Source organism: Lacerta agilis, chromosome 15, assembly GCF_009819535.1.
Source record: "Lacerta agilis isolate rLacAgi1 chromosome 15, rLacAgi1.pri, whole genome shotgun sequence".
Lineage (NCBI taxonomy): Eukaryota > Metazoa > Chordata > Lepidosauria > Squamata > Lacertidae > Lacerta > Lacerta agilis.
In genome coordinates, this window is record NC_046326.1 from 35,682,277 (window position 1) to 35,799,985 (window position 117,709).

Consider the following 117,709-nt stretch of genomic DNA (forward strand, 5'->3'; position numbering starts at 1 on the left):
GTGCATAAGGAGGCGGGGCACTGCTGAGGCAAAGGACAATGTCATTGGTGCAGCTTGGAGGGAGGCAGTCTCATTGGTTGCTCGTCCAGCTGCACCGTAGCCCAGCCCCTCCCAGGAGCCAATCAGCTGGACTGGGGGGTCTCAGGGGGCGGTGCTTGGAGCAGGGTCTGTTCCTGGTTCGTAGACAGGGCCGTCTTACCCATAGCAGAGCTGTCAACCTTCCCTTTTTTTGCATTGAGAAACGGCCATAGCTGTCAACTTTCCATTTTTTGCTATGGGAAATGGCGCTGGAATAAGGGAATTTCCCGCAAAAAAGGGAAAGTTGACAGCTATGACCCATAGGCACTAGGGGTGCGGGGCATCCGGGCACCGGGCTCTCAGGGGTGCCAGGCCGAGAGTCTGGGGCCCGAGAGTTGAGTCCGGGGAAGAGCCTGCCCATTGGTTGGAGTACCGTGGCGGACTTGTCTGCTGTGGGTGGCTCTGTGCTGCAAGTTTGGGGGCGACTGAGCCAGTGAGATGCTGAGGCGGCCGGCCGGCTCCGCCCTCCTGTGCACCTGGGACTGGGCAACCAGGGGCCCCGGGCAGATCTTTGTACCCCGGTGCCGCATATGCTCAAGACAGCCCTGTTCATAGAGTTCAAGGCCCAGTCTTTGGCATTCTTTTGCAATGCTCATCACTTTGCTGTGGTCTGAGGCTGGCAGCTGGTTAGGGGCCACCCATAGTTGGGATCGACTTAAGCATTTGGAGATGTTTGCCTTTCCCATAGCAAAGCTTTTTGGGGTTTGCCATTGTCACAGCTTTCTGGAACCACCGGGTAGGAGCCGAAGCTGGGTGGGCATTGTAGAGGGTTGGACTAGATGACCCCCTTCCAGGATTCCAACCCTACAATTGTATGAAACTGTGCAGACCGTAACCAACCCTGGTCACGTCTGTACTGTGCATTTAAAGCAGTCTCATGCCACTTTTAACTTCCATGGCTCCCCCCCCAAAGCATCCTGGGAATTGGTTAAAGGTGCTGAGAGTTGTTAGGAGACCTCCTATTCCCCCTCGCAGAGCTACAATCTGCAGGTTAATCTAATAGTCAGTCACCCTTCCCAGAGAACTCTGGGAGTTGTAGCTCTGTGTGGGGAATAGAAGCCTGTCAACATCATTCAGTGCCCTTAACGAACTACAGTTCCCAGGATTCTCTGGTGGGGGAGCAATGACTGTGCTTGAACCCGTTTCCTGCCTTGAGAGTGTGATCCTTGCTTCCCCACTCTCTTCTCAAGGGAGTGTTGGACTAGGATGGAGCTCACTCAGCGCTTCAGATCCCCTGCACAGCCACCACACGCAGTTGACCTTGGACCAGTAATGTTCTCTCAGCCTAGTCTACCTCATAGGGTTGTTCTGAGGATGAAGTACACCTCTGCAGGAGAAGGACCCTGTCAGAACAAATGGCAAAAGTGCTAAATAAAATCCAAGCACATGGGGGGGGGGAAGGGAAGCTTGCTGGATCAGGCCAGCGGCCCACCTCACCCACAGTGGCCAACCAGATGCCATGGGGAAGCCCTGCCCAGGGATAACTGGTGTGAAGAAACTGGTCCCTATCTGCATAGGGGACAGGAAACACCCCCCCCCAAAAAAATCCCTGCAGCAAGAAAAAGAATCCAGCGCTATGAACTGTTGATGCAACCTTTAATCGACAGCAACAGAACGCAGGTTACTTGTGTGTGTGTGTGCTTGCTAGTTAATTAGTGGTGCTGTTTTAATTTATAATGGAAATAAACCATTGTTCCTGTTCAGCAGACTCTTGTGTACTTGCTAAGCTGGCTCTCCTGAGAAATTTGATGCAATGAACCGGCAGGACTGAGGAGTCCCAGAGAGCCAGTGTGGTGTAGTGGTTAAGAGCGGTGGACTTGTAATCTGGTGAACCGGGTTTGTGTCTCCCCTCCTCCACATGCAGCTGCTGGGTGACCTTGGGCTAGTCACACTTCTTTGAAGTCTCTCAGCCCCACTCACCTCACAGAGTGTTTGTTGTGGGGGAGGAAGGGAAAGGAGAATGTTAGCCGCTTTGAGACTCCTTCGGGTAGTGATAAAGCGGGATATCAAATCCAAACACTTCTTCTCTTCTTCTTCTTCGTCACATCCACACCGAGGAAGGTGAAAGGAGGCATCTTCACCAGTTCCTTAGCTACAGCAGAGTAAAACTGGTAGAGCTGATCGGTGATGCTGTTTAGGACTGTGTACACACACTATACATTTAAAGAGTTAACTACGAACCCCAGTTTGATGCATCCATTACTCAGTTGGAGGGGCGGTGTAAAATACCTGACATATACCGGTAGATGTGTATTTTAATTTGCTGTGTGAAGTGTGAGGCATGCCTTTGGCATCAGCCTGCACTTTTGGCATGCTCCGGAGTCAAGAGGACATTGGCCCTACCAGGTCATGATACTGGGCATGCTCCACACACAAGACTCCACCCTTTGCCCCACCCACAATATTCACAGCCCCTCCCACTCACAGAGAGGGATCCCATCCCTTATGAAAGGCCAATGGTAAAAGACAACTGATAATACAATAATATTATCGATACATCACAAATATGCCCCCATAGCTGCAAGGCTTTCCTGCGCTTCTCCTTTGAAAGTATCAGGATTCAATCCACCATTCAATTTCTGTCTGGGGTATGTGCTGCCCTTGATCGCCTCCTGCCTCCTATTGTGAGGCTGAGTTCACACCTTATGGAGGGGCAAGGAGTATGTGACCTTATGCTTAAGGGATGATGGAGGCAGGGGGAGCCCTGGATCCACCTCTTCCAGAGGAGTCATTAGCCGTTGGAGCCAAGGAAATCGGTCAAACCGTTGAATTTTGGTCATTATTTGTGAAGTTTCTACAGTTTTCTATATCGCATAGTCCAGTGGTGTCCAAACTTTTTTCAAAGAGGGCCAGATTTGATAAAGTGAAGGGCTGTGAGGGCCAACCAAAGGGCCGACCAAAGAAGTTGTTACCCTTTTTTTAGGGTTGAAGTTTTTGAGCTTTTTCCAGGGTTAAAGTTGTTGATTGAAGGATTGAAGTTGTTCAGGTGTTGTTTTTTTTAGGATTTTACCCCAGGAAATAAACTGCCACAGGGGCCGAGTTTTAATAATATATAATAATAATTTATTATTTATACCCTGCCCATCTGGCTGGGTTTCCCCAGCCACTCTGGGCGGCTTCCAACAGAATATTAAAATACAATAATCTATTAAACATTAAAAGCTTCCCTAAACAGGGCTGCCTTCAGGTGTCTTCTAACAGTCTGGTACAGTGGTGCCTTGCTAGGCGTGTTATTTGTCCAGCTGAATATTATTTGTCCAGTGGCATGCTGGCGTGTTATTTGTCCAGCTGACTTCTTACAATAAACACCATGTACTTTTTGGAGGAAAAGGTGGGATATAAATGAAATAAACGAGCTCTTCTGCTTACCTGCTTAAGAGAGCTGGAGGGGCCAGCCAGATGGAGAGGTCAGCCGCCAACCTGGCATCCAGACATCTCCTCATGGTTGCGGTTGGCGAATGCGCCCGGCAAATTTCTAACGTGGCCCAGGACTCTGCCACCTCCACCTGCTGCGTGTCTAAACCAGGCCTGTACATGTTTGGGAGTGAAACCCAGGCTAACACTTGTCCAGGGTGATTTCGCTAATAGCTAATAGGAGAAACTGGGAGTTTGGTGGCTCAGAGAGAGATATTGACAGGCAAAAATGGACTAGGTGTGCCACTGAGGAGCAGCCACCAGATGGCACCAGCAGCTCACAAAAAGATTTCACAGGGGAGAGGCAAATCCATCAATTTGAGGTTCTCTGTTTTGCCAATTTTAAATTCAGTTGTCTGCATTTCCTCAGCAATCTATCTCACCCATGAGGCTTTCAGTGCGAATTTCTCCTAACAAGCACAATTAAGGCACAATTTTTACAAGTGACTTTCCATAATATAAAGTGCTTTTGTATGCTATGTTCACCGATTTCTGCATTTTTACGCACGCGTTCCCCTATGCTTTTGTACAGCCAGTTTGGTTGGCGAACTGCATTGCAAAAATTCGGAGAAGTGCAATTTTCAAAGGATTGCTGTGCTTCGGTTCACATACTGGGCTCGAGATGCTTGAATTATGCGGTCTCCCATTGCAATGCAATGAAATGCAAACAAAATCCCATTTCTTCCTCCTCCCCAGGTTTTGCTCCACCAAAGCACAACCCCAATGGATAAGCTCAGAAAGTTTCTTTGAATCTACATTTCAATGTCCATAGCTTGATCTCCTTATTGTGTGCGGTGGTGGGGCATTTATTAATTAAATCTATATCCTGCCCTTTGCCCCAAATCAAACACTTCGGTGAGATAAACTGGTAGGGCGGTAGGCAGGGAGCCCAACAGTAGGTGGCGCCAGTAGCAAAGACAGGCAGAGCCAACTGATTGAGTTTTGTCCCCATCCTCTTCCCTGCTGCTGAACCATCACTGCCTGCATGTGTCTTTATAAGCTGCCTCAGAACAGCAGGCTACAGAATGCCTTAAGCACACACATAAAAAGCCTCAAATGTATCCAAATTCTGGAGAGAATTCAGAACGTGTTGAAAACTGGGGCATCAAATCCAACATCACGACTGGGGCATTCAAACAGTTTGCAATCTCTCTCCTGGTTTGTGTCCGCAAGAGGAAAACCTCTCCTTCCCTGTGCCTCTTTGTTCATTAATTAGAACAGGGACTTCTGTCTTTATGCTAACTTTTGTCCCCACCCCCTCACCCATGGGCTCAGGTAACACCACCACCCCACCCCCGAGATATACTGCAACGTATTGTTGCAGAGTCCCACTTGTCAATCATCTGGGTGACTGTAACTTACCCGCTTCCTATTGCTGCTCTGTAAGCATTTTGTATAAACATCCTGAAGTGTTCATGTGGCCTCAGGCTATCTTATTTGCAGCAGTGATTCATACAGATGGCAAACATTATTAAGAAGCAGTTACAGGTAGGTAGCTGTGTTGGTCTGCCATAGTCAAAACAAAATAAAAAATAAAAATAAAATCCTTCCAGTAGCACCTTAGAGACCAAGTTTGTTCTTGGTATGAGCTTTCGTGTGCATGCACACTTCTTCAGATACACTGAAACAGAAGTCACCAGACCCTTATATATAGTGAGGTAGTGGGGAGGGGTAATATTCAGAAGGGTGGTGGGAATGGGTGATTGGCTGATAGGTGTGGAAAACCTGTTGACGCCTGTTAATGACTGCAATTGGTCTTACAGGAAAAAGCAAAGGGTGAGATGGCTAAAGATAGCTTTGTTATGTATGCTCATCTACGGTAAATGCTAGAAAAGCCTAGAGGTCTGTCCAATCCAGTTTTCAACCATGGGTCAAGCAGAGGATTCTGAGATGCCCCGAAGCAGGGCAGGAAGACCATAGCTGTATTCTGTGTGTCCCCAGGCAACTGGCGTTCGGAAGGACACTGCCCCTAAACATGGATGTTCCATTTAGCTAGCAACTGCTGACAGACGTCTCTGAGAGTCTGCCTAATCTCCTTTAAAGCCAACGTACGCCAGGAAAATTTCTGACATGTTTTCCTGGTTTTTCAGGTGTAAAAATGGCATTGGGGGGGATTTTGCAGAATCAGCAAAATGTCAGGGGAAACCCGGATTTATAGCAACACGATGGGAAAAGCAGCAGGAACAGCTCCAAAAGCTTAAAATCACATTTTTGATCAACAATTTGATCAATTTGGTTTGTCCCCCCCCCCAAAAAAAATCTCAACTATTTTGCGGGTGTCAGGAATTTGAAATATGGCAACCCTACAATTAACTCAGTGGCAAATCACCACACCTTGTGGTGGTGAGTTCCATTTGCCGTCTCCGTGCTGTTAGATACATGGCTGGGAGTCCCCTCCCCCCCCCTGCAGCCAGGACTGTATGAGAGCTGCCTTAGTGCTGCACTGTTATGTTGGACACTCACAATATTTTGCACAATTTCACCTGAACTTCGCACCAGTTATCAGTGCCGCTTCTGCACTGGTGACAGAGGCAGTGGGGCTGCCACCTTGGAGGCTTCTTGCCTGCTGAGGCAATCTCGTCAGTTTGCCTAAGGGCTTTGCTGTCTCCGATCTCAGTGACCAAGCTGGGATATACAGATTCCGGCAATCCCTGAGATATCCTGCAGCCAAGTTGTTTTTGTTGTTGTTGTTCAGTCGTTCAGTCGTGTCCGACTCTTCGTGACCCCATGGACCAGAGAACACCAGGCACGCCTATCCTTCACTGCCTCTCGCAGTTTGGCCAAACTCATGTTAGTAGCTGTGAGAACACCGTCCAACCATCTCGTCCTCTGTCGTCCCCTTTTCTTTGTGCCCTCCATCTTTCCCAACATCAGGGTCTTCTCTAGGGAGTCTTCTCTTCTCATGAGGTGGCCAAAGTACTGGAGCCTCAGCTTCAGGATCTGTCCTTCTAGTGAGCACTCAGGGCTGATTTCTTTGAGAATGGATAGGTTTGATCTTCTTGCAGTCCATGGGACTCTCAAGAGTCTCCTCCAGCACCATAATTCAAAAGCATCAATTCTTCGGCGATCAGCCTTCTTTATGGTCCAGCTCTCACTTCCGTACATTACTACTGGGAGTTACTACAAGTTGTTTAGGGCTTTGTAAACCAATATAAGAACCTTGAACCTGGCTTGGAAGCAGATCTACCTACCCACATCCCTGACATGCTAGCTTTCTATGTGCAGGGATATTTGTATAGTGCCTTTCCAGCACCCGAGTCTTTGAAACCTTCAGATTTCTCTCCCAATGATGCTCTTGATGTTACCTTCTGAACGAAGTTCAGTATTGTTTCTTGAACTGGTTTGGACTGTGAGCTTCGCTGTGAGGCCTCATTTCCACCAAACGTTCCAGGAAACGGATGTTGAAGGGGAACGAGGTGGCGGCATGGAAGCCTGTTAGGAAATCAGGCCACGCCAACAGGAGCTGGACCTCCACCGTTACCCTGCTCTGGGTTCAAGTGGAGTAACTAAGACAGGGTTCAGTGGATCTTGAGTAAGAATCCCATTGGATGCTGCCATAGGCAGTCAGACCGGGATGCCGAGTCTGTAACAGCTCAGTGCTTTCTACACTGACTGGCAGTGCAGACGTGGGGAGGAGGGTTGGGGACTCACCCACCCCGCTTTTAAAATCGGCTCAGCAAACAGGTTTTGAAATAGGCCGTTAGAACAGCCAAAATAGTCACGTGAATTGCATTTCTGTGTTAGAGGTTAACTTGCAACACAAGTCAGCTGTGCCCTCAAACCAACATTGGTTTGGGATTTTTTTTTTTGGCCCCAGTGACATAACGGGATCGAAAATTAAGTCAATTGACAAACCAGATCCTCTTTTGCAGGGCAATGGTGGAATTGTTCTTTTCCCACCCGTAGTAAATTGGTCAGATTCACGGAAGAACAGGAAAAAATTAAGGATTTTCATTTTTATCCTCTTTCTTTGAAGGGTGTAATGTTACTGAGTTGCTGAGCTACCTGTTAGCCTGAGGTTGAAAAAGAGTTTTTTGACTGGAAAGACAGTCAAGGTCGAGAAGTTTGTCATAAAACAGCACCCCCCCCCATAAACATTTTATTAGTTTATTACTTGTACCCTACCCATCCGACTGGGTTGCGCCAGGCACTCTGGGCTCCTTCCAACAGAGTATAAAGGAACAGAACACACGATACACCAGACGTTGTCCACTTGTTGTGCGAAGTCAGTGAATGGTTGCCAAGTATTGTGGAAATTAAAGGAGTTTGAATTCCCTTTGGCTGTGTACATCTGACATGTCAGTTTTTCAGCCAATGTCAATATGACTGACCAACCTCATCTCTAGACCCGGCCAATATGGCCAACTATCGCCCAGTCTCAAATTTACCATTCTTGGGCAAGGTGATTGAGCGGGTGGTTGCTGAACAACTCCAAGCACGCCTGGAAGATGCGGACCATTTGGATCCCTTCCAATCAGGATTCAGGCCTCATCATGGGACTGAAACTGCCTTGGTCGCGCTGGTTGATGATCTCCGGCGGGCTAGGGACAAAGGTGAGAGCTGTTTCCTGGTTCTGCTGGATCTCTCAGCGGCCTTTGACACCATCGACCATAACATCCTTCTGGACCGGCTAGAGGGGTTGGGAGCTGGGGGCACTGTTATACAGTGGTTCCGCTCTTTCCTCCTGGGCCGTGTTCAGAAAGTGGTGGTGGGGGATGAGTGTTCAGACCCCTGGGCTCTCACTTGTGGGGTGCCTCAGGGTTCTGTCCTCTCCCCCATGCTTTTTAATATCTATATGAAGCCGCTGGGAGAGATCATCAGGGGGTTTGGGTTGGGTGTTCATCAATATGCAGATGACACCCAGCTCTACCTCTCTTTTAAATCAGAACCAGTGAAGGCGGTGAAGGTCCTGTGTGAGTGCCTGGAGGCTGTTGGAGGATGGATGGCGGCTAACAGATTGAGGTTGAATCCTGACAAGACAGAAGTACTGTTTTTGGGGGACAGGAGGCGGGCGGGTGTGGGGGACTCCCTGGTCCTGAATGGGGTAACTGTGCCCCTGAAGGACCAGGTGCGCAGCCTGGGAGTCATTTTGGACTCACAGCTGTCCATGGAAGCGCAGGTTAATTCTGTGTCCAGGGCGGCTGTCTACCAGCTCCATCTGGTACGCAGGCTGAGACCCTACCTGCCCGCAGACTGTCTTGTCAGAGTGGTGCATGCTCTGGTTATCTCCCGCTTGGACTACTGCAATGCGCTCTACGTGGGGCTACCTTTGAAGGTGACCCGGAAACTGCAATTAATCCAGAATGCGGCAGCTAGACTGGTGACTGGGAGTGGCCGCCGGGACCACATAACACCGGTCCTGAGAGATCTGCATTGGCTCCCAGTACGTTTCCGAGCACAATTCAAAGTGTTGGTGTTGACCTTTAAAGCCCTAAACGGCCTCGGTCCTGTATACCTGAAGGAGCGTCTCCACCCCCATCATTCAGCCCGGACACTGAGATCCAGCGCCGAGGGCCTTCTGGCGGTTCCCTCACTGCGAGAAGCAAAACTACAGGGAACCAGGCAGAGGGCCTTCTCGGTAGTGGCGCCCGCCCTGTGGAACGCCCTCCCGTCAGAAGTCAAGGGAATAAACAACTACCTGACATTCAGAAAACACCTAAAGGCAGCCCTGTTTAGGGAAGTTTTTAATTTGTGACTCTGTACTGTATTTTGATATTTGTTGGAGGCCGCCCAGAGTGGCTGGGGAGACCCGGCCAGATGGGCGGGGTATAAATAATAAATTATTATTATTATTATAACCATCCCCAACATCCTTTCCAGCAACCAGCTGAGGTGCCCAGTATTATGTATGACATTCGAGCAGGAGAGAGATGCAGTAATTTTAGTGACGATTCTCTTAGCTGGGCAGACACTGATTTCAAAGGCTTATTGGACCAGAGTGCATTCCAATTGGCATTAGGATTTTCCAGAGTGAGATCTGCTTCCCACGGGATTTTCATGGCTGTGAGGCTGCCAAATTCAGCTTCAATTAACACCTTGTATATGATAGATACCAAACCCTTAGAGAAAGTGGAAACATTAGCTATTATCTGTTCCAGAGCAGACAATTTTCTACCACCTTGAGAACTGGTGTTAACAAGAAAAAATATAACTGATTAAAATTAAACCAGGACCAATTTAAACCAGGAATCTTGTCCATAAGCTGATATTTCCATAAAGCCCAGTGCTTAAAGGTGGCAGAATTCACCATGAAGTTGTTACAGGAAGTCGCTGGGTGACTTGGGGCAGCCTTGAACAGATGCTGGTTTTACAACACTTGCATTCACTGCCTGTGGTACAAAAAAACTACAGCAAGCTGTCTCCCTAGCTGGTTTGGGGGTTAACCCTGGTTCTGGTGCAGGTCAAATAAATGCGACCCCAGCTCCCTCGTTCTCTTAGATTCAGGCAGATGGTATGGGCAGTGAATGAATGAATGAATCTTTATTTGCTTCAGCCATCGGCCATAGCAATAAAACAATATACAAAGAATAGAAATAAAAAGTCAATTATATAAAATACCTGTACATTTTAGGGTTTTGAATCAATAGTCAAAAAGTGGATCTTATTCTGATTGAACCAGCTAAAAACCTTTGCTGTCAACCTGCTCATCTTGATCTGCCAAGAGAAAGGACAGTGTGGCAGTGGTTGGGCGACCTGGAATGGAAAATAAAAGAGGGGTGATAATCTCCTTCCTCAAGTCTTTATGAAGAGTGCAAGCCAGAAGGGCACGCGCCACCGATTCGGTACTACCATCTCCACAGGGACATAAGCGTTTTTGGTGTGGAATCTGTTGGAATTGTCCCTCGAGTACAGCCAAGGGCAATACATTCAATCTTGCGAGAGTAAAAGCGCACCTATATTTTAGAATTGCTAGGTTATGCAGATAGGGTGCTAGAGAGTCGAAATGGGAAGGTGGAAAATAGTTACACCTCGTTCTCTTAGATTCCGGCAGATGGCTAGGGCAGCATGTGTGTGCAATGGTAGAGGCATGGCCAATTGCGGCTAAGAGCTTAGGTGAAGTCATAGATCTAAAAAAAGAAGCGTAGACTCACACACACTGGCCAGCTTTTGTTTTGACTTGAAATGTTCATTTTGGGCGGGTGGGGAGCACTGGCCTGCCACGGCACTCACCTCAGAGGGGTCAGAACTGAACTCTGGCTAAAAAAAAACCCACACTGCTTAAGCCTGCATGCTCCCAGTCTGCCTGGTCAAGAGTTCTCCACGCTTCCCAGAACAACGGGTGATACCAAATAGGAACCAGCAGTGAAATTGGTGCTGGAACTTTTTCCAGACCTGCTGCACCACACCTTCAATGTGTTAAGCAGGAAAGGATTTTTAACTCCCATGAGCAATCTTGGAGAAATAGGTAAAAAGAGCCATGCCCTTGATTCTGGGTTGTCCAACTCTATATCTCAAACCCACTTTAAAAAGGGCCAGTTCAGCCTATCAAAGGCTTTGTAGACATCCAGCAAGGCTATTGCTCAAAGATTACTGTTGTTTTTGATAAATTGTATAACACAGAGCTTTCCAAACTTTCCAAACAAAGACTAATTGGGCAGTAAAGGTAAAGGGACCCATGACCATTAGGTCCAGTCGTGTCCGACTCTGGGGTTGCGGCGCTCATCTTGCGTTACTGGCCGAGGGAGCCGGCGTACAGCTTCCGGGTCACGTGGCCAGCATGACAAAGCCGCTTCTGGCAAAAAAGAGCAGTGCACGGAAACGCCGCTTACCTTCCTGCTGGAGCGATACCTATTTATCTACTTGCACTTTTAACGTGCTTTCGAACTGCTAGGTGGGCAGCTGGGACTGAGCAATGGGAGCTCACCCCGTCGCGGGGATTCGAACCGCTGACCTTCTGATCAGCAAGCCCTAGGCTCTGTGGTTTAACCCACAGAGCCACCTGCGTAGGGCAGTAGGATTCCACTAAAGCAGGTTTCCCCATTTTGGGGAGCACTGTTATTCTTTACTAGTGCTACAAGTCTGGGGGGGGGGGAACCCCTCTCATCTATGATTTCATTAAATAGTGCCATTAAGTGCATACATAAAAAGGTACCTTAAAGGTAGAGGACCCCTGACAGTGAATTCCAGTCGCGAACGACTCTGGGGTTGCAGCGCTCATTCACTTTACTGGCTGAGGGAGCCAATGTTTGTCCACAGACAGTTTTTCTGGGTCATGTGGCCAGCATGACTAAATCGCTTCTGGTGCAACAGAACACCGAAACCAGAGCAGCGCACGGAAACACCGTTTACCTTCCCGCCAGAGCGATACCTATTTATCTACTTGCACTTTGATGTGCTTTCGAACTGCTAGGTTGGCAGGAGCTGGGACTGAGCAACAGGAGGTCACCCCGTTGCGGGGATTCGAACCGCCAACCTTCCGATCGGCAAGCCCATTTCATTAAATAGTGCCATTAAGTGCATACATAACACATCACTAAATTGTTTGTGGAACACCCTGTAAACCAGTCAATGCCCAGTGCCTTATAGCCTTTTAGATTTTTAATGGCTCTTTGCACCTATTCCAGCTCAATGGGTTTATTTAGAATCTGTTTATGAGCCTCATAAAAGTTGTGGTTAAGTGGTTTATTTGAACAGTCATTAATTGCCCCAGGGAGAGAGGGGGGGGTGAACTGTACAAAGTTGAATATATATAACATGCACTTCTTTTCTTTGTACTGTAAGTGCCCATTGTGTCCTTCTGTTATCGACACTCTGCCCATTGCGCTCTTCTGTTATTGACTCTCAGTTTGATACGGTTTGCCAGCAGTTTGGAGTTTTTCTTTCAAAGCAGCAAAACTTTAAATGCCGATTTTCCTTGTACAAGCTTGACAAGTCACTGCAGGGTGTCCTGTTTACAGTTCACAAAGGTTTCCAGTGAACCACTGGAATGGCTCTGAAAGTGATGGAAGAGTGTTTTTCCTAACCTGCTGGCTCTCTCAGCAATCATGAACCCAAGAAAGCTCAGTGGACAGGGAAGAGGAGTCCAACATCATCCCGGGGGGGGGGGGCATAAAAAATGGACTGTTTGACAGTGAAACAGGTCGCCTTGGAAAGTAGAGACCTCATTACAGGATTTTAAGCAGAGCCCAAGTAGCCACCCAAAAAATATGCTGCAGAAGCAAATTTGAGGTTGTACAAGATGACCCTTGAGGACATTTCTTTTTTACTTTCAAAACAAGAATAGATAACAGGCGGACAATTTTTTTAAAAAACAACAACAACAACAACAACAACACACATACACAACCACATAACTTCAGGTGTTTCATCCAGAGCAAATTTTTATTCACTTAAAAGAACTCTAAAATATCCAGAATTTCATTAGCATAGAATGTACTTCCTTCCTTCCTTTCTCTCTCTCTCTCTTTTTAAACAGTTGCACAGACTAACTTAGAGCTCTCTGTTAATACTAACCATTTCATTTAAAATTAAATTAATAGCCATTCTGGAAGACCAAACTCAAGTTGATAGAAAATATATTTATATATTTATATATATATTTATAATATATTTACTGTACAAAGTTTACAATACATTTGAAAAGGGGGAGAAAAATCCCCCCAAAACACATCCATTTTCACCAATATTACAGACTTCATTTTACATACACCGTCGAAGTTGCAGTTGAGGAGGGGGGGGGGACCCTTAATGTGCAGCTGCGGTTCACAAAAAAAGAAAGATACGGCCTCACAGTGCTAATTCACTCGTTTACAATCACCACAAAAAGGAAAGCCCACAAATAATTAGGAACAAACTGGGGCAGAGATCGTCTTCTCCCACCCCACCCCCACCCCCACCCCCACCCCCGTCCAATGCTCCTGCTGCAATGCTGTACAGTGCAATTCTTTCTGTTTCCTCTTTAAAAAAAGTCTCACCAAATTCAACTGGGCTTACTCTAGGTAAGTGGGTAAATTACAGCCACAGCTGAAAGGACTCCATTCATTCCCACCACCCTGCCTTCCGCCTGGGCTTAGTGGAGTGACTCTGGATTTACAGCAATGTAAACAGTGACGGCTCATGCCTCTCACTCGCCCTGCTTCGCTCCCCAAGGATTTCGGCCTGGCTCCACTGACAATGCAACATGCTTGTCTGAATGGAGGACAGAAAGGGGTGCGTCAGCATGCTGCAATTAGCCTACTGTGCAATCATTGGTTTGCCCATTTTTGCCTCTGGCCCCACCCACTGCTGGCATGTGGCCCTCAGAAAGCTGTAAAGGAGGAAATGTGGCCCTCAATTTGAAAACGATCACACATTTCAAAGCTTAAAATAGCTGTAGGGGAAAGGGTTAGGCCAGATTTATGGAGAACAGAGCTACGAATGACTATAAAGACAGTCTCTCTTTCTTTCTCGAGGGATGGCTGATCTTTGGGCAATCAGATGTTGCTGAACTCCAGACTGAAATCAACTCTATTGGCCATGTCGGCTGGAGCAAATAGGAGCTGGGGTCCAGCAACACCTGCAAGGCCACTGGTTAGTCACCCCTAGTTAGGCAAGTACATTCCCAGATGCTGGGAATAAAGAGATATTCCCATCATGCCCTGCTCTTAGGCACTCAGGGCGATGTTTGATGCATGTTGAACTGCTACCTCTGCCTTTGCAGTTTTATTAATTTCAGGTGTGCCAAACTGAGAATGATCCTAACTGAGAATGCAATGCTGGGAGGGGGTTTACAGCTCCCCAGAGCAACAGGAATTAAAATAATTTAGTAAGAATCCTTAGGGTAAGACTTCCCGTTGGTGGCAAGTGTTTGAACCCCAGGCAAGTTGAAACCAACTCTTCTTCCCTGCAAGCATGAGTGGATCTCTCTTTATTAGAAAAGGCAACCAAAGCAGTGCACTGTATTATAATCCAAGGACCTGGTGCACTGAGGGGTACATACCATTAACTATACAGAGGAAAGTACTGATAAAGCAGCCAAAATTGGGCCCGTCAGTTGCACTGCGGATATTACATGGCTTACACGAAACAACTTGCACTTTCCGCCAGAACTGCAGCTTTCAGTGCTCAACCTGTGCCTGGGCCACATGTCTGTACCACGTCCATCTGTAGTGGTGGTTGAATGCTCATTCACACCACACACACACACACACACACACACACACACACAAATCCCTGCTCATAAAGAACTGAACACGGCAAGATTAGAATTCTTTCCCCCTGAAATGCTAACTTTCTATGTGCAGAGAATGTGTACAGAGCAACATTAAAGGACGCGAGCCCCTTATCCCGCATCACAATGTGGTACAATCCAGACACCCCGATAAGAACTAGGCCCAAGCATTGAGGCTTTTCCTTTAGAGGTGCACGAGCTTCTCTGAACCAAATCTTTCATTAAAGAGAGGAAGAGCTCAGAGGGACAGTTAACCCAACAAAGCCAATGTAGCTTCCACGGGTTAAGCAGCTCTGGCCCCCTCTGCGCTATACAATGACAGCAGTATCTTACCGTCATGGCTTCCCTCAAAGAAATCTGGGAGCTGTAGTCTGTTAAGGATGCTGAGAGCTGTTAGGAGACCCCTATTCCTCTCACAGAGCTACTATTTCCAGTGTTTCCAGGAAAGAAGGATGGGAACTGTAGCTCTGTGAGGGGAAAATGGATCTGCTATCAACTCTCGGCACCCTAAACCAACTACAGCTCCCAGGATTCTTTGGGGGGAAGCCACAACTGCGTAAATGTATTGGGCTGGTGTGGCCTTTTCACTGCATCACAGTAACCAGAAACACCTCTTCTCTCCCCTCAAAAAAGGTACTTCTCTACAGTACGTTCAGTGTCAAGGTAGCACATTTTAAAAAGACAAAAACTGTTCTATCCCACAGAAATAGGTTTCCGTCTCCAACACTTGGGAGTGCGGTCAACGGTTCAGGATGAACCCCAAACAAGTTATCACCACACAGAAAAAGCCTCAAAAGAACTTTCCCCCGTTCTTCACAGTCGTCTAAGAAAATGGCAGGACTGGTGGACCACCAAGACAAACAACTGCCTTGTGAGATTTCTTTACCCTGCCACAAAGGACCTATTGGACAGTGCTTGTGCCACCAACCCTGAAGACTAACCCACTACCATACCTTGGCCTACGTATTTTGGAAATTGCTCTTAATAATAATAATAAAGGCTGAGCACTTATTGGAGCCATTAGTGAGGATTCTTACTGGGTAGACCCTGCTTTTTTGGAAGAGGGCAGCAGCAGCATTAATAAATCACCACTTTAAAGTCCTCAAAAACTTTTGAGATTTCCCTCAGCAGACAGATATAACTCTGTCCCGCTCCCCACACAGTCTCCAGCAATCCTCTTTATCATTCCTCATCTGGGATCCTTTGGAAGGAGTGGAATGAGAAACCGTGTCTCATTTACACCAGGTGTACACAGGCCCTCCAGGTTTTGCTGGACTACAACTCCCATCACTCCTGTCTGTTGGGCTTACTGGGGCTGATGGGAGTTGTAGTTCAGAAACATCTGGAGGGCTCCCCACATCCAGCTAACACAAAGCGTAAGAGGATCACTGGAACAAGTGCCCTCTTTCCGCCCCCCACAAAAAATCTTACCATAACCCCCTTGCACACACCAGAAACCCAAAAACACATGGAGTTCCACAGAATGACCTCAATGGGTTAGAAATAGTGGTTATTGGGGAGACACAAGTAGCTGTGCAGAAAGTGACAGCTTCCTCCAGAAAAAAGTCCTATTCAGTTCCCTTCTATTGTCTCCAGCTTTTTAGATACTACCTACATACCTCCAAAAAAAACACACCAAACCTTCCCCACAAACCATGAGGTAGGAAGCTTGTTGTAAAAAACAATCACCTACTACCCTCTATGCCAGGGGGGCAGAGGGGGACACACGACTCTTGTCCAGCAGGCCAGATTCAAAAGCACCTACCCCTTCGTGGAGCAGTTTTGATAGGTCCACCCACCTGCCAATCACCTGATGCCATTATATTTCTGGAGAATCCAAGCCTACTGGAAAGCAAACAGGGTTCGACGCTGCATTTAAACAGCATTGAATGCCATAAACATTTCACACTTGAAGATCTCCCCAGAAATATATAGAATCTATCCCACTTTGCTTCAGCAGCCTCTAAGCTTATTATTTTAAAACAAAAACAGTGAGATTGTCTACACAAATTTAAACCACTTCCAAACTCTGCCTCTGCTATCATTCTCAAATTAGGCTAGGAAAGCGTATTTCTCAAAAGGGAATACATGGGATTTCCTTCCACACACCTTCACAAAAGCAATGGTTCCTAGCATTCTCCGGGAGCAAGCTGAGGAGGCTGAACCAGTTCCGAACCAGTTCACACTTTGCATGTATACATGTCCCAAGGGGGGGTGCAAACTTCATTTTGAACGGATCAAACATTTCCACAGGGCGAAACAGAAAACCTTCGCTGTTTCACAGATGAAACCAAGATTCATAGTCAGGTTGTTTTAACAGTGCCAGTTGAACATTTAGGGAGAGGGGAAATGGGTTGTTGTTTTTTAAGATTAAAAAACCTTTTATCACATTTATTATTAACCATGAAAAATATAATTCACACAAGGGGAAGACAACAACAACAACAACAGTCCATCAGAATGTAAACATTTTTAAAGTAAAGAAGATGCCGACTCGAGATGTCAGAAGCAAAAGTAACAAAAGTCAAAAAGAAATCTTGCTGGGGGGCCTTGGGGGGGGGCGCATCTCCACATGGCCCTTCGATTATTTGGGAAACTTTGCAGAGGACTCCGATGATCACTTCCAGGTGTGTGAGTGACAGAGATATTATTTTTTTCCGGGGGGGGGGGATGAAGAGAGGACCATGAACACACAACAAGCTATATTATATCTTTTGATTACTGGATTCCAAATCTCCCAAGGCAAATCGCTCGAACCGGATGGCAACTTTGCTACTGTTAATGCTGAAGAGGAAGGTGGAGGGTAAAGGGAGGGTGGGAAAAAAGGGAAATTAAGCAGTTTCACTTTGAGACCTTGTACAAAAACAACAAGTGCTGGTTATGAGCTAATTGGTTCCATGTACTAACACAAGAGAGCAAAACAAACACTGAAGTGGTCTGGGAGGAAAACAGCAGAAACTGTACAACTTAAGGAAGCTTCTTGGGGAGAAGATTTTTTTTGGGGGGCACCTATGACATTCTGCTGATATGGAAATATATCGCATTGGAGAGGGGCGTGACCTATTTTACACACAAACACACAGCGTCACTTGCAAAGTGTTTCTCTTGCTGTGCCATGTTGATCAGGAAAAGTCTGTACTTTTCCTGATCAACATGGCACAGCAAGAGTCTGTGAGCAGGAAAAGGAATGTACTTTGGGGCTGGCTCAAGACACACTGCCGCCGAATTTGGCCTCCCTAAATTGCTCCTCCTCCACACTAGTTTACTTGGACACAAACCCTAAGGAGGCTCTCCTGCCCTCCAGATGTTGCTGCACTCTCTACTCTCTTCTCCCATCACTGTAGCTTGCTCAGGATAAAGGGGGGGGTTGTAGTTCAGCAACATCTTAGGGTCTGCTGGTTCCCTACCCAGGTCCAATGAAAAACTATAAAGCACTGAAGCTTGGACAAGATCCCTCACCCTATTAGTCCCTTTCGGACCACCCTCCCTGAGGAGGAAAGCAGAAAGTTCACTGGTTCTGCTACTACAAAGCTGGGGGCCATACTCTCCTGTCTAGAAAAGGACTAGCAGGGGAATTTCCTCTGCCAAATCATAGAATTGTAGAGCTGGAAGGCACGCAAAGAGTCATCTATTCCAAGCCCCTGCACAATGCAGGAATCTCAGCTAAAGCACCCATGACAGATGGCCACGCAACCTCTGCTTGAAAGGCAGGAAGTCAACTGAACCGGGCCCACTTCCAAATCCAAGGAGAGAAGTTCAGCCATGGCCTCCTGAGAAGGAGAACTCACCCAGAAGGGGGTTTTAGGGGGCTGGAGAGGAAGGATACTTAGATTTCAAATGGAGACTGAGTTTCAGTTTGCCTATTGTTTCCAAAAGTGCTTTGCTTGCAAGTGAAAATGGAATCAAATTTCTAGCGGATCACTGGCTTTCTTGCCTTTGAGCTCATCTCTGGGGAGGAAAAATGTTATGGGTGAGATGCCCATCTGAGTTTTGCTCTTTAATTAGATTTCCCACTGCTACACCTTGAAAGGAAAAGCAACAAGCAGAAACACAAACAATAGCATGCCCCACAATGCTGGCCCCTGTTGAACGCTGCCTCAAACACACAAATGGGATTAGGATTTTTTTTAAAAATGAACTAGGAGCTACTGCACCGACATTGATTTAGTCAGTTAATTTGGTCATAGTTAAAAACTGCCCGCAGAAGATTAATCAGGCAGCGGATTTTTTGTTTTGTTTTAAGTCCTGATTCATTTTTAATTATTTTTTAATACAAATAACTTGTTAAAAACTGCCTTCTCTCAGAAAAAGCCAGAAAGGCGAGAGGCAGATCGAAATGATAAATAAACAGAAAACAAAACAGAAGAAAAACAGTTGCAGGCTTCAAGACGGCTAGCTTTGCTCCTGTGTGAATTTACACAGATTTAATCGATTAAAAAATTAACGGATTGAAATTCATACGGTTACGCAACTAAGATCTCTTTAACTGGACAAAACGCTCTTGTTTTTAACCCTTCTCTCGTAGGAAGGGGGGGGGGAATATGCACATCAAGAATTATCCCAACTGAAGCTGTAACTTAACAGACTTGAGAGCAGTTTGCAAATCTGCTGCTGCTGGCCAGCCCCCCAAAATGCACAGATGGGTTTATTAAATTTCCTTAAAGCCCCTCTCACCCCACAAAAAGGAGAAGCACGCATCGCTGCTTGGTTGGTTTGGGTGTTTGCTTACAAACTTGCTTGAGATGCTGGTTGGTACAAGTTCGGAGAAATAACCGCTGGGGACAAGTCTATAGAGGAAGGAGAAGGAGGCCGGGACAGGAAGAGGCAAGGTGACAAGTGCTGCAGCCGCTGGAAACGCTTCGGAAGAAGGGTTAATCTGGACCAGGTTGTTAGTAGAACGCCACAGTTCTTGCAGACAGGGATGGTTATTTCGAGTTACAGTAGCCCACACCAAGAGAAGAGGCAGGAAAAAGGAATTCGTAGAAGCAGCAGGGGCATCCAAGGATTAAAAACTGGCAGCATGTATTGTGTATTTGTGTGTGTGTGTGTGTGTGTGTGTGTGTGCTTGTGTGCACACATTTAGAGCGGTTGTCCAAGTTGCTGAGTGGGTTAGGAGACAAGGAAGCATGCAAGGCAGAACCCAACTATTGCATCGGTAGCTACATCCTATAAGGAAGGAGGTGAAAGGCAAAGGGAGAAAGACAAGAGAAGGAGCGTTAGTTCACCGTTAAAAACTCAGCCATACAGCAGAGCTAGCTTTGAAGGGCTCTGTGGTACAGGATCAGCTTTGCATCTGGGTAGGGTTGGGAATGTCCCCTGCATGAAACTCTCGAGAGCTGCTGCCAGTCAGTGCAGAAAACACTGAGCAAGATGGACTCAGGTTCTGACTCAGCATAAGCCGGCTTCCTGTGACCCCAACACACAGCAGAATGATGCTTGTATCTTTAAGCAGAGATTGGAACAGCTTGTTTCCTGTCTGTGCCTTAATTCTCTCCCCACCCCCATTTCTCTGTAGATAGTCTGGTTGGGGGTAGGGGAGGTGCAGCTGTTTGAAAGCAAGACCTTTGTGGTCTAGGTGTGTGCTGAATTACCACACACGTATATGCCCCTCTCAACCCACAAGTGAACTCAGGAGGGGCAGCTGGTAACCTAACAAGGAGTCCATCTCACAGAGGTAGTGAGAAGTTAGGACGCAGGGGAGCTTAGCCATTCACCTTGGCAGTGAGCAGGACTTTAGTCGTGTACACACCATAGATTTGAAGCAAGTACTTCCCCCAAAGAATCCTGGGAGCTGTAATTTGCCCATCACAGAACTATGGTTCCCAGCACCCTTAACAAACTACAGTTCCCAGAATTATTTGTGGGAAGTTGTGCGCTTTAAATGTATGTCACGGGTGCAATCTGCTCAAACACACTAAACCAAGGTTTGCAGAGGGAACCAAAATGGCACCCAGTCAGCAGGGGCAAGTGCCTGGTGCAATGGGAATTGGAGTTCAAGAATTTTTGGAGGCTGCCTTGTTAGCCCCCCCCTGCAAACCATGGTTTACCATGTACAAGCTTACTCACAACTTTGTGACGCACCGGTGGGCACACTAAAGACACATGGGCCTGCAGTGTTAGTGTGTTAAATGCAGATATGCACAAACCTACAGAAGCTTTCACCCCGTTGCAAATATTTGGTCCCCAACCAGCATAATCAACTGTGATTTCCGGAAGCAGCTCAGAGGCAAGCGGACACAGGGCAATACGTACTCGGCTGATTTCCAGAAATGTCCCGGATGAGAGAGCCTCCGGTTGAGTTTTGGCAGTTTTTCAAGCATTTCCATCAAGAGAGTGAAGCTGGGACGCTCGGTGACGTCGAAAGACCAACACGCAGAGAGAATTTCCTAAAAAGACGGCATTGTGTTTTAACAGGCAGTTAGTTGTATTACTGACTTCAGTTTGCAAGGGGATGTGGCAAAGCTGGGCATGTTTTTGAAAAACAGATCAGGGAGAAACATGACCAGACTGGGGAGCACTCTAAAGGCAGCTTTCATGGGTTGTTATAACAAGGGAGGTACAAGGAGTTTTAAGCTTCAATCCTGGCCCCAGAGTTACAGAGGCAATTGAGTTTCCCCTCAGCGAGCGACGATTCCCAGAGCGGTTTAACAATCTAGCCACCTCCTCAGGGAACAGCACACTTAACTACAGCTCCCAGGATCCTTTGGGGTTGCTTTCATGGGTTCTTGTGATAGGAAAGGACATTTTAGCTACCATCTCGGCTTCTGGAGCAACGAGATTATGGGTGCCTAGGTTGTTCCCAGCTACTTTACGCTTGGTCCTGCACAGAGATGCAGTCAGAAGAAGGGTGTGTAGCAGGTGTGGGAAACCTAGAGCCCTCCAGTTGTTTGGGAAGGACCCTAGCTTAGTGATAGAGCACCCAGGTTCAATCCTGCCTGAAACTCTGGAGAGCCAATGAATGCTAGCCATGGTAGACAATATCAACTCAAATGGGCCAATAGTCTGACTCGGCATAAGGCAGTTTCCTGTGTTGTTGAACTACAACTCCCTTCATCCCACACCACCGGACCAAGACATTTTGGGGACCGAAGCAAAGGACAAGATGGTGCTTCTCCCACAATGGAGGCTGGATAGCATCCTCCAGCACATGGCGGGCTAGTTAAGGAGGCACGAGGCAGGCTTGCCCTCTGAACACAGCACCACTACCCCCCTTCCCAACATCTGAGATCCCGTCACTCTGCCTAACGCTTGGGCCGGCCCCGGGCGGTTGGTGTACTAAGCACAGCTGCCAATGGAAGAATCCCCTTGTCCACTTACTCCAACTTCTTTCCCCAAGTTGCTTGTGGAGAGGACCTGCTTCATGCCTTCGCCACTCCCAATCTGCCAGATCAACGCCTCGGCTGGCTGGCTCTTAAAGGGCCACTCTCTGGCTTGGAGCTCATACCACACGGTCCTGAGAGGCAAAGAGAGGTTTTGAAAAGTTAAAACAGGAAACTTATCAATATACATCTTTGCCCTTCCTCCAAGGATTATGTCCCCAAGATCTTGCGGTATTCTCACTTAAACTGAAAAGTTACTAAGAACTGAAAACTGAGAGCCAAAAGTCTATCACTGCCAGGGTCCAACAACAGACACGTCACCAAGAACTTCATGTTGCAGGCCCTGCCCTGAGGAACTCCCTGCCAGTTGAAGTTCAGCAGGAACCATCCCTCCCTTCTTTCAGGTGTGTCTTTGGAAAGCTGGGCTGTTTAGGCAGGCCTTTGCAATATGAAATTTCTCCTTTTTAACCAATCAGCCAATGGTTGATGTTCTCAAACTTACCCAAAAGCATAGACGTCAGCTGCCTTGGAAAAAGGGAGCTTATCTTCATCCTTCCCTGGAGCCATCTCGCGCACGATCTCTGGAGCCAGGTAGCACAGCCAGTCGTGGGGCAGTTTCAGTTCGTTCTCGCGCCTGGTGCCAGAAAGGGCAGCGTTACTGGACTTGGTGATGTACCCAGCAAAGTTCTACTCAGAGCATTTCATTTCATTTCATTTATTAAACTTATTAGTCACTTGTCAACCAAAGTTTTCCAAGTTACAACAAAATGGAAAAAGGTATACAATACATAATACTATAGGGAAAAGGTGTGTGCATCATATAATACATTAATATTTCATATAACATCCATGCGGACGACGATGACACATGCCAGTAGCGAACAACATTTACAATACTCAAAACAATAAGCAAAGCAATACTCTAACCCCCTAATTAGCAAATAAGCAAAACCTCAACCTCCCTCTAGTCCAAAAACCATCCCCATCGAACAACCCCCCCATTTAACCTTTCCACCCCACCCAAAAGTCTGGGGTCAAGGCCAGTGTTACAAATCAGTGCTGGGTGGGTCCTCCAGGGATGGTCTGGCATCTCTCCTCTCCCTTCAGGGGGATACAGCAGCAAAGCAAAGCAGGAAGATGGCAACCCAAGTTTTACCTGCTTTGCAGCTGACCTGGCTACTGCTCCTATCTTGCTGCCGGTGGCGGTGCAGACCCATTAAAATGAGCGAACCCATGTTGGTTAATTTCAGCAGGTCTACCCTGAGCGGGGCTAGCATTGGATCCAAGCCAGTACAGTCATACCTCAAGTTGCGTCTACTTCAGGTTACGTATTTTCGTGTTTTGTCCCACGGCAACCCGGAAGTACTGGAACGGGTTACTTCCAGGTTTCACCGCTCATGCATGCACAGAAGCACTAAATCGTGCCGCATGCGTGTGCAGACACGGTGCTTCGGCTTGCGTCAGTTCTGTGTTACAGACGGGCTTCCAGAACGGATCCCATCCATAACACGAGGTTCCACTGTACTCTACAAGGCTAACACAACTTGGGAACTCAAAGGAACAAGATAAATAAATAAGATGAAATGCGTAACACGAGGTTCCACTGTACTCTACAAGGCTAACACAACTTGGATAACTCAATGGAACAAGATAAATAAATAAGATGAAATGCAGGAGGGTGGGGCTTCTATAGGTGCCATAACTCAGTGGCAGAAGGTCCCACGTTCAATTCCTGGTTCACATAGAAGCGGATGGAGAAAGAGGTAGCAAAAGAAGACTTACCTTCCCTCCTGAACCACACCAGAAATCCCGAACAGACCAAAGTCTGTGATCACAACTTTTCCGTTTTCATAGAAAACGTTCTTCGACTTGAGATCTTTATGCACAATCCCTTTTGCGTGGAGATACCCCATGCCCTGGAAAACATCAGTGTATTAGCCTTTTGCAGGCAGATCTGCATTCCTTGGCATGCTACCCGGTCAAGCCCCTGCTGCGCCCACTCCTAGGCCCCCCTGCTTTATATAACATTTCCTTCTCTTTCTGCTCATTTTGCATGCACCTGTCACCTATACTGTAGAAGGGGACAGCGTGGGTTCCTATGGTATGGCGAAATAACACAGCCTTGAAATGAATCTCCCCAAGTTACTAGCCCACAGCAAATATCACTAGCTTTGTTGCCCCTATACAGCTTATACCAGTCATTTGTGGGCAAAAGAAAGCCAGTTATTTAAAGATGTCCTTGCCTGAACCCCTGAAAGTGAAACTTAACCTCCAAGTACCACCGCCAAAAGCAGTATTGACAGTCAATGTTTTAGATCCAGGATGGGCAACTGGTGGCCTTCAGGTGTTGCTGAACAACAACTCCCATTACCCACTACCATTGATCATGTTCGGTGGGGCCAGGGGGAGAACATCTGGAGACACACAGATGTTCTCCATCCCTGTTCAAATGTTTATAAGAGATACAGAAGGGGGGGGGGCAGAAAGGCAGAGCAGTGGCTCCATCCACCATTGGCCCCAGCCCCCAATTCATGTTTTCTACAGGGAAAAAATGGTTCCTTATCCCAGGTAGCCTTACATATTACCTTAATAATCTTATGCAAAATGCTTCTTACCTTAATGATCTCCTGGGCAATCTGCCTGGTCTTGTTAATATCCAAAGATATCTTGGGATCCCTTACAAACGAATGAAGCGTTCTTCCTTTGCAGAAGCTAAGGCAGATGCGGGTAGACAAAAGAGTTAAGAAGAAGAAAAATCAGAACTGTTTTGTGATGAGTGAATGACATAAGGAATGCTTATGCCCACTCCATACTATCCCATCACAAACAGGCACACACCCAGGCTGACAAAAGCTACAGATCCCTAGGTAGGCAGGTAAGAAGACAGAGTCCAAGGGTATAAATGATGCAGCGTGATAACTGTCAGAACTAAACGTGGTTGCCTTCAAACCAGTGCTTGCAACCGAGGTTAGGAGCTGGTTTGCAACCTTGGTCAAAAGCATAACTGCCGATCAGGATCTCCAGATTTTGTTTTTGAAACAAACAATGCACTGATTCGTATTTTAAAATTGTTATTCCACCTAATAGCAAACTCACAGAGCAGCTCATAATAAAAAGAGGCAACCAAATATCAAAACTACTCCAAATTAAATCAAAATCGTATCTTTCTTTCTTTCTTTCTTTCTTTCATAAAAAACCACATTCAAACAAGAAACTCAAAGGAGCATGTAATATAATCAAAAGAGCACCAGTACACAACACCAGCACAAACTGAAAACTTGTTTTTAAAAAATAAATTAATTAAAAGATGATCCCATGAAAATTTTGTAAGATTCTCATCAAAGATAAAGCAATAGCAGTTCTGAAATCCCTCTATGCAATTTCATTAGGCTCAACACATGCATCCTTGGGTTTTAGAGGATCATTCACCTCTTCTTCCCATTCATTAAATTTGTGGATTGTTCGGTTAATGGTAGCTTACAAAGTTATTGCTTATTGTTCAATATTATTCTTTTAGGATAAACTTTAGATGGGACACTTTGGAAAGTAAAAGGTGAGGATGGCAGCCACACCTTCAATATGCAGTTTGGAACTGTTGAACTAACAAAGCCCTAGCAGATCTAATTTCTTTTTAAGTGCCATAATAATAATAATAATAATAATAATAATAATAATAATAATAAATATCAAGATGCTTACCTAGTAATGATTGCTAGGTGAGGGGGGTTCATGCAGGCCCCCATGAAAAGCACCACATTCTCATGTCTGGTTTGTCTGTAGTTCATCACCTCCTTCTTGAACAGTTTCAGGTGGTCCTGATTGTTCCCATCGATTTCCAACAATCGGATGGCCACCTCCCCGTGCCATTTCCCCCGGTACACCTTGCCCCACCGCCCTTGGCCAATGGGGTCGCCCAGCTTGATCTGCTCAAAGGGGATGTCCCATTCCTGCAGGTAGACGCTGGTCTGGCTGACATTCCGGGACATCACCCCTCGCCGCCAGCGGTCTCGCCGCTTTGGCAGGTCGTCAACCTCATCTTCATCGTCCTCGGCTTCCGATTTGTTCTGCTCTTGGTCTTCCACATGCTTGGGAAAGAAATGAGTGATGGGAGTTGTAAGGTTCTCGGTTAGATGCTCATCAGTAAGCAGGCAGGACTCCGCTGTTTCCTTTTATGCTTGTATTGTGCAGACTATGTACAGTGCAGAGCTAAAAAGTTCATGTCTGTATCAAGTGGTGTCAGAATCCAGGAATGGCCCCTTCCGGTTCTGACCTCAACAAAAGAGCTTTGGCATACGAAAACACCACCTTCCATCCTTTCATTTCACCCCACGGCGCCTTTGGGGCGACGGAAGTTGCGTTCCCCTGTATCGCCCTCGGGACTGTGGGAGTGCTGGGTCTCTCTTGCATCCCCAGAGCCTCGACTTCCTTTCCCCTGAGAAACACCCCCCCCCTCCTCGCTAGATGTCTCGCCACTCCTTTCGCTGCCAGAGGAGGTGCTGCTGGCCAGGTGGGACTGGGGCTCTCTGTAGCATCCGGAGAGCCCTTCCACCACCTTGTGCTGCGTCGGGGACAGTTCCCTGACAGGAGTATCAGATACCAAGTCCTGGCCTGCCACATCCTCCCTCCCCAGGCCTTGTGGTGTCAATCCTTTGGATTGTCCCACTTCAGCATGGCTAAATCTCCAATACCCTTGGACACACGCTGTGGTGTTTGCCCACTCATTATGGAGATGTCATACTGGGGGGGGGGAGAGAAAGGGTTAATAGAAAGCCCAGCGGCAGAGCCTAACTGAGGCAAGCAAAACTGTAAACAGTATTTCAAATGTGGTTGCACCACAGATTTGTAGAGGCACTGGGATGGACCAGGCACTCGCATAAGTCTCTGGCTCCTTGTTCCTGATTCCACTGCCTTGCTGAGTTGCACCTTGCCTGGACACCCTGTGCTAATCAACCTTGCACTGTGGCCTGACTTAGCCTCTGGGTCGTGTTTTGGGCCTAGACTGACTGTGCTTGACCTTGGCTTGTAGAGACAACATTGCACCTTGAACCCGACCTTCTTGGATAAGTGTTTCGGGGAAAGGCTTTTACCTCCTGGGACTGAGGCTCCAGAGGGGCACCCCCTGGAGAACAACAGAAGCATTCCAGTGTAGCCAACAGAATAGGCTGCTTTGTGTGCGCTCGGATGCAGGGTGGTTGTGGGTGCCTATGGGTTCAAAAAGGTTGGCGACCCCAGCTATACAAATTAATAATTTCACTTCTCAAAAAAAAAACAACCCCTCAACAAATGGAAACTTACCTCCACGTCACGTTCTTCGACCCCATCCGTCTCTAGGTGCTCATCGGCACTATTTGACAGAGAAAAAGGGAAACGAGAGTTGAGTTGACAATGCAAGATGGCACAAATGACTGAGGTCCAGGTAGAGATGGGAGACTATGTCAATGTTGATTTATTCATTTTTCCTGCCTTAGGTTCAGTTCACCACATCGGTTTTTGATTTATTTATTTTTTGTAAGTCTTCCCAAAAAATTACCAGCATTTTAGTGTAAATTTATCCTACTGTACATATTTTTATATATGCAATTTTGTCTAATTATGTCAGCATGCCTGGTGGTGGTGGGACCCTGACACTGGCATTAAATGTTTTGTTTTGTTTTTCTAAACCCAGTGAGGGCTGACCATGCTCAGTAACCACAGAATATTGAACAAAATGGAGTATCTATGAGAAGGGCACATCTAGTTGGCTAGAACAGGAGCACGTCTATTGGGCAGTGAGAATACACCATAATGTTTATTTGTTGGTTCCTCCTGTCCAAATAGAATTGTTAGAAGGAGAAAGAGAGAGAGAGACAAAGACTTAATTGACTTACTTAGTGCTTTCAGTAGTTTCCAAAGGTTGCGTTACTTGGGGGGTGTTGGGAATTTCTACAGAAAAGAGCAATATATGAAAAAAGAAATTGATGTTCGCAGTTCAAGGTTGTCATTGTTTTGCTTTTAACAGCTGCAGTAACATTCACCCAATAAGTATCTAGCCACATAGAAGTAAATACCCAACATACACATTCAGAAGAATCACAGTCTGTAGCAATCCTGGACTGTACGACTCCAGACTGATGGGGAATCAAATCTACTACATAACCTTCTAGAAATCTAATTTAAAATCTCTCTTCCTGATGTGTGTGCTTTCTACATGCAGTGCAGGGAAACATTTCAATAAACAATTCTCTCCTCGTCCCTCAACTGCGGACTGAAGTGGTGCATTCCCATGAGGCCTGTTACACATTTATGTGACCCTAGTCATGACACAGTGGCAATACTATGCAGTGCTGGAAAGCAGATTGCACCAAATTCACTGAACTCCTACAAGTCTAGATCAGCACTCCAAGCTTAGTGAATCATATGAGCAAAACAATTTTGCTGGTTACAGGAAACTACTACCTTAGCATAGTATCTTATCCATGGGTAGGCAAACTAAGGCCCGGGGGCCGGATCTGGCCCAATCGCCTTCTAAATCCCACGGACGGTCCAGGAATCAGCATGTTTTTACATGCGTAGAATGTACCCTTTTCTTTAAAATGCATCTCTGGGTTAATTGTGGGGCATAGGAATTCGTTCATCCCCCCCCCCAAATATAGTCCGGCCCCCCATAAAGTCAGAGGGACAGTGGACTGGCCGACCCCTGATTTATCTAACAGTGCCCCTCCAAGTTTGCAAGAAGAGGTCTTTGTCATCACAACCTTAATGTCCCTTTTAATCTGGAAATATCTGGAATCAGACCTGGGACCTCAACATCCACAAAATCTGTGCCTTACCACAATGCCGTCATCTCTCTCTGCTGCGCCTGCCCACAATTACACCTGCTTTCGTGTTTTATACAAAACTCACCACACTGCCAGCACCAAACAAGATATTATAGTGCTGCTTTCATTGGCTCTTTGTGGACTACAGCTCACATCATCCCTGATCACAGGCCACAGCTGCTGGGGCTGATGGGAATTAGAATCCAAACAATATCCAGAGAGCCCCGTTGTTTGCCACCACAGCAGTAAACCAAAGTTTTTATTTTACATCGCCTTGAAACAATTCCATTGAAGGCAATCAATAATAATAATAATAATAATAGTAATAGTAATAATAATAATAATAATACTAGTTGTTGGTTTTCACCCCTCAGCACTTTCTGTGCTGTTTAAACAACATAGGCACAGCAGGGGAAAGGAAATGTTCCAATTTGTTCATGCAAGCAGGGCAAGAATGTTGACGCATCATGCAGAAGGAAGGTAAGTCACTTCGCCCTAAGCCCACCCTCAGTTCTGAGAGTGAGGGGGGAACAGGAGCGTTAGAAGAAATGGCACCAGCCAGTTAGAAGCAGAAGAACTCACCTGGGAAGATAAACTGTTGTCTATGCTGAATGTAGTAGGCAGCTTTTTTTAAAAAAAAAGGAAGAAGGAAAAGGAGGAGAGGACAGCAAAACAAAATGTAAAGAAAAAAAAATCACAAGAGATTAGCATGTGAGAAAACCATGTTAGCAACTGCCCCCATAAATTCAGTGAATTAATTCAAGTTCATCATTAGTAAATTGTAAAACAAAACAAAACAGGCAAGGCGGGTGCATTTGAGTGCATGCATTTTGGAAAGATTGCAGCTGGGTTGGAGACCGCATCACCTCCTTTCACATTCAGAAGAACAGGGTAAAACTTGATTTATCTGCCATTTATAGCGAACCACACATCTCCAAATCAAGGTGCATGGCCCCAGAGGTGGGTAAATCTACTGGTGTAGCTCCCCTTCCCTGGCATTAAAGGTATAAGTGAAACTACTTAACCTAATGGTAGGGGCAGCTCTGCTCCAAGCATCCCCTGCTCTACCACCCTAGTCCCAGAGAAAAAAAGCACAAATTTACCTGGAAAGTTGAACCGGCTGTCCCGCTGGCCCATGGGAGACGGGTTTGGGGGTGGCGTTGCACTGGGGGGGTTGGAAGACGGGAAGGGGGCTGGGGAAGACGGCGTGGAGGAGGTCGTGGAAGATGGGTTGCTGCTGGAGTCGAGGTGGTTAATTGCTGGCGGGTGCTCCTGGAAACGGCCAAGAGAAGGCAGAAATCATGAGCCTTAAGCCCTGATAGCTCTGATTCAGCCAGAATGTTTTCCATCACTTCTAAAAGGTTATAAAGCTCGCAGAAAGAGGGGAAGAACCAGGAGGAGCACATCGCGTGCACATTAATGATCAAATACTTGTTAAATATAAAACGCAATATTTATCAGAGTGCAAAGCATTTACTAGAAAACAAAATAAGAAGTTTTACAAACTAAATTTAATTCAGATCTGCACCCAAGGAAGCAGGTGTTTTAAGCAAAGAAATTATAACTGGCTTCCAGCTATGCAAAGTTTGTTTCTACTGTACGCCAGGTTTCTAATAAGCAATTAATTTAAACCAACCAAATAACTCTGAAGTGAAATCTGCTGAGTTCAATGAGATTTAGCCATAGGTAAATGTGTCTATGATTGCAGCCTCATTCTGGTTTTTTTTTTTTAATTGTTTGGCCAGTCACGGGGGTGCAATACTTTTCTGGGGGTCTTCTGCTGGGCTTCGCACCCTTTTTGTAAGCCCAGTACCTTTTTAGTTAGAGCTTTTGGAAGAGTCCCAAACTGCGGCTCTGATGGTCGGTCCACCGGGTTATTGATGTCAGAAGGGACGGACTCTGTCCGCCTTAATCGGGGTACTATTGAGGATGGGAGGAAGAGAAAAGGAAACAATTTATCTCCATTTCTTGTTATTGCGACAACACCAAGGTGACAAATTAGCTTCGGCAGGGCAGAAATGGGGGTGGGGGAGGGGGAACCCAATAAAAAAAAACCTCACACTTACTGGGTAAGAAAGATATTCTACAAGGTGGGGCTTCTTTCGTGCATTTGTTATGACACTTTAATCTGCAAACAAGAAAAAAGTGCATTAGAAATTATATAAAATTATATACAGGCATCCCGTTTTAGATGTGACTGATATGTGTGTAATTGTCAGTGGCGGAGCTTCATGCTCTGGCACTGGGGGTGGGAAGCAGCCGAGGGCGGGGCGCGCTTCTGGGGGTGGGGGAGCCGCCCCCAGGGACATGGCGCACGTTCTGGGGGCGGGGCGGCCGCACATTCTGGGGATGGAGTGGGGCACACCGCCCGCATGGGCGTGGCACGCATTCTGGGGGCACGGCGCGCCGAGATGGCATGTGCACAGCACAGAACCTGGAAACTTCCTAAAAGATGTCACTAAAAGGGCAGGACGAGGACAGAGCACTGCAGAGCGGAGGTGGGGGCAGGCCAGAATGGGGTGTTTCAATGGCACGCGATTTCACGCAAGCGCGCAATGACCCGGAACGCAACCACTGTGCAAATCAGGGGTTGCCTGTAATTGTAAGTTTGAAAGGGACCACGAGGGTCATCTAGTCCAACCATCTAGTCCTGGTTCATGTCCTCACTTGACCACAAAGCTCACAGGGTGACTTTGGGCCAGCCACTCTCTGTCAGGATTGTCGTGCGGGTAAAATTAGCAGGGGGTGATAAAACGATTAGTGGGTAGAGCCAAGTATGTCACCCTGGGCTCTGGAATAAAAGTGAAAGAAAGGAAGCCTACAGTCGAATTCCTTTGAACTGGAATGCCAAATTTCATTTATGTAATTGCATTTATCGCCCACCTTTCCTCCAAGGAGCTCAAGGGTGGGTGCGCTGTATGCAGTTCCCTCTCTCTCAATTTTATCCTCACAACCCTGTGAGGCAGGTTAGCCTAAGGAGACGGTGACCAGCCCACTACCATCTTGGGTTATGACGGCTGAATTGCCTCGCAGGTATGCTGGCCCACAACTGTTGGTGAAGTGGGAAGGTCCTCATCGCACACTTACCTGCAGTGTTTGCACTTCACGCCAAACATCATGCTTTTCTGACACACCTGGCAGACCTGAGAAAGCCATGACTTTGCGGAGAATCTGGACGAGAGGAAGCGAGCCAAGACAAAGAAGACACAAAGGAGAGGGAGATTTTTTTTTATAAAAAAAAAGTATTATCAGAAAAAATTCGAAACCAATCTGAAAAAAAGAAGGGAGCCATATTTGTGAATTTCACGTGGTTATATTCTACCGGGGAATGGTTCAATCCTATCTGCCCTCTACCCCACCAGTATCACGCCCCAGAAAACATTTTAGAGCCGTGTTTTCAAGCAGAGGTCACAGCACAAGGACAGAGAAGGTCCTGTGCAAAGCAGAAGGTTCCAGAAGACTGCCGTTGAGTCACCAAGTAGCATTACTAGGGGTTTAAGCACTAGCTGGTCGCCACTGGTGACAAGGAGTTCCATGCAGGCGAGTGAGCAGGGCTGGGAAAGGAGAGGCAGAAGCCTAGAAAGGGGAAGGGTGTGTTTTTAAGATGGTGCTGCCCAAACATGGGGGTTTCCAAGGCTGCAGTCTGAATGCCCCCACCCACCCAACTCTTCTTTCGCAGACAGTGGAATGAGATTTGCATGGGGGAAAGTCATACAGCTACAGCAATAAGGGTATGTCCAGCCAGCCCCCACCTGGGGCTACCAATGGGCTTGAGCTAAGTCTTCAGAGAATCCAATCTGATCAGCTTGTCACCCACTGAAAGCATGCGGAGCATTTACCTGTGTGTTACAGACAGACCAATATCTCTTCGTACCGTCTGAGGAGATCCCTGGGGGAGATCTGAGAAGCCAAAATTAAAGGCAGCGTGTTAGGTTTCACCAGAAAGGAAGGTGGACACTGTGAAACAACACATGGCCCATCCTTGCAACAGGCTGGGAGGTTCTCCTTCCTATCGACTCCAGATGGCAGCAAATCCCAGCTCCACACAGCAATACTTCCCGGTTTGTCTATTTATCGGGATGCTAGAGCCAAGAACTCTCATTTCCAGCAAATCATTTGGCAGGGGACGTTACAAAGGGGCAAGTAGTACGGCTGAAGAATGGCACAAACCACTAATGCAGGGGTGGGGAACTTGTGGCTCTGAGGAAGTTCCTGGACTCCAACTCCCATCAGTCCCAGCCAGCATGGCCAATGCTCAGGGATGATGGGAACTGTAGTCCAACCAGTGGTATCTGGTGCCCACAGAAAATGAAAAGGTGGAAGGCAGAGCTAGAGATGAACGAATTTGTCAATTTCAGTTTTCTGCTTCTCATTTGTCCAATCTTATATTCGGTTCTCCCTGTTTTTGCAGCCATTTACATTTTTAAAAATTATTTATTATTATTATTATTATTATTGATGATGATGATGATGATGATGATGATGATATATTTATTTACACTCCACCATTTTCCCTAACAGGGATACAAGGTGGCTTATAGATAAAAACAAAAACTGCTGAAAACAGTATTGCAGTATTGAGTCATGTGCTTCTGGCTTGCACTCTTTATAAAGATTTGAGGAGTGGGGTCCATGCCGGGTTGCTCAACCATTCCTTTCTTTTAACAGATCAAGATGATCAGGTGACAGCAAAGACTGCAAGGTTTTTAGCTGGAGCAATTAGAATAAGATCTATTATTTGATTATTGATGAAAACCCCCAAAATATATTTTCTATAGTTAAGTTTTTACCTCTATCTTCAGTACATTTTATTTTATTTTATTTTATTTTATTGCTATGGCTAGTGGCTAGTGGCTGATGCAAATAAAGATTCTATCTATCTCTTTCTCTATCTAGGAAAAAAACAATGATTTAAAAACATTCAAACATTACTAGAATTAAAATTATATATATACATATATACTAGAGAGTGTGTGTGTGTTTTATATATAGTCATATATATAAATCTATTAAAAACACACAGATAATTACAATAAAAACAGCACGGCACCAGCGCTTTCATTAAAACAAATCATCCTAAGGCATAAAATACATCAAGAGGCTTAGTTTGGTCAGAATCAAGCATACACTTCTAGAGTTAAAATGAAATACATTACTGCCACCATAGCTGCTAAAGGGCAATGAAAAATTGTGTCCTGGGCTTTTAAGACTCGTCCACCCATGTACTATCTGAAACCAAAGGGTAACATTGGTTGCCAGATTTAATTTTTTTCCCCAGCTCTCCTACCCCCCACTAATTAAGTTTCCCCAAATTCCAAACCATACAATTCATAAACTCACAAACCATAAGCCACAGCTCTGTCCGAAACCATTGATTATTCGTCTTTTCAAAATGACTAATATGCCTGCAGTCGTGGCCCCCAGGTGTTGAAACAGCACAGAGAAACTTGGTTTCAGTGCAAAGCGACATAAATTCACCACATAAACTCTACTGTCCTTCACACATAGAAGCATCTCGACGTTCAGCCTAGACTCCCTTTAAAACAAGATTGGGGAACTGCAACATCAGAGGCGAGACCCAGTGTGGGTCTCTGGGCTGGCCCCTTCTTCTCGGTCTAACACACACAGAGCTTGTATTCCTTATCACAAGAATAACTGAGATAAGAAAGGAAACATTTTTCCACACGAAGGCACCCAAAGAAATCGTGAGAATACAAAGGGAACAAACTCTCCCTCTGTGTCTCCTCTTTTCAGCAGAATTTCATTTTCTTGGTTCTACGTCTAGGTGGTAGATATTTGTATCAGCCACTGGCCTTTGGATGTTCTACTCAAGAGCAGACCCAACGAAATGAAGGAACTCTTAGTAGCACTTAGTTTGCTAATAACCTAAAAGAAAGACAGCAAAAGGTAAGATGAGGAGCGGGGGACTTTTGGCCCCCGAGACATTACTGAACTCCCGTTTTCCCTGGCCACTGGCCACAGTGCCCTGCAGCTGTTGGGAGTTGTAGTTCTGCAACATCTGCTGGACTAAAAGGTCCCCCACACCTGCTATGGTTCATCGCACAACATGTCAGGAGTGGCAAAGGAAGTAAAGGCCGCAGAACAAAAGAATCGTAAAAATTATCTGCCACTGGAATTTCCTCACATGCTCGGAATGAGTCACTGTTCACACTCCGCACTCAGCCCAGCCACACCACTAAACCAAGCTTTCATGCATGACGCGGTTTCTTTTTTAAACAACTATTTTGAAACAGCCCATCCCTATAAAAGAGCCAACCCAGACTAGACACAATGGGAGCAGGCCTGAATGTTCAAAACAGGGACGGGGACGACGGCCCTGTGGTGTTCCAGGGCCACATTCACACCACAGATTTAAAGCACCATGATGCCATTTTAACAGACACGTCTCCCACCCCACCCCCACCCCCCAAAAAAAGAATCCCGGGAACTGCAATTTGCTCAGGGTGCTGAGAAGTTGTCAGACAATCTCACATTCCCCTCACAGAGCTATGGTTCCCAGAGCAGTTCAACAGCCAGTCCCTCTTCCCAGAGGACTCTGGAAATCGCAGCAGAGTGAACGTTTGGGCCTACTGTTCTGAAGAATGAGCAAGGTGCAGGTAAGCAGAAGGTTGTGCGAAAGGCTACCCTCCAAACCTACAGAGGTCATGTTTTTTCACACACCCCACTCCACCAACGGCGAGAAGATTGCCAAAAGAATGCCTCTTACCGAATCTAAAAGAGAGAGAGAGAAAACACAACACAGGGGGTTAGACTTGAGCCATAGGGATATATCAAAGATATATACAAAGCTGTCATATACCTTATATGAGGCACTGTGGTGTAGTGGTTTAAGAGTATTGGACCAAGACCTGAAAGACCAGGGTTCGAATCCCTCCTCGGCCATCAGGTTCACTAGGGTGACCTAGGACCAGACACTGCTTCTTGGCCTAACCATCTTCACAAGGTAGTTGTGGGGATTAAATGAGGAGGGAGAGAACCATGTACACCACCTTGAGCTCCTTGGATAAAAAAAGGTAAAGTAGATTCTTTCATTGCAGGGGGGCTGGGCTAGTTGACCCTTAGGGTCCCTTCCAACTCTACAACTCTATAATGCTATGAAATGCAATAAAATAAAATTAGCAAGACCATTGGCCCGGTATTTCTACATTAGTGTTCTTCAGTGTTGGGTCCCTGTACATCGCTGGGGTTGCAACCCACATCATCCCATGCCAACTTAGCCAAATGTCCAAACGACACCCAGCATTGAAGAACACGGCTGTGCACTTATCAGCGGAGTCTCTCCAGGTTTTCAGACAGCGCTCCCTGCAGATGCCGGAGATGAAACCTGGGACCTTCTGCAAGCAAAGCATCTGATAGTCTACTTTGCTACAGTACCACCCAAATCATCGGAACCAAAGCAATGCAGTCCTCCTGATAATAATACGCCTTTGGGCTTCATTTGCAATATTTTTGGCATTAGTTCTAAGAACCCAATATGACTTGATGACTGCTTAGAGGTTCTTGGTTCATACCAAGAACAAACTTAGTTGGTCTCCAAGGTGCTACTGGAAGGAATCTTTTTATTTTGTTTTTGACTGGTAATCTCAATGCAAACGTCTTTGAGGTTTCGAATTACGAGGAAGCAGTATGCAGATCCTGTTAAACAATTTATTTATTTACTAGTGGTTTAAGCCCGTTAAAAAAACGGGCTAGAATATATGTGGAGGGGGCTGGCGCCCCACCCCCACCCCCTGCCAAAGCCTGCTTTAGCGGGTGGTCGGGGGGTGGAGGAGAGGCAAGCAGGGCTTCTCCGTTAAAGCGAAGAAGCCCTGCTTGCCCCCCCCGCCCCCCGCCCCCCTGCCAAAGCCTGCTTTAGCAGGTGGTCGGGGGGTGGAGGAGAGGCAAGCAGGGCTTCTCCGTTAAAGCGGAGAAGCCCTGCTTGCCCGCCCCGCCCCCCGCCCGCCTGCCAAAGCCTGCTTTAGCGGGTGGTCGGGGGGTGGAGGAGAGGCAAGCAGGGCTTCTCCGTTAAAGCGGAGAAGCCCTGCTTGCCCCCCCGCCCCCCAGCCCCTGCCAAAGCCTGCTTTAGCGGGTGGTCGGGGGGGGTGGAGGAGAGGCAGCAGCGCTATGCAGGCCAACGGGGCAGGAGGGAGTCAGCAGCAACAGGCTCTCCTTGTAGCGGCGGGAGCAGCAGCGTGACCTCCCTCTTCGGCTTCCCCTCGTCCTCTGCAGCGCCGACGTTCTATTTCAACCGCCCCGCTTGAACTGCCGACGCTGCTCGTGGCCCGATGTCTCTCTGCTCCAATCCCTGTGTCCCTGGGGCACATGCTCAGTTGCGCAAACCCAGAGACACACGGACTGGACGCAGAGACACTTGCATTTTATATATATAGATTTTGAAAAAAAAGGATAGCAATTGTACTAAAACGAACCAAGACTTCAACTCTGTGCGAGGCAGCGCCTCGTCAAAATGGCAACCCTTGCGTGTTAGTAAGACCACAATGCAGCAGGAGGAGACGGATACTCACTTCATAGTAGGGACTTCATCAATCCTGTTGCCAAGCTGAGATTCGTGGGATTTGCTTCTTGTGAGGGTGGGGAAGTTGGGAAGCAGCTGGAAAACCTTCCGGCTGGGCGGTGGGGGAGTCCGTGGTGGCTTCCCCCTCTTGAGCTGCGGCGTCGTGGGGGGCGTGATGGTGATGCTGTGGGGAGTCCTGAGGTTCCGCCTGCCGCAGTGGGTGGGGAAAGCAAATGACTCTAACAGGCTGTCGGCGCTGCCGGGCGGGCCTTGGTCCGAGGAGGACAGGAGCGTGGACGTGGAGACGGAGCGGGCCTGCGGGCCGTTCCCCTTCAGGGACGTCAAGCTGCCGTGAGTCCACGTGAGCGAGGTGGGACAAGGGGAAAGTTCGGAGGGGGGCATCAAGCTGGCTTCGCGGCGCGTATCCGGCAGATTCCACACCAGGTCGTCTTTGTACTCTCCACCTGTGCGTGGGAAGGAGATTGCAGTTACACAGCTTTAAGAAAGGGGATCCGTCAGGTTCATGGCGGGTGCCCACTAGCTGAAAGTCATGGTGGGTGATTCCTATGTCTACAATCAGAAGCTGATCAACAGGGAAACTGCAGCAAGGGAAGATTATTGCTCTCGTGTCCTGCTATCAAGGCAGAATGACTCACAAGGCGTCAGTGAAGTTAACTCTTGGTTCAAGGAAACAAAACAGCTCAGGCCTAGTGAGCGCAGCAACTCTTCCCCAAGGCTCTTGCCCCAATAACGCGGTTGTGTGGACTGAAGGTCCCCACCTTCCCGCCGCTCTCTAAGGCTCCTCCTCAGCCAGGTCCTTCCCAAGCAATCAGAGGCTCCTTCACCTTTTCTGTCTCTGCTCCACGCTCTTCATACCTCTACAGGTTCTGGGAGACCGGGGGAGGGAGAGGTGCTGGTCGCAGCAGGAGGTGGAGAGCCCCTGGCTTCTTCAGCAGCCTGCTTCATCTCTGCCTCTTGCCTCCTCCCCCCCTTTCCAGCCTCTGCTTCTCCCTCTGCCTCTGGGCTGCCCTTTGCCCCAGCCTCTTCCTGCTCACTACGTCCTGTTACCTCTCCAGCTTCTGATACATCCTCCTCCTATACCACACATTCAAAGCACACCTGGTGCACCACAATTAAACCACACGGCTTCCCCCAAACAAGTCCTCGAAGCAGCAGTTTGTTCAGGGTGCTGGGAATTATAGCTCTGTGAGGGAGGAAAACTACAGTTCCTGGGCTTCTTGGTGGGGGGGGGGAAACTCACGCGCTTTCAAAGAGCGTTGAATGTGCTTTAAATGTACGGCATGCATCTGTGCCTGGCTGGCCACTGGGATACAGGGCTAGACAGACCTCTGGTCTGATCTAGCAAGGCTCTTATGATAGAACGCAAAAGGCAGACCACACAGTAGCTGTCATTGCCTCTGCTGCCAGCTGCTGTTAGGCTCCTTGTCTTCCACCCTACCAGTTGCTAGCAGCAACGCTGCCTATTGGTTACTGAGCTAGAGATCCACCGCCGGAGGACCTACTTGTCTCCAGGAGCAGCACAGGAAGCCTTCTTACCTGTCCGGGTCATTTTCCGCAAGCAGGCGAGAGCCCCGTTGAGCCGGGAGCATTCCTCAGCGCTGGCCCCGCACCTCTTCATGGTGTCTTTCACTTTTGACTCGTCCATTTCCAGTAAGGCATCGAGGGTCAACTCCTCCGGTATCCTCTGCAATAAAAAGCAGTGGCTTGTGTGTGTGTGATTTTTATAAGCTCTGTCATTTATTTGTTCAGGAAACTTTTGCAGGAAGATTGAGTCCAGCCTCCACCCCTGCCTACCCTCCTCCTATTTGGGGAATGGATTAATCACGCTATGTGGTTGTGTGACATGCTCAGGCAGATTGCTGGGTCAAGGAACACGGTCAGGAGCTTGGTCCCTGATGTGGCTCGTTTGGTGACAAGCAACAGCTGCTTTGGCTAGAGCGTTGCCTTGCTTTAGGTGGGTGGGTGGGTGGGTGTTTTAACAAGGTCGAACAAAGGAACGACGAGAAATTTGTTTCTGACTGGACGGTCCAGTCACTCGCTCCCAGCTTTGAAAGAGTGACGAGGCAGATGCGGGAAAAGCTGGCTGTGACTTGCGCCCAACCACCACTGCACTCTCCCTGTAAGCAATGACTGGCCTTTCCTGGAGTGGCATCTGTGCCAAAATATATACAAAGAACTGCCCACCCAAGCATTGCACTTACGCATACGCAGGTCCAGAATATACTGCAAAAGCTCAGCATCATTTGCAACCTGAAGTGGCTGGGGCAGCCAACTTGGATGCTTAGATCTCAGCCCTTGCAAATGGGGCTGGTGTCCGGAGTAGCCATCACTGGGCAGCTGCTGAGGCCCACGCCCTCACAGGAGTGCCCACCCCTCGCCCTTTCTGACGTTGCTGGCTGCATTCACCTCCTGTCTCTGAGAATGTGCACAGCCACAAAGGTGCTAATATGGACTGGGCTCAGAGGGAGAGGGCAAACAAGTGAGTAACTTCGAGAATACAAAAGACAGCCCCCTGCCTGCAACCCTGCAGCTGGCATGGTTAGCAAACAACCCTGCAAGGTGGGTGCATGGGATATTTTGGCCACTGAGGACCGCATTTTCTTATGCGCAAGCTGTCAGAGTCTACGTAATGGCAGTAAGTAGGGCTGGAGCCAGAGGCCAGAGTGAACGGGGAAACCCCCTTTTATTTCTCTGCCACCCACACCTCCGCCCCCCCCATCTTCCTATCCTATCCTCATTGTGCATCCCACAATAAGTGAAGTCAGTATTAGTATCCCCCATATTGTGGGAGAGCGCCGAGGCTGAGAAAGAGAATGACTTGCCAAAGGGCATCTAGTGAGTCCATAACAGACAGGAAATTTAAACAAGGGACGTACTGCTTCATAGTGCAAACTCTTGGCCCCTACACCAGGGGTTAGGAACATCCATTACTGGACTACAACTCCCATCAACCCTGGCCATTAGCCATGCTAGCAGGGGTCAATGGGAAGTATATTCCAGCCACCATTTCCCCTTCACTGCCATATATTTTTCAACAATAAACTTTGTCTTCCAAATTTTCCTCAGAGTGAAAGAGATGGGCCCAAGGTCACCCAGCGAGAATCATGGTCTGGAAGTGATTCAAGCTCATCCTCCCTGGTCTTTATTTGACCCTCTAAGGGATGGGGGGAACCTGTTGCCCTTAACTACAACTCCCTGGCCACCATCCCTGCTAGCTGCGACTGATGGGAGTTGTAGTACAGTGACATCAGGAGGGTTAGAGGTTCCCCACTCTTGCCCTATGCGATGCCAACTTCTGAAGAAACAATCTTTGGACCCCCAACACCAAGAGCAGAAGAACAAGAGGGAGGAAGAAGATCCGCCGCATGCAAGCAAGAGGCATGCTGGGAAGAAAAGAAACAAGTGAGTTTGATAACTTAAAAAACCAGGCTGGAATCCAAGTCACGAAGCGAGAGCGTTGCAGAGTGTTCCGGAAGCTCGTTCCGACACCAGATGATATAAGGACAGAGTTAGCATGTACTTGCACGAGACAACTGCTTCTTTTAGGAATGCTTCCAATCCGTTCCCTCCTTCCTTCCCTCCCTCCTCTTTCCCCCAAACAAACATCTTAACATGAGCGCAAATGAAACTTGGGGTGGCGACACCGTCAGGCAGTGCAGACTCGAACCAGCTGACTCCGAGGAGCAGGGACCGGTTCCCAAATCCACACAGCAATAGAGCCCATAGGTCAGAGATGGAGACTGTGGGCAGGTTCAACGTTGGGACGTCAAACACAACTCAGGCCTCATCTCCACCATACATGTAAAGCACTGCTGTACCACTCCAGCCGTCATGGCGCCCCCCCCCCAGTAATCCTGGGAACTGTAGTTTACCACCACCCCACATATCTATAATCTCCTGACTACAGTTCCCAGGGTTCTCTGGGGGGAAGCCAAGATAGTTAAAGTGGCATAATAGGGCTTTAAATGCATAGTGCGGATGGACCATAAGAATCCTCCTGGTTCTAGGCTCAGGTGATCCCGGAGAGCCAAAACCATGTGCCTACATTATATATGTAGGCCCCAAGGCCTGCTGCGCTGTTGCTGAGGGAAGCCATTTCCCCCCCACACACAATGCCTCAGCACAACACCGCCCTGTGATCTTTGGATAAAAGGAGGCATAGGAATTGAATAAATAATAACAGTAACACAACATTCAAGGGTGTCGTGAGGACACTAAAATGGCTGTAGGTGCTGACCCTGCCCATACTAACAGGGAGTCCTGACTTTTCCTAGCCCTTGGGTCAAAGCACAACACTTAGCCAGAGGTCTATATTATTCTAACCAGGCTGAAGCATGGTTTTAGGCCAGGGTTTCCCAAACTTGACTCCCCAGCTGTTTTTGGACTACGGTTCCCATCATCCCTGACCACCGGTCCTGCATGTTAGGGCTGATGGGAGTTGTAGTCCAAAAACAGCTGGAGAGTCAAGTTTGGGAAACCCTGTTTTTAGGCCCTGATCCAGTCATACCAGCTGAGGCCCCATCTGCACTACACATTTAAGGCAGTATCATACCACTTTAGACAGCTATGGCTCCCCCCCCCCCCGCAGAGAATCCTGGGGAATGCCGTTTGAAAAAGGTTCAGAGAGTTGTTAGGAGATTCCTATTTCCCTCACAGAACTACTGACTGTGAAATCTGGGAACTGTAGTTCCGTGAGAACAGGAGGCCTCCTAACCACTAAACGTATGGGGAGGATATCGCCTGTGTAACAGCATTGAAGGCAGCCAAACAAATTACTGAAAATGGCACACCTTGCCAAATATTTAGATGCTTAATGCTCTTTGGGACCTTTTTGCTTCCCTGGCAGCAACCGCTGCTTCTCTGCACCATTTCCCCGCTTTTGCCTCTGCGGTCACTTCCCCTCAGCGGCCCTCATTTGCCCAAACTCCCGTTTCATCCAACTGGCTGCGGTGCTTTGCTTTTTGGACACCAAGGATGTTGCTGTGTAGTCACAATTTTTTTTGGGGGGGGGGGGTTGAGAACCTAGAGGTTGCCAAAAACAAACAGACTAAAAGTCATTGTGGGCAAACAAGGCGAAAGGACAGGTGGGAAGGGAAATGGCACCAAAAAGACCTGTTCTGAAACCATCTATTTTCATCAGAATTTCCCCAAACAGAACACACTTTTGAATCCTCACAAAGGTAAAGATGAAACCAAGAATAGTGACATTGGGGTCCTTATATGAGAAATGCCATCAATAGCTCGTACCCCTGACAGCAGGCACAATCTAGCCTGTTTATTGTCATTATCAAGCTTGGCAAAGCAGCACCCTCCCTCTTTTATTCTGCCGTCTTCGCACATAATCTGGTGTCTGAATTGGGTTCTGGAACACGCTGTTAATTCTCACCAACGGGCTGGCTCACACCCAGATCCAAAAGGAAAGCTGCCATCATACAAATGGAACGCATGCGAGCAAGTGTGGTGGGCACACGTGTGCAAGAGAGAACAGTCCTAAGGAACATTTTGTCTAAAAAAGATCCAATCTGCAGATTTAATTTCTTTGCATTTTTACAAATGGCTGGATTCTTTTGCAGAGGCTCCTGGACGAAGGTTTGTCGCCCGGCCTACATATTTTTAAGGAGTGGAGCATAGCACAAAAGGAAGCCCTGAAATACCCACCGAATCCCTGACTATCGAAACAACGACTTTTGTTAAACAAGCTAAGCATGCAGTCCTCATTACGGCGGAAAGCAACTTTTAGAGTGAAGGCAGCGTCCATCAATGATCCCAAGACTAGAGTGCATTTTATCCAGGTTTCCAGGAGCAATTATCTTCTCCTGCCACACTCCTGTTCTCAAGCGGTGCCACAACTTTCCACATTACAAGTTTCCCATTACATCCAGGTTTGAGGGTGCCTCTGGCAAAGTGCAAGCGTGTGGTCTTCCTCCGCCAGCACCTTGCCCAAAACCTACCTCCAATCTCCCGCTTCCATGGTTGCTATTTGCCCTTGCAGCAATGCAACATGCCATTCGGCCCAAACTAGCAAAGGGGAGGGGGGCTGATGGTGGAGATTTGTTTGTCAGAACTGAATCCTGCTGAGTCTGTCGGCAAGCCTGGGGAGATCTGGCTCCGTAATAGGCCTCATTCCGTGCGTGGCATGCTGCTTTAAGACGTCCAAAGCCTCGCCCAGGGGGGGCTGTGGCAGGAACAGGCACAAGGCGGAGGGATCCACAGGGCAGGATTAAAGGGCTGAAGGATACACAGAGCTTGGGGTGGCAGCGGGCAGGAATGCCTCCCCACCCGGCGCACGTTCGAACTAAAGCGAGCTATTATTAGAGGGCGATCAGCTGAACGCACCAACTTCACAATCAGTGCAGAGGCCTAGTTTATACCAAGGTGGAAAACAGGCGTCAGGAAGACTGGACAGCTTCAGGGTGCAGGAGGGGGCTAGCCAGGCAAGACTCCTCCTCGCAAAAACATTCCCCGCACGCGGACATCTAATGTATCAAGGAAAAGGGTTCTGCCTATCCACCTTCCTCCCTGATATTTGGGTTTTCTAAGTGCAGAGATTTCTTCCCTGCTTTTGTTTTTTACTTCTTCCAAAGAATCCTGCAGTTTGTTAAGGGTGCTGGGAACTGTAGATCTGCGAGAAGTAAACTACAGTTCCCAGGATTCTCCGGGGGAAGCCACGTCCCTTAAACGTATGGCGTGCACACAGAAATTTGTTAAGGCTGTTGGGAATTGTGCTTCAGTGAGGCAGCAAAACTACGGTTCCCAAGATTCTCTGGAGGAAGTCATCTGCCTTTAAATGTGTGGTCCATGCGCAGCCTCGGTCTGAGATCCCCCCCCCGGCCCCCCACTCGTAGTCCCTCGCCTGGAATTTAATTTTAGAACACCGGAATGGCGAGTTGTAGGGAAAAAGTATAAGGAGATTATATTTAAACAATCCCAACGACCTTGAATTGGAAGAGCTCAGACAGGATTTTCAAAGCCTGCTGCCGGCCCTCATGACATGCAATGTGGGTGCAAGCATATTCTCTCTCTCTCTCTCTCTCTCTCTCACACACACACACACACACAGAGAGAGAGAGAGAGGGGGGGGGGGAGGTAATGGAAGAAATAAAGAGGCTCTCTTTAAAAGAGCCACTCTCACACACTGTACATATGTGGCAGATTAACATTTAAAACACACACACAGAGACAGACACACAAACTGCTCCACAGCATCCTTGGGAGATTAGCCCAATATGATTCATCTTTGTGTCTGCCCCCCCCCCAACCTCCCGCCAACGCAATAAAGAAACCGCTGGTCACTAGTTTAAGCAGGATCTTAAAATAAGTTCCAAGAGACAAAAATAAACTAAAAACTAGACTTGATCTCTGAGCTCATTCCTAGGAGGATTTGCTGGAAAAACACGCTATATTAGAAATCCCACGTGCAACAAAAGGAGCTTCACCCGCCCCATTTTATCTGCTGGGAGGACATTCCAGAAAGGTTGAGCTCTCAAGTGGCTAGGTCTCAGTGAGCAGGATCTCCTCATCGCGACCTCCCCACCCCCACCCCCCAATCCAGGCACTCACTCAGTGAACTGGGCATTTAGAACCTCATCTGTAGGTGACTGGGGAACTGGCCCATCTAGTGCAGTACCGTCTACACGGACTGGCAGCCACTCTCCAGAGTCTCACCTCATCTCCGCAGTCTCCCACTCTTCTCTCCTCCATCCAAGCAAGCAAAGAGGCAATATCAGAGATTGAGGGCACATTCCAGCCAGGCAAAAATACTAAATAATGGTGTGCAGCAAGGCCAGGGCATGGCCAGGGGAGAGGGGGCATGGCTGGGAGGGGGCATGGTCCCAAGAGCCAGGTAGAGGCTAAGCCCCTACCCGGCTTGAGGTGTGTGTGGGGGGGCATAAGACCACTGAGTCCATAGCCCAAAATTTCCTAAATGCACCAGTGAGGAGCAGACCAAACCGTACGTCCCACAATAATCAGTGTGAGGCTACAGAAGAATACCTTGATATTTTACCACTATATATCCGAGGCGGGGCTGCACACATGCTGGGAGGATGAGAAGTTGCTTTAAAAAGCTGCGTGGTACACGGCACTGGCTGCAGAATCCAGTTTCCTAAGAATCTTTTTAAAAGCAAGTTTCCGGTCCTTATGATTACGAAGGTACGTCTGAAAGCCCATATGGTAACACCTAATCAAAATACCAGACACAGAGGAGTTCTCAAGTAAGGAATTCACTGCCTGGCGGCATGTTCGTAAAATGCTTCTTTTCATACAAGGATGCAGTAAGTAGGCTTGCAGGATCGCCATGGTGTAAAACAACAATGGATGAAAAAAAGACCAACAACCATGAAGGATATAGCAACCAGTGGGAGAAAGTAAGGACATAAGATGCAGCCCAGCATCCAGTTCTGACAGTTGCCAACCAGATCCCTCCGGGAAACCTGCAAGGGGGACCAGAGCACAAGAGCCCTCTCCCCTCCTGTGGTTTCCAGCAACTGGTATTCAGAAGCATTATGTCCTCTAACTGTGGTGGGCAGAGCATAGCCATCGTGCCTCGTAGTCATGGAAAGCCTTCTCCTGCATGAATCTGTCCAATCCTCTTTCAACGTCATCTAAATTGGTGCCCATCACTGCCTCCTGCAGCAGCGAGTTCCATACGTTTTAAGCAGGGGTCAGCAAACTTTTTCAGCAGAGGGCCGGTCTACTGTCCCTCAGACCTTGTGGGGGGCCGGACTATATTTTGAAGGGGGGAAAAATGAACGAATTCCTATGCCCCACAAATAACCCAGAGGTGCATTTTAAATAAAAACACACATTCTACGCTGATTGCTGGACTGTCTGTGAGCCGGAGCCAGAGCTGGCCCCCGGGCCTTAGTTTGCCTACCCATGGTTTTAAGCATGCACTGAGTAGCATGTATTGGCTTCAATAACCTTCCACAATGGTGAGCTCTAGCCTACAGGGAGAGGGGGCTGGCACACTGCCTCCAAGTAAAAAAATAAAATGAAAGCATCTCAGCATGCTCAGGAAAGTAATTGCCTCTTTCCTTGCCATGTGGAGTCTGTCAAACCTAGCCAGGAGGATCCCACGCTCAGACTAGCGTTGCACCGAAAATTTCTCCTCCAGTTTCCCCCCAACTGTTCTCTCTATCAATCACCAAGAAAAGAAATTGCATCTGAAAAAATGGTCAAAGAGAATTAAAAAAGAATTCTCGTGGGGGCGGTGGGGGTGGAGTTTCGTGGTGCTTACCTTGAATTCGAAGAAGCCCAGGAGGTATTTTGAGGATTTTTCAAAGCCTACAAATAATCTCACCAGCAGACTGCAAACTGCAGCCTTCCTGGGTGTTCATTTTCCCGTTGTTGTTTTTTAAGCCCACATCTGGACTTTCTTGTAAGCACAAGAAAGTGGAGAGGCTGCTTACTGTGTCAACTGAAGTCTATTTATTTTGAATAAATAGCGGAAGGGTCGTGACTCAGTGGGAGAGCATCTGCTTTGCCTGAAGAAGGTCCCAGGTTCAACCCCAAGGGAAAAAATCACGTGAGTGCTCAGCTGGCCCTTGCAGCTGCTCTATGAATGGGCTTCCCTTTAGCTGGCTGGACTTTAAAGCAGGGGTGCCTAAACGTTTTTCAGAGAGGACCAGATTTGATGAAGTGAAACTTTTACCCCAAAGTCTTTGAGCTTTTTAAAGGATTTTACCCCAGGACATATACTGCCACGAGGGACGGATTAAATCAACCGGTGGGCCACATTAGGCCCCTGGAACGGACTTGGGGGGACATGCCTGCTTTAAAGTGTTTGGCAGGGAGGGGAGGGACCAGCAGCCCTCCAGGTGTGACTGCACTTAACTCCCATTAGCATGGCCAATGATCAGAGGCGAATGATGCAACATCTGGAGGCCCACAGGTCCCCACCATCAGCATCAGGAAAGATGCACAACAACAGCACACACAAAGGTAATGCAATGACTCAATAAGGCAGACACCGTGAGGAGTTCCCAAGAACTGGGAAGCTTGCGTGTTCGGAATACGGTTGCCCTTCCCCTGAAGGAGACAGGTATGTTGTTTGAGGGTGTTCCTGGCTTCAGGTAACCAATTACCAGAGCAGATGGTGCACCAACAGCACCCTTTTCTGGATAGCGACATTTTAGCCACTGTGATTCATGCCCTGGTAACCTCGCAGTTGGATTACTGTAGCCCACTTTGTGGAGGTCTGCCCTTGAGGTTGGTGCAGAAGATGAAGCTGGTGCAGAATTCAGTGGCCAGGTTACTAACGGAAGATCTGACTGCCCATGCATTATTACATCAGTTGCAAAGGTACTAGACTGGCTGCCTCTCGATGACAGAGTCGTCTTCAAGGTGTGGTTAACATACAACGCACAGAACAGCTTGGGACCAGGTTTCCTAAAGCGTAACACCCCCCCCAGACCCAGTAGACCAGGCATCCCCAAACTCAGCCCTCCAGATGTTTTGGAACTACAGTTCCCATCATCCCTGACTACTGGTCCTGTTAGCTAGGGATGATGGGAGTTGTAGTCCCAAAACACCTGGAGGGCCGAGTTTGGGGGTGCTTGCAGTAGACCATCAAGATGTTTGGAGGACGCCTTGTCAGTATAATTCCATGACCTAGCAAGTGTTATCTAGCAGCATCAAGAAAGTGGGGGTCTTCTTTGTGGTGGTGCCTCCCAGAATGCCCTTCCTCCAAGGATGTCCTAAGGAAAAAGCGGAGCATTCCAGGATCAAATCAGAAACTGAGACAGCTTCTGTAAATCCGGGGTGAGGAGGACTTGTTTGGCTATGAAGCCAGCCCAAAGAACAGGATTCTTTTTTGCTGTATTATTATTTCTGCTGCTCCTACTCCTATCTCAGATTCCGCAACCCCAAAAGAAAAATATCCTCCTCCTTGCAAGATACAGGTGCACCAATGCTTAGTTAGAAAAAAAGAGAAATCCTGAGGTTCAACCCCTTCCTGGGAGTCACACTTTAAGCACCAACCTTTCCCCTGCTAAGCTCAGAAATGCAAAAAGGCTGCAGTTGCTAGGGCAGCAGGGAGAAGACTTTCTGAACTAGCTCAGAGGCCCCCATATTTCACGTGATCCAAAAGACATGATTGGCCCAGCCCTACCCCCTGTGCAACGGATAGATTTCCCCCCACTATTACAAGCCAGACTCCACATGAACTATTTTTCAGAAAGGGGGGGAGCCTTTTGCTAGATCTGAAGTGCAAACACAACAAAACAAAACAAAACAAAGGGAAATAAACCAGGACTGTGTCAGCGTAGTCTCAAATCCACAAGCAGAAATACAAAGAGGGAGGGAGGGAGGGAGGGAGAGAGAGAGAGAGAGAGAGAGAGAAGTTGTGCAGAAAATGGCACTTGTTTACCAATCCACACATTTTAAAGGTGCACTCACAGCCAGCCAGGAAAACCAGGAGCCTGTTCAAACATTCTCTCCGGCCACCTAAGTCTCTTTGCGGGGTCAGGATCTCCCCACAAAACGCACCCCTCCGGTGAACTCCAGCCTCTCCCAGCAATCAAACGCTGCAGACGGGACAACGGAAACTTGATTGACGAGAACCCCTGCTAGGAGAGAGCAGGGCCAGCTCAGGCACGCCTTGGAAACAAGGCAGCTTGCTAAAAACTGGTTTGAGATCAGTCACCGCTCTCACACATGCAAATATGCATACACAGGGGAAGGAAGGGATTTGTGGGAGGAGAAAACTGCCGAAGGGAAGGTGTTTTGTTCCTTGCATTGCTTTCTTCGTTATTTAAGAACATCAAGAGCAGGATCAGGCCAAAGGCCCACCTAGTCCGCCATCCTGTTCTCATAGTGGCCAACCAGATGCCAGTGAGGGGCAATGGCTTAGAGCAGGGTTTCCCAAACTTGGGTTGCTTTTGGACTACAACTCCCATCATCCCTAGCAAGCAGGAACAGCGGTCAGGGATGATGAGAATTGTAGTCCAAAAACAGCTGGAGACCCAAGTTTGGGAAGCACCGGCTTAGAGTGTCAGGCTAAGGCCCTGGGAAATCATGGTTTGAATCCTCGCCCAGCCATCAAGCTGAATGGGTGACCGTAAGCCAGTCAGAGTCTCTCGGGCTAGCCTACCTCAAAGGGTTGTTGCGAGAGTAAAATATGGGGGGGGGGACCACGCGCACCACCTGTCCCTGCTTGTGATTTCCAGGAAATAGTATTCAGAGGAATACAGGCATTCCCACGCACCACCCACTTACGCAGGGGTAACATTCCGCGCATCAGCTGCTAGGCAGTGAGGCTGAGTAGCCTCAACAAAGCTCCATTGCACCTCTGGTCTCTTTCGGACTTTCTCCACCCTTTCCGACATCCTCCTTGGAGCTCCAGGGAGGGTCTCCTTCCAAGCCACAAGGACTCTCCGGCTCTCTCCTGCCATTTCCTGGTCTGATTATATTCACATTCATTCATTTCCCAGCACCGCATGTTGCGCGCAAGTCAATCGCACATAAGGGGGAGTGTTTACGCCTGTACTGCCTTCAACAGCGGAGGGAGAACCATTGCTGGTGGAGAACCATTGCCGTTGTGTCTAATAGCCACTGGTGGTTTTATCCACCTGCCTCTCCACTATCCAGGCCAGAGGGAAAGAGACAGAGGGAGGTCTGCTCTTGGCTTAACACTTGGAAAAAAAACAACCACAAGCTCAGGTTTGGAAGATGCAATGAGTAGGGTTCCCACCTGCCAATCAGCACCTCGGGTGTTGAAGGTGTTACGGCTTAACGGCTTAAGGCAAAGTTCACTTGCAGGATCACCAAAGGATTCCTGCATTGCGGGGGTTGGGGGGGTTGGACTACTAGACAGATGACCCTTGTGGTCCCTTCCGACCCTACAATTCTGGGCCCACTTGACTGCTCCAATCTGCGTGACTGGCCCTGTTAGAGGTGTCTCAAAATACTCACCCTGCGCTTGAAAGCAACCCATATTTTAGTGTGGCAGCTTATGCAAGTTGGAGTTTCCTGCCTGCTGACATGAAGCAAGCACCTTTGCTGCACTATTTCAACGCCTACCAAGAACGTTTTTGCACAGGCAAGGCGATCAGGACACACGGAAGGCAGACATGTGCTTCATCTCTCTTTTTTTAGCTACCATGGATTTTAACTATACTTTCTTGGAATGCTTTGGTAGACTTGCTTTTAATTTTTCATCCGCCAAGAATTTTAGATTTTTAAAAAAAAAAAACATTCTGTTTATCGTTGTTTGTTGAAACCATCTCATTATCCATGAATCCCCTTTCCCCACCTTCCGTAGTTCATTAAAAAAAAATCCCTATTCGACAAGCATATCCAAAATGTTCCTTTATCCCCTTTCATTTTCACCTTCCTTCTTACTTTATTAAATTTTCTCTGCTCTGATTATTCTAATCCGGCTAGCGTTTAAAGATGTTTACAGTAAGAATTTTACATTTTTGTTAACTGCTCAGAGGTTTGTGTCGTCGCCCCCCCCCCCCCCCCCCGTGTTCAATTGGCATATAACTTTTGTTCAATAAATAAAAGGCAGATGGATCTTCGCTGAAGGCAGATCTCCCTGTGATCAGCACCATTCCACAGCTCTAATCCAGAGCTCCCAGGTGGAACCAGCCACAGTAGGGAATATAGGAAAGTGCCTTATATGGAGCGAGACCACTGGTCCATCTAGCTCAGCATAGTCTATACCAGGCATGTCCAACAGGTAGATCGTAATCTACCGGTAGATCACTGGACATCTGCTGTAGATCACTGGTAGATCATTGGCTCCCCCCAAAGAAGCTGAACAACTGTGGCTTCCCTAAAAAGGCTCAACATTTTACCTCCTCCCTGAAAAAACTCAACAACTTTGACCCGAACCCCCCAAAATGGGCCTTCCTCCTTCCTAAAAAAAAAGCACAACAAGTTTGACCTGAACCCCAAAAAAGGGGGTAGATCAGTGCCAGTTTTTAACTCTGTGAGTAGATCGCAGTCTCTTGGGAGTTGGCCACCCCTGGTCTATACTGAGGCTGGACTTGGGGGGGGGTCCCCACAAAATCAGCAGAGCTGGCTTGCCATGCCACCAAGTCAGTCACATAATGCACTTCAACATCTTTTAAAAAAAAAGAAAAGAGGGAATACCCTCCAAGTATGGTGTGCTCTGGTCCATGGGGTCACGAAGAGTCGGACACGACTGAACGACTGAACAACAACCCTCCCAAGTGTCCCGATTTTCCAGGGACAGTCCCAGAATTACGAAAGGCATCCCGGCTTCTGATTTGATCCCAGAACATCCCCATTTCCCCCGCCAGCGCTGCTGCTGAGCTCGGGGAGCAGGATGAGGGCAGTTCATAGCAGCTGCTGGAGAGTGGGCAAGGAGGAAGAGAGGCTGTGGCCCCCGAGGCTTTGAGGGGCAGGCAGAGGGCTGGGTGGGAAGAAAGGGGGAGAAGAGCAGAGCGCAAGGAGTCTCGGGTCTTTTTGTTTTTTGTTGTTGTTGTTTTTTAAAATAAAACCTTTCTGCTCCAGCGTCTAATCTTGCTCCTTCCTAAGACTTATATGATGGTGTGTGCTTTTCTGTTAGCAAACCTATCGAAGAATGAAATAAAATCAGGATCGAGGGGTTTTCTCGAGGGCATGTGTGCTGCGCCCCGTTGGTATAGTGGTAGTGGAAATACCCTGGGGGGGGGGTGGCGCAAAATTGAGGGGCTGAGAGGATCAATGGGCAGGCGGGGGGGGGAGTGAGAAATGTCCCCATTTTCACCTGAGGAATGTTGGAGGGGTATGGGAAAGGGGGGGAACCCTCTCAGTTAAGACCATTAAGTCTAGAGCGTTAACGTTGCCCATTCGGCACCACTGCGTCTCCTTCCTCGATCTACCTTGCCGCTTCCTCCTGCGAAATGGGTAGATCGGTTCTTTGTATCCCCTCAGGTTCAAACAGCCGCCTCTTTCTCCTAACACCCTCCACACTTCCACAAATCCAGCTCACTCTACCATTCCTTCCTTTCTCCGGGCGGTATTTATTTATTTATTTATTTTACAGGAAATATACTGATTTCAGTAGCAGAAACCACAGCAGACGCTCTCTGAACTCACCTCAGGAACCGCCGTCTCGGGACAGGCGAGGCCTCTCACGCTCCGCAGCGTGACTGGCTGGCTCCCGTTCAGGTCTTCAGGACTTCTTGCCGTGGCCCAATTCCACAAGCACTGCATTGTTACCGCACTGTAATCTCTTTTCCCCCCAAACTACAGGATTTTACAAGCTGTCATTTGCCTTCTTTTGTTTACCAAAAAAAAAAAAAAATCCACCATAGGCTTACGAATTTTCAAATTAACAGCAGCAGCAGCAAAAAAAGGGGGGGGGGTTTAAAAAAATAAACAAGCCACAAACTGGATTTTCCCCAAGATTGATACCAGACTGGGTCGGGGAGGGGGGAAGCCAGCCAGCCAGCCAGCCAGCACAGCAAAAGGCAAGCCTCTCTCTGCCCGATGTGGTGGAGTCAGCAGATACTTTAAATTGTAGCCAGCAGGCTATTTCTGAAAAGGGGGGTGGTCCTGGGGTTTTCCAGCCTCCCCAGTGCCTGCCAGATTTATTTTTGGGATTTGGCAGAGCAGGAGGGGAGCAAATCGGCTGAGAGGAGGTGGGCGGTAGGGAGAGACCTGCTGCTTGTTTGTGTTCGGAAGGTGGAGGGAAGTTCAGATCCTAAGACGTTTTCCAAGATTTTAAAAATAGGGAGTTGTTTGATGTCCGTGTTAACAGTCCCCTTCTCAGACCAAGATATCTGGCAACACAATACCTAAAGTGGTTTTTTTTGGGGGGGGTCAAGGAAGGGAATAGACTAGATATACTTATAAAAGTGCGGGTTTAAAAAAAACAAAACCATGCCTGTATAAATAGATACGGTGAGTTTCAATACTGGAGGACACCATTTGATTACCCATTTCCTTTGTTTTTACGTTTCGGTAAATACTTGATCATATATATTAATTATAAACCTTAAAAGGATTCCTCCCCCCTAGAATTGGAATAGTTATGTTGTATTCCGCATATTATGTATAAAACAAATTTATGTACAGAACAAGGCTGTGTACACACCATAACTTTAAAGTGCATTCAAAACACATTCCCACCCAAAAAGAAGAAAAAAAGATTCATGGGAACTGTAGTTTGTTGAGGGTCTGGGAACTGTAGTTCTATGAAGGGCAAACTACCATTTCAGGGGTTCCTGGGAGGCGGTGCTTTAAAAGTATGGTACACATGCAGCATCAGATAGAAACTCAGTCCTCCCATGACTGACTTCCCCAGCTCCAGCACATTGCTAAAGAGCTCATCTCCATCTGCTCTATGGTCTATTTGCAGGACAAGTTTTTGCATGGTAACCAGAGATGAATAGGAGGCAGCCTGTTCTTTGGTTAAACAACGACCGACAGGGTGGTGGACTAAGTCTGAAAAATGCGAGATTCGAACCCCGACCCAGTCATGTTGCTGCTCCCTGACTTTGTACCCGAGACTCCCTCCCTCACACACTCTCTCGACAACACCCTGAGATGGTTGGTGGGAAATGGATGGGGTAAAAAAGCGTCAGAAATAAATGATGACCTATCATATCCAATATACTCGTGGCAAACTCATTTTTTTCCACCATGGATCCTTCTGTAATGTGGTGTGTTTTATCCTGTTATGCTGGGGTTTTTTGTTTAATAAAGTAACTAAATAATAATAATGAATAATATGTAACTATTGGGACGTGGGTGGTACTGTGGTCTAAACCACAGAGCCTAGGGCTTGCCGATCAGAAGGTTGGCAGTTCGAATCCCCGCGAAGGGGTGAAATCCCATTGCTCGGTCCCTGCTCCTTCCCACCTAGCAGTTCGAAAGCACGCCAAAGTGGAAGTAGATAAATAGGTACCGCTGCGGCGGAAAGGTAAACAGCGTTTCCGGGCGCTGCTCTGGTTCGCCAGAAGCAGCATACTCATGCTGGCCACATGACCCGGAAGCTGTCTGTGGACAAATGCTGGCTCCCTCAGCCTATAGAGCGAGATGAGCGCGCAACCCCAGAGTCGTCCACGATTGGACCTAATGGTCAGAGGTCCCTTTACCTTTAATATGTAACTAAAATGGCACCAATCATGCACAAGCAACGGATTGGCAGGTATGTGCTTTGCAGAAGTACAAAATAACTTTTGGGGGTGGGGTGATCTTAAGGAGTCCAAAAACAGCCTACCGGGAGATCTAGCACAAACAAGCAATGCTGCTGTTGTTGGGAGACAGGGCAGAATGGAATACCGCACAAAAGGGAACGGCTGACTGGCTGGCACTCTGAGCAGGCACAACTCCACGCTGCAACAATTTGTTGAAGCACCTGCCTACCATATACTTCATAAGAAAGTCCCCAGTGGCACCTCGGGGACCAAACTCCGTGCAAAGTTAAATGCCGAGAAAAAACTGTTTGGTTCTACTTTCTTTCAACGTTTAAAAAAAGAACTGTTTCCCGCTGCCACTGAAGAAAATCTCTCTCCCCTCTTCTTGCCTAAAAGACCCAAAGGACAGCCTTCACGGGAACATAACCTTTCCCACAAAAAGTTCCAAAGAACTATCAACGGAGAGGAGGGGGAACAAAACATCGCCCGCCCAGACATTTCCAACAATGCTGCCCACATCAGAATCCCACCTTCCATATTCGCAAATGGATTCCAGGGGAATTCTTCCCAGGTACTGACCTCAGCGCATCAACGATGAACTGAGCATTTTCCCTTTCATTAACACATTTGAAAGGTTCGCCTTTTTTTCTTTTTGTGTTATTTTCGTTGAAAATTTAATAAAAATATTATATATATATATATAAAAGAAATGCTGGTGGCTGGGAAAGGAAGAGCCCCCCCAAAGTGACCATGATGTTTCAGCCCCTTCTCATAACACCATGCAGGGACTGAAATGGGGAAAGCACATTTTTTCCCCCTGGCTCCGTCTTTCTTGTCCATTTCAGACATTCTAGCACAGGGGTCCCCAAACAAAGGCCCGCGGGCTCACGATTACAGGTGAGTCTCAACCATCAAGATTGCCCAGGCCCCATATATACCCCCTATGGGCTTAAAGAAGCAGACCACTTAAAACCATCATGGCTTCCCCCATCGAATCCTGCTGAGAGTGAAGAGGCCCCTGTTCCCTGCACATAACTTTAATTCCCAGAATTCCCTGGGAAGAGGCAGGGATTGTTAAACCACTCTGGAATTGTAGTTCAATGAGGGGAAATGGGGTCTCCTCACAACTTTCAGCCCGCTTAGCAAACTACAGTTCCCATGATTCTTTGGGAGAAACCATGACTGTTTAAACCAGCATGTGGAGTGTAGATAAGGCCCAAGGTAGAGTGGTAGACTCGTAATCTGGGGAACCGGGTTCGCGTCTCCGATCCTCCACATGCAGCTGCTGGGTGACCTTGGGCTAGTCACACTTCTCTGAAGTCTCTCAGCCCCACTCACCTCACAGAGTGTTTGTTGTGGGGGAAGAAGGGAAAGGAGAATGTTAGCCACTTTGAGACTCCTTCAGGTAGTGAAAAGCGGGATATCAAATCCAAACTCTTCTTCTTCTTCTTCTTACACAAGTCTGCCTATTCTTAGCTTTATTATTATTATTTTTTTCATTTCAGGAGATCCCCAGGGGCTTATCCCAAAGAGCGAGCAGCGCATTTCCCATGTCGAACAGCTGCCTGCACATTAAGATATATCCCACGAATGAACTGAAATCTCCATTCGTGATCTATCCAAGTTCACTATGTAGAAGGAATGGCCAGGGAGGGGAGAGAACTGTGGTCCTTCAGAGGTTGCTGCACTGCAACTCCCATGAACCTTTGTCACTGTAGCCAATGGTGAAGGGTGATGGGAAATGGAGTTCAACAACATCTAGAGTGCCATAGGTTTGGCAGGTCCATCACAGAAGTCTGAACAGAGCCCATGTAGATTTTGTGCGCCATGCAAACATGGAATCATATAACTGCAGAGTTGGAAGGGACCCCGAGGTTCATCTAGTCCAACCCCCTGTAATGCAGCAATCTCAACTTGCGGTCCCCCATCCAGTTTGGAACCACAGCGGACCCTGCTTAGCTTTGCAGATGTGCTAGCAGTTTTATTGCTACACCACTTTGCAGGCATTATAAGAAACACATGCAGACTGCGGGCAGTGAGTGGGTTGAAGCTTGCCTCCACGACCCCATGTCCCACCACAAACATTCATTCAAAGCATGCTTATGTGCAAGAGCTGCCTCGGCCTGGATGTATCCATGCAGCAGATTAAGGTGGTACAGTCCGAAGGTGAGACTGTACCACTTCAGGATGCAGCCACATTTTAAATGCCTGCCTAAAAGAAAAAGGGCTCACACTGCAAGGAGAAAACTAGACCCAAAGGGCAAGGCTAGATAGAGCCTTTTCTAGCTGAAGTTTGCAGAAGTACCATAAAGCTTGGGCGGGAGGCAGGGGAGAGAGAGAAGCATGATGGCTCCACAGGAAGAGTGACAATGGAGTGCCGACTGACATTCAGGACGAAGAAAGAGAAAACCAAGAGGAGTGGAAACGGAAAGGAGGAGAACTAGTGGGTTGGCTAGCACCCTGAACAGAAACTCTTGACGCTGCAACTGTTGCTGTTTTTTTGCTGAAGATCTCACCCCCTTGTATATAACCCCTGTGCTGGGCCTGCTTCCCACTATTTTAAACAACTGCGATGACAAAGCAGAGGAGATAACATCTTGGACATCACAGAAACGGTGTTTCCCCTCTCTTCATTCTGCAATCGCAGTGAACTGAGATCTCTGGGGAGACTGACAAACACCCTAGGGGTGGGGACTTTTCGTTTTGGGGCTTAAGTAATTCTAGAAACCCCCAACGCTGTGTTATGTCAACATCACAGCTGAGATACACGCACCGCTTCAGTCAAACCCTACGGAAAAGTACTGGCCCAAGTATTACAGAACAAGCCTCCGCCCGCCCCCCCAGCAACTGCCAAAGCTCACATGCCAGCGGGGGGGAGGTGAAACAGCACCCCTCGCTTCTCAGCTGTGACAACAAAAAGAAGGAACACAAGCCTCCAATTAATTGCCTTGAGCATTTGCTTTGGGGTGGATTGGGCCCGGAAAGAGAGGCAGAGAAAGCACATAGGCAGTGGCAACTTTGGCAACATCTCTATCTCTCCCCCCCCCCGCCCAACCCCACACTTAGGGAATATTGACCAAGCCCCCTCACCCCCAAACACTGAAGCTGACATTGATAAAGCTGTCCGTCTTCCTTCATGGTGTTAACATCCTCCCAGTTTGGAAGAAATGCCCTTTAAAAGATCATTAAGAAGCCTCCTTCTGGAATTAAATCTAAGTAACAGGAAGGCATTCCATTAGGCTGCCTCGTTCCATCAGGCTGCGGGAAACGGAGCTCATCCCACCAGCCAGGAAAAGGTTCCCCAACCTGGGCTTAACTACCGCCCCAGGAATGGTTTTTCCCTGCCACAAATTGACCACGGAACTTGTGTGCGATGAAAAAGAAAGCCATCTGAAATCTCTGCAAATTGTTTCTCTTCTGCTGCAACGAGGGCCTAAATTCAAAAGAGGCCTGAACCTGGCATGCATAGAAATTTCAAATTAAGGCTCTATCTGCCAGGAGTGCCAACTTGGCCCCACAACCGTGGGTTCCCGGGGTTGTGGGTGCCATGCATGGCCCTGGTGCTGAAATTTGTGGGTGCCTGGCCCCTTTCGTGGGGAATTTTGTGGGTGCTTGGGCACCCAGGGCCCCTGGGAGTCGGTACCTATGCGCTACACATTTAAGGAAGTATCATGGCTTCTCCCAAAGAATTCTGGGGACTGTAGTTTGTGCTGAGAACTGTGAGGAGACCCCTATTACCTTCACCACCTCAGTTTAATAGTCAATCCCTCTTCCCAGGGAATTCTGGGTACTGTAGCTCTGTGAGGGGAATAGAGGTCTCCTTAGAATTCTCTTAAACTACAGTTCCCAGGATTCTCGGGGGGGGGGGAGCCATGACTGTTTAAAGCTGTAGGATACTGTTTTAAATGCATAGTACAGGGAACACCTAAGAGGTGGAAATCGCTGTAAGAGACCATCAAATCCCTGGGTGGCCAAAACATCACTCACGCTTTCTAGTTCCCCCTGTAACAAAATGAATTAAAATCGTGACTGACGTGTCGGAGGACACATGAGATAGGGAAGTGACATCATCCCTGCTGCAGCTTCGAGATAAGGTTAATCTAAAGAATTCCACATTTACACAGACATTTTGCTTTTGCAGTAAGCCCAAAGAGCTCTGCAAAGAGAGAGAGAGAAATTCTGCCATGTTCCATGGTAAGTGAGAAAATCTGCATGCAAAAATCTCGGCGAAGTTGCAAGTGGCAGCGGCATGCAATGGTTAGGTCTTACGCCTTCAGGGTGACAGATACAAAGAAAAAGTCCTTTAGAAAGAGCTGGGTCAAAAGAATATTTACAAGCCTGTTCTAGGGCTCTCATAGGAAACCAATGACGTCACAGTTCATTCACCGCATCAAAGAAGACTGAACAAAACTTAAGTTTATAAACCAAAGAGCCTGTGGATTGGGTGAGCTAAGAGAGAAATGTCACGAACTGGGCGGAGAGGTCGATTCTTTCAGTTCAAACTGGCTGGAGAAAAACAAGAACTCCCAAGCATGTGCAGAGGCCGTTTTCAAAGCAGATATTAGGGAGAATCATCTCCATCAGCGAAGAGATTCTGTCTGACTGCAGAAGAGGAGAGAAGCGGAGGGAAAGTGTTGCAGGCGGCCATGAAAAGCTGGTGTAGCCCACAGAAGCTGTAATTCGCCTCACAATGCTCTAAATCCCAGAATGGTTTAACAATCAAGACTTCTTCCCAGGGAATTCTGGGAACTGTAGGTTCTTTTGAGGGGGATATGGGTCTTCTAATCACTCTCGGCTCCTTTAACTACAGTTCCCAGGATTCTTTGGGGGAAGCAATGACTCTTAAAGCAGTATGATGCTGCTATAAATGCATAGGGCAGATGTGGGGGCCTTACGTCTAACTAAACACACAAAGTAGTACAGTGTACATTATCCAATACGGGCGGAAATCTTTTAAAATACAGACGGTTCCCAATTGATTGGGGGGGGGGGTTGTTTATGTTCCAAGGCATCACACCTTAAAGTGAAATCGTATATATATTTGAAACACCACTGAAAAAGTCTGCAAAGACACAGCTCTGCCCCCACCCCCTTCTGTCCCTTTCTGCAACATTTTTGGGTCACTTCTGGGTTTGGCGTTAAATGCAGTCAGGCACGTTACCGGCTGTGCCTAAAACAACCGCTGCCTGTACCCAGGCCACAAATCTAGCATTAATTTTAATAAACAAATTCAAGGTTACGCAGAGAGACTTTTAGACAACGAAAACGGCTCCGTTCTCCTGACTGGGAAGCTGGGACGTACGTTCCCACCGCCTTACCTGAACGACGTCTTTCCTCACGTTGACGAGATACAGCCAGTCGCTGAACCGTGGGTAACTGTTCAGCTCCGCTGTCCTCTCGTTCAGGGGGACAGTCAACTTGCACTGAAGCTGGGTGCCAATATAACGGACAAGTTTCACCTGCCAAGAGAGGAGGGGAAAGGATCACAAACGGGACCAGGAAACATCTAAGAGCACAAACCGGTAACCCATTAATACACATAGTTATTATCATTAGAGTTTGCACCTGGCTCTTCAGCCGAAGAGACTCCCAGGGTGGATTACATGCCATCCGTTTTAAAAAGGACAGCCCCTACCTGCATGCTTATGACCTGAAATGCATAGCACGCAAGGAAAGAGGAAAGGGAGGGAAGAGGAAAAACGCAAGCCCGGGCACCAGCTCTTAAACAGTAGTTCTTATAACGACCAGCGGGTGTAGAAACAACTCGGTGGAGAGAGGCACTTCTAGAATCATAGAACTGTAGAGTTGGGAGGGGTCTCCAAGGGTCATCTAATCCAGCCCCCCGCAATGCAGGAATCTCAAAACTTAATAGCACTTAATGGAGCTGGTCCTTCAGCAAAGCTAATGAAATAAGCCCTGCTTCCCATTTCTCCCACAGGTAAATGATTTGGCAGATCTTCCAGCTTCTCAAGCAAGAGGGATAAAGTGTTCAGACCCTTTTCATACAAGTTATTTCAGTGAGGCTGTCCCAAGCAGTTGCTTTTAATGAAAATAGTTTCACTTGCCCCAAAGGAAAGTATTTTTGACTGCAAGGGAGGCTGGTTCATTAGGGCAAATGGGGCACTGCCCTATCAACCTCAGTCTGCTTTAACCAACCCCCTCCTGACTGCCTTCTTATTTACAGCCAGCCCAGTCCGGGGTAGGAGGTGGGATGGGTTACACACGCTAGCTATCCACTTCTGCCCTCCTTAATCCACAAAGAACTCAACAAGGGCACAGCTACAATTATTTGGTTCCACCTGTCACAGGCTCCGGCCGATGTTCACTTACTCATTTCATGTCCAGGACAGAAATTGATCCAGCAAACATGATTGCCATTTGCTGTTGTTTGTTGCTTTCAGTTCACAAGCATAACCAATGACATTCTTTTTCGTATTTGCATTGTGTTTCCTTAGCACCAAACTACACGCAGTGGAATAGCAATGAAACATACATAAATAATTGCACAAATTATGTGATTTTCCTACAGCAGATGAATAATGTAGTTTTCGGCAGCAGATGAACTGCAGTGGAATGGCAACTGTGTTGCAGGCAGCAAATACAGGAACAGAAAGCAATGCCTCCTTAGAATTCCTGCTACCTAACACATTTAACTGGAGGTGCCAAGAGACTGAAGCAAGAGCCTTGAACACAGAGTATTTGGAAGGTAACAATTTGGGGAAGACTGATCTAGCCAATAAGAAGGATGAAAGTGGACTGGGCCACTTTCAGACATATGCATTCAAACACCCAGTCCCTTCCTTTGCTGTAGCAACCTGTGGATTCCTTTTAATGCACAATATTTGTATTTTTAATGTCTCTCCCCCCAGCCCCTGCATGGACATTTCTGTGCACATCCAACATGTATTACCATATGCATTTTATTCTAAAATACTTGGGGGGGGGAGTTGGATGCATTTAAACCAATGCAAATTTTTTTTAGCCCAGAACTGTATTGCAAAATCTGGAGAAGGGTAAAAGCCAAAGGCTAACTCTGTTCTGATCCACATAGTATCAGCCCAAGAATTGCAAATCTAGACTGCTGTCTTTAAAAACTGTGGGCCAAAACTTAGCTCCTCCAACATCCCTGAAGTCCAAACATCCTGTTTCCTCCAGTGGCCAATCAGGTGCCTCTGGGCCCCCCAGCAGGGAAGAAAGGAAACAGTCCTCTCTCCCTCCTGTCATTGCCCCACAGCGGATTAATAAGGAGAAGAGCGAAACACACGTCCTTTTAACACATACACACACACACACCCCTCCTTTCAGTCTTGGTCAAATCTATGAAGCCTTGCAAATGTTATCCCAGACGTGTAAATACTGCTTATCAGCGATGGAGAAGGCTGACTCAGCTAAGACAACATTTGAAATGACCCAAAAGATACATTTCCCGCTGATTCAGCACTGCGGTGGGAGCGGCACCGGTTTCATGGGAAAGGCCCACACAATCTGACTTCGCCTTCCTATTTAGAATAGATCATTCACACTCACACACACACACACACATTGTCCCTGCTAAGCGATGCCATCTTTGCAGCTGCGATAACGTCTAAACAACCACGTACTTCAGGTCTGCCCTGGAAAGATTTACATTCAGTGGGCAGGCGTTCCTATTCTCCCTCTTTTTTCTTTTCTTTTTTACTCTCTTCCTTTTTTTAAGGCAAAGGCTGCTGCTGCTGCTCCCTATAACTTTTCTGGGATTTTTTTTTTTTTAATAGCACATCCATGTTTTCTCGCCTCACAGATTACGCATGCATTTTAATTTTTATTCAGAAACTTCCATCACTTTGCCCAAAAGGCCTGGCCATTTGGTAGGCGAAGGGAGTGGTCAAAGCTCTCTAACCACCACCCTCTCACATGACCTTTGCGTTGATCCCTGTGACAGCGTTTTAAACTTCTCCATCTCTGCATAAAATACTGTCACATGGATCAATGCAAAGGTCAAGTGAGAAAACATCTCTCATAATACTAGAACTCAGCCATCCAGTAAGTTAAATATTGGAAAATTTGGGAGAAACAAAAGGAAGAACTTCTCCATTCTGCACAGTTAAAATATGACATCTGCTCTCACTAGATGTAATGATGGTACCGAGTTGAATGGCTTTAAAAGAGGTTGAGTGTTATCAATGGCTGCTAGCCATTAGGGCTCTGTCCAGCCTCCACTGACTGCCCCTGTATTCCTGTTGGTGGGGAGAGGACCGCTGCACTCAAGTCCTGCATGTGTGCTTCCCATAGGCATCTGTCTGGCCACTGTGAGACTCCTGAATCTCCCAGGCTTGTAACAGACTTGCAAAAATATCCCCAGAATTTAGGCATTACATAAGAACACCTGAATTCTGGGAATATTTTTGCAAGTCTGTTACAAGCCTGGGAGATTCAGGAGAAAGGAAGAGTACCTTCTTCACCCAGTAGACAGTGAAAGGATGGATTTTGCTCCCACGAGAGGCAATGATGCCCAGCAAGGTGGGGTTGTGGAGTCTCTCTCTCTCTCTCTCTCTCTCTCTCTCTCTCTCTCTCTCTCTCTCTCTCTCTCTGTGTGTGTGTGTGTGTATATTGATTAGTTCAATTCTTGGAGAATATCAGCAGCTACTAAGCCAGGGGGCTGTGTTCTACCTGCGCTGCCAGGGGAATCCATGGCTCTGAATGCTACTTGCCAGGGATCAAAAGTTGAAAGAGCGCTGTTGTGCTCTCAAGTTCTGCTTACAGGCCTCCCTTGGGGGCATCTGGCCTCCCATGGATGCTATAGTTGAGATCCCTGTATTGCAGGGGGCAGGACCAGATGAAACTCGAGGACCCTCCTAACTCTGCAATTCTAGGATTCTAGACTGCTGAACTTGATGAGAAACTGGCTTGAAAGCCAGTAGGGATCTCATTATGTTCTTTTGTATCGCACATTGCATAGTGTATGTGTGTTTGTAATGTAACTCAGCGTGGAGTAGAGGGTATTCCCACCCGGGCTATGATCAAATCCAGGACGTTTTTTCCTCCCAACACAGTGGCTGAATTATGTGCATCCACATAACTTAACAATACAGACCAGGGTTTCTCAAAGCTCCATAGGTCACTGAGCTTATCAAGTCGTCATCAAAGCAAACCCAAATTCCTAGGAAGTTATCTGAGAGTCCTCCTGCTCTTTTGGCTGAATGCCCCCCCCCCCGATTCCTGCATTGCAGGGGGTTGGCCTAGAATGATGGTCCTTGTGGTCACCTTCCAACTCTACAGTTCTATAATCCCTGATTGGCCATACTAGCTGGGACTGACAGGTGTTGGGAGTTCCACAACCTCTGGCCAGCCACCAGTTCCCCACCCAGAGATCTCAAGAGAATTCTGACGGAAATGGAAACAGGAGCTGAAACGGCCGGCATTTGCTTATACATCCCATGTCCGCAAAATCAACCTGCCTTGCTATTCACCAATGCTGGTGCTTTCAGTTCACAAATGATACACAATTGAGGTCCTCATTTGCTCTGTGTTTCCTTTGCACTGGAATGAATGGGTTGGAACGGTATGACCATAACGTTTACGGAATTAACGGTGCAAGTTATGCCATTTCGCCACAGTGGACAGTGAGGTGAGCAGCGTGGGTTTGAGGCAGAAGACGGACTGCAGCGGAATGGAGACGGCGCTGGAAGCGACGAGCAAGGGGCGGAATGGGAAACGGTGCCCTTCTTACAACCCTATTCCCACTCAGACACAAACCTCCAGTGCAGATAACAGAATGGTAAACTGTTTGCATTTCTCACCTCTAGCGCCAAAATATATTGGACTCATCTCTGAGTCCGGGACACATACGAGCCTCATCTGTCCTGACAAGGCAGCGGTTTGCTGGCTCCCTTTGCCTTACACCGCACGGGAACATAGGGGGCTGAGTTGCACTGAGTCAGAGAGTCTCTCCTGCTGCACCACTTGAATTGCCATTGCTCACACTGCACCACATTCTGTTCACACAAGGCAGACCCGAGATTCCAAACTGAGGACGGCGGGGTGTGCTTTGCACGAGCAGCGAAGCTGACTAAAACATCAGCTTTTGGGGGCAAGTGAGGTTTTCTCACTTCCCACACAGTTACTTTCTCAGGTCTTGAGAACAGCATGCTGGAATTTCAAGCAGATTTTTACTTTTCAGAGTGTCAAAGGGTGTGTGTGTGTGTGTGAGAGAGAGAGAGAGAGAGAGAGAGAGAGAGGGAGAGAGGGAGGGAGGGAGGGAGATAGATGCAGTTGAAAGCAAAAAACAAAAACCCAGTCAGACAAGGATAAATTCAGACAGAGAAAAAGAACAACAGAGTCAAAGAGCGCCTTATGCAAAATGACCTGTTCATAAATTGAAGGACTGGGCCAAATTAATGCCATGGTGGCTGATGCCCATTGAGGCTGATAGGGAGACCAAACAGTAGGTAAAACCAGCATAGGCAGAGCTGACTGTTTCTCTCCATGCCTCCATTCTCCTGGCAAGTCTGCAAGGGGGGCAACACCAAGACAAAGGGGGAAGAAGCTGGCAGGCCGTGCCACCATCTCGACTGGGTGTAAGAAGACAGGCAAGGGGGTGGGGGCCTGGTTGAAGGCAGAATGAAATTGGTGGTGGGGCAAGTGCCCCCATTCAAACAAATGGACCAAGCTTCACTGGGGTTATGAAAACCACAAACCATCATTGGTCTGCTGGACCATCCTCGACTTCTTCATGCTGCGCGTAAACTGTGGAACTCCCTCCCATAGGAGAGAGCAAGGGCTGCCAACTTGGACAGCTTTAAAAGAGGACTGGACAGATTCGTGAACAAAGTTATCAATGTCTACTCCCAGCGATGGAGGCAATACTTGTCCTCCACAGCCAGAGGCAGTAGTGATTCTGAATACCAGTTGCTGGAAACAGCAGGAAGGGAGTGTGCAGGGTCCTGCTCGTGGGTTTGCCACTGTGAGAACAGGATTGCTGGACTAGATGAGCTGTTAGCCTGATCCAGCGGGGGTTGCCTCGTGTTCTTAGGTTGTAACCCAGCAGCCTGCATGGAAGTTGAGCAGGATGAAATAGTAAGTAACGGGGTTTTGCTTTCCACGGCGGAATAAAGCATTAGGAACATGGGGAAAGGTTCTGACGAGGCATTTGGGAAAGGAGAATAAAGTCCGTATGCAGGTATGCAGGAAAGAAGGAAGCAGCGAGAAAGATGGGGAGAAGCTCAGAGAGAGAACATAAGTGTCCGTTTATTGCAGAAAAAAAGATAATCAACGCCTAACATAATCTAACTGTATTTTTATTGATTCTTTTATTTCTTACTGTATTTATGAGAATTCAGAGCCCATAGAAGTTTCAAAAAAGTTACTTTAGCATCTAGCACACTGCAATTGCTAAACAACAGGCAAAGGAAGGAAGGAAGGGGGAGAAATCCAAAAACAACCCAATGAGGATTGATGCTCAGAGGCCACAGAATGCTCATTGACTGTTGAGCAAAAAACTGGGAATGATGGGAAATGGAATGGAATATCCAGAACAAGGTCTGCCCCCACAGTAGTCATCACCCCCACCTCATTAAAAAGCCCCCCAAATGCTTTAACGTTTACTTGACAGGAAGGTGCTTCATCCAGTCAATCTCTGAGATAGCTCAGTCGGTAGAGCAGGAGACTGTTAATCTCAAGGTCCTGGGTTCAAGCTCCTCATTGGACAAGAGATTTCTGCATTGCCGGGGGTTGGACTAGATGACCCTCGTGGTCACTTCCAACTCTTACGATTCTATGATTTGGATTGCCCTTTTCTGAACCCAAAACTCCACATAGGAAACTCAAGAGCATCCAGCTTGGGAAGATTTTGAAGAACTGTCCCTCCCCAGATCAATCTGCCCACAGCAAAGAGAAACAGGCCACTTTTCTATGGGGTTGGGGAGAGGGTAGCCATACAAACAGAGGCGGAATTCGAATGCAGGTGTCAGGATATGAGTTCGACTCTAACATGAGCAAGCACAGAAGCTCTCGTACCCCTGCTGAACATGCAGCAATTGAGGTACACAAACACTCACAGGTGGATCTGCATATAAATTAACATGAGTTCTAAAGTGGCCCATCCAAGAGATTGTTCCAACCTGTTGCTTTCTACACCTGGCCTTGGCAGGTATCCAGCAAGACTGGCTTTTCTAGTTCTCCGATTTCAAAATCCAGTGGAACTGCTTTCAGCTGAAACCTGTTATCACTGAGAAAGCCTCAGCCTGGAACCAGCAAACTTGTGAGACAAGGGGCAGAGGACAAGTGGCCAGAGGTGATGGGTGCATATGACTTTAGATTTATACATATATATTTGGAAACTTATTTGAGGTTTGGATTTCAGGCCTTCTGAAATGTAATTATTCACCATCTTCTGCCAGTAACACACTTCTGCTTTATCCTTCAGGGACAGCAGGACAGTCTCTGCTATGGGGTGTGTGGAAACCCTGCCCCCCACCAAAAAGAAAAACAAACCTCATCAGTCCCAGCCAGACTAGCTAATGGTCAGGGATGGTTTATTATTATCTATTTTCATTAACAAATCGCTTCCCCTGGAGGCATCTTGAGACGATTTACAACATCATGACATATATGAAGGTTACAGATCAAAAAACAATTGCATGTATAAAAACGATTTTGAATCAACTGTTATAGGGATTCTGAGGTCTCAAATATAGAATAAATGTTGATAATTGCACAAGGTAAACACACATACATAAGTATATAAACCACACGCTTAAGATAGCACAGGAGAGCAACCCAAAAGCCATCTTGGCTCTTCTAAAGAATCTAAATATTTCCTCTGCCTCCTTAATCCCCCTTGCCTGAGAACATATAGGTCAGGGGTAGGCAACCTAAGGCTTGGGAACCAGTGTGGTGTAGTGGTTAAGAGCGGTAGACTCGTAATCTGGGGAACCGGGTTCGCGTCTCCGCTCCTCCACAAGCAGCTGCTGGGTGACCTTGGGCTAGTCACACTTCTCTGAAGTCTCTCAGCCCCACTCACCTTACAGAGTGTTTGTTGTGGGGGAGGAAGGGAAAGGAGAATGTGAGCCGCTTTGAGACTCCTTCGGGTAGTGAAAAGCAGGATATCAAATCCAAACTCTTCTTCTTCTTCTTCTTCTTGGGGGCCGGATGCGGCCCAATCACCTTCTCAATCCGGCCTGCGGACGGTCCGGTAATCAGCGTGTTTTTACATGAGTAGAATGTGTCCTTTTATTTAAAATGCATCTCTGGGTTATTTGTGGGGCATAGGAATTCATTCATATGTATTTTTTCAAAATATAGTCCGGCTCACCACATGGTCTGAGGGACGGTGGACCGGCCCACGGCTGAGAAAGGTTGCTGACCCCTGATATAGGCAGACAGCAATCAGGGGAAGTTCCTGAAGGGATTCCTCTCCTGTATCTATGAACCTCCTTTGTTATTAATTGACATTGTTTGCACCAAATGCTCTGCACTGAGGGATGTCTGGCGGGCATCCTGATTTGCTAAACTCTCAGGAATATCACACCTTGGCCTGCCTGAGCCACAGTAACCCCACTTTATGTGTGATGCAGTTTTGTAGAGGGGGTGTCCTTCTCCTCCACGCCAAAATGCAAACCCTTAAAAGAGACGTGTCTTCTTGGTTCTGGGTCTGTCTTGCCTCCTTGCTAGGAGGGGAGGGAACTCTTGTCGCCACAGAAAAATAAAGATCTGCCTTGCTTTCACTGCATCCTGCCTCCATCCATTCATCTCTGACCGATCATGGACTTAGGGGAGTTGGGCAGCAAAAGCCAACCGCCCCTATTTTTCCGTATCAAAACAAATCCTAACTGTAAATATAAAAACAGTTTAAAACAACAATACGTGGTGTAAAAGCCATTCGGATCCTGGGCAGATACCAACAGGGCTAATTTTTTAAAAGAAAGTTTATTGAAATAGGATGAGAGAAAAAAGTGCAGAACCCATCTCAGAGGGCCACAGATTCCCCAACAAAGAATAAAGACTCAAAGCAGAAACAGATCAGGCTTCAAAACCCTTCCCCAAACCACAGGAGAAATGTGGCAGCGTCCCAAGGTGGTCTGAAAGCCACTGCTCTTCAAGAACAAAGAAAAACTTCAAAAGGAAGATTCCCGCAGGAAAATTTCTGACCCTAGGCCACCATCTGAACTATACTTTAAATCCTGGGAACTATAGTCTGAGAGGTGCCAAGAGTTATCAGGAGACCTCCTATCCCTTTCAAAGAGCTAGAATTCCCAGAGTGGTATAGCAGTCTAACCCTCTTCCCAGTCTGGGAATTATAGTTCTCTGATACTGCTTTAAATATATAGGAAGTCTGGGAATTGTAGTGCTGTGATACTGCTTTAAATGTACAGGAAGTCTGGGAATTGTAGTTCTGTGATACTGCTTTAAATGTATAGTGCTCATGGGGCCCCCTAGGATCTAGCAGCAAATTTGAATTCGCCATAGCAAGAAAGATGGGTGCAAACCCATCCTGAGGCTACAAGCTGAAGGATCTCTCCAAGCCCAGGGAACGTTTCACCAACCTTTCACATTTCAAGAAACATTTTGGCCATGCCACCTCCTACTTGAGTGGCTTAAATGCCGCCTCCCCCTTGCCCTTACACAATTTTGGCACTGCCTGGCCAGTCGATGCTCCTTGGACTTTGCTCCTTAGGCAGTCGCAACCGGTTACCAAATCCCGAAAGGAGGAACGAAGGGCTTGTCTTGCCTGCTGTACTGAATTGGGGGCGATCTCTTCCTCCAGGGATGCCTCGGGAAATGGCCGGATCTTTCTCTGCCCTACTTGCTCTCCCCTCCTACCCTGGACCCCGAACGACTGCAGAACTGCTGGATGCTGCCTGCAGGAGAGCACGGGAGCTGCAATCTCAAGTTTGAGAAATAAAAATGTAGAAAGAGGGGGAGAGGGAGACAAACAGGGGTGTTGTGAGGGGGGGGGTCAAAGACCTGCTACTATTTAATAATAATAATAATTTTATTATTTATACCCCCATCTAGCTGGGTTGCCCCAGCCACTCTTTCTGCAAGCAGGATCCCCTTCTCTGGCATCCTAAAGCCTCCCAGACATCATGAAAGGGAAGCTTTTCAGCCAATGAGAATACGTCTTCTCACCCTTTGTGCTGATAGGAGCCAATCCAAGGGAAAGGAGTCAGCCACTGAGGATGGGCTCCTAAGGTCACTCTGGAGAAGGAACATGAATCAAACACCGCAGAGGAGGGCCTTCTCGGTAGTGGCGCCCGCCCTGTGGAACGCTCTCCCATCACATGTCAAGGAAATAAACAACTCTCTGACTTTTAGGAGACATCTGAAGCAGCCCTGTATAGGGACTTTTTTACGTCTGGTGTTGTACTGTGTATGATGTCTTAATTTGGTGGAAGTTGCCCAGAGTGGCTGGGGCAACCCAGTCAGATGGGCAGAATAAATAATAATAAGAATAATAATTCCCCATGCTCCAAAACAAAGCATTTAGGGACACTGAAAACACAAGGTACTGTGGTTCCAAGATAATGGTTCTGTATGTATTACAGAAAGGGACCCAGGTGGCGCTGTGGGTTAAACCACAGAGTCTAGGGCTTGCCGATCAGAAGGTCGGCGGTTCGAATCCCTGCGACGGGGTGAGCTCCCGGTGTTCAGTCCCAGCTCCTGCCCACCTAGCAGTTCGAAAGCACGTCACGAGTGCAAGTAGATATATAGGCACCGCTCCGGCGGGAAGGTAAACGGCGTTTCCGTGCGCTGCTCTGGTTTGCCAGAAAGCAGCTTTGTCATGCTGGCCACATGACCCGGAAGCTGTCTGCGGACAAACGCCAGCTCCCTCGGCCTATAGAGCGAGATGAGCGCCGCAACCCCAGAGTCGGACACGACTGGACCTAATGGTCAGGGGCCCCTTTACCTTTACCTATGTATTACAGAACTTCAACGGAAACAAAACTTAAATCACTCCGAAACAGGATACTGGAACACTCCAGTGTGGTGTAGTGGTTAAGAGTGGTAGACTCGAAATCTGGTGAACCGGGTTCGCTTCCCCGCTCCTCCACATGCAGCTGCTGGGTGACCTTGGGCTAGTCACACTTCTCTGAAGTCTCTCAGCCCCACTCACCTCACAGAGTGTTTGTTGTGGGGGAGGAAGGGAAAGGAGAATGTTAGCTGCTTTGAGTCTCCTTCGGGTAGTGATAAAGCGGGATATCAAATCCAAACTCTTCTTCTTCTTCTTCTCCAGATCATTTGGGAATCCTAGAATTGCAGAGTTGGGTGGGACCCCGAGGGTCATCTAGTCCGACCCCCTGCAACGCAGGACTCTCAACTAAATCATACATGATAGGTGGCCATCCAACCTCTGCTTAAACACCTCCAAGGAAGGAGAGTCCACAGCCTCTTATGGGAGACCATTCCACTGTCCGACAGCTCTTACTGTCAGAAAAAGTTCTTCCTGGTGTTTGGTTGGAATCTCTGACTGAGGGAAGGGCCATAGCTCAGTGGTACAGCATCTGCTTGGCCTGCAGAAGGCCCCAGGTTCACACAGGTCCATCCAAGAAGGCGGAGCTGGAGCCAAGACAGAATCACTTACAATCCCAACTGGGTCCCGATCTTGTTGAAGGAGGAGGGAGCTGATCCATTGGCAGAAGGTTAGTGTCTGGCCCTTGAAGCTATCCTTCAGCCAATTCCTCACTTCCATTTGGTCACGCCCCAAAACAGCCACTCGCTTCATCCACCGCTACTGCCAGAGAAGCTGACAAGGTGGGATGATGCTCACCTGGAATCGTTTGCCCAGGTTGTCCTGGCTCTCTCGGCCGGATGAAGAGAGAGAACTCTCGACACCATTTTCGCCAGAGCCTTTAACGCACAAGTCAGTTTTTGTAGGTAAGTCAGGTTGCAAGGCACAGATTGAGCAGAGGCTAAGATACATGGCTAAGTGCTAGAAAAGGCGTCGATCCAACAGGGTGACATATCCCTTGCACCTTGTTCCCACAGCTAACTGCATAAGACCCAGACAAAGCCCTGGGCAAGGAAATCGGCACTCCACTGAGTGCGCTGGATTTGGGAGGTGTGCTTGTGCCAAGGCTGGCATATCTGCATTGGCAGAGTCAGAACCATCGCAGCATCAGACTTACTCTCAGATGCCTCCATAGCAGGAGGCTTCAGGCTTGGGACAGCTAACATCTTGGGAGGGGGGACCATTCTGGATCTCCATCCCCCAACCCTCTGGGACCTTCCTGAGGATCATCCATCTCCATCTCCCCAATCTTCTCCCATTCCAAGACATCTCCACAGGACTGGTTCACTGTGGGGGGGGGCAGGGGGGGAGAGAGAAAGGTCCCTATAATTTACCAGTAGTAAAACCTTTGGGCTTGCAAAAGGAAGACGTTTTACCTGGTGCAAAAAAGTGGAGAGAGGAAGGGCCCCAAAGAATTCCCCTCGGCCGTCGTCTTGGTGTTGGCTTTATCATTTAATCCCCCAGCCTCAAATTCTGTGAATACCCATTTTACGAGGTGGATTCTTCCGTGGAAACCCCTCCCCTTTCCTCCTCCTCCTCTCCCCACCCCGCCACCCCGAACGAATCCCATTTTGTCATTTCCTGCTCTGGCTTCTAAGTAAAGCTGCCTGCTTGGTTTGAAACGGCTGGGGTGTGTTACAAAACCGATTTCTGAGAATGAAGGGGGGGGAGGCATCACAGTCCGGTGACGCAAATATTGCAAAAAATAAAATAAAGGGGAGGGGGGAAGTAAAATAAGGGAAAGAGAGAGAGCCACAAATAGAAAACAGGACTCCCAAACTTAATGCTGCAAGATACTTTACTTTCAGCAATTATTCTCTGTGTTTTTGGAAACAGATGAGACGCTGACAGAAAACTACACATTCGCCAACATTTTACAGATAATAAGAACATGCTTATATAGACAAGAGGATCCAAAACAGCTGGAAAAATACAGGCGCGCACATTTAAAAGATGGGGGGGGGGAATGCATACTGCTCCCACCAAGTTAAAATACATCTTTGAAGATGGGAAACAAAAAGGATTTCATATTTTGATTCCCTTTTTATATGCAGTTTGCAAACAACCATATGCTACCACAAATCGACTGCAAACCGAAGAATTCTCAAATTAATTAGTCCTGAAAGACTAAGAGCTTTGCATTCTCAGCAAATTCTGGAAGTTAAAAAAACAAAATTATTAACATTGTTAAAAAAAATATTTATTTCCATCCTCACCAGCAAGAAGCATAGGAAAATGCCTTATATACAGAGTCAGACTACGGGTCCATCTAGTTCAGTATTGTCTACACTGACTGACAGCAGCTCTCCAGGGTTTCAGGCAGGGGGAATTCCCAGTCCTGTCTGGAGATGCCACTGGGGGTTGAACCCAGGACCAGCAGAATGCAAAACACGCGTTCTTCCCTGAAAATCAGCCCTTCCAAGAAACAGGGCTAGATTTTCTCTATGCAAACACTTAAATTATTCGGGACAGTTATGAGCATGCGACATACATATTCCTCAACCCTGCTGTGCAGTTACTGAATATAGGACTAGGCACAAGATAAATCATACAGAGAATCTCAGCTTTTAAGGTCACATTCGCACCATAGAGTTAACACACATTTAAAACATATGGCTGCCCCCCCCCCAAAGAATCCTGGGAACTGTAGTTTACCCACCGCAGAACTACAACTTCTAGCACACTTCAGCTACAGTTCCCGGGATTATTTGGGGGGAAAGTCATGTGCTTTAACTGTCCCGTGTGGATGTGACCCGAGTTTAACTTTTTAAAAACCAAGCTTCTAGTCCTCATGAACAGAATACAGGCAAATGTCAGAAGCCGGAAGGCTATGGAACAGTACCTCCAGTGGTTATGGCAGGATGGGAGAAATTATCTTGCTTATGTGTCTCATGTGCCTCATGCTAACTACTTAAAAAACAAAATAATGTGAAAAATTGTGCAAAATATTAGCACTTGTGGCTATTTTGAATAATTGGTAGGAACTGCAGCACTGGGCTCAGCTTCTGTTTTTTTAAAAAAGTTAAAAGATGCAACTAAGTCCAGTGAATTTTTTTTGGGGGGGGGTGGAGAAAGAGCACCTAACAATTTAGCCATCATATAAACTAAGAGCAAACACATTCTCAGTTCCAATGCAGTCAGTCAGTGCACAGGTGACTTGAGGGGACCTCATGGTTTGCAAAACAAAAATTGGGGGGGGGGGAACCCTAGACATGGAAACCACCCCGCCGACAGCTCAGTGAGGCTGCTCAGAATGCTGACTGCCAATTGGGTGGGTGGGGAACCAGAGGGGAGAGGCAATGTAATAGAGTATCGTAGGAAAGGGCATGGCTGGCTGGCTGCCAGCCACCTGAACTGGAACACACCACAGTGGAACATTCCGTTGCAGGTCTCACTCATTAAATACAAGTTTCTGTAACCAAAACAAAAGATCACCCTTAAGCAATTCCAGTAATTCACAAGAAAAATAAACCATCCAGGAAAATCCTGATTTGCGACAACTCATCAGGTACCTTCAGCAGTTGCAGCCATTGTAAACATTTTTTAGAAGGAGGAGGAGGAGGAGGAGGCACCTTCTTTTGGTTGGAATGCACACATTTTTCATTTCCCCCCCCCTAAAGCTTTGCCTTTTTAAAGAGTTAAACTTTAACTTTTAAAAAATCCTAAGGATTATTCTGGAGGTGTGCTGAGATACTTGGAGAAGGAGCAGAGTCACAACTTTCACCCATATCCTTGAATTCTTTCCATGCTAAGAAAAGTGCTTTGAAGTGTTGTTGTTTTTTAATGTCAGTGCTTAATTGCTAAAGTGAAAAGGATCCGGCTTTAACCCTGCCTGGTTTTTATTCTATTTATTTCTTGCATTTATCTACCACATTTTCCTCCAATGAGCTTGAGGCTGTGCTCATGGTTCTCCCCTCCCCATTTCATCCTCACAACCACCCTGTGAGGTAGATCTGGTTGAGAGACAGGCACTAGTCCAAGGTCTCCCAGTGAGGTTCATGGCCGAGCGGGGATTCGAACCCAGGTCAGTCCAACATCCTAACTACAACACCCCAGCAGCTCTAATGCCACATTCCCTGCCTCTGAAAAGTCCCACCCTTAGAGGTGCCAGATTTTCAGAGTTTCAGGGGAGTCTAACGCATAATTTGGGGCGGGGGGGGGGGAGATCAGGTTCTACTCCATGCTACCTGCCCCAGTTTCCACCCTCTGGGTCTCCTAATCCCCAACCCTTTTACTCTCAGGATTCGCACACAGAACCAGCTCTGTGCCTTTTGAAACGTGGCAAGCCTATCCATTTCTCAACCAGTGTGATGTAGGCCAGGCTTCCTCAACCTCGGCCCTCCAGATGTTTTTGGCCTACCACTTCCATGATCTCTGGCTAGCAGGACTAGTGGTCAGGGATGCTGGGAATTGTAGTCTCAAAACATCTGGAGAGCAGAGGTTGAAGAAGCCTGGTGTAGGCACTCAATTCTCCTCTCAGCCATGAAGGCCAGTCTCTCTCTCCTAACCTACCTCACAGGATTGTTGTGAGAATTACATACGGGGGAAAGAGTGAGAAGCATGTATGCCACTTTCAGCTCTTTGGAATTAAGGAAAGATGCAAATATAACTTGACTATTTAAGAAATAAAATAAATCCAAAATGTGTCTTTTTTGGGGGGGAGAAGTATAGCATTATTCATTGAGGACTGTAGGGGCTGGGCAAGAAACTTGATTTAGTTTGCATTTTAATGAGTAACTAGTCAGCTATGCTTCAAAATGACCCTCATCCGAATTTTGTGGCGCAGTTTTCCAAACCACCGATGTTTACAAACATGCACATGTTACAGGAGAGTGTGCATGAAATGAACATATTACTGCAAACGACATGAAAATGCATTACGCTGGGGGAAATTGCCTGACTCGTCAAAACTACATACAAATATGTTTATTAGGAAACGTTCACAGGACGAATTTTCACAAGGATTTCTTTTAACGCAAATTTATGCAGAAATGCGAAAAAACTGAATTTAAGTTGGGGGGGGACTGAGAGAACCAAAGTGATCAGATCCACCCACCGCATGTGAGGAGCAAAATGTTCTCTGTCCATGCTCAGAGGCACTCTCCTCAATTGCTTCTCTGCACATTCTACAGGGGGCGGAACCGGAGCTCAGAATATCCTGCTCCAGAGACTCAGAATTAAACCCCAGCCCATTGGTCTGAACACAGGCAGATCCAGCGTGCATCTATTATATCTGCGCAAGCGCAAACTCAGGGGTTCCCTGCCAAGCTCAGTATTATTTGTTGATCTATTTATACCGTAACTAGCTAAACCTCTCGAGACACAAGCTTGCCTGCCTCTCTCTCTCTCTCTCTCTCTCTCTCTCTTTTAACCGTGACGTCAAATGAACAGTTGGGAGCTCAGGAAAAACAACACAGAGACAAGTGCACGGAACCGCTGAGCCGAGCAGATTTGGACGGCCAAGATTTTAAAGCAAAACCGTTCCTGCAGGGGCAACATTTCCCAACGTACTACAGCAAAATAATAAGAAAATGCAACTTTCAAGATTTATTTGCCTGCCACTGTTTTAGAAAGAAAGAAGGAAGGAAGGAAGGAAGGAAGGAAAGAAATTGCTGGGCATTAAAAAAAAAAGGATCACAATAGCCTCATAGGCTAAGCCAATCCCACCCCAAATGCCACAAGCTTCCTGGACCAAAGTAGATCTCAAAAGAGTCTACGGGAAACTAACTGAACATAAAATCCCAATTGCCACACATCTTTCAACCCTTATCCCAAGAGAAGATTTTTCTTGCCTCACAGTTGGGATGGTTTGACCTCAAATATGTGATGTTCAAATAAGGACCAGAAATATCTTTTACCGAAATAAAATGAAATGAAAGCATCATTTCAAAGGAAAGCAAATTAGGACAAGCCTGCATTTCTCACGACTAACACGTTTCTATAAATATTTCTCCCACTCTCCCTCCTAAAGGGACACTAATTCACTACATGGACACAGTTGTGCTGAGAGGGTTTGGAGCAGTTCTGACAGCCTTGGAGTTCGTTTGCTTTTAATTAACACACACACACACACACACACCTGTAAGTTTCTAGTCCTCCTGCTCTATTTGAAAATATATGAGTTACAAAAAGAATCACCTCAACTCATTGGGGAAGAAAAAGTTGCACGTTTACTTTCTGTAAACCTATTTCGTTTTGTAAGCCGCTGTGAGGTTTTATTACACGCAAGAGGTGTATCAATTTTGTGGAACAAATAAATGCATTTTAATCAGGAGTAGCCAACTGTGTACCTACCCTCTTAATACAAGTCGGATATGTTCAGAGCTGACTTTACAACTTTGCAAAATCATAGACATGCAAGGCGTAAAGCTTTGTGTGCATACTCAGTTTAGATTTCATGCAGATTAGATTTCTTAGCAGATTTTTAAAAAAAAAAAACAACAAACCGACAACTGCAAGTGGATCAAAACAGATTGAAGACAAGGTGGACTTACAGGTGAAACTCAAAAAATTAGAATATCGTGGAAAGGTTCATTTCTTTCAGTAATTCAACTTAAAAGGTGAAACTAATATTTGAGATAGACTCATGACATGCAAAGCGAGATATGTCAAGCCTTTATTTGTTATAATTGTGATGATTATGACGTACAGCTGATGAGAACCCCAAATTAACCATTTCAACTTTGGGGTTTTCATCAGCTGCACGCCATAATAATCACAATTATAAAAAACAAAGGCTTGACATATCTCGCTTTGCATGTCATGAGTCTATCTCATATATTAAACTCCAGCAGCTAATGAAAACAACTGCTTACATAAATGGACTTTTCCACGATATTCTAATTTTTCGAGTTTCACCTGTATATTCTGCATTGTACTTCATACAACTCACCTAGGGGTAGAATTTTCAGAATTTTCAATAAGGAGAATCCTCTTCAACCAGGACTTTGACTGATCAATATTCTACAGCCTTTTAAATGTGTTCTGACTATTTGTGCTTTTATCTTGTATTTTTATCTTGTGAACTGCCCTGAGATCTTTTGATGAAGGGCGGTATACGGATCTAATAAAATTAAAATAAAACATGACTCTGGATGGAAGCTGGGAGTTCAAAACACCCGATAGGCCTCACGTTCCCCAACTGCCGCAACAAACAGGGCACCGTTTCATGATCATCCAAAGCCGTTCTCGTCATCTGAAAATGCTGAAAAGTGACGCATTAACCTCCTCTCGGGCTGAACCAAGAAAGGGGGGGGGGTGGATTCAAAGCGATAACATTACACTTCAAGGATTTCACCCACAGTGGCTGAAACAGAGATGATTGTGTCTGAAGAGAAGCAGGCAGCCACCCTCTCTGGGTTTACAGTATCAAAAAGGAATCCAACAGTTAGTGCTCTGGAGGTGGCGGCAGTGGCGGAATAAATTCCTTCAGTCCGAGCTCTGAATTTACAGCAGCTCCGGGGGGGAATTCAGCAGAGGCATGAGTTGGCTGCAGAGATGCCTGCTGGATTATGAAACAAAAGCAGAAAAATGAAAGGCTCAGCCGCTAACCTTCCCTTCACCCTCCCCATTCATTTTTCCTTTCGGATCGTGTCTCTCTGACTGCGAGTCTATGGGCAGGGGCTGAAGTGAGGAGCTGCTGGAGAGACACAGAGATTTGCTCTTCATTCTGTACTTTAGAGGCAGGGGCGGCCCAGCCCATTTCACCGCCTGAGGCAGAACCCAAGGGAAGGTGCCGGGGGTACCCCGCTGACAACCCTTCCACTCCAAAGTCTCGCTTATGGGGGTCGTGTGGTGGCAGCGGCTTCTAGAGAGATCTTGCAAGAGATCAGCAAAATCTTGCAGGAACCAAGAAGCACCCCTTCTTGCTTCTCTAGTGGTGCCAGAGGAGGGTGGGGTGCCCACTGGCCCCCGCTCCTTGGATTCTGCCGCCTGAGGCAACTGCCTCAGTCTGCCTCACGGCCCTGGTTGTAGGGTTAATGCTGTGAGCCTGCCCACCCAATGCGCAGGTTGTATTTTAACTGTAAATACTGTATATTCTAAAGACACTTCTGTCTCTAAGTGACCTTCCTTCCTACGAAACTGAACGCTGGGTAAGCGCTGAAACCCATGGAGACTAGGGTGTGCGCAGTGCTTAGAGATTTTAGGGTTTGCCTAAGTGCTAAATATCATTATCATCACAATTCCACAGGGATAAGAGCAATGTGTAGAATAAGGTTACCAGACGTCCCCGTTCCCTGGGGACAGTCCCCGGATTTACAAATCAGTCCCCATACAAAATCCATTGAAGTTGGAAAGTGTCCCTGGATTCATTGAAAAAAACTCTGGTGACCTTAGTGTAGAGATCTGGGAGAAACTCGATTCTGTTTGCGTTTCCAGGCGAACGCAGCTAATTAGTACTTTCGGACAAAATTCGCAGACCTACACGCAGCCATCCTCCCAAACCCGCTCTTCTCTTGAGTTTTGCAATACATTTCTCCAGGACAAGTATTTGAGCTCAAATAAAAATGCATATACTAGGGTTAAGTGTGCATATGAAAGCATACATTAGCAAACATTAACATGGAAAACGCGGCATATTTAGGAAAATCGCTTCGTAAAATACCGTATTGGACCGAATATAAGCCGCATTCCCACCCCACCCCCAAATTCCGATTGTGAAAAGTTAAAGTGCGGCTTGTATTCGCAACCTTGCGGTATTGCTGCTGAAACAGCTGCCCACGAGGGCCGTCGGGGGTGCGGGAAAATGGCGCCCGTCCCGCTCGCTGCTCCCAAGCCCCAAGGATGGGGGAAGGGGGGGAGGCCCCTGGCAAAGCATGGGTATTGTCTTTTTTATTTTGCCCCTTTCAATTTCAAAGGTGAGGCTTATTTGCGGGTGTGGCATAAATTCGGGCCAACACGGTATATATCAGGCAAAACTGCATACGGAAGTTGCATTAAGAGACATTTGTGCGAAAATGCTGCTGAGTTTTCATGAGGACTAGTCGCAGACTGATGTGGAAAGGCCTTCTGCAGATGTCACATTGTGAGGAGGGCTGTTGCATAGTATATATATATGAATTGAACCTTTAGTGTCCTGGCACCTAAACCTTTGGAATCCCCTCCCCTCGAATAACAAATCAGCACCATCTCTGTTTTCTTTCTGGCACCTACTGAAGACCTCCCTTTAAGTGGAGACCTTTCACCATCTGCATCTTAAAAACTGGAATTATTCTTAAGATTTTTTTATTTTTATTTTAGCACTTGCTCTTTTGCCCTCCTGGGCTCCTCTGGGAGGAAGGCAGGAGATAAATTTTAATAAGGACATTTTTGCATGCAGTTAACGCGCGCCTTTTTGCAGACAGCTTCTCCTAACAGAATGCACTTACGTGTGCGTCATTTCCCCAAGTATATTTCATTTTATGCACCCATTTCCCTAATAAAACACATTTTTTTCCTAAACATCGCTTGGTTGGAGAGCTGCACTGCAAAATCTGGGTAAGTGCCAACTTCAAAGACGGTTGTGTTTTGGCTTTCGTATTGTTTCAGAAAGTGTGAATTTGATAAGATTCGGCGTTACGTGTGAACTGAATCGGATTTCTCCTCCATGGCGAACCTGATGTGGTTGCTGTGGCCTTGCCCATGTATCAAACCTGGCCCCCAACCCTTGATATAAAGACTCCCCCCCCCCATAAATCAATTAAGTTCAGAGCCAGAAATTACCTAACAATACCATATTGCAGCTATTAGCCCTGGAAAGGCAAGATCGACCCAATTCTTCTCCCTCTCCTCCAAGTCTTAAAGGGCCTTTTGGTGCACCCAGATTTTTTTTGGGGGGGGGGAGAAAAAGGCACACCACATTTCCGAAAACTTCCAGGGTGGGGAGGTTTATATCGCGTGCTCCGACACACCCCACATTTTCAGCCTTCTGCCTAAGCATCCCCCCCTCTCTCTCCTCTGCTGCAACGACGTCATGCTTAATTATCACTTCCAGATTAAAAATAAAACCCCGTGGTTATGATCTGTTGAACGCCGACAGAAGGGGGCTGGATTTCGGTGGCAGCTCCTGCCCAGATGCAAAAAAAACCCAACAACAACCGAAAAACCAAACCAAAAAACCCCGAAACAAACCAATTTCAAAGAAGAAGATAAGGCAAGCACCATCCTTTACTGGAAGGCCTGAAAGTGATGGAGGAGAGAGAAAGTGCCCAGGAGTTTAAAATAAAAATAAAATACTACTGCTTCTTTCTGTTGTAATAAAATATACAGAGACAACCATAGAAGAACCTGGTGAGAACTTAAGAAGAGATGGCTAGATCAGATCAATCTAGCCCTGCAATCTAGCCAGTGTGGTGTAGTGGTTAAGAGCAATAGACTCGTAATCTGGTGAACCAGGTTTGCGTCTCCGCTCCTCCACATGCAGCTGCTTGTTGACCTTGGGCTAGTCACACTTCTCTGAAGTCTCTCACCCTCACTCACCTCACAGAGTGTTTGTTGTTGGGGAGGAAGGGAAAGGAGAATGTGAGCCGCTTTGAGACTCCTTCGGGTAGTGATAAAGCGGGATATCAAATCCAAACTCTTCCCTTCTCCTTCTTCTTCTTCTTCTCTCAGAGGCCGACCAAATGCCCATGAGAAACACACATTCAGGACCCAAACACAAGAGCACTCTCCCTTCTCTCCAGCAACTGGTGTTCAGAGGCATCTGCCTCTGGCAGTGGGTGCAGAACATAGCCATCAGGGTTAGTAGCCATGGATAGCCTTGTCCTCCGTGAATTTGTCCACTTTTAAAGCCATCCAGGTCGGTGGCAATGACGGCCTCCAGTGGCAGTGAGTTCCACAGTTTAGCTGCACACTGCATGAGCAAGTACTTTTGTTTTATCTGTCCTAAACCTTCCAACATTCAGCTTCGTTGGATGTTCGCAAGTTCTAGCATTATGGGAGAGGGAGAAAAAAAAGGTGCTGAAAAGATTTAGTGTAGCCCTCCTAGAAATAATAGTCTATAGGGAGACACCACCAAGAAGGCCCTCTACCCAGGACCCACCGGCCTCACTTCATTAGGTGGGGTGACCTGAACAAGGGCATTCAGTGAAGATCTTCAGGGAAAGGCAGGAACATATGGGAAGAGGTGGTCCTTCAGGTATCCTGGCCCCATGCCATTTAAGGATTAAGAGTCTTTTCAAGATGCCCCAAAATAATAATAATAATAATATTTATTATTTGTACCCCGCCCATCTGGCTGGATTTCCCCAGCCACTCTGGGCGGCTTCCAACAGAAACCAAATACAACAATATCAAACATTAAAAACTTCCCTAAAAAGGGCTGCCTTCAGGTTTTTTCTGAATGTCAGGTAGTTGTTTATTTCCCTGACCTGTGATGGGAGGGCGTTCCACAGGGCGGGCGCCACTACCGAGAAGGCCCTCTGCCTGGTTCCCTGTAGTTTTGCTTCTCGCAGTGAGGGAACAGACAGAAGGCCCTCGGCGCTGGATCTCAGTGTCCGGGCTGAATGATGGGGGTGGAGACGCTCCTTCAGGTATACAGGACCGAGGCCGTTTAGGGCTTTAAAGGTCAGCACCAACACTTTGAATTGTGCTCGGAAATGTACTGGGAGCCAATGCAGATCTCTCAGGACCGGTGTTATGTGGTCTCGGCGGCCACTCCCAGTCACCAGTCTAGCTGCCGCATTTTGGATTAATTGCAGTTTCCGGGTCACCTTCAAAGGCAGCCCCACGTAGAGCGCATTGCAGTAGTCCAAGCGGGAGATAACCAGAGCATGCACCACTTTGGTGAGACAGTCCGCGGGCAGGTAGGGTCTCAGCCTGCGTACCAGGTGGAGCTGGTAGACAGCTGCCCTGGATACAGAATTAACCTGCGCTTCCATGGACAGCTGTGAGTCCAAAATGACTCCCAGGCTGCGCACCTGGTCCTTCAGGGGCACAGTTACCCCATTCAGGACCAGGGAATCCTCCACACCTGCCCTCCTCCTGTCCCCCAAGAACAGTACTTCTGTCTTGTCAGGATTCAACCTCAATCTGTTAGCCGCCATCCATCCTCCAACCGCCTCCAGGCACTCACACAGGACCTTCACGGCCTTCACTGGTTCTGATTTGAAAGAGAGGTAGAGCTGGGTATCATCCGCATACTGATGAACACCCAGCCCAAACCCCCTGATGATCTCTCCCAGCGGCTTCATATAGATATTAAAAAGCATGGGGGAGAGGACAGAACCCTGAGGCACCCCACAAGTGAGAGCCCAGGGGTCTGAACACTCATCCCCCACCACCACTTTCTGAACACGGCCCAGGAGGAAGGAGCGGAACCACTGTATAACAGTGCCTCCAGCTCCCAACCCCTCTAGCCGGTCTAGAAGGATGTTATGGTCGATGGTGTCAAAGGCCGCTGAGAGATCCAGCAGAACTAGGAAACAGCTCTCACCTTTGTCCCTAGCCCGCCGGAGATCATCGACCAGCGCGACCAAGGCGGTTTCAGTCCCATGGTGAGGCCTGAATCCCGATTGGAAGGGATCCAAATGGTCCGCTTCTTCCAGGCGTGCCTGGAGTTGTTCAGCAACCACCCTCTCAATCACCTTGCCCAAGAATGGTAGATTTGAGACTGGGCGATAGTTGGCCATATTGGCCGGGTCTAAAGATGTTTTTTTAAGAAGCGGTTTAATGACCGCCTCTTTCAGCGGGGCTGGGAAGGCTCCCTCACAGAGGGAAGCATTCACCACCCCGCGCAGCCCATCGCCCAGCCCCTCCCGGCTAGCTTTTATAAGCCAGGATGGGCAAGGATCAAGGAGACAGGTGGTTGGTTTCACTCGTCCAAGCAGCCTGTCCACATCCAAAACTCCCCTATGAAGCTGCTCTATAAAAATTCAGACTGCTTACCCATCTAACTCCGTACTATCTACACTGACTGGCAGCAGGTCTCCAGGGTTTCAAGCAAAGGACATTCCCAGCCCTGTCTGGAGATGTCAGGGACTGGAACGGAGGACCTTCCGCATGTGAAGCAGATACTCCAGCAAATAGATCCCAGTCCTCATGCCTCTGGATAAATGACTGAATTAAATAGGCACATGAGAAGTTGCCATAGTGAGTCAGATCATGGGGTGTATCTAGTTCAGCTTTGTCAACTTTGGAAGTGTCTCTCAGTCACAGGAAATTCCCAGCACTATTTGGCGATGCCGGGGATTGAACCCAGGACCTCCTGCATGCAAAGCAAGATACTCTGCCACTGAGCTACAGCCTTTTCCTCAAAGGCTATGGCAACAACAGGATGCAATGGCTCCTCCCCTAGGATTCCAGGATTTTCCCCATCCAGAGATGAACTGGCAAGGCTGATCATTCCATCCACTTTTCCATCTTGCCAAAAACCCACTCCGCTCATGCCTGAACAGCCGCTACAAAGTAAAACGCAACTAGGAGAGCTTCAAGCCCAGGGGACTCCTCTTCCTGCTGTGGCCCTGGGGAAATTACAGATGACACAAAGCTGGGAGGGAAAGTTAACTCCTCCAAAGGCAGGAATAGAAAACCCAAGGTGACCTTGACGGAACAGAAAGCTTGGGCTGAAGCTAACCAAACGAAATCCACTGGAGACAAATGCAAAGCTCTGCACTGGGGCGGGTGGGTGAGGTAGAGATGAAATACAGAAATGCAAGATGGGGAAAATACCAGGCAGGGCCACATAATGTTGTCCTGAGCCCCACAGACATGTCATGGAAGGGGTCATCAGATCCCGAGCAGGAGCAGGAGATCAGGGAGTTGGCGCCAGATGACCCAAGGGAGGATCCTAGCTGGACGGGCAGGGGAGGCAGAATTGTGCACCCAACCCAGTGGTCAAGGGAGTCCGGAGCTGGATACCGGGGAGGATCCAAGCAGGTTGACACAGAGGTGGCCGGCCCTGTCTTACTGGACCCCTCAAGTCAGGAGCTGCCACCACCATCTCCTCCTGACACTTAGGAGTTTCCTTCTCCTGGGGACGTGCTTGAGAGGAAGCCGGACACTGAAACAGCACCGGCTCTGCCTCTATTTCTAAGGACACGGAGATATCAAGTGAAACAAACCTTACAGGCCCAATCCACTTGCAGGAGGGCCCCGTGGTTTGCACAGAGCAGAGGTGCCTCCTCTTTCCCCTGCTAGGTCTTGGACCTGCCCCACTCCTCAAAAGAGACTGATTAGGACACAGACACACAGCCAAGACTGGCGCATTCTGCAACATGCCCTTGCTGTAACAGGAGTGCATTAGCGCCGGGTTTTATACTGGACCATCCAGACATCGTTCCACCTTATTAGCAGTTCCGCAATGCTTCCCCCATGCAACTGGCATTCGTTCTGTCTGGGGGGGCAATAACTGGGGGGGGATCGTTAAGAACCCAATGCATAAGAGTGAATAGGAGCAGGAGAAAGGAAATGGGCATTGTTAAAAAGACAGATAAACAAACACAAAGAACATGATCTCTGGAGGAAATGGCTTCATTCAGCCAAACGGCACATTCCAGGAAAAAGAGGACGCCTCTTTTTCCAGCTAGCCACAGCCCAGGTTAACATGCCTCCTTCACTTTTGAAGTCCAACATAGTTGCTCTCCATTATGCAAGATCAAAGTGTGCAGCGAACAACACAAAGCTACCCTATATGGAATCAGAATATTCACAGAATCAGAGAATCGTAGAACTGGAAGGGACCCCCAAGGGTCCATTCTAGCCCAACCCCCTGAAATGTAGATGCGGTGAACACCTTCAGCCCTCCAGATGTTGCTGAACTACAAGTCCCATCACTCCATCCCTCATGTTTGCGAGGGTGATGGGGAGTTGCAGTTCAGCAACACCTGGAGAACTGGGAGGTTCTACTCTGACTGGCAGCTGCTCTCCGGTGTCCAAGGCAAGGATCTTTCTCATCACCTGCCATCTGAGATGCTCCACAGCTCAGTGGTAGACCATCCACTTTAGGTGCAGCAGGTCTTAGGTTCAATCCTCAGCATCTCCAGGTGGGGCTGGGAGACTATCTCTACCTCTGAATCCCTGGAGGGCTGCTGCCAGTCAGTGTAAGCAATACTAAGCTAAATGGACCAACCATCTGATTCAGTAGAAAGCAGGTTCCTCTGTTCCTATTTCAGCCACTTAACTTGGAAGCATGAGGACTAGAATCCTACTTGATTTTTAAGGGAATGACCATCACTCAGTAACAGATCTGCATGCAAAAGCTCTGAGGCTGAATTCCAGGTAGGGCTGGGAATGTCCCTTGCCTGAACCCCTGGAGAGCTGCTGCCACTAGTGCAGACAATATTGAGCTAGACAGAACCAACAGCTGGAAATGCCTTCTGCATGCAAAACATGACCTACAGCCCCTCCTGCTTAGATCTGAAAATCTCTCCGCAATCCTGGGAGGAAGGAGGGGGGAAGGAGCTCCCGCCTAGTCCCACGACCGCACAGATCCTCTTTCGCTTCTTACCTGCCACAGCCCATCACTCACAGCTACGACTCGCGGGCTCAGCACAGAAACAGAGAAGCACTCCCTTCCCCTCCTTGCCGGTGCAGGAATGCCCAACTCTTAGCTGCCTCCCTGCAGCAGCAGCTGATTGGTATCATGGCAGCAAAACTGCTCTGCTCGGCCCAGCCCTCTCTTGTTGTCACCACCTTCCTCCTTCCTGCTCGCCCTCTGCTACCGGGTCAGGATGAAATCATGCACATCTAATTCGCAGCTCCTTTCACACGCACTCACACACCCCTCGGCCTTTGGCAGTGATGGGGGGTATGAAGCGAACCACTGCCCAACTGGGTTCAAGTCCAGGCATCCCAACTCACCCAAAAGTTCCCCTTTCCCCATGGAAGATGCAATCGAGGCTAGCCTGCCTTTGTTTGGAAGCAGAATTAATGATCAACCAGGTGTTCTGCAACCAGGAGGGCTGGGACCGCGATAAGGACAATTACATCTCACGAGAAAGTCGAAACCGAGACAGATATATATTATTATTGGCTCGGTTCATTACCTGCCCCTTCGGGCGCAACATTAAAAACTGTCAAAAACAAATAACAAGAGGGAGAGTGCTAAAAAGATAAGAGCTCAGTATCTGCTGCTCCAGGTTCAATCCCCAGCATCTCTAGAAAAGTGCCCTTGTCCGAAACCCTGGAGAGATGCTGCCAGTCAGCTTGGTGGGCCAACGGTCTGACTCTGTATGAGGCCACTTCTTACATCCCTAGTGTATCACTCCAGTGTGAAAGTCCAGGCTAAAGCAGTACATGAGCATTATTCACCCACACAAACAATTCCATCGGGCACAATATTCAACCTTACTGATTTGGCCCAGGGAAATATTTTGCAGCTAGGGAGAAGAGAGATACAGAGAATAGAGCAGCTGTTATAACCATGTCAACACAGAAGGGATAATGGAGCTTTTGGATCTGGGCCCATGTTGGCACTGGCCCATTGGCAGACTGAGTGCCCCAAAGGGGCACCATGGACTGTCTGGCCTGGGGTGATTTTAAAAACAATATAATGCATTTTCAGTAGATAGAGTAACTCCAAAAAACTCCCCCTGTTCCCCAATCGCCCCATGCATGTATAACATTCACATAGAGGGAAGTGATCTAAGAAGTAATGTGTATATGTAGAGATCAATTGCCTTGGATAATTTTTAAGGCGCCAGGCTTGTTGGCAGATCAACCCTGCATTACAAGATATCTGCAAATATGGCATGAAGGCTGGCAAAACCAACCCCACCATGTGGGAATCCCTTCCAGACGACCGCAGTGCCTGGAGACAGATGGTCAGGTCATGCATCCACAGCAGTGACCAGAGGAGACATGACCGCTGGGAAGAGCACAGAGAGAAGAAATGCCATGGTACATCTGCAGCAGCGCAACTGGATGCCTTCACCTGCCCCACCTGCAACAAAACATGTCTCTCCCATTTCGGTCTCTGCGACCACAGCAGGCGCTGCAACCATCCAACCATTTGACTTTGAACACTGAAGGCGCGCTCCTGCGTTGTCGAGATGCCAACGACTTCAGGGTTCATCTCCTGAGTTCTTGCCTAAATCCACCATACACATACACACAGAACCACAACAAAATGCCCTAACTTATGACAGAGCTCCATCACCCACAACAGAAGAGAGGAATATCTGGCCCAGAGTTTGCATGTGGCCCTCTGCACCTTTGCATCTGGCCTCATAGAGCCTGACTGTGTTTGCCTAGCTAGAACGTGGCTTTGGATTCCAATTACGCCTCTTGCTTGCCTGGATCGAGGGTAGGGAAGGGTGTGTGAGGGTTTGTGCAGAAACTAGACTACTGTACAAATGGAACCTTTTATTCCTTGCTCCTCGCACTTCGCCTCTGGCCCTGCCCACCTCTGGCCTTAGGCCCTTGGGTGGGGGCCCAGAAAGGAATGCTGGAAAAATACTTCCTACCCCTGAGCTAAAACATTAGGTGCCTGGCCTCAGCACTGTCTCCGTATCTTGGCCTAGCCTACCCCACAGGGTGGCTGTGGGAAAGAATTATGAATGCTGCCTAGAGTCCCTTGGGGAAAAGGTGAGATGCAAAAATAGTCATAATAACATTAGTCCACATTCCAGCAACCTGTTGGACCCAGACGAGCCCTGAAATGCCTACGGATGGAGTGATCTCCTCGGTCACTTTGCAAAACAACTCCATCATCTTTAAGCCTGCTTCTTATCAAGGTAAGCACTCCCTTGGGCCAAGCAACTGTGAATAATTCATTGGCGAGCAGGCTGAAAGAAGAAGATCATCTAATTAAGAGAGAGAGGTTGGAAAAGAGCCATCAATGGATTTTTACGGGCAACCGCAAGCAGCAGATGGCAAGCTGCGGCTCTTCCAAACCGGGAGACCGCAGAAAACCAAGTATTATGTACCGATGGGTTGCAACATCTTCTAATTCGTGCCAGGGACTTATATAAAACAGAGGCTCTTCGTTCATCTGCTGAAGTGCAAGGATGAGCCTTCAAGTAAATCCAAATGCCTGAGTACACCCCTGTTCTGTTCTTCTTCTTCTTCTTCTTTTAAATTGCCCGTTTTTCAAAACTCTGCTCAAAATGCAATTCAAGTGGGGCTTGCAAAATGGTTGGTCGAGCTGATTCTTCTCATTCTCTTCAATTCCTCCCTTCCTCCACTCTATCAAGATGCATGCAATTCTCGGGACTGTGTCTCCAAATGGGGAAAAAGAAGCAAAGTATAGGAAGCACAGAGGAAGGCTACATTCAGACATCACACTAATCCACTGTTTGCACAATCCCTGGTTTAGAACTCCAGCCATAGTTTGCTCATCCAACAGCGCAAAAGGCAAACCATAGTTTACAATTGCAGGTATGATGTCATTTCCCATCCTCTCGGCTTTGTAATTTATTCCACTCCTTTCTCTGTGGCACAGCACTCTTGCCACCTGGTCCTTTGAGATCAGGAGCTCTTGGGCATGCAGCTGCCACAATGCCTACACAGCTGTGAAATGGGCATAAGGAGCCTCTGGATGGATCAGAACCAAAAGGGCCATAGCTGCGTGGTAGAAAATCTGCTTTGCACGCAGAAGGTTGCAGGTTCAGTCCCTAACAGCATCTCCAGGGAGGGCTAGGAAAAGACTCCCTGCCTGGAACCCTGGAGAGCCACTACCAGTCAGTGTAGACAATACTGAGCTAGATGGAGCAACCGTTTGGCTCCTAGGCAGCTTCCTAGGTTCCTATAAGCATTCCATTTCCCCGCTATTGGCCATACATAGGCTGCTGGGAAGCCCACAAGCACAGCATCGAAGCAAAAAAAAAAAAATTCCCACAATAATCTGGTGTTCTGGGATAGACTGCCTCTGCATCTGGAGGCTCCGCACATAACTACTGATTACGGAAGAGGAGATTTGCTGGAACCGACAAGGTTCAGGATCCTGTTTCCCCATAGTAACCGGCCAGATCCCTCTGGAACTCCCACAAAAAAATGGGAGGAAATGCAACTCTCTCTCCTACTGTTTGTCCCCAGCTACTGGTGTTTGGACAGCAGACTGCTCCTGAAGTGGGAGGCTCCTTTGAGCCTTATGTAAATTTGCCCAGCCACCCATTTCAAGGAAGCAGCAGATTCGGGCTGCCCTGACTGCTTGACTCTGCTCTGGAGACGGGAGAAAGTGCACTAGCAGGCAAGGCAGATCGCGAGGTCGGTGGCCATGGGAAGCACAAAAGAGGCTGCCTTTCCCGGTCACAGGGAAAACTCTTCCTGCTCTGAATTTACACAAGCTCTTTCCAGCCTCTCTCCGTTGCCCTGTCTCACCCCAAGCAAATGTAAATCAAGGCTTCCAGGAATCCACATTCTTCCCAGAGGCTCACCAGTATTATTTGGAACGCGCTGGTCTGAAAAAGAACAGCAGTACAGTAATGAAAAAAGATAAACTGCATTTAAATATGTCCTCTGGGGAGAATTTCCTTACTTCCTGCCTGCTACTGCCCTGCCGCTACAGCATTCCTGTGTCCTACTCAGGACGAGGGGGTATTAAAAATGAATTATTATCATCATCATCACTTTGAGGGCCACATTCCCCTCTATGCGACCTTTCTGGGGCCACACGCTCAGGGTGGGCGGGGCCAGGAGGGAAAGTGGGTGGGGCAACAAGTGCTAGTTTGCTCACCCTCTCTAGATAAGCAAGAAGCACCATCAGATATAGGATACAGGCAAAAATACACAAGGAAGATGTAAAGCAAGGCCAGTGGTATAGAGGTGTGGCCTGGGGCTGTGTGGCCTAGGGAGAGTCCCAAAGGCCAGAGACAACTGCCTGGTCCATCTGGTCTAAAGAGAAAGTGCTACAAGAAGGGAAAATGGGGTCTCTGAAGTTGCCCACCAAAAAGTTTCATCACCTGTTGGGGTGGAAGTCGCCACCCTACTGACAAAGATTCCTATGCACAACTGCAATTGTAGTGCAGACCACACAGCTTGCAAGGGGGAGATATCTTAACACACTCAAGGATGTTCGGATAAGGAGCCAATGGCCACATACACATCTGGTCCTGCAAAGCTCAGCTCTCTCCAGTTTAAGCCTGCTTCCCTGCAATATTCCCAGTTTCAAAAGCCACAAGCAGAATATTTCTGACACTGTCAAAACAAAATCGAAAATTCTTTCTAGTAGCACCTTAGAGACCAACTGAGTTTGTTCCTGGTATGAGCTTTCGTGTGCATGCACACTTCTTCAGATACCATTTCGTGTGCATGCACACTTCTTCAGGTATCTGAAGAAGTGTGCATGCACACGAAAGCTCATACCAGGAACAAACTCAGTTGGTCTCTAAGGTGCTACTAGAAAGAATTTTCGATTTTGTTTTGACTATGGCAGACCAACACGGCTACCCACCTATTTCTGACACTGGACTGTGTGCTATCCATCCCAGTCGAGCCTTGGCCAGATACAGATACCACACGGATGTCAGCAATGCACATAAGTGCTGTAAAACGTAACACGGGTTATAGACAACTCCCTGGTCGGGCTCCTAGCACAGGCCTGCGGCAGAATTTCTTGTGGTCAAAGGGAAGGGAGCCACCGACGACGACAACCGTGACAGGGCTTCCAAGACTTCCATCTGACTAAAGTACAAGAAAACTTGGTGCCAGCCATCATGATGATCTCATGTGGGCTTTCATTAAGGCCTCCCAGTTCACAGGCAGGTAGGTCAACCTGTGCCCGGGCTGTAGCACTTTGGATTTTCACACATATGGGGCACTGCCACTGCAGTTTGAGTGATTGAGAGCAATGCTACAACACTCCCGGCGATATGGATCATTTAGTTACAGTCTGCGGATTATCCTTTAGCAACAAGGATACTTGTAGAGATTCTTTTCTCTTTATTGAATAAATGAACATTTGGAGGGAACTTTGGTTTTCAGACATCCCATATTGCGCTTGAACGTGATTTGGGTATTGCATACCTTATGTAAAGACTATATTTAAAGAAACGGACACTTGGTGGAATATAAATGTCTCTATTTTTACATGTTGCCTTTGGGAAGTTTTACATACAGTGGTGCCTCGCAAGACGAAATTAATTCGTTCCGCGAGTCGTTTCGTATTGTGAAAATTTCGTCTTGCGAAGCACGGTTTCCCATAGGAATGCATTGAAATTTAATTCCCATAGGAATGCATTGAAATTTTCGTCTTGCGAAGCACGACCATAGAAAAATTCGTCTTGCGAGTCACCTAAAAAATTGCAAAACCCTTTCGTCTAGCGAGTTTTTCGTTGCGCGAGGCATTCGTCTTGCGAGGTACCACTGTAATTGCATACAGAGTTATGTGAGCCGTGCCACTTCAGACTGCTGGCGGGGGCTCAAGGGAACTGAATGTGCCTCTTTACACCCACCCACAACCCCTCCCCCCCAAAAAAGCAACACAAAAATCCATATACACAGAAAGTTAGGTGACAAAGACAAAATTTATAGTCTAGCTTTATGTGCAGGGATGTGTGTGTGAGTTTGTGTATCTATACACAAAAACTCCTTAGACCATCCATGTCACAGTCAAACTAAGCATTATTATGAACAGTATTTCCGACTGTTTTTTCCCCTTTGCAGCTGTCTGGTTCCTGCAACAGCAACCCAGCAGCAGATTCTTTCCCCCTCTGTTTCTACATTCAAGCTTTCTCCTGAAGGCAGATTTCTTCCACCGGTTTATCCTCACTGACCCCTCCTGCTTTGCTCATTTCCTCTCCCCCGTGTTATGTCTGGTCCTTATCTCTCGATTGTAAGCTTGTGGGCAGAGCCTGTGTGGGATTTCCAACCTCCCCACCCCCCCCCAGCAAATCTACAGTGTGTAGAAGTTTTAGGTGTTTCACAAACGGAACAATCCCATCGTAAGAGCCCCACCTCGCCGGCCGTCCACAGTGGTGCAGTCCAAACGCAGGTGGTACAGTCCAAACGCAGGCAGACCATCTCAGTAAGAAGTACACCTTCAGGCCGCTCCCTGTGACTCCGAAAAGCAGGCAAGCGTCATGTCACCAGCCATTCAGCCTGCGACGTGACAAGTGAAAGCAGTCAAGAGCAGCCCCAGGTGTCGGCCTGCTGAATGTTCAGGGTGTGTTGTGTAAGCAGAAATGTGGGTCGAGGGCGACAACAGACACCGTGCGGTCAAAGAGAGTCCTAAGGCGGCAGGAGGTGGTGCTCATAAGAAAGGATGGTCAGTACAAGCCTGGTCCTTCTACTCTCCACTCATCCACCAACCTGAATAGGTTAGGGAGCTTCCAGTCTACAGGTGCTGCTCCTTAACATCAAGCCATCAGGTGGCAAGACCTGCTTAATCCCAGCCTTGCTACTTGACCATCACATCTATCTGGTGGGCCATCACTGAGACCACGCTGGGTGAGAGTGGAAGGGCAAACCTCTCCCAGATGTGCCCACCAAGTTTCCAGATGCAGCAGAAGTCCTGGCTGGAAGGGTGAGGATGTGGGGCAGCCCTGGCACATTCATCTCCCTGACCCAACCTTGCAGATGTCCATCTCTGGGCATGTGTACCTCGTGTTGGGCTCAAGCGACCCAACAGGCGTTCTGTTAGCTTACTGACCATCCTGCTGTCTAATAGTCTTCTTAGCTGAATTGACAGAAGTGGTGTTGGGCGATCCACCAGCCCACCAAAAACTCTAGTGGGCACCAGCAAGATCCACACTGAAGAACCTTGTCTGGGGAGGCTCACAACTTCATGAACACCATGTCAACCGCAGGCCTATCTCAAATAATGCTGGGCTCAGCACACGTGGCGTATTTTGGACAACTTTCTGATGCCAGCTCTAGCCCCAAACATCTGGAAGGCGGCAGATTAGACAGACCCCACTTGTCAAAGCAGCCCATGGCTCCCATTTCCAAAATCATCCGCTCATTACTTGTGGAACAAACAAACAAAAACCTCACAAGTAAATAACATTATCCAGCAGGAATAAAACCAGTTTTGTTTGTTCAGCCGGCCTCAGAGCACCGCCTGGAGAAAAGGATCTCCGCTTACGCTCGGAAGATCCATGAGAATCTGAGAAATAACTTGTTTTCCGCATTCGTTCCAGCAGCTCCAGTTACAGGTCACGGGAAAGTGAAATCTCCTTGTTTCTTAGAGACACCCGAGGAAAGTGAGCAAAAAAAAAAACAAGCTGGAACGCCCAGGCACTGTCCCAGCTATTTAGATGCCAGCGAAAAACAGAAGATCGCAAATAAAAAGCGCCACCTCCGCTTTCCCCGCAAAATGATATGCTTGCAGCAGAAACTCTTGCACAGCACTGCTGTTATTTACTGACTCTCCCAGTGTAAGAAGACTGGGCTCAATCCCTGCCGTCTTCAGATGCTGGTGGCTGGTAGGGCAGAAGGCAGGGAGCCCAACAGTAGGTGGCGCCAGAGCCAATGACAGGCTGAAGCAACTCACTCTAGATTTGTTCCCACTCCCCTCCTGCTTGTTGAGTTCCACAAAGGGTGACACTGAGATGGAGGAGGAGGAGGAGGAGGAAGAAGAATTTGACAGGCAGTGTCAGTTGCTACAATCCACCTCAAAGGCTGCTGCAATGACAGAGCAGGGCTGAGAGCCACGTTCACTGCCTTAAACTACTCAGGGGAAAGGCCGCGTGCGAATGTAAGAGGGAGAAAATGCATTTAAGAGGATTTGATACTGCTCCCTACCCCACGAAGAAACGAAGGGTGTGTGCAGAGCCGGCCCCACCATTGGGCAAAGTGAGGGAGTGCCATCAGACAGAGGGTGTTGGAGGGCATATATTTTGTTACAGCAAATATTGAGCTCGGGTCTCACCTTTGGGTTCTTAAGATGCCTATATGCTGCCTGTTAGGAAGAGAAGGCGGCACAACTGGGAGCGAGAGGTTTGCTCAACCAGCTGCAGGAACCCAAACATACATGTGCATCTTACTCAAAATGAAGACTCTGTAAGAATCTTGTTAGAATGGGCGTATCATAGAGTGCTTGTCTTTTTACTTATGGAGGTCTGGTTATAGCCCAAAATTCACTGTCTTATTCGCGGTACAGTTTGGAATTGATAGTTCTAGGCGTTGTTTTACCTTTCTGAGTGTGTTCTAGCATGGGGCTGCCATACGCCTGGATTTTCCCAGACATTACCAGGATTTCGGAGGGAATTTCTGCAAGGCTGCAATTTGTCCTGGATCTGACCTGAAATAGCTCAACAATTTTTGGGGTTTCCTTAAAAAAAAAAAAAGCTCAACAATTTCCGGGTGTCCTGTTTTTTACTTTTTGGTATCATCTCTTGATCACTGTCACTATTTTGAACCACATTTTGTACAGAGCTCCTGATGAAGGAATCTCTCTCCAAAGCGCAATAAGCAGAATGAACAGTTGATTACTGGAAGCCTGGTCTCTGCTTGGCGTTTTTTTTCTTCCTCTGCCTAGGAAATAAAATATCAATTTCAAGCCATCTCCATGCGTGTTGGGGGAGGGGTGTGTGCTATGCAACAGGAAGCAAAATGTTTTGGGTCAACCCTAATTCTGGCCCCACTGACATTGTGCACTGAAAACAACCTCCTTCTTCTGTGCAGTCATGGCTTCTTGTCTCCAGGAATCCTGGGAATTGTAGTCTGTTAAGGGTGCTGAGAGTTGCAAGGAGACTCCTATTTCTCTCACAGAACTACAACCCCCCCCCCAAAAAAAAACTTAGCAACCAATCCCTCTCCACAGGGAACTCTGGGAACTGTTTCTCTGTGAGAGGAATGGGGTCTCCTAGAAGCTCCCAGCACCTCTGGCAGACTACAGTTCCCAACAGCCTTTGGGGGGAGCCACGACTGTGCAAAGTGTTACGATACTGCTTTAACTGCACAGTGCGGATGGGACCTGTGTGCTCCTCTTTGGACCGTTGGCTGAACTCATCCTATCAGGCAGCTATTAGAGCAGTGGTAGGCAACCTAAGGCCCGTGGGCCGGATGTGGCCCAATCGCCTTCTCAATCCGGCCCGCAGACAGTCCAGGAATCAGCGTGTTTTTACATGAGTAGAATGTGTCCCTTTATTTAAAATGCATTTCTGGGTTATTTGTGGGGCATAGGAATTTGTTCTTCTTTTTTTCAAAATACAGTCCGGCCCACCACATGGTCTGAGGGACGGTGGACCAGCCCATGGCTGAAAAAGGTTCCTGACCCCTGTATTAGAGGTGCAGCCCAAAGCATAGGGGGGGGACCAGGATGGGGAAGGCTGGCGGAGAGAAAGTTCTCCCCTCTCTTGCCCAAACAAGCAATGTAGGGTTTCGTAACAAGAGGCATGCAAATCGGGTGGAGCTACACCAGGAACCCACACGGAACACTCAAAGCACGCCGACTTCCGTTTCTAAACTCAACTCACTTCAAAGCAGGTCAGAAAGTCATTTGATGTGCCTGCACAATGGGGCAACCATCTTTCACAGGCAGGGGGAGAAGCCCAATGGGACACTGTCTTGCAGAGTAGAAGGAGGGAGGGAGTAGAAATTCAAACTGTGAGAAATGCCCTAATTCACAGCCAATACGCCCACCAAGACAGAGCAATCCTTTGAATGTGCACTCCTATGAATTCTGCGGTGAAATTTTCCAGCACAAAAATAATGCCGTTTGTTTTAGGGAGCGGGGGGGGGGGAGGGGGGAATGTGGATAAATGTGCCGATATTAGTGAAAAGAACATACAAAAATGCACGTTACTCGGGGAAACCACTTGCAAATCCTTTCATTTTGTGGCTGACACCCCCCCCCCAGCATGGTCTCAAAATTCAAACTGTGCCCCCCCCCGGTCCAAAAAGGTTCACAACCCCCGCTCTAACCCCTTGGTTGCAGCAGCCCACCAGGAGTGGGAAAAGGGCCACTGGCTTCAAAATCAACTATTCAAAAAATAATCTTACAGATGTTTTAACATTCCACCCAAATCACAATCTTCAGTCCAAATGCTAGAGGATATTCAACAGGAACCCTCCCAGCTCAGCAGCTTCCAACACCCTCCACCTCTGAGGTACAGAAGGGGGAGAAATTCTGTTCGTATTTAAAGGAAAGCCTACCTAATTCACCCTTTCAGAAAGTACGCGAACTGAGAAACGTCCATCCTTCGAAATTCACCCCTCTCTGATGTCTGCGACGCGTTTCTCCTGCCAATGTGTGCAAATATTCATATGGAAAGTGTGGGTAAAAATTACGTACAGAGCTGGGTATTAGGGAAACCTGCTTTGCATAAATGCATACATTAGGCAAAACTGCCTACAAAAATAATGTGTATATCAAGGGGAATTTGCATTATTATTACTGCTAATAATAGTAAGTGTAGCTCTCAGCCAGGAAGCTCACTGGGTGACCTTAGGCCAGCTACTGCCTCTCAGACTAACCTACCTCGCAGGGTTGTCGTGGTGGGGATTAAATGAGGAGGGGAAGAACCACGTACACCCTTCTTGTGCTCCTTGGAGAAACAGTGAGGCATAGAAGCAATCCATAAAACAAATATTGCTCATCCTTCACTCCCGAGGTTCCAGAGCAAACCAACAGCAACTTAGAAGCAGTTTTAGAACAGATCACAATGCCAAGAGGCCGATCGGAGCGTGGAATTGCAAACTGACGTGGAGCCAAACTCAAGATCAGAAAGAATGAGAAGCTGAAAACGACAGATCTGCCCAAGCCCTATCCTAAGGGTGCCCGCCAGGGGCGTCGTAGGGTGGGGGCGGTGGGGGCGGGCCGCCCCTGGTGCCGCCCCTAAGCGGGTGTGTGCAGTGCTGCTGCTCCCGGGGTGACGGAGGGAGCGGCGGCGCGTCTCACCACTCCCATGCGCCGCCGCTCCCTCCGTCACCCCGGGAGCAGCAGCGCTGCACGGACGAGGCTCCCGAAGTGGCGGCCCGGCATACCCCAGGGGGCGGGGCGTCGCCGCGCGCGCGTGCGTCATGACGCACACGCAGCGATGCCCCGCCCCCGGGGATGCCGGGCCGCCGCTTTCCGGAGCCTCGGTGGGCTGCAAAGAGCCCCGAAGCCGCAGCCTCGCAGCCCTTTGCGCTATGGCTGCGGCTTCAGGGCTCTTTGTAGCCCGCCGATGCCCCCAAGCCCCCGCCCGGCATACCCCAGGGGCGGGGGCGTCGCCGCGCGCGCGTGCGTCATGACGCACACGCAGCGATGCCCCGCCCCCGGGGATGCCGGGCCGTCGCCGCGTGTGCGTGCGTCATGACGTCATGACGCACGCACGCGCCACGATGCCCCGCCCCCCAGGGGTGCCCCTTGGCTTCCCGCCCCGGGCAGCCGAGGGGCTAGGAACGCCCCTGGTGCCCGCCCATGAGCCCCCAAACTATTTCAGCCGATGCTCCACCCCATGCGTGAAACTGCAGGGGGAGAGAGAGAGAGAGAGAGAGAGAGAGAGAGAGAGAGACGGACAAAGTCCACTCGCAACTGGCATTGCAAAGACAGAGTCGTATTGATCCCAGGGCCCTGCTCATTCCGCCCCACCCTGGCCGGGCCGCCTCATTTGCTGATCTCTCCCGTGGGAGGGGGGGCGCCAATCAAGAAGAGGGGGAGATGGCACAGTCTATTTTTAGCCTGTCACAAGGCTTTTGCAGCCTATCTGCGATGACCTTCCCTCCGACACACACACACACACACCCCGCCGCCATGCACCCAACTCCTGCTGCTGCGTATATCCCAAATCTTTACACATACCACATATCCCAATCTTAATGCAGACCATCGCCTGGGAGAGAACAGGAACATGGGGGCAGTGGGGGAGGCAGGAGAAGAGAGAGAAGGCAGGGAAGAAGAGCAGCGACGCAAACAGCTCGGCCAACCTCTCCCGCTCTTCATTTAGAAAAAGGGTTTGGAAGAAAACAGGAATGCGATCGACTCCCCTCCATTAGGAGACGCCAGAGTGTGTTTAAGAGCTGCAAGCGCTTAGCTGCCACACACCCAGCATGCACCATCTGCTGCTCCCTTGAAACGTGCATGCATATATATATGCGCACCACAACTGTTGCCTAACCAAGCTGAAAGACATTTGCTGGCCTTAGGAAGACAAGCTGGAGGTGGCAGGCCAGGGATGGAGGCAAGGAGGTCGCACTCTGATGTGCAGCAAGCCTCCCAAAGAGGAGACCATCTCTTTAAAGGAGCACCTGAAGGTCTTGTGCAACATCAGAGGCAGACCCTCCAAGTGTCCCTATTTTCCAGGGACATCCCTGATTTAGAGAATCCGTTCCAGTTCCTGATTTGATCCCTGACCGACCCACTTTTCCTTAAGATGTCCCTATTTTCATCGGAGAAATGTTGGGTGGGGGGGTACAGAGTTATCTGACCCCCCCCGAGTCATCTGAAGGCATTCCTGTATAGGGGAGGGTTTAAAAAAAAGTTTAATGTTTTATTACGTTTTTATATATATTGGAAGCTGCCCAGAGTGGCTGGGGCAACCCAGTAAGATGTGTGGGGCATAAACAGTAAAATTATCATTATGTGTGGGGCATTATGTGTGGGGCATAAACAGTAAAATTATCATTTTCATCGGAGAAATGTTGGAGGGTGTGCAGAGGGTTAATAACCGGTGCAGGAAAAAATTCCATGGGGGATAGCTTCTGTTCCTTAGTTTCACATACACAGGCTAGCCTCTCCAGCGCAGCGTGGATTAAGCCCATGCCACTTTATAAACAGTCACAGCTTCCCCCCCCCCCAAGGAATCCTGAGAGCTGTAGTTTGAAGGGGGTGCTCAGATTAGAGAGGGAGGCTGCTGAGCTACAACTCCCCTTGCTGAACTACAATTCCCAGAGTGGTTTAATAGTCGATCCCTCTACCTCCCAGGGAATTCCGTGAATTGTAGCCCTGTGGGCGGAATAAGGGTCTCCTAGCAACTCTCAGCAGCCTTAACAATCTGCGCTTCTCAGGACCCTCTGGGGGAAACTATGATTCTTTAAAGGGGCTTTGATACTGCTTTAAAACTATATTGTGCAGACAGGGCTGTGGATTGATCAATAAGGCTAGACGAGAAAGGATTCTGTTTTCCTTAAGTGGGCATTGTTTTCCTCTGTGCCTTGTTTTGCACGCTATTTCTACAACTGCTCCTTGTTTGTATTGCCTGTTTATTTGTTTAAAAGTTAAATTATTTTTATTATTGGTGGTGGAGAGGAAGGGCCATGGCACAAGGTCAAAATATCTTAGCTTTGACTTCTGCATTGCAGGGGTTTGTACTACATGACCTTTGGGGTACTTTCCAACTCTCCAGTTTTGTGATTCTGTTGTGGTTTACATGAGTTGTCAGCCCTGCAATGTAGTCCAGTGTAATTATCCAAGACATAACACCAGTCTTGAAAGACCTACATTGGCTCCCAGTACGTTTCCGAGCACAATTCAAAGTGTTGGTGCTGACCTTTAAAGCCCTAAACGGCCTCGGTCCAGTATACCTGAAGGAGCGTCTCCACCCCCATCGTTCTGCCCAGACACTGAGGTCCAGTGCCAAGGGCCTTCTGGCGGTTCCCTCACTACAAGAAGCCAAGTTACAGGGAACCAGGCAGAGGGTCTTCTCGGTAGTGGCACCCGCCCTGTGGAATGCCTTCCCACCAGATGTCAAAGAAAAAACAACTACCAGACGTTTAGAAGACATCTGAAGGCAGCCCTGTTTAGGGAAGCTTTAAATGTTTAATAGATTATTGCATTTTAATGTTCTGTTGGAGGAAGTGGCTGGGGAAACCCAGCCAGATGGGTGGGGCATAAATAATAAATTATTACTATTATTATTATCATCATCATCATCATCATCTTGGGGGCGGGGAAGTGAGTGAAGTGTTTGTGCATTTAAGGTGTGTATCTACACTGTAGCAAAAAAAAAAAAAAACCCCAAAAAAATTCTTCCTCTCTTTGTAGGAAGAAAAACAAACCTGCCTCTGGTCACATGAGACCCATAAATTTAGCCCAGAGGTGTGAGCATTTCCCCACAAATTAAAGGGGGGGGAGAGTTTCCCTTCCTCTCCATACCTCTCACTCGGGCCTAACCCTGGAATCGAGAAGTAATTTATTATGCCGTCTGAAACAGCCTTCAAACACTGTGGCATTCGTGTGCCAAATGGGAAGCCAGGGGAGCTAAACTCTCATTGTTCTCCAGAGGAAGTCCTCTCTGACAAAGGAGACCTCAAGAAGACCACGTGACCTGAGGTTACAGTGGCTGGAGGAGGAATAAATAACATTCTGGTTTAGTCTGCAAAGGTTGCAGAGAGGCAGCTCTGGTCAGGTACGAGGGGGGACCAGGCCTAGATCTGAAATGGGACGTTGTCCACCCTACTGTCGCCAAGATATGTTGCTGGAGGAGGGAGAGAGAGAGTTAAGCAGTTGACGGGGACTGGCTGGACGAAGAGGATGGTGCGAAGGGGCCCCTTGTGCTACAGCACGACAAAACCCGGGGAAAGTGTGAAAGCGCGTAAAAGTTCGTTGTATGAAAAGTTACAGGTTTTAAAAGCAGGAAGTTACGGGAAATGTGCCAATTTAGAAACCTCTGCAAGCACAAACAGTAGGGAAAGCAGGGGGGTCGTTCATAACCACCCTAACAGGGGCGTAGCTAGCCGCTGGGCTGCCGGGGCCGGCAAGCCCAGCGGCACCCATGGGGGCGGGGCGTCGCTCCGTGCGCATGACGTCATGACGCACGCGCACGGAACAACGCCTCCGCGCGGGCCAGTTGGCCCGCCCCTCTCCCGCTGCGCTCTGTGAGCAGAGCCGTCCCGGGGAAAGGAGAGGGGTTGGGCCAGCGAGGGGGGTGTCATTCCCCTCGCTGGCCTGCCCCGTCCTTTCCCCCAGGGCTCCACTCCCTGAGCCCAGCGGGCAGGGAGCGGAGCGTGGGAGTGGTGGGAGGGGCCGCCGCTTGTCACCCCACGTGCCGCCATTCGTTCCGTCGCCCCGGGAGCAGCAGCACCGCACACATTGTGCACTCCCACGGCGGACAGAGCGAGCGGCGGTGCGTGGGGGTGACATGCGGCGGCCCCTCCCACCACTCCCCACGCACCACCGGTCACCCCGGGAGGAGCAGCGCTGCACGGACGGGGTGCTCACTCGGCCGAGCGAGCACCCCGTCCGTGCAGCGCTGCTGCTCCCGGGGTGACGGAGGGAGCGGCGGCGCGTGGGAGTGGCGGGAGGGGCCGCCGCTTGTCACCCCCACCCGCCGCTGCTCACCCTGTCACTGGGGGCGTGCCACCCCTACCGCCCCTCCCCAGCGACACCCCTGCACCCTAACACTACCTAGGCACAAGTCACCATGAACGCACAAAATTAAAAAGGCATTTTGGAGTGGGCCTTCTGACTTTTTAACCAGGTAGCCCAGAGTGATGGGTTTAAATAAATATAGATTTATAGATTTTTTTCAAAATACAATCAAAGTGAAAAAGAAAGGAAAAAAGAAAAAGACAATACAATTCAAGGAATTCATCAAATACAGTAGTTTCTTTTAGCCAACTTCCATCCTTCCATGGTTTCCTCAGTTAATCTATTTCTGCTGCATATTCTGCTTTTTCTAATCATTCTTACCTAATTTTTCTCATTACAATTTTTAACAGCTTACTCCAAAACGGCTAGCGTTTTTAACAGCGTTACAGTGATTTATTAAATAATCTAACAAATAATTTCCAATCCTCTTTGAAAGTTGTCTCTTCTTGTTCTCCAGTTTTACTACTTAAACTTCCTAATTCTACATACTCCATCCATTTCATCTGCCACTCTTCTGCCCAGCTTTGGAGGCGCCAATGTAACTTCTTCCCAAGGGCACAAGGGAGCCGAGCTACACCTCTCTATGTACATCAAGGGTGGTTCATCAGCACCTGCTTTTAACACAGGGCAGAGTTCCTTCTCCCCTTAAAAATCGCAGGAGAGAAGCAGCCTTTGTTGGCCTCTAGCAGACAAGAGTCTACTCAACGTTTGGAGCTGGTGAGACAAATTCATGGAAGATGATGCTATCAATGGCTGGTGGCCAGATGGCTCTCCACTGTGAGAGACAGTACATCTCCGAATACCAGTTTCCAGGAATTGCAGGCTTGCAGGCTTTCCATGGGCATTGAGAGAACAGACAGGTCTTTGACCTGATCCAGTGGCCAGGTTCTTCTTATGACTCAATGTGCTTAAGATCTGCCCCAAATAGTTCTGCATGAGTGCCAGCCAACCTTCAACATATGTCATACCCTCACTTTTAATGCCTCCTTCAGGGGCCAAACGAGACACAATCTTCACAAACGTGCAATCGCAACAACCACTATCAACCAGCAGGCCCTGCTACCATGGCCATTGGCAAAGGATGATGGGCGTTGTAGTCTGACAACATCTGGAGAGAACCACATTGACTACCCATCATTTAGGTAGGTTCTCTGGAGCAGCTTGCAAGGCCAAAACACTTTTTCTTATTGGGTTCCATGGGCATTCCGTCTTTTTGCATCCTAATCTGAGCTATGGGAAGGTAGCCTCTTTCAGAACATCTTTGTTGCAAGTGAACTGCATGTAAAAAGACATAGGCACTCAAAGGAAGTTATAAAAGCAACTAGCGAAGGAGAGTTTGCATGCATTCACATGAATAACATTTGTCCCATAACATCAGGAGGGCCACAGATTCCTCACTCATCCCTGAACTAAAAGGTTTGTTGCGTTTTCATTCTTGCATAACCCAACAGAGAGAGAGAGAGAGACAGAGAGAGAGAGAGAGAGAGAGAGACAGAGACAGCTGTAACCCACATTTGGCTCGGCAGGAAAGTCAGAGGAATTTACACAAACACACACATGCACAGAGAGAGAGAAAGAGAGTTTCTAACATAACATAATTGAGCCAACTCATACCCTAAAAAAAAATATGCCAGCGCAACCTCAAATTGGCAGTGCCATTCCAAGGAACACGGTCACTGAAACCACATCCTTCCTTCCTCGCCGCCCCTCCACCCCGTTCCAAGCCCCTCCTCAGCCCAGCACATCCAGCAGCTACCCTCTCATCTGCAAACTCTCCACCAAGTTCGAAGCCAGCAAATTCAGTTGCTAGTACAACTCGCAGCCCCGACCAGTGCAGAGTTTGTAGGTCCCTGGAGAGCACTCTGAAGCCACAAGGCTGTTTACGGCACTTACATACACCCAGTAAACTGGCAAAAAAAGTGAAAACGCAGAGCAGTTCCAACCCACGCAAGGGCCTCGGCTCAGCAGCAGAGAATCTGTTTTGCAGGCAGAATGTCCCAGGTTCAACCCCCAAAGGAACGTCCAGGTAGGGGCTGGGAGAGGCCCTGCTGCCTGAAACCCTGGCGAACCACTGCCAATCAGTGCAGACAATACTGAACTAGGTGGACCAATGTCCTGCCTTGGTATTAAGGTAGCTTCCTACACTCCTACGTTGCAGGGAAAGCACAAAGGAGAAGGACTTCAACATGAAATAGCAAGGTTTTTGTGCCGGGTTTAGCAAGAACGCCTTGAAGATGCCAGCCTCTCCCCACCAAAATTGGTGCCATCAGGATTGTCCATTCACAGACAACCTCCTTGTTTTGTATTGGTTACAGAACAAACAACAAAAGCAACCCATGCCAGTTCTAGCGCCCAAGGATGAATGAAAATCAAAATGGCACCTACCTCCTTCCGATTCAGAATGTACATAGTTCAACGTGAAATGATCCGGCCACTCTGGTCATCACATCCTTTGTGTTTCAAAGAGTTTACTCTCCTATGAAGTCTGGATCCAGCCCATTAAGTCTGGAAGATTCTCACCCCAGGGCTGTCTCTGGCATTCAGCAGGCCTCACCTCTGCATATCTAAGATGTTACCACCTGCCTCATCGGCACCAGAGGATTACCAAAGTCCCAGAACCGAAGGTGGACCATGTCTCAACGATGAACAGTTTTTAATGGCAGAAGTCAAGCAGTTATAAGATAATTTCAATACAGTGCAGAAGAGCTCAGTGGTAGAACACATGCTCTGCATGTAGAAGGTCTCAGCACCCCCAAGTCGTGCGCCTGCCTGAAACTCTGCACTCCTAGTCAGTGCAGACAATATTGAGCTAGGAGAACCAACGGCCTGACTCAGTATACAGCAGCTTTTGATATTCCTATGGCAAATTAATGGAAGGAGAGATGCCCCCTTCCTTCTTTGGTTGACCACAAACTCCCACTCCATTTTTACCACATGCGAATGTCCACTTGTCAAGAGTAGGCCCAATTTCATAGGGACGTAGGGTGCTCCCTTATATTGAATCAGACCATGGATTCAGCCAGCTCAGCATCATCTGAGAGGTGGGAAACCCACGAACCTCCAGATGTTGCTGGACTCCCAACTCCCCTCACCCCCAGCCAGCATGGCCAAGGACCTGCGATGGTGGGAGTTGTAGTTTGGGAGAAACCAGGCTCCACATCCCTGATCTAAGCTGGCTGGGAACCACACTCCAGGGACTCAAGCAAGAGCTTCTTCCTAGCATTACCTAGAGATGCTGGGGACCAAACTCCAGGATACCCTAAATCTGCCAACAGAAGAATGGCCTGCAAAACTATTTTATCCTGCGTCCAGTAGCTCTGACTGAGTTCTTATCAAGTTATGGGGATTCTGTCTATGACCTCACATCCAGGAGAAGGAAACTGAAGTCTTCCAAAGCAGAGTCGCAAGAGCAAACATTAAGAACCAGATGTTGTGACTCCCATCAGCCCCTACCATGCTGACTAGGGACGATAGGAGGCCACAGGTACAACTCTGGCCATGTTATGGAGAAGTGTAGACACTGATTATTGCCTACATCTCAAGGAATAATAAAAAATATTCCCCACTTTCCTGGTTTGCCGAATAACAACTTTTTGAAGACAGGGCCGAGCTTTGTGGGTCAAGAAAAGGCAAAATGGCTCCCCAACACACAAACACACACACAAACACCCCAATTCTAAACTATGAAGCTGGCCAGATTGCCAACTGACTCTTGCTTCAACACTGGAGACAAGACAACGTCCTCTACCACAACCTGAAGACACCTGGCTAGCTTAGGGGGCTGCCCAGGTCAGGCTTTGTGCATATGCGCGTGCACAGGAATTTTTCCAGATGTCAGGAGGGGAGTGCAAAAAATTTAAAGACCGAAAGGGGGTAGCAGGCGAGTTTCTCAACTCTGAAAAACAAAAAAAAAAAGAATACTGCTTGTACATTTTGCTTCATGTCTCTTCTGGAAATGTGGGCTGCATCTGCACTTCACTTTTAAAGCAGCATCGTTCCACTTTAAACACTCAGGCCTTCCCCCTGGGGCATCATGGGAAGTGCAGCTTCTTAGGGGGGGTGCTGAGAGTTCTGGGGAGACCCCTGTTCCCCTCGCAGAGATACAATTCCCACAGAGTTCCCCAAGAAGGAGGGTTATGGTTCGGCCTCTCTAGAAATTGTATCTCTTGTGAGGAGAATGGCGGTCTCCTCACAACTCTCGGCGCCATTAACAAATGGCATCTCCCAGAATTCATTGGGGGAAGCCATGACTGTTTAAAGCGGCATGATACTGCTTTAAGTGTATAGAGCAGGTGGGACCTTACTCTCTCTCTTTTTTAAAAAAAAAAAATTAAAGCTAGGAATCTGGAGGTTATGCTCCATCCGGGGTGGGCTGCTCCCCTTGCCTCACCAGTAGATGTGAGAAGTGAAGCTACAGGGAACCAGACAGAGGGCCTTCTCGGTAGTGGCACCCAGCCTTGACACCCTCCCATCAGATGTCAAGGAAATAAACAACTATCTGACTTTTAGAAGACGTCTGAAGGCAGCCCTCTTTAGGGTACTTTTTAATGTTTGATGTTTGATGTTTTATTGCTTATTATTATTATTATTATTATTCTGTTGGGAGCCACCCAGAGTGGCTGGGGAAACCCAGCCAGATGGGTGGGGTATAAATAATAACTTCTTCTTCTTCTTCTTCTTCTTCTTCTCCTCCTCCTCCTCCTCCTCATAGGCGCTTGATATACAAAACTTCAACCCACTCCTTGCCTCCCAGCTTCAGATGCCTGAGGCGACTGCCTCAGCCTACCTAATGGGCAGTCCGGCCCTGTTTGAAGGCCAAAGCCTGTTTTGTTGGATGCATCATCCAGTTCCTCAAGGCTCACACACTGACATCATCATTGTTTTCAGCCACTGGAGAGCCAACGGCTGGAGTTTCCTGTTGCTTGCTGAAATAGCATCTCACTTTCCCCTGCTCTGCGTTCCTCATTCTGTGGAAGCAACGCAGATGCCAAGGTCACCCACTGCAAAGGAAGAAGAGGCCTTTGGGGTCAGAGTCAGACGTTTTCTCCATTCGTTCGTCGCAAAATATCTCTCCCGATCTTTGCGCTTTCTGCGTTTCTGGGGAAGCCCAAGGTTTCTCAGAAATATCTGCTTGACAACCACAGGGGGAGTGACAAGTCAGGAAATTTGCTTTGCCCGTTCGCAAGAGAATTGTGCATTTTCAGTTGGAAACTTCCTTGATCTTCCTATCATTTGTGGGGGAGGGGGGGAAAGGGCTCACATTAAAACCAACAGTTGTTTTTGGTTGCATTTTATTGTGTCTTTTAAAGCATTTCTAAGTCGCTTCCTGTTTTTAAAAAACAACAACCTCTAAGCTGTATACAAAGATGCAAACAAACAAAACGCAATGGGCCATACCTACATTTAGCTCTTCTCACAATAGACCCATTGAACCTAATAGGCGTTGCTGAGTTAGAGCCATTCATTTAAATGAGTGTACCTGGAATCACAGAATTAATTATTTTTTAATCATTTATCTGTTCAGAAAACAGGGATTCAGAAATAACAGAGTCCAATCTCGTGGGTTAGGAAAAAATATTATATAGGATCTGGAGGATATGTGGTTTATGTTCTGATATGAGTTTGCTGAGGGGAAAGCAGCAAATATGTATAAATTAAAAATAAATCACTAGGGCAGAAGTCCGGGGGGGGGGGGGAAGGCATGTATAGCTGAATCAAGCTTTTCTTTGGGGTGTAACACTCCAGGCTACAGACTGGCAGAGGAGGGGCACTGCATGTTGGGATGTTCCTTTAAGAGGAAGAAATTTCCAGGGGAGAGAAGCCAATGTCGTGGCCTAGTGGTCAAAGGGTTGGACTAAGACCTGGGAGGCCGGGGTTTAAATCAGCCATTAAAGCTCATTGGATGTGACCTTGGGCCAATCAACTCACTCTCAGTCTAACCTCCCTCACAGGGTTGTTGTGAGGATAAAATGGAGAGGAGGAGGAGAACGATGCATGCTGCCTTGAGCTCCACAGAGGAAAGGTAGGGTTATAAATCAATTTAGCATTTCTCTCTAGCCTCATTCGCACGCACCCTGTGTGCCAGGGTGCCTTTAAACTCCTCCGATGTAGCCTGAGAAGCTGCCAAGCCAGCCAAGGCTTCTTTCTAACCATTTGATTCTGCCTCTTGCATAAACCGCCCACCGTGCACATCCTCCAAGAAGATGCAAGGATGAGGACGAGGCTGGTGCTTCGTTCTTCTCGGAGCATCCCAGTTCCCAGCCACTCCTCCAAGCAGCTTTCACCACCTACCTAGGCACAGCTCGCGACGATAAATCGTCTGCCCTGGCAAAAAGCCGGAAACCTCTTAATTCGCAGGAAAAACTTGGAAGAGGAAACCAGGAAGTGTTGGTTATCCCAGATCAACCAACCAGCCCAAATGAAAGGTTCTCGGCCCCAACTTTCAAGAAACCGTCAACGGGAAGGCAGGGGGCAACTGGAAAAGTCTGGTCTGCTGTTTCCGTGTGTGGTGGTCCCACACAAGCCCCCATCAATGCACCAGAGAAGTAAGAGGTTATTTGAACCTGGAACAGCTTCTGGGGCCCAGGTCCCTGGCAGACCCCACAGACACCTGTTTTCACCTCCTCACTGTTTCCCAGGCTTATCCAACAATGGCAGCCACGTCTGGGAAGCCTCCAACCAGCCTACAGTTCCTGCTGTGCCCCTCAGTACAGGAGACGACCTACTGATGCACGACTGGGCTGAACCCGGAAGTGATTTCCGAAAGGGCAAAAACAGCCTTGAAAGAGCCCAGAGGGGGCAAAAATGGCATGAAACGGCAAGCTGCCTCTTGACATAGCCCTCATTGCTAGTAGCCACTGGTAGCTTTATCCTCCATGAATTCATCTAATCCTCTTTTAAAGCCATCCAAGATGGCGGCTGTCATTGCCTCCTGGAGGGGAGCCAGTTCCATAGTTTCACTATGTATCACAAAGGAAAGGACCACAAGGGTCATCTAGTCCAACCCCCTGAAATCCAGGATTATTATTTTTTTGCCCGATGTGGGTCTCGAACACTCTGATATACCTGAATTGTCAACTGACTGAATCGTCCTTGTTGCCGTTCTCTGGCGGAACCATTTTGTGGTCCTTTTGAGAAGAGCAGCCATGGCAAATCCAGCTACATTTTTACATATGGAGGGCAAAACCTGAGGGACAACATCACAGCAACAATAATATAGGGGGATAAACATCTAAAGTTTGTTTCTCCAGTGACCAGAGCCCCTCTTGTTTCTATCTACATGAAGAAAAGTCCTATAAAAGTTAGGAACTAAGGACCTGGGGCTTTACCAAAAGGCTCATGAAATTTAAACTGGCTCTAGTGGAGATCTTTACATAATACACACAGCTTTTTACCAACAGGACATATTTTAGGTCACCCTGATGCCTTCCAGATATTTGGAACCAGCGTTCGAAATTCGCCAGGAACATTTTGCAGCTGGTTATTGTCCACTTGCGACCAAGTGAAGATGCCCGGGCGCTAGGATGGTGCCTGACCGTCACCACCATCTGGAGGTGCATGCCCAGAATTTGCCCGTTTTCTCACACACTAACAACACATCTTGTCGAATTCTGTTATATTTTATCTGTACAATGGTAATGAATTTCAGGAACCAAAAAGTCGTATTGTAAAAGACGACTTTTGAGCCATCCGGCCCCAAAATGGCAACCAGGCATTTCGTTTTGGTGAACGTAACCCTGGTTTAAGGAGGCATTTGCATAGCTATCAATCTTTCCCTTTTTTGCGGGAAATTCCCATATTATAGCAGTGGGGAACAGCAGGGAGGGTTGACAGCTATGCATTTGGTGCCAAGCTTATATACCTGAGTTTCTAATGCTGTTTGGAACTACAGCCCCCATGTTCCCCCATTCCGGCCCTAAATCATGAAGAGCCTGAAAAGGTCAAAAGGAAAGGGAGGTGACTCCGTGGGTACAACATCTGCCTTGCCTGAGAAAGATCCCCTGGTTCAATGTCCAATGGCGTCTTCCAAGGTAGCCTGGGAGAGACTCCCTGCCTGTAATCTTGGGGAGTGCTGCTGCAAGCTAGTGCAGAAAATACTGAGCTAAATGAACCAACAGCCTGACTTGGTATTATAAGTCGGCACCTGAAGTTCTGAAAGCCAAAAACGTACGGCGTAAGATTTCACGGGCTAGGAGTCCGGTTTCATCAGATTCACTCAGTTGTTATCCTCCGTTGCCAGAGACACACAGGGGGAAAGGGATGGAAAAATGGTAGTAAACAGTCGGGTCACAGGGGAGCCAGGAAATGCAAGAGGCAGGAGTGCTCAGGCATTTGTGCACCAACGCGCACACAGACCCAGCCCTGCACCCAACAGCCTCGTGGGTCGCCAAGCGCTCAGTTTCCAACCTTACTTATGCATTTGTTTAAAAGCATTTATATACAGTATCACGGAATTTTTTTAAATAAAAAAAACCCTCTATGTGGCGTGTACTCTAAAAGCAAACATTATATCCTTAAAGCGTAAGCTCAAACCAGCAGAACAGCAATATTTAAAAAAAGAAACCATGCATCTATTTTTGCAAATGACTTTAGAGGTTTTCTTACAATCAAACAGGATTTATTTGCAAAATAAATATACGAAAGCAAATAGAAAACCTTCTGGGACAGCTCAATGGGGAGAGCACGAGACTCTTAATCTCAGGGTCATGGGTTCGAATCCCACGTTGGGCAAAAGATTCCTGCACTGCAGGGTGTTGGACTAGATGAACCTTGTGGCCCCTTCCAACAATTTTCCTACAATTCTAGGAAAACAGAAATTCTGAAGAGTCAAACATATAAAAACAGGCTCCAAGCAATGAGTTAGTTAGCTACCACCCTCCAATTCTATATTCCCTGGTGGGGAATTAATCTAATTGGCTCCACCACAGCCAGCACAAAGAATAAGCAGTCTTGGGCACTCGCTGAGGCCTCCACTGCCATTACCAACTTCTGGAGCCTCTTCCGCCATCTTGTTCCTTCTCTGTCTTGCTATGGCTGCCTGCCCGCCTTTCCTCTTTCAGCAAGGGAGCAGGGCCCAGACTGAGGACATGAAACAGATTCCTCTATTTGCCTCTGGATTGTGCTCAAGGAGAGAAGGCAAGTGTCTGGGCAGCAGTAGCAGCAGCAATCGGGGGGGGGGGGGGAGAAAGTGGGGAAACTGCAAGGCATCTAATCCAAGCCTGCCCCCGCCCCCCAAATCTGGGTCTCATATTGATGGAATTCCTGGAATTAACTAGGCCTCACAGCGTTGGAATCCAAAGACAGGACACAATCAAAGAGTATCAGTGGAGGGGGATAATAATAAACAGGGATGGGGACCCTTTGGCCCTCCAGATGTTGCTAAAACTCTTGTCAACCACAGCCCAGAATGGCCAATGGGGAGGGATGATGGGAGTTGTAGTCCAGCAACATCTGGAGGGGAACATGCTCCCCAGAGGATACAGGGATAGCCAGCGTGATGCACGCCAGATGTTGGACTACAACCCCCATCATCCCTGACCATTGGCCATATTTGCTGGGGCTCAGCAGGGTTGGAGTCCAAGAGCATCTGAAGAGTCACAGGCCCCCCATCCCTGTGTTACTAGAAAATATGCACAGCCTCTTAAGGCTAAATGCCATATTGGGCAGTGTTAGAAACGCAGCTAATTGCTAAATGGCACCTTGAAGCTAGGTTACGGTTGCCACAACAGAATGTCAAAGCACTTTTTTTTCCCCTGATGGGATTTTTTTATTACTATTACTATTCAGTCCATTTCTATACCACTTTATATTTTAAAGAACAAATCTCAAAGCGGTTTGCAACACCTTAAACATCAAAGAAAACAATCCAGGAAAAAAACCAAATTCAAACTTCAAGGGAAATTATTTCAGATCAGATCCTTCTCTAAGTGACATTTTGCATCACCAACCTGGCACCCAGAAATCTTCACATGGTCACTATTGGATCTACGCCAGTTGCAAAATGCGCCTGGCACCTGGCTAATTTCTATCGCTGATAGCAGGCATGGATTATAAACCCCGCTCCCAAAAAAACCAAGTTAAGGAATTCGCCAATAGCAATAAAGAGCACCTGAGAATGCACACAGTCGCTCCCAGATATTACCAGACAGGGCAAATCCATCTTGCATGGAAGAGCCGTAGCTCAGCGGTAGAGCACGTGCCCTTCATGCAGAATGCCCCGGGTTCAATCCCCAGCATCTCCAGGTAGGGCTGAGGAAGTCTGCTGGTCTGAAACACTGGAGAGCCTCTGCTAGTCAGTGCAAAACATACTAAGCTAAGGTAGGCTCAATGGTCTGACTTGGCTGCTAGCCCTTCAACACAGCTGCAGAGCTGGTTCAAGGCGCTCTCTCCAATCTGCTCCATTTGGGGCAGCAGAGCAAAGTTTGCCCTCTGCCCTGAGTTCAGCAGTGCCACCCCTGCTTTGAGAAGCCGAGGGGGCTCCCCACGCAACAGACTGAACAGGAGCCGTCCCCCAAAATGCAGCAGGACAGGCTTGTCACGTTTTGAAGGAAACCGAAATGAAGCACAGCCGGTTGCCACATTACGAGTCCCCACCCCATACGCCCATTAAAGTCCAGAGGCTAAAATGACTCCACTGCCCCCAGAGCCTTCTACCTGAAATGAGCAGATAGTATGCAGTTTATTTTATTTTATTTTTTAATCCAAAGAGAAAGCAGTCGTACCGTTGCGTTCTATAGCTAGTTCAGCAGAAATTAAATACCACCCAAGATATATATATATATATATATACATACACACCGTTATATTTAAAAAGCACCCACGCCTCTCAGAGAATCCTTGGAACTGGGGTTTGTTCTGGGTTCTGGAGTAAGCTGCGGTTCCCAGGATTCTTCACAGGGTGGGGGTGCAAGACGCAAAAGCCCCCTTTACAGGAGGAATGCGCTTTAAATGTACGGTATCAGTCAGTCAGTCAGTTTTATTACGGCAAAAGCCAGCAGCACAGAAAATCATAAATCCAAACAGAGAAAAATCAGCAACAACATCACCAAACAATTACACAAAGGAACTTTACAATGTGTTATTCAATAAAAGAGATAATATATGGTATGTATGTGGAATCATAGAATTGTAGAGGCGGGAGGGACCCCAAGAGTCATCTAGTCCAACCCCCTGCAATGTAGCCACTATCTCCAGCTGTGTTGCCAAATTCCAGGCCAGTGGGCAGGGTAGGTAAGCTTGGCTACTTTGCCTCGGTAGGGGCCATGTGCAGAAGGGGTGGTTTTACTTTGCTAAAAGGCACACGGACGCACGGCTTGAGAGACAGGTTGCTTGCATTAGCCACACATCCATAGGACATATCATTCTGTCCTTTCTCTGGAACGTTGCTGTATGTAAAAGATGCACGGTGGCAACCAAAAGGGGAGCAGTTTTTTTCTCTCCCCTCCCTCTCTCCATGTTTCCCACCACCACCACCCCAAAAGAAAAATCCTACCGCAAGAACTGAGAGTGCATGGCCTCTCCAGCAAAAAGGGGGCGGTGGGGGGAGGAAAGGAAGAGAACAGAAGGACAGGCCAAGAAATCCTAAACAAACACCATTGTATAAAGCAGCCAGACAGCGCCCCTCCCCTCTGAAAAAGCAAGTGTTGCAACAAGACAGTCGTCAACCTCCCCACCCCCACCCCCACCGCACAGTGCAGACATCACTTCCTTTTCTGAGTGTGGGGTTAGCACACACACCGATACACACCTTTTCCTGGAAAATAAACCATTTTTTTAAAAAGCTTTAAACCACGTTTAAGATGTTGGCAGTCAATTTTTCAACCTGAAGCTATGATTTTATTGATCGGAACGGGGCAAATTACTGGTGGATTAAGATTGGGGCTTGTTCGTTTGTTGTTTTCACGGGTTTGTTAAAGCACGACTTTGTGTCAGAGCAAAAAAAAAACAACCACCACCACCAATAATAAAACCCTTAACCGTGCAGTCGCAATACATATCTTCTCTGAAGCAAAGTCTGCAAGGAGGAGTTGGATGGGGCTTACTCCCAGGTAAGTGTGCAGAGCACTGCAGTTAAATAAAAGCAGTCGTTGATGGGAAAGGCACTGTTTCTTTGGCAAACAGCGTACTACTGCAAGAAAAGATCTCACGGTTGCAGGAGCGATCTGTCCTCAAGGCTGCAAACATATACAGTACAGCTTCCCCCCCCCCCCAATGAGATGGGTATTTGATGGTGCCCAACACAACAGGTTGGTTTGTCTTCTCAGTTTCAAAATATGCCCCTGGCAGGGAGCCCCAAAAGGTTAGGAACTCGTATTATAGATACACACTTACCTGGGAGTCAGTTCCATTGAACTCGGCGAGGCCAACTCCCAAGCAGACACGCATCCAACTCCCAAGCAGACACGCATACAGGCTTGCACTGAGAGGACGGGTTATTTTTATTCTACCGCGGGGGGGGGGGGATGCATGGGGAAATAGAAAGGTATAGCTTTTCGATTTTGTTTTTATTTTTAATCGCAAGTGGCCATGCTGGTCCCATTACAAAAAGGAGGAAAAATCCAAGAAACCGCAATACCTAATACTCGTAATAATAAATACTGTAAATGCAGTGTCCAGCAAGAAGGGTGCATGCGGCGTACATATGTATAATGATGAAGCCTATTATTTATTATTAAATGCAATATACCTATCAATAACAAGGATAAATAAAGAGGGTTGTCTCCCCTAAAGGAGAGGATTGCGCTGCCAGCTCAGGAAAGGGACCCAAAGAGTCTTTGTGACAATTGTCCGCGCATACTGGTGGGAGAGAGGAAATAAAGGCGCGCGCGCACAACCCCGCACCCAGCCGCCGCCACCCCCCAAATTAATTAATTCCCGCGGAAGCTGCGGATGGGGGGGGGGGAGGAAAGCGAGTAGGTGGTAAAGGACCCCCTGGGGAGCTGGCACAAAGGCAACCCCCTTTGGCGGAAAGAGGGGGCGCCCTCTGCGTACCTCCAAAGTGCGGATCTCTTGCTGGGTGAGGTCGTTGGAAGCGGCGCACTTGGTGCGGAGCCCCTGCAGGCTGGAGAGGGAGATGTCGATGAGATCCTGGAGCTGGCCGCATTGCTGCAGCGCGCAGCCAGCCCGGCCGGGGCGTCCGGAGGCCAGGCCGTCCGGGGGTGCTCGGGCGCTGCGCCCTCCTCCGGCCCCCGTTGCCCCTGCCGTCCGGCCCGCGGCGCACTCTTTCTTCTCCACCATCCTCTCGGCTCCTCTCCGCGCGGCAGACGCTCTATCCATTCCTCGGCATCGGGGAGGTTGGGTGGGGGGCGGGTGGCGCGGCGACTCTCGGAGCTGAAGACAAGAGGGAGGGGAGGCGAGGGCCGGGGAAGCGGGTCGAGGGCCGGGCCGGAGCTAGACTTTCCGCCGCCGCTGCCCGATCAAGCCCCGACGACGTTGGGCAGAATTAATTGCCTTTCCAATTGCATGCACTATTTTTTTTTAATGATAGTAATCAGTGCAGCATCATACAAGGGACCCAAAGTGCATCTCTTCCCCACAAAAGGGGGGGGGGAAGAAAACTGAAAATGAGTTTATTTCCCCCTAGGGAGCGAGGAGAAAAGGGCGGCAGAAGAAGCTGGGTGGCGGCGTTGCAGGGTCAGTCGTCGCAGCCGCGCTGCAAACTAGCGCTCTCCTCTTCTGAGCTTCGCTTTCCAGCCAGCTTTGAATATCAGCTGGGGTTTAGGTCACGGCTGCCGACGAGGATGCTGGGAGTTGTAGTCCTGCGGTGTTGTTTTGGTTGGGAACCGGAGGGGAGGGGGAAGGGAGGGAGGGCGCTTCCCCGGCTGCTCGCTCGCGCTATTGTAGGCGCGCGCAAAAGCAGGACGGCAACGCAAGACAGTGCTGCAAAGGTTGCTGCTTTTAAAACAATACTAAACCTTTTAGTATTGCGGGGAAGGTTAGTGGCTGAAAGAGCTGTGAATCAGGAAGTCCCTCGTTCAGATTTCACGCCTGCTGCGAGCTTTGCTTATAGAAGATGGCTTTATTCCAGCCTCAGTCATCCTGTCTGCAAAAAGTGGGGGGGGGGGGGTTAGCTGTATCATCACCTTACAGGGCTGTTGTTAAGGATTATATAACTACAGTATATAGATAATGTGCGTCTGAAGTGCTTTGGATGCCTTGAAAGCGCTGTGCAAAGCCTAAGTAATAGTTTGGGGTTGGTATTATTGCGTTTGATGATGATGATTAAGGAGTTGGGTGGCAAGCAGATTGCAGGGTTTGGCGGTGTGAGTACGGAGGGATGCTGGGATGCACCACCTGTGGAACTCCTGCCTGGGTGTTTTATACACCTCCAGATTTAAGCAAAGCAAAGAAAGGAAGGACTAAGGCATACTGCAGCTCTATTATCGTGATCCAGTCCAATCCCCTGGCACTATGGGGTTTTACTTATTATTTATTTATATGAACTTTTTAATTAGCCTCCTGTTTAGGTTTTCCTCTGTCTTTCTTATTCATTCATTCATTTATATATTGCATTTATTCCCCACCTTTTTTTCCTTCCAAGAAGGACAAGGTGTTATACCTGGTGCTGGAATGACTCCAGAGACATTCCTGGCTAATGCCAAAGAGCGCCGCGTTTGCGAGGCGGGCCATCGTGCCTTTCTAAAAATTACCTTCCCAACACGTTCCATAAATACATCAGGGCGGCGTGTTTACACTCTGTAAAGAGACGACGAGTGGCCTTTTCACACTTCAGGCGGGCACTTGCATAAACTGACTTCTTTGGCCAACACAAACACTTGAGGGCACGAGTCGCGTGGGTTCTTTCTGAGCACCCTGAGAGGCCTGGTGTTGTTGTGGTCCCAGCTGGGCAGGACACCCCCATGGCAGAATAAGGCAGGAGGGCTCTCTTGCCAACGTGGGCTGTGAAACCCCCCCCAACAAGTGGAAGAAAGGAAGTGAGGGGGAGCTCAGGGGGTGCAGAACGTGTGCTTTGCTGCCCTAGGGCAGTGTATGCCCTGTGCATATAAAGTGCATGGCTTCCTGCAAAGAATTCTGGGAACTGTAGTTTTTTTTTAAGGGTACCAGGAATTGTAGCTCTGTAGGAATAAACCACAGCTTCCAGGATATATTTCTTTTGCGGAGGGAGACGTGTTTTAAATGTAAGAGTTTCTCCCCTGCCAATAGGCCAAATTTCCTTAGGGGGGAGGGGTGGGGCCAAACACCTAAATACTGTAAAGGTAAAGGGACCCCTGACCATTAGGTCCAGTTGCGGACAACTCTGGGATTGCGGCGCTCATCTCGCTTTACTGGCCGAGGGGGCCGGCGTACAGCTTCCGGGTCATGTGGCCAGCATGACTAAGCCACTTTCTGGCGAACCAGAGCAGCACACGGAAACGCTGCTTACCTTCCTGCTGGAGCGGTACCTATTTATCTACTTGCACTTTGACGTGCGTTCGAACTGTTAGGTTGGCAGGAGCAGGGACTGAGCAACGGGAGCTCACCCTGTCGCGGGGATTCGAACTGCCACCTTCTGATCGGCAAGCCCTAGGCTCTGTGGTTTAACCCACAGCGCCACCTGCGTCCCACCTAAATAGGCAGAGCTAAAACACACACCTTGCATTCACACCCGCTCCCCCATCCTCAGGGGTAGCCAATGTTGTGCCTTCCAGAATGTTGCTGACTACAACTTCCATCATCCCTGCAACCAGCCATCCTGGCTGGAGCTGATGGCGATTGTCATCCAACAACATCCAGAGGGAAGTCCTTAGGATCATAGAATTCTACAGTCGGAAGGGATCCTGAGAACCATCTAGTCCAGCCCCCTCCTTGATCTTGTTCCTCTTCCAGCTGCGCTTGTTGTCCCACATTATCTGCCCTCCTCCTCTGGAACATTATATGGCTCCCAGCCATATAATTTGATCTGATCCAATGCTCCAGCCGTAGAGCACCCGAAGCATTAAAGAGAGCTCCTGAGCACAGGCAGAGTGCTTTACTCGCAAGCGTTTAAAGACTAGGGGGTAAGGGCTTCTGAGGATGGTGCAACAGCTCAGAGAGGCCGTCAAACCCTTAAACCTCGCTGGTGGGTGTGGGTGTGAGTGTGTTTGCATCGATTTCTGTGTTCTAACTGGGAACATTTGGCTTAATAAATTATCATTTGCCACAAAACAGGCCACAGTCCTCTTTGATAATGTGCCCGAAAGAAGGGACTCGTGTGAGGAAGCGATGTGCTGACTAACATTCTCTCTCTCCCCCCCCCCCCAATTTAGC

General features: G+C 48.0%; 1 protein-coding gene across 7 annotated transcripts; it reads right to left on the minus strand.

The window, feature by feature from the left end:
• Positions 1–15,415: 15,415 nt before the first annotated feature.
• Positions 15,416–114,784, minus strand: KSR1 (kinase suppressor of ras 1). 7 transcript variants are annotated; one of them, XM_033171410.1, is made up of 20 exons: positions 114,455–114,783; positions 59,705–59,845; positions 38,830–38,977; positions 37,283–37,736; positions 35,485–35,489; positions 32,597–32,657; positions 31,845–31,928; positions 30,824–30,885; positions 30,571–30,677; positions 29,861–30,029; positions 29,340–29,381; positions 27,828–27,882; positions 27,256–27,304; positions 25,660–26,045; positions 24,576–24,672; positions 23,743–23,876; positions 22,463–22,594; positions 21,959–22,094; positions 20,894–21,027; positions 15,416–17,425 (listed from the first exon to the last, which is right to left on the minus strand). In XM_033171410.1, the coding sequence occupies exons 1-20, from the start codon at positions 114,737–114,739 to the stop codon at positions 17,347–17,349; spliced, it is 2,760 nt and encodes a 919-aa protein (XP_033027301.1). In that variant the 5' UTR covers positions 114,740–114,783; the 3' UTR covers positions 15,416–17,346. The 7 variants fall into 7 exon arrangements, with proteins under 7 accessions (XP_033027301.1, XP_033027308.1, XP_033027302.1 ...); XM_033171417.1 differs by lacking the exon at positions 114,455–114,783 and adding an exon at positions 85,799–85,816; XM_033171412.1 differs by lacking the exon at positions 15,416–17,425 and adding an exon at positions 19,698–19,807 and having other exon boundaries at positions 114,455–114,784.
• Positions 114,785–117,709: the final 2,925 nt, after the last annotated feature.

Coding starts and splice junctions, on each gene's coding strand:
- KSR1 (XM_033171410.1), bottom strand. CDS start 114,739: ATGGATAGAGCGTCTGCCGCGCGGAGAGGAGCCGAGAGGATGGTGGAG. Junction 30,678..30,823: donor TAGAATATCTTTCTTACCCA/GTAAGTGTGAGG, acceptor CATCCTCAATAG/TACCCCGATTAAGGCGGACA. Junction 27,305..27,827: donor GAAACTACTGAAAGCACTAA/GTAAGTCAATTA, acceptor TCTGTCAAATAG/TGCCGATGAGCACCTAGAGA.